This window comes from Myxocyprinus asiaticus, chromosome 12 (assembly GCF_019703515.2).
Source record: "Myxocyprinus asiaticus isolate MX2 ecotype Aquarium Trade chromosome 12, UBuf_Myxa_2, whole genome shotgun sequence".
Classification (NCBI taxonomy): Eukaryota; Metazoa; Chordata; class Actinopteri; order Cypriniformes; family Catostomidae; genus Myxocyprinus; species Myxocyprinus asiaticus.
In genome coordinates this window covers 18,820,331-18,964,509 of record NC_059355.1, presented here as the reverse complement: position 1 = coordinate 18,964,509, position 144,179 = coordinate 18,820,331, and the positions used below count along the sequence as shown (strand labels likewise).

Below are 144,179 nucleotides of genomic sequence, written 5' to 3'. Positions count from 1 at the left end.
GAATGCAGGGGCAAGGCAGAATGCAGGGCAAAGTAACAAATCCAAGTAACCAAGTAACAAATCACAAATCTGCACCAGAACATCCTAGAGACTTCTGGTTTCGTTCATTTGACTCAGGCTAGAAAGGAGCCTTTTGAGTATCACCTTGGTAACTGCCTATCAACCAGATGGGGTTACACTAGCAACAAAGTAACAAATCACAAATCTGCACCAGAACATCGTAGAGATTTCCGGTTTCATTCATTTGACTCAGGCTAGCAAGGAGCTTTTTGAGTATCATCTTGGTAACTGCCTAGCAACCAGATGGGGTTACCCTAGCAACCAAGTAACAAATTACATATATCTGAACCAGAACATCGTAGAGACTTTGGGTTTCTTTCATTTGACTCAGGGTAGCAAGGAGACTTTTGAGTATCACCTTACTAACTGCCTAGCAACCAGATGAGCTTACCCTAGCAACCAAGTAACAAAGCACATATCTCTGCACCAGAACATCGTAGAGACTTCTGGTTTCATTCATTTGACTCAGGGTAGCAAGGAGCCTTTTCAGTATCACCTTGGTAACTGCCTAGCAACCAAATGGGTTTACCCTAGCAACCAATTTGCCATTCAGAAAAACAAACAAGGGGTAGGGTTGCATAGGACTTCTTGCAGCTGGCTGTCTATCTGTATGATGTCCCTTCTGTCTGTCTGCCTGTAAGACCTTCACATTTCCAACTCTTCCAACTATTTTAAACTTTCAGACAGACAGAAGGAACATCATAAAGATAGACAGCCAGCTGCAAGAAGTCCTATGCAACCCTACCCCTTATTATTATTATTATTATTAGTGGTGCTTAAAAAGCATCACTATTGTAATCTCACATACTTATTATGTTGGCTTGAGAGAGCCAACATACTGATCTACTACATAAGCTTATTAGGTTGGCTTGAGAAAGCCAACATACTGAAATCCTATTTAAACTTATTAGGTTGGCTTGAGAAAGCCAACATACTGAAATCCTATTTAAACTTGTTAGGTTGGCTTGAGAAAGCCAACATACTGAAATCCTATTTAAACTTATTAGGTTGGCTTGAGAAAGCCAACATACTGAAATCCTATTTAAACTTGTTAGGTTGGCTTGAGAAAGCCAACATACTGAAATCCTATTTAAACTTATTATTAGGTTGGCTTGAGTAAGCCAACCTACTGAAATCCTATTTAAACGTATTATTATTATTATTATTATTATTATTCTGAGACTAAAATTTCTGACTCTAACTCCACCTAGAGCTTTTAAGCTACATGCACCAAACTCGGCATAGACCTTCAGACTAATCCCGAATAGTGTGCTATATCTTTTCTAACTGATTGGACTTATGGTTTTCCCACAAGCGGACGATCAAACATCGGATAAATTCCCATTCACTTACACTGATGGAATGTTCAGACTATTCAAACTCCAACTGTCAAAAATTCAAAAGTATACAGACACACAGAAGGCCTTCAATATGCCTGTAGCTGCTCTATCTAATTTACCACACATACTTTCTATCTATCTATATATTACTCCATTACTTTCTTTTCTATCTTTACATCACACCACTCTTTTTAGTCTGTCTTTCACTCTATCACTTTAACACCCTAGCAACTGCATACAACCTAGCAACCATTTAGTGCACATTATCTACCAAAACCCATTGACTGCCATTCAAAATGGCTTAGATGGATATCTCTGGATCAGAATGTCATAGTCTTCAGGTTTGTCTCATTACACTCAGTCCAGCAAGCAGCCTTTTTAGGATCACAATGGCAACTTCCTAGCAACCAGATGGACTTACCCTAACAACCGTTTAGCAAAACACATATCGCTACACCACAACTCAGACTTTAACTTTGGCTTATTTGACTCAGACCAGCAAGGAGCCTTTAAATATCATGCTGGACAATACTTAGCCACACACTAGTAACAATTTAGTGCACCCTAGCAACCAAAACCCATTGACTTCCATTAAAATGAGCTTAGATGGATAGCTCCGGATCAGAATATCATAGAGACTTTGGGTTTCTTTCATTTAACTCAGGGTAGCAAGGAGCCTTTTGAGTATCACCTTGGTAACTGCCTAGCAACCATATGGGGTTATCCTAACAACCAAGTAACAAATCACATATTTCTGCACCAGAACATCATAGAGACTTCGGGTTGATTTCATTTGACTCAGGGTAGCAAAGAGTCTTTTGAGTATCACCTTGGTAACTGCCTAGCAACCATATGGGGTTACCCTAACAACCAAGTAACAAATCACATATTTCTGCACCAGAACATCATAGAGACTTCGGGTTGATTTCATTTGACTCAGGTTAGCAAGGAGTCTTTTGAGTATCACCTTGGTAACTGCCTAGCAACCATAAGGGGTTACCCTAACAACCAAGTAACAAATCACATATTTCTGCACCAGAACATCATAGAGACTTCGGGTTGCTTTCATTTGACTCAGGGTAGCAAAGAGTCTTTTGAGTATCACCTTGGTAACTGCCTAGCAACCATATGGGGTTACCCTAACAACCAAGTAACAAATCACATATTTCTGCACCAGAACATCGTAGAGACTTCCGGGTTGAATTATTTCACTCAGGATGGCAAGGAGCAATGTTAAGTATCACCATGGTAACTGCCTAGCAACCAGATGGGGTTACCCTAGCAATCAAGTAACAAATCACATATCTCTGCACCACAAAATCGAAAAGACTTCCGGGTTGACTTATTTCACTCAGGATAGCAAGTAGCCTCATTATGTATCACTCTGGTAACTGTGAAGAAACCACATGGTATTACCCAAGCAACCAAGTAACAAATAACATATCTCTGCAACAGAATATCATAGATACTTCTGGTTTCGTTCACTGGACTCAGGGTAGCAAGAAATCTTTTGAGTATCACCTTGGTAACTGCCTAGCAACCAGATGGGGTTACCCTAGCAACCAAGTAACATATCACATATCTCTGCAACAGAATATCATAGATACTTCTGGTTTCGTTCACTGGACTCAGGGTAGCAAGAAATCTTTTGAGTATCACCTTGGTAACTGCCTAGCAACCAAGTAACAATTCAAATATCTCTGCACCAGAAAATCATAGAAACTTCCGGTTTGACTTATTTCACTCAGGATAACAAGGAGCCTCATTAAGTATCACTCTGGTAACTGCCTAATAACCACATGGGGTTACCCTAGCAACCAAGTAACAAATCACATATCTCTGCACCAGAAAATAGTAGAGATTTCCGAGTTGAATTATTTCACACAAGATGGCAAGTAGCCTTGATAAGTATCACCCTGGTAACTGCCTAGCAACCAGATGGGGTTACCCTAGCAACCAATTAACAAATCACATATCTCTGCAGCAGAACATCATAGAGACTTCCGGGTTGACTTATATAACTTAGGATGGCAAGTAGCCATGTTAAGTATCACCTTGGTAACTGCCTAGCAACCAGATGGGGTTACCCTAGCAACCAAGTAACATATCACATATCTCTGCAACAGAATATCATAGATACTTCTGGTTTCGTTCACTGGACTCAGGGTAGCAAGAAATCTTTTGAGTATCACCTTGGTAACTGCCTAGCAACCAAGTAACAATTCAAATATCTCTGCACCAGAAAATCATAGAAACTTCCGGTTTGACTTATTTCACTCAGGATAACAAGGAGCCTCATTAAGTATCACTCTGGTAACTGCCTAATAACCACATGGGGTTACCCTAGCAACCAAGTAACAAATCACATATCTCTGCACCAGAAAATAGTAGAGATTTCCGAGTTGAATTATTTCACACAAGATGGCAAGTAGCCTTGATAAGTATCACCCTGGTAACTGCCTAGCAACCAGATGGGGTTACCCTAGCAACCAATTAACAAATCACATATCTCTGCAGCAGAACATCATAGAGACTTCCGGGTTGACTTATATAACTTAGGATGGCAAGTAGCCATGTTAACTATCACCTTGGTAACTGCCTAGCAACCAGATGGTGTTACCCTAGCAACCAAGTAACAAATCACATATCTCTGCACCAGAAATTCATAGAGATTTCAGAGTTGACTTATTTCACTCAGGATGGCAAGTAGCCTTGATAAGTATCACCTTGGTAACTGCCTAACTACCAGATGGGGTTACCCATGCAACCAAGTAACAAATCACATATCTCTTCACTGGAAAATCATAGAGACTTCTGTGTTGACATATTTCACTAAGGATGGCAAGTAGCCATATTAAGTATTACCTTGGTAACTGCCTAGCAACCAGATGGGGTTACCCTAGCAACCAAGTAACATATCACATATCTCTGCACCAGAACATCATAGAGACTTCTGGTTTCATTAATTGGACTCAGGGTAGCAAGAAGCCTTTTGAGTATCACCTTGGTAACTGCCTAGCAACCAGATGGGGTTACCCTAGCAACCAAGTAACAAATAACATATCTATGCACCAGAACATCGTAGAGACTTCCGGGTTGACTTATTTCACTCAGGATGGCAAGAAGCCATGTTAAGTATCACCATGGTAACTGCCTAACAACCAGATGGGGTTACCCTAGCAACCAAGTAACAAATTAAATATTTCTGCACCATAACATCATAGAGACTTCGGGATGCTTTCATTGGACTCAGGGTAGCAAGGAGCCTTTTGAGTATCACCTTGGTAACTGTCTAGCAACCAAATGATCTATTTATCTATCTATCTATCTGATTGACTGAATGGTCTTATAATTTTTAAACTTTGAAAACTACTACTTAAACTTATAACTACTTCAAGCCTTAGCCACCGGGTTGGCGTGTATGGTCGTGTAAGGTATTATGCCATACTGAACCAGGGGACAGCCTTGCGGTTGTCGTGTATGGTTGTGTGAGGTAATATGCCATACGGAACCAGGGGGCTAGCACAGCCTTGCGGTTGGCGTGTATGGTCATGTTGAGGCATTATGCCATATGAGACTGGGGGCACTGAGCATGTATTAACTATACCAGTGGCTCTAGTATAGCCTTAACGATTAACCAGTCTGCCGGTGATGCTGCTGCTCTCACAGTCCACTTGCCCAGTAGCTGCCAATCGGACACAATGAGGAACACACTGAAGATGACATGAAGATGAGGTAAAGCTAGAAAGACACTTTTATAATATATTTGGCTTTGAGCTCTTCTCTGTTTAGCTTTTAAACAATTATACCAATTTTGGTCCTTAAATCTTGCTCAGTATATTATATAGTGCCCTATTTTTAATTACCAGTATATGTGCCCTTCTGTATAGTTGTAGGAATAGTTTGCAGACAACAGCATTGTTGAAACAACACAATGAAATGGACTGTCCTTTCCAAGATGGGATATGATTCTGCAGTTTACAGTCTGAAGCTAAGTGTTTTGCCTTCTAATTTTAATCATTGTAATACACTGATGTCAGAACTATGTGTCGGGAAATGTTAAACAGTCACAATGAATTCAAAAGTGTAATTTAGGTGTTGTTTGATGTCTTTCAGAAACTGGACAGTTGAAGTGAGAAGAACAATCAAGGCCTCTTTACAACAAGAGTGCTACAGCACTTATGAGAGAGACAATCTGGATAGCAGCATATGCGGTAAGCATGGGGTTAGAATTGTTTAAATTTATAAATGAACAATGAATACACAATACATTTATTTTTGTGTTAGGTTAGACCCATTTTAATAAAACAAGTCTCCTAAACCTATGTTTTGATAATATTATGTACTGTATATTAAATATTGTATTATGTATTATTTACATGAATAATATAATGAATAGTGACAAATTAGAGGAGTTGGATACACTGAGGTAAAGGCTATGAATAGCACTACTAAAAATGTAGTGTTACCATGTTTTTGTTCATATGAAAGGTCAGATTTTAAAGTATGTGAGCGCACAAACTGATGAAGTATATTACATTCATAACAGTATAGTCAAAATGTAGTACATACAGTATATTCAATTCAAGATTGATGTATTACTGTATTTATTCACGGCTAATATACAGTGTTTTTTTTTTATTTATTTTGCAAATGTGGATGCACTTGGTCTGCTTCACTTCAGTCTACTATGATGGACTTCACCTAGGATGAACTTAGTCCAATTTCTATCCAGACAGTAAGGGATACTTCACTGGCCACTGCCTGTACTTTTGATTTTCAGATGGACTTCACCAAAAATGAACTGTTGCAAGAGCACCTCATCAACCGCCGCCTGCATCTTCTGTCTTAGGATGGACTCCATAGAGAATAAACTGCTGTTTTAAGTATTTCAATATAAAATCATAACCACTGTTTATTCAAATATGTCCCAGATCTGGTTAATGTGTTTTGTGGTGTTTTTCTTGTTTGTTTATTGATATTATGTAATATTGTTTTAACTTAAGATATTGATTAATGATATTATCTGTGGTGTTAGGGCATCAAATTGTGTAGTTTAAATAAATGATTTAATTAAAAATAGTTTTTGATATTGTATTGCCTTTTTGGATATTGTGTACTGATATTCATTGGAAACCTGTTGGTTATTAGTTTTACATTTTATTGTTGTCCTCCCAAAAGTGGGGGTTGGGTGGTAGCTGAGTTTAAAATAATAAAGAATAGTGTGTAACACTTCACTGATCACTACTTGCATCACTTAATTCTCTTAAATTAAAATACATAATAATAAATTACTGCCAACTAAAGCTTTGGACCTGAACAGCAGGGCTCCTGCATAAAGTATATGTACCCCGGCAAACAATTCATGGTGGACTTTGAAGACACATTACATTAAACCATTCAATTATGTCCTACCATTAAAAAAAAATAAAAATCTACTCCATTTACTCAGTTAATGCATAACCCATAGCTAAATAGGAACTCAAGATGGCGCCGAGTATGGCTGCTGCGTTGCTAGCTCCGACACAACATAGTAATGTTTTGTTTGTTTTGTTCACAATTCTTATGTTTTTTGTCTTGGATGTTGTCTACGACAGACAAACACTTTTGGACATTGGTTCAGCAATCTCACACCATAAACTGGACTTCACATTCCTCAATGCCGACCGCTGTTTACAAACACGCAAGCGGAGCCCTTTGTCTGGGCAGCACGGCCGCGGAAACGCAGGAGGAAAAGGGGAAACAGAGCCGGCGTTCTCATCAGAGTAAGACGCCGCGCAAATCGACCCCCGCTACCCACAATTCTACTGGCAAATGTTCAGTCTCTGGATAACAAGCTCTGCGAGCTGAAAGCGCGGATCTCTTTCCAACGAGATACAAGGGACTGCTGCATTATCTGCCTTACGGAAATTTGGATGTCTGCGGAGATTCCAGACTCAGCCATTGAACCCGCGGGGTTCTCTGTGCACCGAGCGGACAGAGCGAAAGACCTCTCAGGTAAAAGCAGAGGTGGTGGTGTATGTTTTATGATCAACAAATCCTGGTGTGATCAGAGGAACGTACATTCTATCAAGTCTTTCTGCTCTCCTGATCTGGAATTTCTTATGCTTCTGTGTCGACCATTCTGGCTACCGAGGGAATTCACAGCGGTCATTATCACTGCTGTGTACATCCCCCCACAAGCCGACACAGACCGGGCACTCAAGGAACTGTATGGGATTATAAGTGAGCAGGAAACCGCGCACCCTGAGGCCGCGTTCATTGTGACCGGGGACTTTAATAAAGCCAGTTTAAAATCAGTCGCACCAAAATATCACCAGCACATTAGTTTCAACACACGAGGGGACCGGGTTTTGGACCATTGCTACTCTCCATTCCAGGATGGCTACAAATCCCGCCCACCATTTGGCAAATCGGACCACTCTTCCATTCTGCTTCTGCCCACTTACAGGCAGAAACTGAAACAGGAAGCACCCACCCTCAGAACGATCCAGTGCTGGTCGGACCAATCAGATTCTACGCTACAAGACTGTTTTGATCACACGGACTGGGAGATGTTCCGGTCCGCCTCTGATGACGACATCGAGCTTTACGCTGATAGCGTAATGTGTTTCATCAGAACGTGCGTAGAGGACGTCGTTCCGACCAGAACTGTACGAATCTATCCGAATCAGAAACCTTGGATCAATAGCGATGTTCGCGCAGCACTTAATGAGCGGACCTCCACTTTTAATTCCGGGAACGTGGAGGAGCATAAACAAGCCAGTTATGCCCTCCAAAAAACCGCAAAACGCCAGTACAGGACTAAGATTAAAGGACAGTTTAACACCACCAACTCTAGAAGCATGTGGCAGGGAATTAACATCATCACGGACTTTAAAGGGAATAAAAACTCCGCCATGAACACCGCTGCCTCTCTACCGGATGAGCTAAATACTTTTTATGCTCGTTTCGAGGGAAATAACACCGCCCTCACGGAGAGAGCTCTCGCGGCTGAAGCTACAGAGGTTAGTTCACTCTCCGTCTCTGTAGCGGATGTAACCCGATCCTTCCGACGGGTGAATATCCGCAAAGCCGCTGGCCCAGACGGCATTCCGGGCCGCGTCATCAGAGCGTGCGCGAACCAGCTGGCTGGTGTTTTTATGGACATTTTCAACCTTTCCCTCTCTTTGTCTGTAGTCCCCACATGCTTTAAAACATCCACCATTGTGCCTGTTCCAAAACAATCAAAAATAACTTGTTTAAATGACTGGCGTCCTGTTGCTCTGACCCCCATCATCAGCAAATGTTTTGAGAGACTAATCAGAGATTACATCTGCTCTGTATTGCCACTCTCTCTTGACCCGCTGCAGTTTGCTTACCACAACAACCGCTCCACTGATGATGCAATTGCATCTACAATACACACTGCTCTCTCTCACCTGGAAAAAAGGAACACTTATGTGAGAATGCTGTTTGTAGACTACAGCTCAGCATTCAACACCATAGTGCCCTCCAAGCTAGATGAGAAACTCCGGGCTCTGGGCTTAAACAGCTCGCTATGCAGCTGGATCCTGGACTTCCTGTCAAGCAGACCCCAGGTGGTTAGAATAGGCAGCAACATCTCCTCATCACTGACCCTCAACACTGGAGCCCCACAGGGCTGTGTTCTCAGCCCACTACTGTATTCCTTGTACACACATGACTGTGTGGCAACACATAGCTCCAATGCCATCATTAAGTTTGCTGATGACACGACGGTGGTAGGTCTGATCACTGACAATGATGAAACAGCCTGCAGAGAGGAGGTACACACTCTGACACACTGGTGTCAGGAGCACAACCTCTCCCTCAACGTCAGTAAGACAAAGGAGCTTGTGGTGGACTTCAGAAGAAAAGACAGAGAACACAGTCCCATCACCATCAATGGAGCACCAGTGGAGAGAGTCAGCAGCTTCAAGTTCCTGGGTGTCCACATCACTGAGGAACTCACATGGTCCATCCACACTGAAGTCGTTGTGGAGAAGGCTCATCAGCGCCTCTTTTTCCTGAGATGGCTGAGGAAGTTTGGAATGAACCGCCACATCCTCACACGGTTCTACACCTGCACTGTAGAGAGCATCCTGACTGGCTGCATCTCCGCCTGGTACGGCAATAGCACCACCCACAACCGCAAAGCACTGCAAAGGGTGGTGCGAACTGCCAGACACATCATCGGAGGTGAGCTTCCCTCCCTCCAGGAAATATATACAAGGCGGTGTGTGAAAAAAGCTCGGAGGATCATCAGAGACTCCAGCCACCCGAGCCATGGCCTGTTCTCACTGCTACCATCAGGTAGGCGGTATCACAGCATCAGGACCCGCACCAGCCGACTTCATGACAGCTTCTTCCCCCAAGCAATCACACTTTTGAACTCTTGATCTCCCACGATCAAAATACATCAGCACTGCACTTTATTACCCTTACTCTTATATCTCACACCGGACTGTCATAAATTATATTATTATTATTATTATATTATGTTCTCTTAACAACTGACCATCAACCGACAGCCTAAATGTCAATACAGTACAATACTGTACATTCTATATACACTATATTGCCAAAAGTATTCGCTCATCTGCCTTTAGAAGCATATGAACTTAAGTGACATCCCATTCTTAATCCATAGGGTTTAATATGACGTCAGCCCACCCTTTGCAGCTATAACAGCTTCAACTCTTCTGGGAAGGCTTTCCACAAGGTTTAGTAGTGTGTTTATGGGAATTTTTGACCATTCTTCCAGAAGCGCATTTGTGAGGTCAGACATTGATGTTGGACGAGAAGGCCTGGCTCGCAGTCTTCTCTCTAATTCATCCCAAAGGTGCTCTGTCGGGTTGAGGTCAGGACTCTGTGCAGGCCAGTCAAGTTCTTCCACACCAAACTCGCTCATCCATGTCTTTATGGACCTTGCTTTGTGCACTGGTGCGCAGTCATGTTGGAACAGGAAGGGGCCATCCCCAAACTGTTCCCACAAAGTTGGGAGCATGGAATTGTCCAAAATCTCTTGGTATGCTGAAGCATTCAGAGTTCCTTTCACTGGAACTAAGGGGCCAAGCCCAGCTCCTGAAAAACAACCCCACACCATAATCCCTCCTCTACCAAACTTCACAGTTGGCACAATGCAGTCAGACAAGTACCGTTCTCCTGGCAACTGCCAAACCCAGACTCGTCCATCAGATTGCCAGATGGAGAAGCGTGATTCGTCACTCCAGAGAACGCGTCTCCACTGCTCTAGAGTCCAGTGGCGGCGTGCTTTACACCACTACATCCGACGCTTTGCATTGCACTTGGTGATGTATGGCTTGGATGCAGCTGCTCGGCCACGGAAACCCATTCCATGAAGCTCTCTACGCACTGTTCTTGAGCTAATCTGAAGGCCACATGAACTTTGGAGGTCTGTAGCGATTGACTCTGCAGAAAGTTGGCGACCTCTGCGCACTATGCGCCTCAGCATCCACTGACCCCGCTCTGTCATTTTACGTGGCCTACCACTTCGTGGCTGAGTTGCTGTCATTCCCAATCGCTTCCACTTTGTTATAATACCACTGACAGTTGACTGTGGAATATTTAGTAGCGAGGAAATTTCACGACTGGACTTGTTGCACAGGTGGCATCCTAACATAGTACCACGCTGGAATTCACTGAGCTCCTGAGAGCGGCCCATTCTTTCACAAATGTTTGTAGAAGCAGTCTGCATGCCTAGGTGCTTCATTTTAAACACCTGTGACCATGGAAGTGATTGGAACACTTGAATTCAATTATTTGGATGGGTGAGCGAATACTTTTGGCAATATAGTGTATATATACTATTTTATATATTTTTATTTTTATTGAATAATGTGTATCTATATAGTGTGTATTGTATACTGTACAGTGTATGTTATTATTTGTATACTGTTGAGTGTAATTATGTGTATAACAGATGTTTAAATTGTGTTGTGTTAATTTGATGTTATTGTAAATTGGTATATGTCTCATCACTGTCACGACTGCTATGTTGATCGGAACTGCACCCAAGAATTTCACACACCATTGCACTTGTGTATATGGCTGTGTGACAAAGTGATTTGATTTGATTTGATTTTGATTTAAATGATATTGGCATTATGTTCATGCTGCACGGCCAGTGTAGATGTTTTATTTACACATATTCAAATGTAATCAAATGGACTATTCCAAACTATGGTATTCTTGCATTTGTTTTATGTACTGTTTTATATCATGTTTACACCATTTGCATATTTGAGGTGCACTGTTTGTAGATATTTACCACACTGTTTTGAGTGAACATGTAGATAAAAGACTGACATCACTCCTGTAAAAAAAGCCAAAATTGTATCCATACTTTTAAAGTCTATAGTCAGCAGTCAGTACACTAAAATGTCAAACTCCTTTCACCTGTTGTCTGCCCAGAACACCTGATAGCTTGTTCCTCTTTTATTTACAGAGGTAGGTGGAAAACCACACATTAGCGTTATGTAGATAAAATAATGGTTTGAAATGTGAGGATAAAGCAAACCATTTGAAAAGTGAGGCAAATACAACTGCTGTTACGGTACTTATCTCAGAAAGACTGAGTTGTTGCTTCTTAAAGGGAAATACTAAAAGAGGTATGTACACATTAAAGGGGAAATTGTATGGTTATGCCATTGTGGTGAGAAATTTTGCCACGGCAAGCACCACTCACATTTTCTTCAGGAAATGTACCTATCTAGTTAGTGGTGCTTGCGAAGCAAATCATCACTATTGTAATCTCACATACTTATTATTCTTCTTTTTATTAGTGGTGCTTGTGAAGCAAAGCATCACTATTGTAATCTCACATACTTATTATTATATTTCTTCTTTTTAGTGGTGCTTGCGGAGCAAAAAATGTTCAACAGAACATCGTAGAGACTTCCGGGTTGACTTATTTCACTCAGGATAGCAAGGAGCCTTGTTCAGTATCATGCTGGTAACTGCCTAGCAACCAGATGGGGTTACCCTAGCAACCAAGTAACAAATCACATATCTCTGCACCAGAATATCGTAGAGACTTCCTGTTTGGATTGTTTCACTCAGTCTAGCAAGGAGCATTGAGTATCACCCTGGTAACTGCCAAGCAACCAGATGGAACACCCTAGCAACCAAAGCACAACATCAATATCTCTGCACCAGAACATCCTACTGTCATGGGGGTTGCCTCTTTCAACTTGGGGCAGTTGGTGGGACATTGTGTTGAGAAAGAAATTTCTTCAGGAAATGTACCTATCTAGTTATTATTATTATTATTCTGTACAAACTTCGGCACCTAACTCATCCTGCACCGTTTGTCGCAGACCCACGAATGAGGTGTCAAATCGATCGGCCTATTGACAACACCTGTGCTATGACTGTTCTAAGGGGTTGGGGGTACGCTGCACCCCTGTGGGGCAAAAAAACATCCCGAAAATGTCCCATTGACATACTATGGCTAGGGTCTCACCCATCAAAAAAAAATGTTTTCCCTACTATAACAAGATACTGAATTTTGTGGGATCATATCTCCCAATCAGAATGTCGTAGAGACATGGAGGCGGGCTCATTTCACTCTGGCTACCAATCAGTCTTTAAGTATCATCTTGGAAATGGCATAGCCACACCCTAGCAACCACCCCCATTAACTTCCATTCAAAATGTCTCAGAAGGATATCTTCAGAACAGAATGTTTTAGAGACTTGCGGATTGGCTCCATTGAGTCAGGTTAGTAAGCAGCCAATAAGAATCACTCCGTTTAATGGTTAACCACACCCTAACAACCATTTAGAGCACCCTAGCAACCATCCCCACTGACTTCCATTCAAAATGGCTGAGTGTGATATCTTCTGATCAGAATGTCCTAGACACATGTGGGTGCTCTCATTTGATTCGGGCTGGCAAGCCATCTTCGAACATACCCTGTGTTTGGGGGTAAAATGTACCTCAGGGGGTAAAAAGGGGGGCAAAAAAACATCCCAAAAAGTCCCATAGGGTACTATGGGAAGATATTTTTTTCCTATTATAGCAGTCAATGCAAGAAAGTTGTCAGATCATATCTCCCAATCAGAATGATATAGAGACATGGGGGCAGGCTCATTTCAATCGGGATACCAATCACTCTTTAAGTATCACCTTAGAAATGGCATAGCCACACCCTAATAACCATTTATGGGACCCTAGCAACCACCCCCCATTAACTTCCATTCAAAATGTCTCAAAGGATATCTTCAGAACAGAATGTCATAGGCACTTGGGGATTGGCTCTTTTGAGTCAGGTCAGTAAGCAACCAATAAGAATCACTCTGTTCACTGGCTAGCAACGCCCTGGCAACCATTTAGAGCACCCTAGATACCAGCTCTATTGATTTCATTTAGAGTGTGATATCTTCGGATCAGAATGTCCTAGAGACATGAGAGTTGGCTTGTTGTAATTGGGTGAGCAATCAGTCTTCAAGTATCATCATGGGAACTACTTAGCCATGCCCTAGCAACCATTTAGAGCACCTTAGCAACCAAACACCATTGACTTCCATTCAAAATCACTAAGATGGTATCTCAGGATCAGAATGTCGTAGAGACCTCATTGTTAGCTTGTATGACTCAAGACAAAAAGCAGCCTTCTTAGTAGCACACCGGCAACCAGATGTGCTTACGCTAGCAACCAAGGAGCAAAAATCTCTGCACCAGAACATTGTAGAAACTTCCTGTTTGGCTCGTTTGACTCAGGCCCATGCTAACAACACCTAGCGTAGTGTTAAAACATGCTAACATCATGCTAACACATGCTATCAATGCATGGCAATGTACTAAAACATGCTCAAAACATGCTAGCATCATGCTAACAACACCTAAAGAAGTGCAAAAACATGCTAACTACATGCTAGAACATGCTATGTGATGAGTTTAGCCATGGCAAACACCACTCACATTGTATTCAAGAAATGTACCTTTCTAGTTTTTATTATTATAATTCTTCGTTCCTTTTGAATATCGATATTCTCCAGATGTCAAATTTCCTAAGAGAACAATCCTATATTGAGACTGCTATATTGTCTGGTTATTAGTCCCTGATTCAAGGGTGATGCCCCAGCGATATTAATCCTTATTGATATTCTATTGATTTTGATAATTGATAATTATCTTTGATGATTATTGATTTAAAGGATTACAAGGTAATGTTGATTCTAATCAATGTCTTATTGATTTTAATAATTATTAATTATTGCTAATAACCAAACCCGCTCCTGAACAAAGTGCCCAACACAATCAACAACAGACTGTGCTTGTTTCATGGCCCGCGTTATTGCACAGGCTGCAGATACTTCTGGGAAACACACAGATTCCCTCTCAACCTCTGTTTCGAGAGTTAGCAGAGCTGGTGTCACCACCAAAGAAGGCAGACCTTCCCACCACACTCACTCACCAGCTAAGATTACATGTACTCTGTCTACAGGAAGGCAAGAGCATACACCAACCTCCACTTCTCCCTGGACTAAATCAGACTTCAAAACAAGTTTATGAAGAGGAACAGACAGAACATTCAACCTGCTGCCTCTAATTAATACATTATTTCCAGTGTAAGAACCAGAGGAGAAGGGCAATACTGACTCTTAAACGAAGGACTCAGATGATCCAGTATCTCAAAGGATTTTAACGGGCACTTCATCTGTTGAGTCAATCAACCTGACATACCCCTCAGTAATAAACAGATTATACGTGGGATCGCATGGTGTACAAGTATTTTCCTCAATGGCCAGTGTAGACAGGGCAGACCTAGCTAAGGCTACAGGTTTCACCGGGGAAGGAGAACTTTTAGATTTAATCTTAGAATTAGAAGTTTCTCCTTTTTCTTTTAGCAATGGACACTCATTCTTCCAGTGACCAATGACATGTCAGTAACCATTACGATCCAGTTCGTAAGCCTGCAATACCATGGCCTTAACAGTCTCATAACTAGCAGCATCCTCCACACTAAGAAAGGAGTATGCTTCCTGCGCTCTGCCAGTAAAAATACACTGTAGCATCAAAGTGCACTCCTCATCAGGCCATTCCCTTGCGTCAGGTACACGTTCAAATAATGAAAAAAACATTCAACATCTTTCTCGTCAAATTTGGGAATTAATTTTATATCCCCCAAAATTTCAAAATTTTGTGAATCAGCGTCATAATCGAGAGATGAAGATGCTGTCCTACTAGTGCCCAAGAGCTTTCTAGATTTTATCAAGTCAAAGCGGTAGCATTCAAGTTCAAGCTGCTGTTGCTGCAATTGGACTTTTGATAATTCGAGCCAATTTTGTGCTTCTAACAGTTTTTCTTTTGCCTTGGTTTCAATGAGCAACAATTCTATTTTGCTGCTCAAATGTCAAATGGGAAACTTTAGATGTCACACTAGAGGAAGCAGGTGATTTCAAAACACCCTGCTCAATCAATTCAGATTTTAATATGGTTTTCATCCTGAATGGATAACCCGATGTTATAATGACTCACAATTTCTAAGAGCTGATCTCTAGAATAGTCATTTAATAGCTCTTCAGACGGAGCGTGAATTCCAAAATGCTAGAGGCCATGATCAAGGAACAGTTTCAAATTAATGTAGGTCTACTAAACAATTTACCAAACAATATTTGGGGGGTAAAAAAATGGATTAGCAATTCCCTCTAACTAAATTTGAAAATGAACTAAACTCAACCCTTGTCTTTGTAGTTACTTGAGGCAGGCATTATGCACCATAAACTAGTGATTGCAAATAGTAACCATTTGACGAGTCACTACTACAAATCACGGATGTGCTCCCGAGACGACTGCTCTAGCCGCTTTCACAATTCAAACAAAACAAACTAAAATAAAAAAGATCAGAGCATTCAAGGACACCCTGCTAAACCTTTACAGGGAAAAGCATAATCCAACAAGATCACCCCCATATACACAAAAAAGTAGTCTACTTACCAAATCCAAATTCAAGCGATGATAATCCAAAACAAACTAACAACAAATACATCAATTTTGCGATAAAAACAATCAAAATTTTTTTTTTTGCAGATAAAAAAACTTTGCGCACCACAATGATTCACTTTAATCTTCTACAAACACCCATATATAGATATATGAATTCCAACAAAAAAAAAAAAAAAATGTTATCAAGCAAAAATATGTAATTAGGTCAGTATAATTTAATTTAGCAAATTGATCAACAAATTAAAGAATTTACTAAATTAACCAAGTAAATTATCAAAATGAATTTTAATGACGAGTTCCCACATTTGTCATGACAGGCTCAGAGCCAAGGCAAAATTAAAGGAAGACACAGTGAATCGAAGGTTTAAGTAAATTGAAATATATATATTAAATTAAATAAAGAATAATTTGTGAATGGTAAGCAATGAATTTATCTGTGGTGTCGGCAAATGCATGGATGTAAGTTAGAGTGTACAACATTTAACCAAAAAAGAAAACAGAAAATCACAGAAACATAAGTCAAACTGAAGCAACCATGAACTCAACCAAACAAGGGGGACGTTCTTCTCTTGCAGTTAAATGAAGTAGAGGAAGGCTCTACATGAACCCACATGTGAACCATCAGCAAGGAAAACATAACATTGTGGCAAAATATCCAAGAAAACAGAGGCTCCTGATATGAAGAGGGGCAGCTCGGAAGGTGATACATCTGGGCTTCTTAGAAGATCTGGTCATGATGGCTGTCACCTGCAGGGGTGGAAAGAGTACTGAAAAATAATACTCAAGTAAAAGTACTGTTACTTCTTAAAAAATTTAGTTTAAGTAGAGTAAAATGTACCTGTCCTAAAACTACTCAAGTAAGAGTAAAAGAGTAGCTCATTTTAAAGTACTTGTGAGTAGTGAGTATTGAGTACTGCGTTGCGAAAGCTATGCCCCTTTATAATAAAACTATGCTGCAATTTAAAAATGAGACACACATACCATAATTTACATTCCCTTTTATGGCTGTTTGCCAGAAAGAATAAAAAATATAGGTATTTGTGATTGACAACTTTTAAAATACATCACTTATCTATGATACTGTAAACACTATAGGAAAAAAATAAATAAAAGGGTGACATGATTACAGAAATGAAAAGATGAAAAAGTTATTTTCAATATCATAATGTATGAAACAATTACATTAAAATCAGTTTATGTGTAGGGTCTAAATTTCCCTTTATGCTGATTGAGAGAGTTATTGTGAATGCAACAAAAAACACTAAAAAAGCAGGGTCACTTGCCGCGTCATGTCCCGCACAATAGAGGCAGTAGAGCAATTGTTTGGTACAAGGGCCACATCGGGCTTTAAAGGAATAATAATAATAATAATAATTCACACAAAAATGAAAATTCTCATTTAGTCACCCTTATACCATCTCAGATGTGTATGACTTATTTTCTTCAGCAGAAAACAAATTAAGATTTTTAGAAGAATATCTCAGCTCTTTTGGTCCATACAATGCAAGTGAATGGGTGCCAAAATTTTGAAGCTCCAAAAATCACATAAGTCAACACGTTTCAGCTTGTGGAAGTTTCTTGGATGTACTCCACGAGTAAGTTCCTTGCTCTTCTATTTAGTGTAGTGTGATTCAAAACACTGATATGTTAAAATGTTTATTCGCTTGTTTCTGAATCATCGTCATGACTTGCACAATGGATCTTGCCTTGTCATTAGTGAAGTCCGCGATGCACTGTTTTAGTCTGTGGGCAGGTATAATGTATAGTAACAGGGTCACTTTGATAATTATTCGGATCTCAAGTCAGTGGAAAGCGGCTAAGTTGAGAGCTTGCGAATTTCATACAAATGAATGGGGAGAGGCGTGAATCGTCCGTGAGTTCTCTTATTAAACATTGTAGTAAACTCCACACAAAGTTCTTTCCGAAGCATGTTTTTGTGTAAAACATGCTGAAGATTAGCTGAAAGATGGTCAATTAATTGAGTGATGAAACGCGGTGTTGTTTTAAAAATAGGTCGTTGAGGGAAACGTCACGGAAGGCTGTCATTTCTGGCAGGTATTATTTGATCTGATTTCATAAAATGCATTTGCTGTGGCCACGCTGTCTTGAGTTTGTGCTGCGAATCATATAAAAAGTATATTTCTGCACAATCTCTGAGAAATGGGCTTCAAAGTTATCCATTTTAGTAATCTAGGTAACAACTCCTCAGCTGGCACGCACAATAGTAAATAAAACGTTACGTCCAAACCACACCCAAGAATAGTTTTAACCAATCATCAATGCTCTTCGACCATCCGAGTTCTCTTGGGTCAAGAATTTCAGAGATGAGCGCGAACAGGAGAAATCTTATCAAACGGACACCTTGGCAGAACAAAAATGTCACTGCACTTCATTATCATTTGTATAAATTTGCCTTAACCAGTGCTTGAAGTGGGGCGGTACGCAGTACCTGCACTTTTAAAATTTACAGCGTACCGGCAGTTTTTTTTTTTTTTTTTTGCGTACCACCACTTCACAGAGTCTTCGGGGATGGTGTAATTTCTTTGTGTAAAGTCAGTGAGCGATTTGGTGCTTGTTGTGTTGATATCGCGAAGTCCAAGGAAATTTCTCATGCATGAGCTGTATACTGTGACTGTACTTTAAGAAAAATGCGCAGAACCTGCCCGTCCATTACGAATTGCACTCTGGGTAATGTAGTCTCACCAAGGATGTAGGAGGTGGTGGCTTTGTTGAATGGCTTTAAGCTCCATTACCCATTGTGCACTAAATCAGAAAGTTTCTTTACTCACGCTCTTCTCACCGTTGCAGCGACTGAGACTGAAATTAATTTGCTTTCATCCCCGCCACACATGTTGGACTGGCTGTCGCAAGGTAAAAGAGCTTGCTCTGAATCTTTTGAATCACGAGAAACAGAGTGAGCTCCCACTGAACCACTCAATCCTATTCAACATCAAGGTAATGGCAGTTCCCCAGCAAATCAGTTAATAGCTGAACAGCCTCTGGCCGTTACTGATTCTTCAACCTCAGATAATATGCCTAATGACGAAAATAACAACGTTTGTCAAGATGAATGCCCTGATTGCTGGTCCAAAGACCAGATGCAGAACTTCTTCAAAGAAAATCACAGGCTTATAGTCAGAAACAAAAAGCTTGGCTACAGAGTGTGCAGTAAAGTGAAATCCCTTTCTGTTTTTAAAGAGCAGGGAGTTAGACTGTCAACTGAGAGGAGTGAATGTGTAATTACCCCTTTTGGCACTGATAAAGCAAAACAGCAAACCTTGTTGTGTAAAAAAATCAAGGTACACAAGGATTCTGCAGCACACACAAAGGAAGCTGAAATTGAGAAGTTAGCAACTCACGAAAAAATTCAGAGGAATACTGAAGAGATTCAGAGGGCTAAACACAATACAAACTGCAAAGTGTTCTGAACAGCCTATAAAATTGGTAAACATGGGAGACCATTTACAGATATGCCAGTTGATGCGAGTTTGCAAGAGCTAAATGGAATTAACTTGGGCCATGTTTTGCACTCCAACAAGACATGTGCTGATATTATCGACCATATCACGACTGAGATGAAGAAAGAAATGTTTGAAGACATCACTACAAATCGTAGGAAATAATGTGTGTTGATTGATGAGTCTACCACTATCAGTCACAAAAATCCCCACTTGACAGCAAACACACTGACCGAGACAAGCAGTTGGGAGATGAGTGTAACTCAAGCGCACACAACGAACTGCCGACAAACAACAGAAACGAGAGATATATAGGAAGAGAAAATGAAGGACAGGTGTGCTGATAATCAACAAGCTGCGCTTTCAGCGTCTCCATAGAAACGCTGATCACGTTCACCAATTAATCATTACATTATTGTGTTACTGCAGGATTAATGTGTTGCTTAAAATAGTGCAAGCAAAAACAAGACATTTCTTGTCGTGTGGTTCTCTGGTGGACAAACAGCAAAACCGCCTGTCTTTCTGTTTCTAACTGCTAAAAAATTTCTTCTGTAATAGCTCTGATTAATTTTGCAAGTGAACTAAGAAAGTTCTATTTCCATGTTTTTTTTTTTAAAGTTTTGCGAAGTTTGAAAATTGCACTCACGTGATACAAGACCAATTAAGCCAATTAGCCACAGCCCAAAACATATTTGATTACATCTTCAGAACAATTTGAAATATAAAAATTATTTTGATAACTTTTTGTCTGGAGGGTCTTTAGATGATGTATACCAATTTTTGTTCGAATTGAAAAAACGGCCTAGGACGAGTTCAAAAATGTAGGTTTTCAAAAAAATATTTGTGATAAAGTTTTCTTGCGGGAATGGAAATCCTTGTAGCCATATCATTGGTGGCACTGGTGGATTCAGAGAAGCTACACATTTGTATTGTAGCCTATACGGTTCCGGAGTTATGAGCAAAAATGCGAAGTGGCTAATTATACCGCCACCGTGTGGCCGATTGTCACAAAATTTTATATGCGGCTTCAAGTTGACACCCTGCTTGTGTATAGTAATTTTCAAAACCCTCGGCCATTCTCAATACGATTTATATGGTGCTGAAATCTGATTGGCCATTGGCAGCCATTTTTGTTAATTTGTCGAATCGATTTTAAGAATATGTTAGCATTTGAACCAAAGAAGATGCATATTAAATTTGAACTTTGCCGCTCAAATGGCTGCAAAGTTATGACAGCTTTTTAGTTGTAGCGCCCCCTACAGGTGGAATTGTATGAAACTTTGCTGACATCTAAATGTTCTGTTGACTATGTGCACCGAGTTTGGTTTCATCTGGAGTTTGCAATGAGTAGATATTGATCAATTACTCAAATCGCGTTAAACCGAAGGAATTGTATCATTAATATCTTCTGAACGATTTGACACTTAAATTCTTTTGATAATTTTTTGTCAGGAGGGTATGTATATGATGCATACCAAACTGCTTGCCGATCGGACTAACGGTCTAGGGGGAGTTCGAAAAAGTAGGTTTTTCAAAAAATTCAAAATGGCAAAAAAAAAAAAAAAAAAAAGAAATTATTATAGACGGAAATGAAATCGGAGATATACATTTTGTAGGGCTTGACTCAAGAAATTAGAGGAAAAAAGCGATTTTGCTCAAAGAAGTGTAATCGCCAGTTCCCATTCAAACCAATGTCCCAGGTTAACATGGGAAACCAGATGTTACCCTATAAAACCGTTAAAATCGCTCTTAAACGATGTCAAATTCATTAGAACAGACAAAGATTGAACAACTCGGTTTAATAATGAAACCAACATTTTAATAATGTGCAAATGTCTTTTCTTTGTTCCGTGGCAATTCACATTGAACGAATCTGCTGTAAAGGCATGTAAAAATCATTCACTTGCACGCGCACATCCCCAACTCGGTCCCCATTTGATCATCAGGACTGTCGTGCTTACTTAACTAATTGATACTGTCACATATCATCTATCAGTTACAATCACGACAGAAATACAATAACATTTTCATTCCATTTCCAGATATTCCAACCTTTCCCACTGTAAAACCAACTCCTCTCGAGGAACTATCATTCAGCACGTCTGCTTGTGTATATTCCACACTTTCTGGTTCATCATAGGTGGAGAAAGAGGTGCTGGACCCTTGTGATAGGCGAGCTCATGGATGAGCTACGGTGATTTCAGTGAGGGTCCAGCGACATCTAGCGGATATAAGTGAGAAGAATTCACAGTGCATTTCACAGGTTTAGAAATTGCATACTACCATATTATTATTTTCGCCAGGACGTAACGATAAGCCTATGTGACACTGGAATAATACTGTTTTTTTTTTTTTTTTTTTTTTTTGTTTGTTTTTGTTTTTTTTATTTGTTTTTAAGCTTTTTGTGTAATTCTTCTAAGGGTATAGTGTTTTCTCACAGTGTTCCTTGTTTTGCTAGGGTTTTCATGCAGGTGGTGAAACCTGCTATCCAATGTGGTGCCCATCCTGTAATGAGGTCCTGGTAGCTCTGGGAAAGATAGTGCCTGTTTGTTGTTTCTATTTAGTTATTATGGAGACAGGATTGTCAGACAGTTTGGGGGCAGAGGCCATCACACTCACATTTATAAACCCAGCCACTCAACATCTCCTGTCTCTCAGTCTTGATAATACTTTAGACTACAATTCCAATAATTCATATATTAAATAATTCAGTCAATCATTCATATGTAACCACTGTTCGGAAAGTTTCCAGAACTTTTCTAATTAGATTGCTATAGTATAATTAGAGGTGATGTTAAATTAATTTGAATTTGTGTATACTCACTAATGTTTCATCAGATTAACTTCATTCCTTGAACTTATAAAAAATTATGATTTCTGTTGACTGTCTTAAGAAAACACAGAATGTAATGCTTTATGTATATCTGTTACTGACAAGAGTTTCGGCTGTCGTGGAAATTCTCCACCTGGAATTCACACGAGTGAGAGTGTTCCAAACCAGTGGCGAATTCTCAGGGCCAGCAAAGCCTTCTCTGCTGGCCTAACATGCCAAAAAATAAATATTTTTCAATCACCTTTTTGCCTATATATTTTTAATTGCTTTCCACTCTTAATTAATCTACAAACAAATAGATAAAAATGAAAAGTTTATCCAGTGAGAATTTATTCCTTGATGCTTACAAGCAAAGTGTGACAACTGTTTCACTAATCACATGCCCGAAGCAGCGTGTAAGTCTGAGCTCCACCCCATCAGGCCTTCAGAATTTCCACAGAATCCCTAAACGGTGCAAATGAATGGGCAACTAAAGTCAGATTGTCAGATTCATCAGCCAGTCAGATTGATTTATTTGTTCTTGATGGGTGTGATCTTTAGGATATGCCTTCTAGCTGGCCTTGAGTGATGCACGTAATTCAAGAGCGAAAAGCGTATGATCAAGCTGTCTGACGAGTCGGCTGTCATGCTGGTATTGCCGTTGAGAAAGAGATCCTTTTATAGATTTAAAAACATGAGATGTTCTGCATGACCGTGTGATTGCTTAATTAATTAAACAGGAAAGGAGGACTGATTTTCACTTCAAGTATATTGGTAAGTGCTTTTTGCATTATCATAGCAACATCAGGAGTTTTCTAAGTATAAATTAGACTGCTTGAGCATTCAGTGTCGGATCAAGTTTTGAAAAGTAGTGCTGCATTGCATATAACTCGGAAAGTCGGATTTTACAACTTCCTATTAGGAAAAGTGCAATGGAATGCATCTTTAAGTCAGAATTACAACTTGTAGGCTCGTGCAGAAATTCTCAACTCCGATTTCACCGAGATGCAGGGGGATGATGTCACACAAATTTGTCGACACTCAGGGAGATATACAAAGTAAGTGCTAAACATTCACTTAAGTAATATCGATAAATTAAAGCTTGTTTAAAAAATGCCTGCAGAAACAGGTGTCTAAAACATGGTAAATTATAATCTCTTTTGATAATTGTACACCTGAAGCACAAATGCTAGCGCTGCAGCATTGTTTATCAGTTGGGTTGCTAGGACACATCTCTAATGAGAGTCAAACCCCTGCTAAGCTAATGTTGCAGTTTTGTTTCCTTAAACGTCATCTTCCGAATATCGAGGAATGGAATGCATTTATGGTTGGAGATATCAAGTAGGAATATCCCACATCCAACTTGAATGGAATGCAGCATAACCGTGTACCCTGACGAAACAAAATTTATTGCAAGCAACATTTAAATCGCAAATATTATTAGATAGATTTTTCCAGGTATTATAGACCTCCTTAGTAGATTAATATGAAAAATTATGATTTTTGAATGTCTGTTCGGTAGACGTTCATTTCACAAATCAGTCATGCTACAGTTAAATTTAGGCTTGCTTGAGCATTAAGTGTTGTTTCAAGTTCTGGCTTTCGTGCGTGGACATGTTTTTAAAATTGGTATTACTAGTTAACTGCGACATAATGTATGATGCCCAAAGGCATAGGGTGTCTTATTCATTGTGAAACTGTGTTTTCTTAATGGCATGAATCACACTGAAGGCCTAGACTGTAAATGCACGGCCCACCACTGTTCCAAACACATTACAGGACACAGTGCAGTCTTTTCCTCAGGGCTTTATTCATACCACCCGGCCGGGGGGAGAAGCTGCTGTGGCTTCTCTCGAACACACATACATGACAAGCTTATATAGGTTGTTAACAAGTTATATGTGATTTGACCTCAGCAGATTTCTCTTGTGATATAAACTCAGCAAAATGTTTGTTAGGGATGTATTGTATATCTTTGAGCAAACAAGTTGTCACAAGATCAGACCCTTAGCAGTATGAACAAAGAGATATTGTCTTCTGCCTGAAAAACAGACTGGTCATCCATTTCAACCCATAAGCACAACACAAGGCTGCTCCAACACTGCATTTTCTAGCTTAAAGTATTTTATACATAAATAGTAATGTTCTAATATACCTAACTATTATAATTTCTTTCACAAGGCAGTGCTCTCTGTAAGGTCAGGGTCAAAAGGGTCAGATAGGGTTCTGCTCTGTTTCGGAAGCTTCCAAAATACAACCTGCAGCAGGGTGCTTTGCGTCTCACCTTGTTTATACATTTGCTAAGAAGAGAGTTGCAAAGGAATGCATAAACCTGTGTATATAAAGCACCTATTCTCACTTAAGCATTAGACGGACGGAAACAACGGACAAAAGATGGACAGAAACAACGGACAACAGATGGGCTGAAACAACGGACAACAGACGACGTCAACAACAACTACGATGTCGAAGACACAGATAAACATCTCTGTGTATCACCAAGAAGAACTATATGCAATCTGATGAACTAATAAAAGCTGTTGAAGTCCAACTTCCGTCTCCCTCTCTTCTTCTCGAACACCTCAACCCTGGCTACTAAAAACTGAATCTGACATTTCTGGCGACGAGAATGGAATGGAATGACGGCTGAAAGTAACCAGACTCTGGGCGTTTGACATAGGAACGAATCAAATCCTGCAGGTCTTCCTCCTATCGAGCCTGCTGTGCAGAACAGTGTGAGTTGGTTATTTGTCATCTCCATTAAAAAACCTATGGGTGCAAATTTTGCGCTAATTAAACAAATTTTGTGTTTTGAGTCACGGTGATGACCGGAGACATTTTGGGAACTACACTGGTTGGGTTACAATGTAGGAATTTTTGTTAGAGCCATAATGGTAAAGGGAAAAGTTTTAGTAGCCGAGGATTCAGTTCCAACTACAGAGAAAGGCGGTAGAGGTGTTCCTGATATCACTCTGAGGCGACAGATATTTTATCAAAACATTTAAGAGAACTCATGAAACTGGACAAAATTGAGGCAGAATTTATTGCAAAATATCAAAGTAAAGTCCAAAAGGGCGATATGTGGTGTCCAGATAATATCAACAAAAAAAAAATTTGAAGAGAGAAAAACCTATTTTTTTTTGAAGAGAAAAATTAAAAAAAACATTTGAAGAGAAAAAAATTTTGAAGAGAGAGAGAAAAAAATAATGTAGGAAGAGAAAAAAAAATTTAAGACTTAAGATTTAAAATTTAAGGAACTGAGACACTATTTTTTTCACCGTTATTTTTTTATATCCACCTTGCAGTTCAGGGCTTCTATAAAAAAAGGTCACTGGGCTAACAAATGCCCACTGCAACAATTCTCAGTGGAAGGAAGAGGCGAGAAGCAGAGCTCCTGGTTCAGGTAAGCCTTTTATTCTCCTTACTGCAGCAAATGCACTCGTTCAGGGCTCTTACACTGTTCAATGACTCACTCTAAAATACACAAACTATTTCACAAAAATAAACTCTCAACTCAATAATAAACTCTTGGCTTCACAATCGGCTCTCTCTCTCTCTCTCTCTCCTCCTGGCAGTGTGGCTCCTTTTATCCCACTCTCCCCGTGCTCACTGAAATTAGAGACAGGTGTTAGACATAATTTAGCTCAGGTGTAAGCGCCCTTACTGCTTTCTCTCTCTCCGGAGAGATGCTTGACCACGCCCCTGCTGCCACACCCACATACCTGTTTCATCTCCTTTCTAGCACTAATTAGCGCACAAATATCATCTGCCTTTTTTGGACACCAGGCAGTTCCTGTCTCTGACCTTAAGTCATCCTTTTAATATCCACTCGCACACCTCCCTTAAAGTCATATAAAGTTTAACAAATAAAGGCTGTCCACATACATGTTTTTCATGTCATTTCTAGCACTAATTAATGCACATATATCATCTGCCTTTTTTGGACACCAGCTCTGCGCTTATTAAAACATTAAATGATCCTTTTAGTATCCCCACACGTCTCCCTTTGGGTCATACAAAGTTTGATGAAAAGAGGCTGTAATTCTCCCTAGAGAAGCCAAGCTGCATTTTTCCATTGATTTGCACCTTGATTATTAAACTGAGTAAATGATTATTAAATCAATAAATGAATGATTAAATATCTAACATACTGAATAACATTCATATGCATTTATTCATAGTACACTGATTACACATTGTCATTTTTAGATCATTGCATACATATTAATTCAATTATCAAAAATGGATTAACTGAATGATTAAATACAAATATTTCATACCAGCAGCAACTGCTGAGGGCGGTCCTAACAGCCAAGGGGTCAACACAATTGGAAAACTAGATCATCCCTCTCTCAGGGCCCTTGAGGGAATGGTAATGTGCAAGCTGGAGCTACAGGAATAAAAACTGTGCAAAAGGCAAACTCAACCAATTACTTTGAACATTGAGACAGTTGAAATTTCAATGCCTATTTGGATATGAGACATTACTCAAGCTTTACTAGTCACTAAATTCCACCCTAGAATTCAGAGATGGGAAAGCGACATGGAATTTGAGAACATTAACTAAACAGTGTTCAAAATCACCCCATCTGTACTGATGACAAGACTGACTGTGGTCTTCTTGATATGGAGCCTGTAATTTTTAATGGCAAATCCCTGTCTTGTACGAAAAAATATCCTTTAAACCCAGCTGCAGTGACTGGTGTTCTGCCAGTGATTGAGCAACTAGAACGAAAAGGAACTGTCATAAAAATTAACAGCACCAGTAACGGTCCAGTATGGCCTGTGAGAACGCCTAATGGGTCATGGAGACTTACGATAGACTATCGTATAGCTAATCAATACATAGACAAAATAACTAATTTAGTGGCAGATCCTTCAACTATTTTTAGCACTGTTGATCCAAAACACAAATGGTTTTCAGTAAAAGATATGGCCAATGTGTTTTGGTCAGTTCCAATTTCTGTAGAAGTTCAAACTTGGTTTGCTTTTACAGTTCAAGGTCAACAGTTCACTTTTACTCGATTACCACAAGGGCTTCACAATTCCCCTACTATACATCACCAGTCGTTAAAAAGACATTTGGATGAATTCAAATCAACATCTACTATTAATCAGTATATGGATGATATTCTGATCTGTTCAGAAGATTCAGAACTACATGAAGCTGATGTGAAACGTTTGCTTGATTTTCTATATATTAAAGGACATAGAGCAAGTTTGGAAAAGGCACAGCTCTGTCAATTGGAGGTTGTGTATTTGGGACAATGCTTAACTCAAGGCGAGCGTAAAATCACCCAGAGTTGCACTGAGGCTATTAAAGCTCATCCTCAACAAAAACAGTCTGAAATTTGAGATCCTTTCTAGGCCTGTGCAAATACTGCCGTAACTGGATAGAAGGGTATGCAGAGAGGACACAACCTTTAACCAGAATGCTTAAGAGTAATCCCAGAGCACAAGATAATGTCAAATGGGATCTTGAGAGCTAATCAGCATTTCAAGATCTAAAACAAGTTCTATGCTCAGCACCAGCTTTAGGCATTACTGATAGCAGAACACCTTTCAAAACACACTGCTTTCATACTGCTTGTTACTTACAAAAGCAGTGACAACAGCACAGCATCAAGTTTTAAATGCGTGAGGACCTCCTCCAGATGGGGGACACATCATTGTGCCAGGACAATTAGTATATGTTAAGAAAGTACAACATGCAGGTTTAGAACCTCAATGGAAAGGTCCATTCACAGTCCTTTTAGTCACTCCATTGACAGTTAAATTAATGGGTAATCCTAGATGGATACACGTTAGTCATTGTAAAATTGCAACAAGGACTGAGAATGAACAGGGTGAATCACTGTATACTGGAGTCATGAGAAGAACTATACCTTTTAGTGGTATGGGGGGGGTCACCCTCATGATGAAGATAGGGAGTGGGCTATGGGATAGCTTACACCATGCCTACAGCTTATTCACCCTAGCTCTTCTCAGAACTTTTTAAATCTTAGTATAACATCTGAAATTCATCTCAACTATGAGATAGCATATGACTTAATATGTAACCATTTCCTATTTACTTGTGTGTATCTTCTACTTATAGGTGACATCCTAAATCCTGGTGACACCTGAAGTTTGCCTCTGTGAAGGAATTCACAAAAATTTCCTCTAACAACGAAAACTGATTAATGGACAAATCACCATTTTCCAAGTTTTCCAGATAATCAACATTGTGTTATCCTAACCGAGGCCATATTCTTTATTGTCTTTATGATAGGTGTTACATTTCTTTCTGAAAATATTGCAGCAAATATTACCATCCCAACTCCTCAAAAATTTGAGATTGGTGACCTTGCCAATAGCTTACATCCACCTAATGCTACGATGTATGCTCATCAAAGCAATTACTGGTGGAAATTGTTAAATCATTCATCAAATGTTAATGGGGTTTCTAACTGCTATGTGTGTGCTGATGTTCCACATTCATCGGCTAATTCATTTAGAATGAAAACTGTACCTGTAGGAATCAGTTACACTTATTGTACAAGTATAGTACTACATGCTGCCGATCACATCGACTGTTCTCAGTTTTTAAGAATCCTGAGAAATACAAATTCTAGCAGAAATCATTATCAAGAATGTTCATCCTTTTGTGATAAGTGCAAACTACCAGATAAATCTTCGAAACATGATGGAGCGTATCCGCAGCCTATATCCATGGTATGGTACCATATACAATGCTCATGCAATCGACAATATTAGTATGGAATTATAACAGTTTGCTAATTTAACAATTAATGGTTTTTCGCTTGACAAAAAATGCAAAACATCAGACTAGTAGCTCTTCAAAATAGGGCAGCTTTAGACTACCTTTTAGCTAAAGGTGGCAGCGTTTGGGCATTGATAGGTGATCAATGTTGTACATATATTCCAGATGTTCAACAAAACCTGACAGATGTATTAACCCATATGACAGCACTGAGAAATGAAATACGAGCTCTGAATTCCAATGTGAAACCTGAAGGGTTCAATCTCATCAAATGGTTAGAAAACAATCTGAGTCCACAACTTCAGGAAATTGGAAAAACGGTTATATTTTTACTAATCTGTATTATTTGTTTTACAATTCTTTTTAAATGCATTGTATTACTCTTCATTAATATGTATTAATCAACCGACAACAGACGAAGTCAACAACTACGACGACAAAGACACAGATAAACATCTCTGTGTATCACTAAGATGCAATTTGATGAACTCTAATAAAAGCTGTTGAAGTCCAACTTCCGTCTCCCGCTCTTCTTCTTGAAACTCTGGCTACTAAAATCTTAAGAAACTGATGCTTCTGAATTGTGACAAATACTTTTATCAGTAAACTCTTTGGATTATTTGTATATTTGGATTATATTGGTCTCTCATGAGCTTCCTGTCATTTTCAATCGCTCATAATCCTTATGAATAGTTCTGAGAGTATCATCTACAGTGCAGTACTAGTGTCCTATTGTTTACATTACTCAGGTTGGCTTTAAGAGAGACTTAATCAATAGATAGTTTGCAGTACTAGTACATGTGAAACAATGCTATTTCTCAAAGTTATAATTTTTTTAGTCGTTCTTATTTGTATTCTTCAAACACTTACAGAAGGAACACAGGACAATTGTCTCCTTTACATTTATTTGAAGTTATTAAAGTCGTATCTTTATATTCAACATTTTCTTTTCACATGCAGAATTTGTCAGAGGAAAAACAGATATGTAACATCTCAGAAAAGAGAATACAAGCAGAGGGGGGAAAAACAACAGACAAATAGTTAGTAGCCCTCATACACAGATGAACCCACACAAACAACTGGAGATATTCACACATTGGTTGGTTTTTATGCTAAGCAACATTATTACATAGAAAGCTGAGTTTCTGTGAAGATAGTCAATTTAAAAAGAACCAAATACAAAATTCTGCATTTTAGGACAGTTTGTTTGGCCAGTTGATTATTTTTCTTAACATTCTAAACTTAAATGACAAAATGTGAATGCTGGCATTTGTTCCAGTTGGGTGGGTGTAAAAGCCCCTACATTTACTTTACAAACACACTGGTCTATTCAATTGAGGGTTGCAGGTGTATAAGGAAGACTACAGGTGTGTGTGTATAAGAAAGAGCTTCTGGACACACCAGTGGGCCTTGCTTGGGGCCTATGATATATTAACTGCAGAGATGCTTGCATATCACAATATCAGGGGTATCATCTAGCCCACAAGTCACAAACACAAATAAAAATTAATGTTAGCAGTGACGCTGCATTAGATGGCTGAAACAGATAAGTGAAAAAAAATAAACATGTAAAACAAGGTTTAGGACAATTGCCACACATTCAGACATACAAAATCACTCCGCTCTCATCTCTTTATAGCATCACATGGTTACATCTGACACACCTTCTCGAGGATAAATTTTTGCAATATTAAAACATAACTTTTGTTAAAGATTTTAAAAAGTATTGTAAATAGAATGCTCACTTTGTTCTAATAACTAAACTTAAAAACAGCGTACTAACCCGTGCATGGTTAAACACTGTTCAATTCTAAATTCCATAAACCCTGAAAATCCTACCTGACTGCAGCTTGTAGAAAAATGAAGATGACTTTATATCAAAAGATACATGGTTCAGAATATGTGCTTTGCGGATGTTAAGCAGTTCTCATTCTTGTTGTGATTTGATAGCATGACACTGGGCTAACCTAGTCATTCAAATAGCATTTAAAGTTATAGATACACCACAATGAAAAAATTCAATGAACAATAATCCTATAATGTTTTAATGACAATAATTTTATTTTTCAACCCCAAACAAAGTTTCAGGATAATTTGTTCCTCCTCTTTTTTTCTTTACATCAGGCATGGATGCAGGTAAAAAAAACTGCTTACCACCTGTCTCATTAGATTTTTGGATGTCCTTATTTTGTTTTTGGAGTACCTAGACTTTCAGAACACTGGTACTTTATCACTATATCATAGTAAGTTTAACATTCCAAAAAATGCATATAAAAACTAATTGTTGTTCAATGTAACAATCTGGTTATTACAATAGCAATAGGGTGGGGTTTAACATGCTTCTCCAAGTTTGCTTTTATGCTTTTCTTGGTAGTGTAAATTTGCAGTTTAATAAGGGCATCCAAGACAAACCAGTACTGCCTGCTCTCCTTTTCCCTAAAGTGTCCTGCCCTTGAGATCAGGACTGATAAGGCTGAGATTTATAGAAGCATCATCTTTAGACTAAAATGGCATTATTCTGCTTCCAAACAGCTGGTGTGAATAAACTGTATTTGTGAGTGCATCCACCGCCCTCAAGTAAACTTTACATGGATGCACACATGCATTCTCTCAGGACTGTAAGCACGTGACACCATCGTGCACGTTAATAAACATGTTTAAATTCTTTAAGAAAAGTCTTAATGGCCTTGCTCTTACCTAAAAGTCTTGAATGCACAGACAATTATTTAGTTAATTATTTTGTTTACCATTCTGATTGATATTCTCAAATTAACACAGATAGGCAAATTATTTAAGCCTTGACAGAGTTCTGAGAGCACACTTCAAAGCATTGTATAACTTTACTCCATTTCAAGTCTTTGCTTATAGAAACTACCAAAGCAAAAGAGACAAGATAAAAAAATAATAATAATAAAAAAAAAAAAAAAAAGACCCATTTTCTCTCTCTTGTAATACAGAACCATGAAAATAGAATAATAATAGAAAAAAGCCCTATTCTGTGGGACCATAGGATCAATGATAAGATTCACTACCAAATTCACACTGCCTCTCTTCCAGAAAGCATCATTCAAAAATGTTTGACCTATTAATATGAATGACAACTCCAAGACCACTGATTGGCTGACTGCATAGGAACTGATCAGCAGCAAGTCTGAGGTTCAATATCAAGGCGTTTCCATAAAGTAAAATCTAAATTCAAGCTAACACAAGTAGTAATCACTATATATCAATATACACTTTGCTGAACTCAAGTGTTCAAACTGCAAGTCTAGCCACTTACTAACAATGAGGAAACGAGCATGTAGCACCTAAGAAGACTAACCTAGTCTCCTTAAACTTTTTTCATGATAAATACGAATTCAAATAGTAAAAATTTTATTGCAGAAGCCCAACCACTGACCTAAAAAACAATTCACCAAGACGACAAACTCCTGGTGATATGGCAGAACTAAGTGCATATATGTATCTATGTATGTATGTGCAATTTTTGAGATGTGTATGTGTGTACTGGGGCATGTGTGTGCGCATTCAGTTTCTTCATTTTAGGCTAATCCCCAACCTGAAGAACATGTATTGCTTAGTTCAGCCTGCTGTCCATGGGAAACATACAAATGCATGGTGAAGTGCATGGTTCTTTGGAAACTCACACATTAAAAATAACAATCTGCCTGTGAACTGACTTGAAGCCCTGCTGAGCGCTATGGCAAAGCAGATCCAAGCCCTTTGAAAAACAACTACCACCACCAAAATCCTTAGAAATAAGGATGTTTGCTTACACTCTCTTTAGTTGTGCAAGCATGCTTTAGGTCCTTGAAATGGAGTGATACAGTGTTTGGGGTAGATGAGAGAGTTTGGAAAGTTATTGGGTTGATTAAGAGTTGAGTCCTGCGATTCAAGAGGGTTGTAGAACATTGCAGAGGCTGAATCTCCTGCTGTTCTACCTGGAGATCATGGAGCTGGACTGCGATTGGCTGGAGGATGTGGTGGCAGCACTAAGCTGGGAGAAACCACTGTGGCTGGACTCCAGGCTGGTCATCGAGCCCCTGAAACAGCAGAATAGAACAAAACAGAGTAGAAGAGTGTGATAAATTAACAAGCTTGATTTCTATAGATTAAAATCTTTAAGAAAAGAGGAGCCAAGAAAAAAAAAATTAAGATTCAATTAGTTAATTAAAAACTGTAAGCTCAGTCTCCTCATGCCTATCAGTTTCATTTGTGTTCATGTCCAGACCAACACCCAGAGCTTAAGCAGGACATGCAGTTAGCAAAAAAGGCCAAACAGAAGCAAATAAGAGAAGCAAAGTCTCTGATTTAACTTCAATACGTTGTACTAAAATTCTTCTGGGTGGACCAGTAAAAAGTGAAGTTAAATGTGAAAATAAAATAATATTTCCCTAAGACTGCTGTTTGCATAGGGCTGGTATTAATTACTGTAGATATTAAAGTGGTTATAAAAGCCTACAGGTATTTAAAATACAAGATTAACAACAATCTTTTATAGTGATAAAAACCTCAAAACCTCACAGGATCAATTTAGGTAGTCTGGCATGTAAAGTTGAGTTTAAGGTATTCATAGTACCTACATAGAGCTAACATAATCGCCACGTTCAGGCTTGTTCAAAACAAGTCAAAATTTGCAAACAAGTTTCCGAACAAAGACTATTCACACCAAGTCCATCTTCATTTTCTGAAAACTGAGCATGCCTAAATGAAAACAAAATGCATTCCTGTCATTCACATGCTCGAATGCAAAATACAGCACATCTGACAATACAAATTAACTTTCTTGAATGCAAAATACAACCCACCACTAAAACTGAAATGTTGTCACTCGTCTGGAATGGAACTATGGAAATAAAGTAGTAAAAATAGTAGGGTGACTAAAAGAGAAGTTTTATATAGGAATATTAAGGTATAACGATAATAGTGGCCAGTTTAGTATTAATAATAATAATAATAATAATAATATGTAACAGATATGGTATTAGGTAATTATAGTCCCATTTTGTCATCAATTGCTCACCATATAATTTCTTTACCCTGTAATTGTTTGTTGCCACTGTCTTTTATAATATAGTTATACAGGTGCATCTCAATAAATTAGAATGTCGTGGAAAAGTTCATTTATTTCAGTAATTCAACTCGTGTTTGTGAACTGTGAAACTCATGTATTAAATAAATTCAATGCACACAGACTGAAGTAGTTTAAGTCTTTGGTTCTTTTAATTGTGATGATTTTGGCTCACATTTAACAAAACCCACCAATTCACTATCTCAACAAATTAGAATACATCATAAGACCAATAAAAAAAACATTTTTAGTGAATTGTTGGCCTTCTGGAAAGTATGTTCGTTTACTGTATATGTACTCAATACTTGGTAGGGGCTCCTTTTGCTTTAATTACTGCCTCAATTCGGCGTGGCATGGAGGTGATCAGTTTGTGGCACTGCTGAGGTGGTATGGAAGCCCAGGTTTCTTTGACAGTGGCCTTCAGCTCATCTGCATTTTTTGGTCTCTTGTTTCTCATTTTCCTCTTGACAAGACTCAGGTCTGGTGAGTTTGCTGGCCAGTCAAGCACACCAACACCATGGTCATTTAACCAACTTTTGGTGCTTTTGGCAGTGTGGGCAGGTGCCAAATCCTGCTGGAAAATGAAATCAGCATCTTTAAAAAGCTGGTCAGCAGAAGGAAGCATGAAGTGCTCCAAAATTTCTTGGTAAACGAGTGCAGTGACTTTGGTTTTCAAAGAACACAATGGACCAACACCAGCAGATGACATTGCACCCCAAATCACCACAGACTGTGGAAACTTAACACTGGACTTCAAGCAACTTGGGCTATGAGCTTCTCCACCCTTCCTCCAGACTCTAGGACCTTGGTTTCCAAATGAAAACTTGCTCTCATCTGAAAAGAGGACTTTGGACCACTGGGCAACAGTCCAGTTCTTCTTCTCCTTAGCCCAGGTAAGACGCCTCTGACATTGTCTGTGGTTCAGGAGTGGCTTAACAAGAGGAATACGACAACTGTAGCCAAATTCCTTGACACGTCTGTGTGTGGTGGCTCTTGATGCCTTGACTTCCTTGTGAAGTTCACCCAAATTCTTGAATCGATTTTGCTTGACAATCCTCATAAGGCTGCGGTTCTCTCGGTTAGTTGTGCATCTTTTTCTTCCACACTTTTTCCTTCCACTCAACTTTATGTTAACATGCTTGGATACAGCACTCTGTGAACAGCCAGCTTCTTTGGCAATGAATGTTTGTGGCTTACCCTCCTTGTGAAGGGTGTCAATGACTGTCTTCTGGACAACTGTCAGATCAGCAGTCTTCCCCATGATTGTGTAGCCTAGTGAACCAAACTGAGAGACCATTTTGAAGGCTCAGGAAACCTTTGCAGGTGTTTTGAGTTGATTAGCTTATTGGCATGTCACCATATTCTAATTTGTTGAGATAGTGAATTGGTGGGTTTTTGTTAAATGTGAGCCAAAATCATTACAATTAAAAGAACCAAAGACTTAAACTACTTCAGTCTGTGTGCATTGAATTTATTTAATACACGAGTTTCACAATTTGAGTTGAATTACTGAAATAAATGAACTTTTCCACTACATTCTAATTTATTGAGATGCACCTGTATGTATAATAAACAAACAAAAAAAACAAAAAAAAAAAAAAAAAATTTTTAAAAATTGGAATACAAACAGAAAATGAATAAATCAATAATAAAATAAAATCATCAATATACATAAATAAAAAAAAGGGGTTCACAAGAATGCATGTTTTTATTAAGAAATCTCGAATCTTGATGTGCAAACATTCAGACTTGGTGTGAATAGACCTGATTTTCTATCAAGTATGACAAGCAATTTTACTATGATACGGGACAACACAGATGAGACTAAACCTAAACAGCCAAGAACATGCTGGAGTTTCACAAAAATCTCAACTGTTTACAAATTACTTGTAAATGAAATCGTGAGGGCTTTTTAAAAGCTTATGACATCTTTATATAAGCTTATCATTATCTCACATCAACCGTGTAATGGCAGCCTGCACACACTGAATGAAGAATTAAAGGGTGAAATTCAAGCCAAGCATGTTTGAGCAGACATAAATTTACATATCTTTGTTAGCATGGTAAGAATGCTAACAAGCACAATCTGTTAGCAAAGCTCAGTCGCTAAGCTAACGGCAAACAAGTTCACTTACAAACTCTGCACATCGCAGCAAGCCGTTCTTTACAGGGAGAAACAGAAAGGAAGGTGGTCGTGCGCAGAAGGGAGAGAAAGAGAAAAAAAAAAGCAGCAGGCTTGGACACTGCTCATGACTATTCTGTTCTAATAAATAATATGAACTTAATACCGCAATACTAGTAAAATAAATAAAACCAGAACAGAGTATAAGCCAATTTAAATAAACTAGTTGATATATTTAACCAGATCTCTGAAACACTTTTTTTTTTTTTTTTTTTATAAAGAAATCCAACGATACAGCAACAGCAAACAATTGATATATTTAAAATGAGAATGACTAGGCAGTAATGAAATGATCACCACAGATCTCACAAAGTTAACTGCTCTCAGATGTGTGTTTACCTAAAGTCCTCTGAGCCCAGCACTTCAGTGTAGTACATGACTTTACACTTGTGAGAGGACACCTGCAGAGTAGCCAGAACATCGTCCACACGGGGCAGGTTGGTGGCGGCACACGCTGGCATAGAATGGAACTTCCACTGCAGAATATAGAAACCTGGCCATCGAGTCACATGGGATCCCTAAAGGGTGCATAGAGGGGTTGGCAAAATAGTAGAGAAAAGAGATATATTAAAACAGACAATTGCCTGTTAATTACAATCAGCTCCAATTGTTCCAAGTTTTTGCAACTACAGAACAAATGTCAAGTTAATAAGGGGCCAAGCCCCCAAGGGACAAAGCCCTATTGTTTTTGTAGGTTTTCTTCTTCTTCTTCTTCTTCTTATTATTATTATTATTATTAGGGGCCAAGCAATGAAGGTTTCTGTTGTTTCTGTTACATTTCTTCTTATTATTATTGTTCCGCAATGGAAGTGTATGGCAGCACTATAACCCTTCATAGAAAAATTATGAAATTTGGCACACTTATAAGGGTGGAAATGAATAGCCTCCAAACTAAATTTGGGGTCTCTAGGACAAACACTATAGCACCACCACCAGTTCAAATATTAACTTCTTTTGCACGTAACTTTTGAACTGTTTGGCCTAGAAACAATTTTTTTTTTTTCCTCCATACGATTACTCTCATGTTGATTGTAATGGACCCCATTATGTTTTTTTTTTTTTTTTTTGGCTACTACTCCTAGAAACTTTGCCCGATTTGCAAAAAAAATAAATAAATAAAATAAAATAAAATGCCCAGTTGATCTTCAGACTGAGCAGCACAGACGATACCTTAAAGAATTTTGACTTTCGCTGTTGTTAAAAAGTTATGCTAGCGCAAATTTATTGATGTTGGCATAAAACAGGAAGTCAAGCTGTATCGAAATTGAACTTGGTATGCTTCATTAGAATCATGATCTGAAGGTACATGCAACGTTTGGTGACGACGCCAACTATGGGTTAAAAAATATCCAAAATCAGCCATTTTGTCTCGCGTCATTTTGGATTTTAACATAAACTGATGTATCTTTTGAATGCATTATCGGATTTAAATACAAATTTGTTTGTCATCAACATCATGCCTTGAAGGAACCTGAGGAGTCTACAGACAGCACCACCTATAGTTAAAAGCTTGCTAGAATGCTACATGCTATGATTGCTTAGCATGCTAATTGGTTAGCATGCTAAGCAACGCTTTTGTGTGCTGACTCTAAACTTGTCATGTCTCTTTGCCATTATTAAGGCGTGCCAACTGTGTGGTCTAGTGGTTAAAGCACTTGACTACAGATCAAAAGACTGGGAGTTCAAGTTCAGCAAAGGATGATTTTAAAAACTGTACATTTGTTTAACTCTGAGTCTTCATATTTTGCCTACTGCAATGCTGGCAGTAGTTCACTGCATAATTCCTGCTTCAATTAAAAACGACTTGGCTGTAACAACAACCTTTTATCAGCAATCATTTTGTACTCAACTTGGAATTTCTCTTTGGCATCATTTAGATGTGCTGATTGTATGGCTCATTGGTTAAAGCATTGCACTATGGCTAAAAAGACTCAGCGTGTGAGTCCAGGAAATGGTTTTAAAAACTGTACTTCTGATGATCTCTGAGTCTTCATGTTGTGCTTACTACAATGTAGGCCATACTTCACTGCATAATTCCTGCTTCAATTCAAAATTACTTATCTGTAGTAACAACATTTTCTCAATAATCTTTTGTACATTCAACTTGGAATATCTCTATGACATCATTCAGACTTGTCAATTGTGTGGTGCAGTTTTAAGGCTCTGGACTTAATTTCAAAAGATGAAACCCAGCTCGAACCATGTTAAAATAGTCTTCACGTTGTGTCTCTGGCGTTCTTAAGTTCTTTGCATTGTGCTTAATGAATTTCAGCAGGGCCCAATCATTGCTGCTTGCAGCTATATTTATGACTGTTTTTGGCACACATTTAAACCCTTTAAACTTCCTTTAATAACTCAAAATCGGCATCAAAACTGAATGATGGTTGTAACCGACAAACCTGTACACTTTCTCCCTCTTTGCAGGTTAGGGGTGACTCCACCATGCTGTAGTCCTGTCCCAGAAGCCAGGATTTATCTATTAGTTGCACATTGTTGCCTGCAGGTGATGTGATGCCATGGGCAGCCAGGGGATCTTTCTTTGGTGGCTGTGGAGCTCGTTTAGAATGGTAGATATTGAACACCACATCACCCTTACATACATCAAAGTCCCAAGTGATGACTGAGGATGCATCAATGATCTCAATCAGTAGCTGAAGGGGGAGACACAGGAAATGTATAAATGTGCTATTTGAACACTTAAAAACTGTAGTTTCATTACTGGCCAGTGGTGTTCAAGAAATAAAGTAATGTTGTATTTCCTTAGACTGGATGAATTTATTGTAGAACATATTATTTAAATGTATAAATGCATTAAGTTTATTGTTTCTAAAGCAGAAGTCTGACCTCATGTGGTGCTCCTTTGAAGATGCTTGCACTCTGATAAATCGTCTCAGTCCACAGTCTAATCTCATCATTCTCTAGTTCCTCTGCGGTTCTGTATAGAGACTTGGGCACCAGGCCGCCCTCTGGCACTTCACACTGCACAAATTTCACAACAACAATAATTCAGTTAAATAAAATAGCTAACATCAGACTACAGCTCTTCCCAAGTTTAGACACATGCATACATGTGTAACCCTTTCGACTGTGCTACTACTATGGCAAGAGCAAGTTACATACCATACATTCTCCTCCAAGGAAGTCAGGAATGATCTCTTTATCAATGTAGTCCACAAGACCTCCAGGACCCTGGTAGTCATTTCCTGCATAGATGAGAAACTTCTTTCGTGTATTCTCATCAATGAAGGGGCTCACCTGTAAACAGATGGGAGGAGGGATGCTCCGTTAACCCTCTGGGGTCTGAGGGTGTTATGGGCCCTGGAGAAGTTTTGACATGCCTTGACATTTGTGCTTTTTTCAGTTGCTTAAAAACATATTAATGGCTAAATTCTGATAACACTGTATTCAGCACACTGGGCTACAATAATATGTGTACAACATGTTTGTATTTTTGAGAAAATAACGTTTATGCGTGGTTTTTGAAAAAACAAAAAATTTTAGTCACTGACATAAGGCCATATAACACATATTAAACATTTGTTCACAAGACTTTTGAGAACTGGATCTTGTAGCCTAGAGTTTGTGCTACAAAATGATGTGAAATCCATCCTCATCACTCATTCATACAAAACAATATAGTCATTTAACTTCTGTAAGACACTTTTAGTGTTAGAAAGGCCATATGCGAGGAGGCGTGGATGATCATGAATACTGATGTGATTCACACCTGAGGAGTCAAAAACCCCTCCCCTGAGAGAGAATGAATGTGAGAAGACTTAATGATTGAATGTATTGTTTGTAGCTTATTCACAAAATCAAGTTATCTGATTATACATTTTCTTTACTTAAAAACTTTAAACCTACACTACCGTTTAAAAGTTTTAGATCTGTAAGATTTTTTAATGTTTTTAAAAGAAGTCTCTTCTGCTCACCAAGGCTGCATTGATTTGATCCAAAATACAACAAAACTGATATTGTGAAATATTTTTACAATTTAAAATAACTGTTTTCTATTTGAATATATTGTCAAATGCAATTTATTCCTGTGATCAAAGCTGAATTTTCAGCATCATTACAGCAGTCTTCAGTGTCACATGATCCTTCAGAAATCATTCTAATATGCTGATTTTCTAATATGGGAATATTTACAGCACATTTTACACATTTACACCCGAACAGATATTAGCAAGCACAAGCTTCGTTGATGATAATGAGGCAGCATAAACACTAGTTAAAATATAATCTAAATATTAATATTATTTTTATATCATATTACATATCATATTTATATCATACAGCATACAATTCAAATACCTGCTTTAGCCGAAACAACATTTAAATGTAACTAAAACTTGCCTATTAGTACATATTTCAAATTTCAATACTCTGAATCCTGGCTGGCAAGTCTGGAAATAGTCCAACTAGTAAAATATGTACGTTTATATAAAATAGCATGTCAACTAATGTACGTAAAACTAAATTACTTACTCATCCCAAAATTGTATCCTCGGCTGGATCAAGTCGTTCTTCAAAATGCAAATGTTCATCGGAGTCCCGCTCTTCTTCTGAGGAAAATGTGAACTCTTCATCACTATCCAGGAGCTTCCTCACCTGTGTAGCGTGCCATCTTCCAAATGCGCAGAAAAGTGAACGAACTTGATGCTTTTTAAGGCACTGTTGGGGGCGTTTACCATTTGCACTGATCGCCTCAGCACATTACCGTATGAATAGCACGCTCTGCTGGTGGGTGTGATCACATTAGGGATAATTACCAGGAGAAACTGTACATCGCTATATTTGTTTTAAATTTGAATTGTTTTATTTAAAAGTAGATATTTTAAGCTTTCTTTAGATATATGTTTCATGTTTGTCTGATAAGTATTTGCAGAGTTTCAGTTAATTTTTTTGACGTGTTTCAGAAAGACGCTCGCGGAGATGGCTGAAAGCGCACCCTGTTTATTTTCTTTATTTTACAAAAGCACAAGGTTGTTATTGTGAGTGTAAACAAATAAAAGTAGACACTTTATAGTCTCTAATGATGTCTTACACTTATCTGTATGCCCAAAAATGAAGGAGCATTTTAAGTTGTTTCCGCTGTTGAGGAAAAAATCCAGCAGGACGCGCCGGCGCATCCGTCGACCCCAGAGGGTTAAAAGTGACACAAGATACGTTAAAGATGAGAATTTCTAGCCTCCTTTGGGGTTGTTAGCTACTAAATATTTAAACTGGGACACAACAAGTGGTTGTGATGTGAAAGAACACTAACAGCTAAGAAGTTATTTGTTAATGTTAACTTGAAGTGGCCAATACTTTTTAAAGTGGCAAGATTTTCACTCTCACAGATCAGAGCAGAAGGTGAACATTCAAAATAGTGGGCAGCATTACTCTGTGCTCATATAAATTTATTCATATCCTCCAGCCAAGGAGAATATGAAACCTTAAGCATGTGTGCCACCATTGACCCAGAGAAAGGAATATATGTGTATTTTATTTATGTTGTTTATTTCGATTACAAAAAAATTATGTCCCTGCATGCCAAATTACCTCACAGCAATCCTTCCTCAGTTACACAGCCTACTATCCAGCACAGAGTGGACCTGTTGTGCAACCTACCAATAGCACGACACAGAAGTTTGCTCTGGGCAATCCAGTTGGTAACACTTTGCAGTTCAGTTAGGTAGGGCAACACTACCAAGAACAATTAAATGTAGCATTACATGTGAAAAAGGCTGCCAACCCCTTCTCTAGTTCTGAGAAGAACAATTTAAAAGAACAAGTATGAATCCTAAGCAACAGCAGTGGTTCCTTACCAGAGTCCATAGAACAGGAAAAACCCTGGGAGCTCGGAGGATGAGCAGACGGCCCAGAGTCTCTGGGTAATTGGCCTCCACCACCTCAATAATTCTCAGCAGAGCTTTGACTCCAGGACGCCATAAATGTCTCATATTGAGCCCCTCAAGATCCACCAGACATGTCCAGCAACTACAGGAAGAGAAAACGTCATTTCAAACTGAGTTTCTGGGCCCTTTCATTGGGCTTGACGTACACAAAACAGTACAAATAAGGCGAGAGTGTTTTAAAAGTAACTAATGCTGCATTCCAGAAAACTTGGCACCTTGAATTCTCCAACCTCCTACTTGAAAATAGCCACTTGAACAGCACTATAAGCATATCAATCAACCCCAACTTCAGTGAGAATAATCATTTGATGCCACTTCAAAGATGGCATTTCAATATTTATAAACATATAAATATTTCTGAGAAGACATTTAATTTAATATAATTTAGGGTTGGGAAATTTTACTTAAAATAAAAAATAAAAAAGCACGTTAAACAATCAACTATTAGTCACAGAAATTAACACTGATTTTTTTTTCTTCTTTTATGCAATTAATGCAGTATGTGTTTTTTTTTTTTTTTTAATTCCTGTGGCTAAAATTGGAATATGTCAATTTCCATGAGGTACATGACACGACTGCACATCCTAGCACAGAAACTGATTGTATGGAACAGTGCACGCTTATTAATTATGAGCAACACATGTCCCCATGCATAATAATCATGGGAACGTATTTACTGTATGGAAAATGAAGACTTCACCCGCAAGCGGTGAGCCAGGTGTGGGAGAGACATGGGAAAGCTGCCATATCTCTTTGCATCACATGAAAAAGCTCACTCATTGTCATCTGAACCAGTTTCAAAAACGAAACCGCACGTAATAGACCCAGCGTATGCACAATAGGGACTGAACAGCAGCCAGAAAAAAATAACAGTTTTGAGAAACTTCAGCAAATTAAACTTCAGCATTCAAGTTGTTTTATATGTAGTGTTTTATAATACATTGGCAATGTACACTACGTTTATTGCCAGTAAAGTTTCATATAAATTAAATGTGCCCATTTGCTCCTATTATTAAAAAAAGTCCACTGGAAAACACCAGAAGATTTTGCCCAACTTTTAATTATAGCATATACTCGTGTCAATGAATTATACCTGTAAAAATGTGTCTTATTAACTGAATAAATAAATAAAATAAAATACTGAAAATGTAAAAATGTATATAACATTTTTTTTTTTTTTTTATAAATGATGAGAAAACTATTTCTTGCAAGTTCTTTGAGACAAATATAAAGGAAATATTGGCTCATGATTCTATTTTTTGTTTGCTTGTCCTGTTTTAATGTACAATGTACCATAATTAATCTCAATTAATCACAGAAAACTGTGTGATTAATTAGTTAAAACATTTTAATTGATTTACAGCCCTAATGTAATTATAATAAATAATGTTTTTTTTTGTTTTTTTTTCGCATTTCACCATCAGTTTAGATCAAACACAAGCATTTTGTGTTGACGTTTTCATGTTTGTGCCATAACTGGCATAATACAGTGTATATGATTGTATATAATATGCACTGCTCCCTCTAAGCTGTGCAAGAGTGCGACCGCGCACTTCTAATATTTCTCCCGTGCAGACAGAAAAAACATATACACACTGCTCACAGGCTCAAAGGAGTGTGGGAAAACCCACTTGATTTCTTGTATTAGAGCTAAATGCATGCTTAGTGTTTTTTTTTTCCCAGTATGGAGCTGAAGCTTTGAGTGAAATCTTGTGTGAAAACAAGGTAGAAATAAACATTATTAAAGTCATGAAACGGGGGCCTGGGTAGCTCAGCGAGTATTGATGCTGACTACCACCACTGGAGTCATGAGTTCGAAACCAGGGTGTGCTGAGTGACTCCAGCCAGGTCTCCTAAGCAACCAAATTGGCCCGGTTGCTAGGGAGGGTAGAGTCACATGGGGTAACCTCCTAGCGGTCACTATAATGTGGTTCTCGCTCTTGGTGGGGCGCGTTGTGAGTTGTGCGTGGATGCCGCAGAATAGCGTGAAGCCTCCACGTGTCGCGGTAACGCGCTCAAGCCACGTGATAAGATGCGCGGATTGCCGGTCTCAGACGCTGAGGCAACTGAAATCCATCCTCCGCCACCCAGATTGAGGCGAATCATAACACCACCACAAGGACTTAGAGCTCATTGGGAATTGGGCATTCCAAATAGGAGAGAAAAGGGGAGGAGAAAAAAGTAATAAAACAACACGTAATTATAACCACATTTACCATGAGGCATGAGCAATATTGGTTAATGTGGAAATGCAGCTGCGTGCCCAAACATTAAATGCTCTTCATGGTCAATGCCCATCCCGTGACTGATTAAAATAAACAGCTGCATATGTCTTAAGTGAATGCAAACAGGTGCAACAAATCAGTTATGTCAAAATCTCGGATCTTTGCATAAGACGTTGCAGTGTAAATGCACTAATGCAGGTTAACAGATCTCTATTATGTTGTTAATATTAATCAAACAAAATTGAAAAGTAAGCCACTGACTGCTCAATTTATGTTTTTTAAAATTTTATTATTAGCTTACTTTTTTCTTAGTTTACATTATACTCAGGCTACTACTTTACTATTATGACTATGTACCTGAATTCAAAACATTTAACAATGTATACTTCACTGAAAAACACAAAGGCAGCATGCCATTGTTTTAATTTAATAGGTTAATATGTACATTAATATTTAACCCCTTACACCCTAAACGTATTTTGATGGATTTCTGCAAAAATTGCATACCCAAAAGAGCTTACAACTCTAAAAAAAAATAAAAAAAAATAAAAAATAAAAAAATAGCAAAGAATGTCAATTGCATGGTATACATTTTTAGAAAACCTTTCAAAATTTGAAAAAATATATTTGGATCCTGCTCAGAGACTGTTATGCTACAACACTGCTTACAAAACACCCAAAGCTGAAGCGCCAAAAATAAACGCTTCAGTTATTATTCAGCTTGACATTATACCTTTTAGACAGGAAGTATGGATGGTCAAAAAATTTGCTTTGGTGTTGTTCTCCAACATGTCGACTAGACCAGGAAAAAAAAAAAATTGCAAAGCAGTCTAAACTTATAGCATATGGAACCATGGTTCCCAAGGTGGACTTTTATTTATTAAAGTGTCCAAAAAACCTCTCCAAATCATAATTGATGTGTTTTATTGATCATTAAGACAGAATAACTGAAAACTATAAATGCAAAAATCTCAAAAAAAATATATAAAAACACATAAAATAGTGTCAATTATGTCCCGTATGATACATTTCGCCTCACTTTGCCACCTTATTCCATCACTCCAAAAATGTGCGTTGAGAAATTTCTCTAGATTTACAAATCATACAACGTCGAGTGAGGGCTTGTTTGATTCAGGATCGCCTACTGTAAGTTGTCATATTTCATTTTCTTTACTATGTGTATTTTTCATGAACTAATAAACCAAAATGTGACGGAAATGGTGTTAATCCTTTTTTTAAAGATACATGTGGATTTCACAAGCTAATACTCACTGTAGTTTGGTCTCTGAATGAAACAATTTTGCTTGTTATATTCTACTAATCAAGACCTTTCCAAAGATTTATAACACATGGCTTTGTGATCTTTATCTTTTTTTACTGTTTATATATATATATATATATATATATATATACATACACACACACATACACATACAGTGCTGTGCAAATGTATTTGCCCCCTTCCTGATTTCTTCTATTTTTGTGTATTTTTCCATAATAAAATTCTTTTAGATCTTCAAACGAGATATAACATAAAACAAAGGCAACCTGAGTAAACACAAAATACAGTTTTCAAATATATATATATATATATATATATATATATATATATATTGAAGCAAAAAAGTAATCCAACACCTATATCACCCATGTGAAAAACTAACTGCCCCCTTAAACTTAATAGCTGGTTGTGCCACCTTTAGCAGCAACAACTGCAACCAAACGCTTCCGATAACTGGAGATCAGTCTTTCACAACGCTGTGGTGGAATTTTGGCCCACTCTTCTTTGCAGAACTGCTTTAGTTCAGCCACACTGGAGGGTTTTTGAGCATGAACTGCCCTTTTAAGGTCCTGCCACAGCATCTGAATCAGGTTCAAGTTAGGACTTTGACTAGGCCACTCCAAAACTTTAATTTTGCTTCTTTTTAGCCATTCAGAGGTGGACTTACTCCTGTGCTTTGGATCACTGTCTTGCTGCATAATCCAGATGCGCTTGAGCTTCAACTCACAGACTGATGACCGGACGTTCTCCTTTAGGATTTTCTGGTAGAGAGCAGAATTCATGTTTCCCTTAATTACTGCAAGTCACCCTGAAGCAGCAAATCTTCCCCACCCCATCACACTACCACCTCCATGCTTGACCGTAGGTATAATGTTCTTTTTGTGGAATTCTGTGTTTGATTTACACCAGATGTAACGGGACCCCTGTCTTCCAAACAGTTCCACTTTCGACTCATCAGTCCACAGAACATTCTCCCAAAAGGTTTGAAGATCATCAAGGTGTGTTTTGGCAAAATTCAGACGAGCCTTAATGTTCTTCTGGGTTAGCAGTGGTTTTCGCCTCACCACTCTTCCATGAATGGCATTTTTGCCCAGTGTCTTTCTGATAGTGGAGTCATGAGCAGTGACCTTTATTGATGTGAGAGAGGCCTGCAGCTCCTTGGATGCTGTCCTTGGCGTTTTTGTGATTTCCCGAATGAGTCGTCACTGTGCTCTTGGAGGAATTTTGGAAGGTCGGCCACTTCTGGGAATATTCACTACTGTGCCAAATTTGCCCCATTTGGAGATAATGGCTCTTGCTGTGGTTCTTTGGAGTCCCAGAGCCTTTGAAATAGCTCTGTAACCCTTCCCAGACTGATGTATTTCAATCACCTTTTTCCTCATCATTTCTGGAATTTCTTTAGACCTTGGCAGTGTGCTACTGGGTGAGACCTTTTAACCAAATTCATGCTGCTGAGAAAGTTCAATTTAGGTATTGATTTGATTGAACAGGGCTGGCATTAATCAGGCCTGTGTGTGGCTAGTTCAGCTGAACCCCATTATGAATGCAGTTTCATAGATTTGGGGATTTAGTAACTAAGGGGGTAAATACTTTTTCATACAGCCCCAGTTGGTATTGGATAACCTTTTTGCATCAATAAATAAAATTATCATTTAAAAACTGTATTTTGTGTTTACTCAGATTGCCTTTGTTTTATGTTAGATTTTGTTTGAATTTTTGAAACAATTTAGTATGAGATATACACAAAAACATTAGAAATCAGGATGGGGGCAAATACTTTTTCACAACACTGTATATATATGATTGTTGTGATTACAAATGTATTTATTTATTTATTTTTTAAATGGAACAGTTCTAATTTATCAGCAAATTTATGAGCAGTATTTTAGAATTGGTCAGATCAGCTATATTCATTGTAAATATAAGAGTGTAAGCTTTAAATTGACACATATTTTGTGCAGATCAAGCAAGTGGTTGAGTAATACCATTTTTTTCCCCCAGTGATTAGCGCCCCCAAGAAGGCATGGTACCGGGGTCGCTGCAGATGAGCTCAAGAGGTTAACTTCTTAAAAAGATGTGTTCTATAGCATATTAACCATTCAACCAAAGGTTCCACCCAATAGATATAGGATTTGCTCAGCAAGAACAAAAATGAGATGGAACATTGCTAATATGTATGACATATGATTGACTGGAACACTTTGTCGGAAGTGGGGAAATATCAAAAAGAATTCCTGACTTCATCTGGAATGCAGCATCATATTACCTTTTGAGGTTACAGAAGGGAAATCTTTCTAACCTAATTGGCCGACCAAAAACTTTAGTGTTCTCCTCACAGCGTCTCAGACCCTCCTCATTGATGGACAGCACCTAAACATTTACATATGCTGTTAGACTCTGTGCTATTCATTTACATGCTAATGGCTGGAAAGCACTATGCTTTACCCTCTGGTGTAATAATGATATATGTATTACATGTCTGAGCAGAGATTCTTCTCCCAGTGCCCGAACCAGTCCTTTAGTGTCCATATGTCCAAGACGTAGGATATACAGAGGACGTCCATCTGTAGAAAGTAGCACACAAACACAAAAGTTATAGAATGTATAAGCACAACAAACCCTGCATCACCAACATATACAGACAAAGCTGAAAAACCACAAAACACCATGACTTGTGTTCTGAACTTAAAGACCTCAAAGAGGAAGGAGAGGTACAAACAAGTTTTATCTTGGGTAAGACACCTCTCCTATGTGGATACATACTTGTAAACAGACCATTGGAGGAAGAAGTTCTTTCTGTTAATTGATTCATTTACAATGCTAGTTTTTTTTTGCAGTCACGCAAGAGTGTGTGTATGTACCATGAAGTGATAGTTTAGGCTCTTTATTCAGTGTCATATGACTGTGTGGACTTGTGCACAGTTACCTGTGTGTGTGTGTTACTGAATGTTATTGTGAATATGCTTGTAAATGCACTATAAATCCATTTATGTCTTGAGCATTAACAAACACACACACACACACACACAGACGGCAGAAGGCCCTGCACTGCGACTGACGCACATGGTCACAGTGTGGTGTCTTGTCACCACAGGGGACTGCAGAAATGAGCAATTCTGACACACTGTAAGGCCTGTATGCAACAACTGACACTGGAAACAACCCCATGCACAACATCATTATCACTCAAGACTGAAAATGATGAAAAAAATTTATTAATACCAACAACAACAAAGAAAAAGATCCAAGCAAGGGACAGAAAACTATGAGGAAGAGACACAGAGGAGACTAAAACTGAATGATTTAAAAAACGTAATAGTTTGAGAGGTAATAGTAAAACAAGAAAAAGAGAAGCCTCAGAATTTACATCATGTCTGCAAGAGGGCTTGTTATACCAAATACCCCACCTGTCCCAGTGGCAAATCAACCGCCTTTTCATGTCAAATCACTGACCCTGATTCAGAGGTTAAATGGAAAAGATGAGACTAATACATGGGCAAGTGCTCACATTATAGTAAAGGGCAAGTATTGGCTATGCAAGAATGACAGAAATATCTAACTGACAGGGAATCATAATGTTATATTTTAACTTACCCTTGTCATGGTGGTGCCAGCCGCCAGTGTAGTAATCGTGCAACACTTGTGGAGAGCTCCAGGTGTCCAGCAGGTAGTCCACTTGATGCTGCTTCCTCCACGTCAGACTCTGACACATGATTTCCCGTGCCTTATCTATGTTGAAGTCCCGTGCACGTAGGAACCGCAGGATATGCTCATCTTTTGGGATCTGAGGTGACAGCAGGAGAGAGAGAAAGCCTAACAAATGAGTCTACAGGTAGGCTTTTAGAATGTTACTAACTAAATGTGGTCAGTTGTTAAACCAGGTTTTTTCCTACACTGAAAATTTTACGGGGGACGCCGAAGCGAAATTTCGAGTTGACAAAGCAAACTATATGGTATTAATCTTGCTTTCACTGCTTTAAAAGCGCTAAATATGCTTCTCATGTGGAACAGGGTTTGCGGGGTGATTGAAGACTGGTTTCACGTGCATGTTGTGCAATCCACCGAGAATCACTAGCGCAAGGGATGAGCTCTGCTCTATCCTCATTTATCTCTGGAGCACGCAGGTGCACGTGTGTCAGCAGGGCTTCCCTCAATATGCAAGCTCTAGTGACAGGATAACACAGAGGGGATCACATGCATGATTAAACTGGGCTTCCCTCGATATTGTGGTGCAGACAACAAAACTTATGTGACCCATCTGAATTTTACGAGAGTATTTACTATTTTAAAGTGCTGTGGAGCAATTCAACCATTTCAAATGCCTAGACAGCTCCAACATTCTGAACAGCACTGACAAGGCAAAGAGAAAACACCTGCACCAGCATCAATGACAAGACTTTTCACATCTTCACATCAACACTCTCACTAAAATGTATCACAGTAAACTGTAATAGAACTGTGGCAGTTGTATTAAAAAAATACTTTTTAAAATGGTGTTTAGGCTATTATAATTCTTTCTTAACAAATAAACTGTTTAAGAAAGACTAACTACCTAACCACTCTAATGAAGAACCAGACATGGTCTTTCTTGTGATTGTGGCATTACAAATGCAACTGTTAAACAAATGAAAGAACTTTGGTAAACATAAGGACAAGAACAATGTAGAATAAAAGTCTGGATCTTTATTCATTTTGAACAAAGTAATGTGTAATATATTTCCTGATTTTCCCAATGATGTTTGAGATTAGGAAACAAACTGGCCTGATTTGGATTAAGATATTCCTAGATTCAAAATTATTCCCAAATCATTAAGAATCAACAAAATAGAGGACAACAATATATGTTATGGACTAGGGAACAATCATTTCCACTACAGAAGCACAGTCCCAAATCAGTAAAGTGGTTTACTCATGAATATTATAACTAGGCCTATAGAAATAAGGTAAGTTCCCACAGCACCTTGAAGAACAAAAAACATTGAATTCAGAAGTTTCTAGATGCTAAGATTATCAAAACTTAATCATATTCATTGCAAACATGAAATGCAATTACATATCTTAAACGTTAATTGCAATAATGTAAAAAACAAACAAACAAAAAAACAAAAACAAACTGCATCACATATATGAAAAAAACCCTGAAAACCTTATCCAAACTATCACCAATGCATTTAACTGTTTGAATATATACAAATGTAACTCTGCATACCCTGGTAAAAATTTTGGCATTGATTTTGAAAATATGACTGATCATGCAAAAAAAAATATTTTAAGGATATATTTAAGGATAGTGATCATATGAAGCCATTTATTATTACATAGTTGTTTGGCTCCTTTTAAAATCATAATGATAACAGAAATCACCCATATGGCCCTGATCAAAAGTTTACATACCCTTGAATGTTTGGCCTTATTACAGACACAGAAGGTGACACACACAGGTTTAAATTGCAAAAGTTAATTTACCACACCTGTGGCTTTTTAAATTGCAATTAGTGTCCGTGTATAAATAGTCAATGAGTTTGTTAGCTCTTACGTGGATGCACTGAGCAGACTAGATACTGAGCCATGGGGAGCAGAAAAGAACTGTCAAAAGACCTGCGTAACAACGTAATGGAACTTTATAAAGATGGAAAAGGATATAAAAAGATACCCAAAGCCTTGAAAATGCCAGTCAGTACTGTTCAATCACTTATTAAGAAGTGGAAAATTCGGGGATCTCTTGATACCAAGCCAAGGTCAGGTCAAGGCCAAGAAAGATTTCAGCCACAACTGCCAGAAGAATTGTTCGGGATACAAAGAAAAACCCACAGGTAACCTCAGGAGAAATACAGGCTGCTCTGGAAAAAGATGGTGTGGTTGTTTCAAGGAGCACAATACGACGATACTTGAACAAAAATGAGCTGCATGGTCGAGTTGCCAGAAAGAAGCCTTTACTGCGCCAATGCCACAAAAAAGCCCTTGACACGCCTCACAGTGCACACTGTAATTTGGAGTGACGAGACCAAAATAAAGCTATACGGTCACAACCATAAGCGCTATGTTTGGAGAGGGGTCAACAAGGCCTATAGTGAAAAGAATACCACCCCACTGTGAAGCATGGTGGTGGCTCACTGATGTTTTGGGGGTGTGTGAGCTCTAAAGGCACGGGGAATCTTGTGAAAATTGATGGCAAGATGAATGCAGCATGTTATCAGAAAAAACTGGCAGATAATTTGCATTCTTCTGCATGAAAGCTGCACATGGGACGCTCTTGGACTTTCCAGCACGACAATGACCCTAGGCAAAAGTTGACCCTCCAGTGGTTACAGCAGAAAAAGGTGAAGGTTCTGGAGTTAAATAGAGATCTGTGTGCCATTTTGCTGAGACATAGATGATATATATATATATATATATATATTTAGATATATTAACTTTTACACTGTTCTAACATTGTTTATTATATACATACAGTGTAATAAACAATGTTATAACAATATAATACGATATTAAAATGTGTACTTAAAATGTATTCCAAAATTATATTGTAATTTTGTAAAATTAAATTAAAATGTAAAACAAAAAATTATACTTGATGCATTATCCATTGAAAACAGGGGTGTCCAAAGTCTGGCCCGCAGGCAATCTGCGGCCTCCCAACTGCTCTGATGCGGCCCATGAGAGATTTTAGAAATAGAACAGAATTACGCCCGCTATAGAGAAATTACAGTGCATCCGGAAAGTATTCAAAGCACTTCACTTTTTCCACATGGTGTTATGTTACAGCCTTATTCCAAAATGGATTAAATTAATTATTTTCCTCAAAATTCTACAAACAATACCCCATAATGACAACGTGAAAGAAGTTTGTTTGAAATCTTTGCAAATTTATAAAAAAAAAAAAACGAAAAGAAAAAAAAAAACACGTACATAAGTATTCACAGTCTTTGCTCAATACTTTGTTGAAGCACCTTTGGCACCAATTACAGCCTCAAGTCTTTTTGAGTATGATGCTACAAGCTTGGCACACCTATTTTTGGGCAGTTTCTCCCATTCTTCTTTGCAGGACCTCTCAAGCACCATCAGGTTGGATGGGGAGCGTCGGTGCACAGCCATTTTCAGATCTCTCCAGAGATGTTCAATCGGGTTCAAGTCTCTGAGCGCTCTGGAGCAGGTTTTCATCAAGGATGTCTCTGTACATTGCTGTATTCATCTTTCCCTCGATTCTGACTAGTCTCCCAGTTCCTGCCGCTGAAAAACATCCCCACAGCATGATGCTGCCACCACCATGCTTCACTGTAGGGATGGTATTGGCCAGGTGATGAGCGGTGCCTGGTTTCCTCCAGATATGATGCTTGCCATTCAGGCCAAAGAGTTCAATCTTTGTTTCTCATGGTCTGAGAGTCCTTCAGGTGCCTTTTGGCAAACCCCAGGCAGGCTGTCATGTGTCTTTTACTGAGGAGTGGCTTCCGTCTGGCCACTCTACCATACAGGCCTGATTGGTGGAGTGCTGCAGAGATGGTTGTTCTTCTGGAAGGTTCTCCTCTCTCCACAGAGAAATGCTGGAGCTCTGTCAGAGTGACCATTGGGTTCTTGGTCACCTCCCTGACTAAGGCCCTTCTCCCCCGATCACTCAGTTTGGCCAGGTGGCCAGCTCTAGGAAGAGTCCTGGTGGTTCCAAACTTCTTCCATTTATGGATGATGGAGGCCACTGTGCTCATTGGGACCTTCAATGCTGCAGAAATTTTTCTGTACACTTCCCTAGATCTGTGCCTCGATACAATCCTGTCTCAGAGGTCTACAGACAATTCCTTGGACTTCATGGCTTGGTTTGTGCTCTGACATGCACTGTTAACTGTGGGACCTTATATAGACAGGTGTGTGCCTTTCCAAATCATGTCCAATCAACTGAATTTACCACAGGTGGACTCCAATCAAGTTGTAGAAACACCTCAAGGATGATCAGTGGAAACAGGATGCACCTGAGCTCAATTTTGAGTGTCATGGCAAAGGCTGTGAATACTTATGTACATGTGATTTATTTCGTTTTTTATTTTTAATAAATTTGCAAAGATTTCAAACAAACTTCTTTCACGTTGTTATTATGGGGTATTGTTTGTAGAATTTTGAGGAGAATAATGATTTTAATCCATTTTGGAATAAGGCTATAACATAACAAAATGTGGAAAAAGTGAAGCGCTGTGAATACTTTCCAGATGCACTGTATATGAAATTCATATTCTGGACATTGGATGTCAATATCACGTACAGCCACTATTCACAGCGCATCATCTCCACTAGTGGGTTTTGTGCTGTCGCCATAAGCTTCACCCACTGGCAGAGTTCAACAGAAGTTTGGAATACTCCTTATTTCCAATGATGAGGAGCCACACAGAAAGAATGATGCATATACTGAAGGACTGGTATCAGGTTAGATACTTTGCATATGTACTTGTTCTCGTCAAAATGTCCCGATACCTTGCATCATACAACTGAGTAGAGCTGCTGTTGTGCGGGCGGCTGTAGAGCTTATTGAGCACGCACAGAGACACATGAACTGCGCATACTCTTCCAGAACGTCCTCTGTAGCACTGGGAAGTATAATCAATTGGTTCATTCTGATATTTAGTTGAAACAAGAAAAATTATTCTCGGGCTTTCTAGCATTATTTGAGTGAGGACACACTGTAAGAGAGAGTGCTTAAAACACTTGCACATCTGTGCCTGATGCACATGCTCATAAAATGGAGCACAATCATTTTGATCAAATTAAAATCGTATTTGTAAAAAGTAAAAACAGAACAGAAGCTTTAATTGAATAGCTATAAAGAGTAATTCCTTGAAAAATAGAGTCATTCCTTGCATCTCTTGATAACAGGAATTCTCTCTATATGTGCTTTGCAGTGCCACTGAATGGACGTCAAAAAAGATAAAAATTTGAATAATAGAGTGTATAATATTTTGTATAAGATGCATCACTGTTCAATTACAAGTGCTCTTTGTGAGTGAAATACCCTATCCTTAATTTACATGTAGGGCCTACACAAGCATAACAGAGCACAAATTATGATTGAAACTTGCATAACATTTAACGAACAATATAAAGATTATGCATATTGGCAGTCTAGCAGTTTCTAGCCCTTTTTTTATAATCATTACAGGGATGCGGCCCACGGCACCTTATTTTTTTCTGCATTTGGCCCCGATTTAAAAGGTCAATAGATTTAGGAACTTACAAGGGGGAACTACCACATCTGTTAATTGGCCAAGCAGACATGGTTGTGCTGATAAAAGCTTGCATGTATTCATTAACAAAATGTGTACACATCTCACCTTGCCCTTGTGTGTCTCCTGTAGCCAGAGACGCAGGCGTATGAGACAGCTCTCCTGTAGGGGTGTGAGGTCACCCAGGTAACGTTTGATGTAGTCTGCATCCAGTTTATCTAAATATAAAAACAAACAATTTACATCCAATGCATTTTAATATACAGTCACAAGCTAAGTCTTTATAACTTATGTGCCCATCTGAAACAATCCATAATTTATTTTCTATAGAACAATTTAAAAGAGAAAAGGTCCCCAGAGAGGCAACATTGTAGGTACTAACCATCCGTAGTGGCTGCGAGGGCGTCATTCAGGCTGCCTGGAGGACTAATGCCCTCTTTACACACCTGGTTCTCATTCACACTCTCAGCAGGGGCTTCAACTGTGATTAGGGGAGTGATGGGCAGCGTGGGGCGAACAACTGACACCATGGGCTTTGTGGGTGATGCTGGGCAGGGGCTCCAACGGGGTACATGGGTAATACCCTCCTCCTCCAGCTCCCTCAGGTAGTATTCAATAATCTCCTTACCCTGCAGATAATTTTTGAATCGAATTAATTACATGGTATGCCGATAATTTATTGAATTTATAGCAATTAATCTCATGTATAAATATTTGCTGAAAAAGCCCCTCAAATAAGCATAATTCAATATATATTAGTTATGTTTAAATAATATATATATATATATTATAAAAAGCATTGATAAGACGATACAAAAATTGGCTTTATATTCCAATATATTGTTTTCCATATTATTTAACATGAGCCAATCATTGGCCTACAGTTCACAGCAATCCGTTTTGCAATTAAATTTGTCTATCAGTCCGAGATTTATTTTAAGGACTTGTCTAAGGACACGTCAGTGTACACCTACGTAAGACGGACGCTTTTGGAGCATCTCAATTTGGTTGCATCGCATCATAAACATACTGTTTTCAGGTCACTTTCTCAAGATAAACATAGTGTAGTTTGTAACACAAGAACGTGTTCTCATCTTGTGCTGTCTGCTGTTGGTAAGTGTAGCTTGTTCTCTGTATAAGCTGTGTGTTGCCTATACAGCTGGAGTTTCGCTTACTGTCCCCTGGAGAAAAATGCTTGAATTGCTTCAATGATAGGAATATGGCCTGGGGACATGATAAATTGTGTTAATTTTTTTAATGCATTATTTTTTATATAATTAACTGCACGGAATTAACGTGTGAAATCAACAGCCCTACCAAGAACACATCATTCACATCTGATAAAGGCATCTTTCTTTACATAGGGCTACATTTTCTTCTTGGGAAGTGTATGTGTTTATAAGTTGATAACTTTATAAATTTATATTAAACTTATAAAGTTTAAATAATGCAGTGGAACATAGTTTCACACCTTTTTGATGCTGCTGGCATATTGTTTCATGGCGATCTTCTCCACTGTGCTCTCAAAACCAAAGAAAGATTTGATGTCCAGACTGGCAGACTGTTCAAAACATGTCCATTCCTCATTTTCTGGGTGAACCTGGCATGGGACAACAGAAGACATGTCAACTTTGTTACACTGCCAAAAACAATAACACAATGTTAAAGACCAAATTGCTAATGTACTAATGCTAACACAAAAGCCCTGTACACAAAGTCAGCCACTCACAGCCACAAAGCGACAGGAGACCATTCATTTTCAATGGGAGCTGGTGACTTCCGGCAATAGCGACCTCTCTCACTGACAATAGCCGCTTTTCTACCATAGGGCTGGACAGTTCTCATTGCAAAACCGTACTGTTCCGTGCCGATCACGCTTTCTTTCCACTGTGGAGCTGTGAAATCAGTAGAATGTACGTAACCGATCCATGTGAAAGGTAAACATTGGAGTGAGTCCGGGGTGCTATGGAGGATGATTGCATATTCCAGTGCTTTTTCCCCTGGTTTTACTCCGCTAACAAACAGCAAAGACATGGACCAAAGGAAACTAAACGAGTCGCCACATACCAGAGTATGTGAGCGAAGCGGAGCGGTGTGACACTCCGCTCAATAACCCACTCCATGCGTGTGCACTCCGCTCAACCGCTCATGGCCCAAGCGGACGCTCCGCTTAGGTACCACTCTTACTCATGGGTAAAAAAATTCTGCTTAAATCCCACTCCGACATGAAATTTCTCTGTAGTATACTTGTTTCCAAGCACGTACACAGGGGGTTAGCTACAATGGCCCAAATAACTGCCCTTTGCCCACATGGGCTGAGGTGCCCCTCTGGGTGAAATATAGACTATAGGCCAACATTTATTAAATTATGAAATGCTTAGTAACGTACACATCTGAAATGATGTGATTGTATTGTTGTGTGTATATAACATCTCGCTGTTTATTTTGAAATGGTTTATAACTGGTGTTAGATAATCGGGTCTTCCAGACCATTATCATTTGTAATCAGTCAAATATTTCTCTGTTAGTACATATGCCAATTAACATCTTCAAATAATGCCTTAACATTCTTTTCAGTTCTAAATTACCTTTATTTACTTTAAACAAGTCATCAAACATGCCTCTACAAGTGATAAAACTTATGTGCACGGAAACTCACATACATGCACATTCGCGCTTTTCAGTTTAAACTGGATCTGAGTGACACAACCATTCCAGAAAAACACAATCTTTTCAACTTTAAAAGTTGGTACCAGGAAAAATATTACAGGTAAAAGTGAAATTCATAATTGTTCTTCAGTTATCTCCAGTGAATGTTTTTCTCTTTTTCAGTATTGTTGCTTGATTAATATTCCCTACAATTTTATATGGATGAATTGTATGCAATCTAAAGGACTGTGGTTAATTATATAATAATCATTATATTAGTAGATACCATGTGCCCCCTTCGTTTTTCCTTGATATTTTTAAAGCAGCATAAAGTGAATCATAAACTTTATATGCATCAAACGATTATGTGTTGTGCATGCACTCTTTATATGTACAGCAGGGTTTAACCATGGATTTAACAAATAAAAAAATATTCGTCCTGCTTAGATTTTGCCCAATACATATATTAGATGAAATCATGTTTAATGATCCTAAAACAAATAAAAATGATTCAATTTTCAAATTACACTGCCTTCGTTTAAGAAAAGTTTTTTTTTTCAAATGTACAAACATTTATGGGTTTTTTCTCTGTGCATGAATGCTGCAAGCGATGTCAGTCATCGGATGTCGGTGATTATGTTATCTGCAACCACTAACCTAGAGTCAGTTTTTTACGTTTCACTTATCGTTAAGGTCTGGATTTGGCTTTAGGAAACTGACCAGCAGTTATGTGCCACTTTATCCCAAAGCAGAAATCGAAAGCAACAGGCAGTCGATTAAGTGAGATAATTCCGCTATGAAATTCCCAATGCAAGGGTGGAAATCTTTAACAATCAAATGCTCAATTGTACAATGGAGGCATGAAAGCAGAATGCTGTGCGTGCAAATTAGGACTCACTGATCTGCAAGATCATACATGTTTATTAGTTTTGATGCAGGGATTTTTGTGTGTGTGTTCGCCAGGATTCAAGGAAATATGCTTTGCCAATATACAGTAGGTTATTATGAAGCTTACATATTCAACTGAGGGTGCTAAACGTTCGCAACACCACAGAACCAGGCCTGCATCTAGCTGGCAGCTGCACTGACATGATTGCAAAACAACAAGATACCTTACTATCTACTTTTCCATTAATTTATTATCGAATGTTAGTATAGCCTAGTTCACCTTTTGCTGCACTACCATGTTCGTGTAGCACATCCTCGTGCTCTCTGGCAATGTGACACGTATGATTCCAAAAGGAATATTTGCTAACTCTCGGGGTCTCTCCACACTCCCTTTCAATTTCCTCGTTCTTAACTTTGATTTATACTTTGTATTTATGTAGGCTATAAGATTTGCAACTTCACAAAAACAATGTTTGAACTCCATAACCTCAGGCCTATTGCTTATTTTGCAGGTTCCCAAACCAGCATATCACGAAGCGCATTCTGGGTTGAGCGAGCAGCGCTAAGCGGCCTTAGTTTATAATCAAGAACATTTCTAATCATGTCGTGCCAAACCATGCTCCACTGGAAATGCTACTGTAACCGTTCCTTACCATGCTCAGAACCGTTCGGCCCGATGGTGGAAAAGCGGCTAATGTAAACAGTGCTTTTGGCTTTATTCAGAAAGGCAGAAAAAACAATAATAAATGCACCGTATCTGATCCGTTTTGTTTTTTGTAATCTGTACAGCAAAAAAATAATAATAAAAAAACACTTTTTTAAAAACCTGATCCAATTCCTTTTTGTATGTGTTTTGTAGATTATTTTTAAATGCATTAGTCTGAATAGTCACATTGAAATTCAAGTTGTTTCCCATCATTCAGAACGCAACACATAATTACACACATCATACACAATGCACCATAATGTGAACAGCGGTGTCCGAATTGACTTCGTTCACTCTATGGAGAGAAAATGAGTGAAAATGTTTTGGCATTTGCTGTTTTGAAATGTGAATTAGTAAACAAATCAGGATTTTAGGCAACACCATGTGAACAAATTTGTAAAATTCGGTAATGCCTATGTTGCTTATGTTGTCTCATTGGTTCAGCATCACAGTGAGATCCTGATCAACAAGGAATAAAGTTTTCTGAATTCTTCCTCCATTTCTAGATAAAAACTCTTATATATATATATATATATATATATATATATATATATATATATATATATATATATATATATATATATATATATATATATATATATACATATATATATATATATATATATATATATATATATATATATATATATACACACACACACACACACACACACACACACACACACACACACACACACACACACTGAACAAAATTATAAACGCAACACTTTTGTTTTTGCCCCCATTTTTCATGAGCTGAACTCAAAGATCTAAGACTTTTTCTATCTACACAAAAGGCCTATTTCTCTCAAATATTGTTCACAAATCTGTGTTAGTGAGCACTTCTCCTTTGCCGAGATACTCCATCCACCTCACAGGTGTGGCATATCAAGATGCTGATTAGACAGCATGATTATTGCACAGGTGTGCCTTAGGCTGGCCACAATAAAAGGCCACTCTAAAATGTGCAGTTTTACTGTATTGGGGGGGTCCGAAAACCAGTCAGTATCTGGTGTGACCACCAATTGCCTCACGCAGTGCAACACATCTCCTTCGCGTAGAGTTGATCAGGTTGTTGATTGTGGCCTGTGGAATGTTGGTCCACTCCTCTTCAATGGCTGTGCGAAGTAGCTGGATATTGGCAGGAACTGGAACATGCTGTCGTATACGCCGATCCAGAGCATCCCAAACATGCTCAATGGGTGACATGTCCGGTGAGTATGCTGGCCATGCAAGAACTGGGATGTTTTCAGCTTCCAGGAATTGTGTAAAGATCCTTGCAACATGGGGCCGTGCATTATCATGCTGCAACATGAGGTGATGGTCGTGGATGAATGGCACAACAATGGGCCTCAGGATCTCGTCACTGTATCTCTGTGCATTCAAAATGCCATCAATAAAATGCACCCGTGTTCGTTGTCCATAACATACGCCTGCCCATACCATAACCCCACCGCCACCATGGGCCACTCGATCCACAACGTTGACATCAGCAAACCGCTCACCCACACGACGCCATACACGCTGTCTGCCATCTGCCCTGTACAGTGAAAACCAGGATTCATCCGTGAAGAGAACACCTCTCCAAAGTGCCAGACGCCATCGAATGTGAGCATTTGCCCACTCAAGTCAGTTACGACGACGAACTGCAGTCAGGTCGAGGCCCCGATGAGGACGACGAGCATGCAGATGAGCTTCCCTGAGATAGTTTCTGACAGTTTGTGCAGAAATTCTTTGGTAATGCAAACCGATTGTTGCAGCAGCTGTCCGGGTGGCTGGTCTCAGACGATCTTGTAGGTGAAGATGCTGGATGTGGAGGTCCTGGGCTGGTGTGGTTACACGTGGTCTGCGGTTGTGAGGCCGGTTGGATGTACTGCCAAATTCTCTGAAACGCCTTTGGAGACGGCTTATGGTAGAGAAATGAACATTCAATTCACGGGCAACAGCTCTGGTGGACATTCCTGCAGTCAGCATGCCAATTGCACGCTCCCTCAAAACTTGCGACATCTGTGGCATTGTGCTGTGTGATAAAACTGCACATTTTAGAGTGGCCTTTTATTGTGGCCAGCCTAAGGCACACCTGTGCAACAATCATGCTGTCTAATCAGCATCTTGATATGCCACACCTGTGAGGTGGAAGGAGTATCTCGGCAAAGGAGAAGTGCTCACTAACACAGATTTAAACAGATTTGTGAACAATATTTGAGAGAAATAGGCCTTTTGTGTAGATAGAAAAAGTCTTAGATCTTTGAGTTCAGCTCATGAAAAATGGGGGAAAAAACAAAAGTGTTGCATTTATAATTTTGTTCAGTGTATATATATATATATTTTTTTAATTAAGATTTTCCATTATACAACAAACACAAATCAATGAAAAACTAAATAGAAATCAAAAATAAAAACAGAGAACAACCCGGGCATATTTAAGAAAGTACTGAGTTACGCTACTGAATCAGTAGCACAGCATATCTTAGCACAAGCACTCAATAAGAGGTGAGCAGCACCCTATGTGCTTCGTTGCCGGTCAGGGTCAGCATCGTACTGGGCAAGGTGATCCAAAAATGGCTGCCATATACCAGAAAATTTATCACGGTTCCCATTATGCCATATAAGACTCTCTCCATGTGTTATATATCAATGAGCTCAGTCAACCAGGTCTTACACTGAGGGACAGTATCTGACTTCCAAAGCCTTAGAATTACCTTCTTAGCAATAACCATTCCATACATAATAGTACTTTGCACCGAGACACTGTGGTTTAATAGGGAAAAAGAATACCCAAATAATACAATCTCTGGGTCAGGTTCAAACATACAGCCATACATGTCAGAAAACCACTTGAATGTCACACCAGAAATAGTAGAGTTTTGGGCATGTCCAGAAAAGGTGGGTCAGAGAGCCTTCCGCAGATTTATATCGGTCACACAAAGAAGAGATGGTGGGAAAAATTCTATGCAATTTAGTTTTTGAATAATGAAGTCTATGCATCACCTTGAATTGGATTAACTGATGCCTGGTATTAACAGAGCAAGATCGGATTCTGCCAAGGCTCTCCTCCCAAACATCATCCCCAATCTGTATACCCAGTTCCTCCTCCCAAGCATTTTTCAGAGAATGCGTGGCATAATTCACTTTTTCGGAAAATACATTTAGAAAGTCTGAAACCAAGTTTTTGGAGTCAGGTGGGCCCAACAATAGCTTATAAATCCTTTTATCTTCAGGGAGAGACTCAAAGTTAGGCACCAAATGACATACATAATTTCTAATCTGTAAGTATCGAAAAAAAATCTTCGGGAAGAGAAAACTTGTTTTTTTAACTGAGTAAATGGAGCAAAATATTTATTGATATACAAATCTTTCAAAGTGACTATACCTTTTAGCCTCCAACTGTCAAAAATTGCATCCGAGATGGATGAGGGGGGGTATGCGTGATTGTGATATGCTGGGGTGTGAATAGAAGTGCCAGGCAGTCTGCAGCCCTTCTTAATCTGCTGCCATATTTTCAAGAAATTAAAAATGATTAAGTTATCCACCTTAATGGTTGCAGGCAATCCGGATGTTGAAAAAAGGAGTGCTGGAAGTGAACTGTTTTTGACATAATTATTTTCAATGGCAACCCAGGGGGGAGTATCGGTAGAGATTTCCATTCTGTAATCTTCCTGTCAGTAGACAAGGGCCCTTGCATTCGCTGCCCAGTAATAATGCAAGATGCATGGGAGCCCTAGTCCACCTTTCTGTCTTGGCTTCTGTAAATGCATTTTTTATATTCTGTGAGCTTTAAAGCCCCATATAAAAGGCATGATTATGGAGTCTAATGACTTTAAAAATGTAGGTAGGTTTTAAAAGAGGTATAAGAATCTGGGCAGAGAGACCATTTTGATGGCGTTAATATGGCCCACAATTTGTCAATATCCCCCTTCAGTTCTTCCACTTTCTGAAGAAAATTCATCTTTATATATATATATATATATATATATATATATATATATATATATATATATAGTTTTTTGGCAGAACAACTCCGGGATACTTCAGTCTATCTGTAATTTTGAAGGGGAGATTGTGCAGAAATTCAGTGTTAAGATCGGCACTCAAGGGCATAAATTCACTCTTCTCCCAATTAATTGTATAACCAGTGACTTCACCAAAAGACTTTAAAAGATCTAGCAAAATGGGGATAGACTGCTCAGGACGTGATAAGAAGAGAACAACGTCATCCACATATAGGGAGATGTGATGGTCTATATTCCCTAATCATAGAGATTCAATAGATGTATGATTCCTAATACTAACTGTGAGGGGCTCGATAGCGACTGCAAAAAGTTACGATTTTGATCTTTCCTGGTTTGTGAGGATGGAGGAAATTGGGTGAGCATACAATGCTGTAATCCACGACACAAAACGACTACCAAACCCAAATTCCTCTAACACCCTCACCATATAAGCCCATTCCAGTTGGTCAAATGCCTTCTCCACGTCCAAGCAAAGAGCAGCCACCTTAGAACCTTTCTTTCTTTTTTTTTTATTTCCTCCCTTTTTCTCCCCAATTTGGAATGCCCAATTCCCAATGCACTCTAAGTCCACGTGGTGGCGTAGTGACACGCTTCAATCCGGGTGGCGGAGGACGAATCTCAGTTGCCTCCGCGTCTGAGACCGTCAACCCGTGCATCTTATCACGTGGCTTGTTGAGCGCATTACCGCGGAGACATAGCGCGTGTGGCGCTTCACGCCATCCACCGCGGCATCCACGCACAACGTGCCCCTCTGAGAGCGAAACACATTATAGTGACCACGAGGAGGTTACCCCATGTGACTCTACCCTCCCTAGCAACTGGGCCAATTTGGTTGCTTAGGAGACCTGGCTGGAGTCACTCAACATGCCCTGGGATTCAAACTCGCGAACTCCAGGGGTGGTAGTCAGCTTCTTCACTCGCTGAGCTACCCAGCCCCCCCCCTTAGAACCTCTCTTATTAGCTTGTAAGCCTCTTAGCTGTTGTGCCAGTAATTTATGGGGCTTTTCCCCCAGCTCAAAATATTTTTGTCTTATCTTAAACAATTGATCCCATACCTGACCAGATAAAATGGTGTTATATTCATACTTCAGTTTAAGAATATTCTGTAAGATGGAAGGGCTGGAGGAAGCTCTATAGGTGGGTTCCAATTGAGATAATTCACCTTCAATTTCTAAGAGGCGCTTAGCCTCTCTTTTTTTTTTTATATCAAAGATTCAAAAGAAATTATATATCCCCTAATCACGGCCTAATCACAGTTTCCCACAAAGTGGAGTCTGTGACATCCGAGTTGTCATTGGTCTCCTGGAATTCCAAAATCTTGATGGAAATAAATTGGCAGAATAATGCGTCAGAGAGCAGGGAAGGACGAAAGTGCCAGTTATACGGCTGCTTCTTATGGTTAAGGTCAAGAACCAGTGAGGTCAGAGAAAGATCTGGCCGAACCAGCTGCAACTAAGCAACTTCTCTTTTGTGGGTCCGATATGTGTCTCTTGCAATTACATGACCCAAGCCACGCACATTCCAGCTGGTAAAAGTTATGCCACCACCCTTTGGAGGTAAACTAGGATGCATACAGAGTTTGAAAAGTGCCAATGAACACACATGACACCCTTGTAGAACACTGATAAGAGTAAAAGTAAACCAAAGTAGAACAATAAAACAAAGAGAGAGCACACATCCCACAGATTCACTTAGGGGTTGTCAGACCATCGGAACAGCTAAACTGCAGCTAAATTAACAAAAGAGCCTTGCTGCTCCCTCTCCAATAGTATGAACAGATGTATATAAACAAGAAAAATGGTCAAGCAAATGTTCCAATTGGAGTGATTGCAGAATAAAAAGTCACATACCAGAATATGCCATGCCTGCATATGGATAATTAGTGTTCAAGCCAGAGTCTCGGCAAAAGCCACAGCCTCACCTGGAGAAGAAAACACCTTATCAGATGTACCGTGGGTGATGCACAGTCATGCCGGGTAAATCAAGCTGCTCCTCACGCCGGCATCCCAGAGTCGCTTTTGGACATCGTCTAAAGCCTGGCGCTGCTTCACTATCTCTGCCGGGAGGTCAGGAAAGAAGTGAATCGGTCTGCCTTTGTAGCGCATAGGAAACTGCTGGTGAGCCAATAGTAGTATTTTCTCCTTTGTTTGGTAATTATGAATCTGAGCTATCATTACAAGCAGTCTCGCATCTTCTCCGGAGAGCTGCCTCCCCATTTAGTGTGCTCAATCCACTTCCAGCGGCCTGGAGATGTTGCAAGCACTCAGCAGGTCAGGGATAAACTTAGTCAGGAACTCCATCAGGCGCCCGTTCTCGATCTTCTCAGGTAGGCCAACAATTTTGATATTCTGCCACCTGGAGCGAGCCTCCAGGTTGATCACTTTCAGGCGGAGAGCTTCATTCTCTGACCGTATTTTCATGTTCGTTTGTTCAATGAGTGAGAGGCGGTGGTCATAGTCGGAGCTAGCACTTTCCACCTCCTTTATTCAGTCCCTGAGGCGAACCAAAGATGCTTGGGTAGATGCCAAAGGTACCTCTAAATAGTCGAATTGATCAGACATTGTCTTGCTCATACTCCGTATTGCCAGGGGGATATATGTAGATTTCGTGTCAGCCTTGTAACCAGACCTCAAAGCTACAGTGGCCTGCTCTGTTAGCTCTGAGGGCAGTTGACCATCAATATCATTTGATGCTTTATCCAACCTCTTTTCCCTTTCAGCCTTTGGCTTTGTAATTCTGCATCTCTTAGGAGTAGAGAATTATGAGGTAATGCAGGCAAAATAGTTAAAACATTAAGTAAATGGCCGATTTGGAATATGGAGAGAAGCACAGAAAAACCTTTCTACTCCATACGGTGCTCACTAGCACCCCCATAAAAACTCTCTTGACACCATGCTGATGCCTGCATCGATTCTATAGTAACTGATGTAAATATATTGATACCGACTACACAGTCTGAACTAAAGATTTGATGTACAGTGCATTCCGAAATTATTCAGACCCCTTCATTTTATTCGCATTTTATGTTGCAGCTTTATGCTAAAATGCTTTAAACTATTTTATTTTTTCCCTCATCAATCTACACTCCATACCCCATAATGACAAACCAAAAACCAGATTTTTGATAACTTTGCAAATTTACTAAAAAATAAAAAAAAATTTAGATTAAAATTTAAAAAAGTATTTAGACCCTTAACTCAGAACTTAGTTGAAGCACTTTTGGCAGCGATTACAGCCTCAAGTCTTTTTGGGTATGATGTGACAAGCTTTACACACCTGGATTTGGGGAATTTCTGCAAATCCTCTCAAGCTCTGTCAGGTTGGATGGGGACCATTGGTGGACAGCCATTTTCAAGTCTCTCCAGAGACGTTCGATTGGGTTCAAGTCCGGGCTCTGGCTGGGCCACTCATGGACATTCACAAAGTTGTCCCTAAGCCACTCTTAGGGTCACTGTCCTGTTGGAAGGTGAACTCTGTATTTTGCTGCGTTCAGCTTTCCTTCCATCCTGACCAGTACCCCAGAGTCCCTACCACTGAAAAACGCCCCTGTCACCACCATGCTTCACCATTGGGATGGTACTGCGCAGGTGATGAGCGGTGCCTGGTTTTCTCCAGACATGACACATGGAATTGAGGCCAAACAGTTCAATCTTCGTTTCATCAGATCAGAGAATCTTGTTTCTGACAGTCTGAGAGTCCTTTAGGTACTCTTTTGTGTCTTGCACTGAGGAGAGGCTTCTGTCTGGCAATAAAGTCCTGGTTGTTCCAAACTTCTTCCATTTAAGAATTATGGAGGCCACTGTGCTCTTGGAAACCATCAATGCAGCCAACATTTTTTGCAGCCTTCCCCAGATCTGTGCCTCAACACAATCCTGTCTCTGAGCTCTGCAGGCAGTTCCCTTGACCTCATTGCTTGGTTTTTGCTCTGATATGCATTTTCAGTTGTAAGACCTTATATAGACAGGTGTGTGCCTTTCCAAATCATGTCCAGTCAATTGAATTTGCCACAGGTGGATTCCAATCAAAGTGTAGAAACATCTCAAAGATGATCCAGAGAAATGGGATGCACCTGAGCTAAATTTGTGTCATAGCAAAGGGTCTAAATAATTATGTCAATGTGATATTTCAGTTTTTTTTATTGCAAAGTTATTAAAAATCTGTTTTTCTGCTTTGTCATGTAGGGCTTTACTGGTTGTTTAGATCAGTGCTACTATCAGAAATAATTAGTAAATATTTCTTTAGTTATTAATTAAAATTCAAATTAAATAATAGAATCTAACTCATTAAAACCTCATACGGGGCTCCAGTAAACGTAGTGCGCTACGCTCAGGAGCGGTTGCGCACTACATCCCTAAATCCCGTCAGCATTTGACACAGGTGTATGCAAAACAAACCAAAACACATCTCTTTGAAATATAAAAGTTTATTTATGCAGTAATATCAATTAATAATCAATACAATGCAGTCAATAAACTTCCGACTTACAACTACAAACTAAACAATGACATGATTAGATGTGGTAACCAAAATAATCCTATAGCCATGAGAGGAAGGTGTGTGTGTAAGGAGTGACGCACACAAAATAGCGGACGTGACTCTCGTGGAGAGTATGTCACGCGAGATTTCCGGCCAGAGAATATGGCCGCGAATGTGGGCGGAGAGAAACCTGTAAATGGCGTCTGCCCGTTTACCGCGTCTCCACTTGTAAGATAACTTAGGGACTAAGCTGAGCTTTATCACAAAGTTATCTACTAGCCAAAAGTGTGTGCGAGAATGTTTGTGAGGGGTCGTGCGTGCATGCGTGTGTGCAGTTAGTACGAGAGAGAGAATAAAGTGACGGCACTAAAGCTGGTTTCACGATCGTGGGAGAGAAAGCAGCTGTTAGTTTATCACTCAGAGACACGGTGGACGGCTCGTAAACCGTCCCGCAGTCTTTGGTTCTTTAATGGATAAACTCAGTTTGCCGGTCTCACGCGCGATAGCGGAAATACACAACAGTCCAATGTGATTGGACTACAACACAGCAGACCTCATTCATGATAAAAGTACATTACCTGAAGTATTATTAGCAGCAATGAGCGGACTCGGCGGTCTGTAAACTGTACAAGCAATAACCTTGATACACAAGAATAACACACTATAATATTCTATCTCTACCCAGACGTAAACCTCTTACTTGAATCGCATGAGGATGCAGCTAGAATGTGTGTTCATCCGTTGTTTAACTCCAACTCGGTTCCTCGAGGCTCGGTGATGACGGGAGGTCGTTTCCTCGCTCTGTCGGCGAGCGGTACGGCTGCTGATTCTCAGCGGACTGGCGGAGAAATCAGCGACATCGACTCGATTGAAGAGGGAAGAGAAATCTTCTCTCTTAATTTCTGCAGGCAAACGGATGAAGATGCGGATTGCTCGGCGGTCTCCTTCGGATCCATTAGAGTGTTCGGTGGAACACAGAGCAATCTCAACTCGTCCAGCGAGATGGAGATTGTATGGCCACAGTTTCAAGTCGGATGTTACTTCCTTGTGCCACGAGGCTACACCTGAGAGCAGTGATGAGCTGCGTCTACGCACGGCGAGCAAAGTTGCTGGAAGCAAATCCCGGAAGCATCTCAGAGATATTTCTACTCCCGATGACGTCATGGTTGAGGGCCATTCTGTTGTTTTCCTCATCCAATAGGAGTTGAGAGTTCGATCCTTTAGTGAGCAAGGCTTCATGGGATTTGTAATCTGTTTTGGACTCCCTTTGTTTGATTTTGGTGCGGGTTTTATCAGTAAGATATGACTTTGTATGTGGGCCTCAGTTAAGTTTTACGATAGTGTTAGGCCTGCCTTTGTCTTCTTTCTGAATACATGAGGCCCAACAGTCATTATGGGGTATGGAGTGTAGATTTATGTGAAAGAAAAAAAAATGTAACCCTTACCAGCTGGAGCGTCAGATTTGGGAACAATTATTCCCATGGTTCCTGTCTCAATATCTTCGCCGTCCAATCACCGATTTTATTTCTGAAAACTGCCAGATACTCATGACAATATAAGCTAAAAGCATATATGATTGGTTCTGGGTGTGAATAATAAATGTAGCATCATCCTCCATTTGCCTGAGCGGAGTCCAGAGAGGATACCCCGGAAATTACCTCAAGTATTGGACTTACTGCTTCAAATTGAAAACTGAGGCGATCTTTCGAGGTAAGACAAGTTATTGAACACGTGTTGTCAATATTATCAATTGAAAGTCAAAACATTTTAGTTACGAAGCATTGATTTGTAGGAGTAACGATAGTTATTTCTGGGAAAAATGACATGACCGTCGGCGTTCATCGGACAGGCAGCTAGCCTCTTTTTTAAGCAAATTTCTGTGAAACTTGCTAAATAAACATTAGCTAACAATACTATGTAAATTTTTAGCTAAATATCAAGAACTTTTTTGGCCAATTTTGTCACTTGTGGAAGATAGTCAAACCTTTTTAGTTACCAAGCATTTATTTGTAGCGCTAGCTTGTTTTTTTCTGGAAAAATTGACGTGACCATCATCGGCAAGCCTCTTCTTTTTATATCAACCTTTTTTTGGGCAGTTTCTGTGAAACCAATTTTGTCGCTTGTGAAAAATCTGCCTGAAGCAATGTGCGGCAGAGAGCAGACACTGTTCAGACCTGCCTGAAAACTGGCCTGCTAGTTAGATAAGTTATCTAGCTTGTTGATTTTCCCTTGAAAATGGTAGATCTTTCTATAATTTAGCAGATAGCCTTACCCATCCATCACACAGACATGATTTTAGATTGTGTGTAGCTTCCTGTTCATAAGGAAAGTGTGTGAGGGCTGTCTGCAGTTGGACATTCTGGTTAGTCTGCAAGCCTTTGGTGACTATTCAGTGTACGGATTTGTGAAGAACACACTGCTGGCTTCCAATTGTTGTACTTTTGTTCTGTTGTAGAGATGGATTGAGACTATGGCTCCCAGCTCAGCACCCTCAAGAAGAGGCGGCAGCTGACTGCTGATGAGCTTAGGTTCATAGCAGAGGAGGACATGGCTCATGAGAGCATGAGCACACAGGAGGAAGATCTGCTGGACCAGGAACTACTGCAGTAAGACCTGGACCACAAGGAGATGGAGGATGGGATGGAACCTGATCCCCAGCCAAGACCATCAACTGGGTATGTATGAATATGTATGTATTGTTTGTTTCTATTTCTCATATGACTGATACTCACAGTAACACTAACACTGTTACTCTTATTATTTTGGGTATGGCTAGCCATTCTTGCACAGGTCCCAAGTCAGCTAGAAAGTGTAAACGCTTCCCTGAATCTGTTTCTTATCCCTCATACTCTGACATCAATTCACAGGGACCAAAACCTCTCCCATTTAAGCCTAGCCATCCATTCGGTATTGACTTAGGTAGCGTGCGTCAGGCTGTGCGGTCAACCTCCAATATGATGTTGCGAGAAATTGACTTTTTCATGCTGTTTTTTACTCAGGCTGTAGTTGCTGAGATATGCAGCTTTACAAACCGTTAGGGGTGGGAGCTCGTCCTAAACTGTCCGTCATATTCCAGCTACCAAGGAGCTTGGATGGAGGTGACCCCCGATGAATTTTACAAATTTCTTGGGTTGCTCATTTACATGGGGTTTTCAATTCTCCCTGATTCCCATCGTCATTGGGGAACCAAGTCACTTCAGGGCTCGTGGGCGAGGGGATTTACGTTGCGTGACCGCTACAAGGCTCTTTTAGCAGCTCAACATGTTGTAGACCCTAACACAGAGGATAATCAGGATCGCCTTAAGAAGTTGCATTATCTTATGGACCACCTCAAACAAAAATGCCAGCAGCTCTTTCATCCTAACCAAAATCTCGCAATAGATGAATGTATGGTCAAGTCTAAATCTCGGTCAGGATTTAAACAATACATGAAGGGCAAGGCTACTCGGTGGGGTTTTAAATGATGGGTAATTGCAACATCAGACTCGGGATATACTCTCGACTTTAATGATTACACAGGTAGTCATGATGGGCGTGTCACTGACTTGGCCACCAAAGTAGTTGAATCGTTATTGCAGCCATTCAAAGACCAGGGCCACAATGTTTGGTTTGACAACTTTTACACATCCCCAGCTCTTATGGTTAAGTTGTTAGGAATGGGAACTAATGCCTGTGGGAAATGCAGGGTGAATCATAAACTGTTTCCTGCAGAATGTAAAGACATCAAAAGATGGGAACGCAAGACAGCTCGTGGGGATATGAGGTGGTGAAGGATTGAGGGGAATATACTTGTAATTCAGTGGAAGGACACGCGTGCAGTTACATGCCTCTCCAATTTCCACAATGCGAATGGCTCAACCAAAATTACTAGGTTTGTAAAAAATTATGGTGACTGGACAAAAGAAGTAGTCCTCCAGCCCACTGTCATCAGCGATTATAACAAAAACATGGGCGGTGTTGATAGGTCAGACCAAACGATAAAATCTTACGACGTCCTACAAAAAACTCAGAAGTGGTGGAAGACTCTTTTTTTCCATTTCATAGACATTGCCGTCGTCAATAGTTTCATATTAAGGAATGGCAACACATTCATGCGGCACCAGGGGATGAACGTAGACCGGTGAACTTAACCCAGATAGATTTCAGAAAAAACCTGGCTCGTCAGCTGGGAGGTATCGATATTCATGCAAGTTTCCCTTTGCATACACTAAAGCCTGTAGTCCCTCCTTTGTCATGACTCCACACAGCCCATATCCCTAAATTTGAAGAGTCCTCTAAGAGATGTTGGCTATGCTATCGGAAAAGTAGGACTAAAAATAAAACTAAATTAGCTTGTTGCGCGCCGGTATGTAATGGCAAAAGACTTTGCTTGGTTCGCGATAGGAACTGTTTTCAGTCTTGGCACTCAACTGTGTGTGACCAGTTTCGCGAAGAGGCCTAGGTTGGGCTGTGTTTACTGGTGTTGTTGTCCTCCCCCTCCCCTTTTTCTCCCTCTTGTCTTTCCACAGGTTTTGCAGTTGTTGAGTATTTATGAATCTATATATATTATGTTCCTGCACTCTTTATTAAAAATGTATTTACTGTAGATAGTTTGAAAGTTTGATTTTGTATGTTTTGCTGTGCAATTTGTGTGTAATTCTAATGTTCAAATTAAATAAAGTGTGTGTTTTACTGAACACATAAAATGTATATTTCAGTGTTTGTGTCCTTCAATTTCAGATGCAATCTCAATTGTTTATTACAGGTGCTCAAAAGGAGTTGAGGAGTGGTCATGTGAAATGTTTCGTAACATTCTAAAAATTTGTTTGTTTTATTCCATTTTCCACTAATCACTAGAATGGTCATAACTTTTAAACAATAGATTATATTTCTAATCTGTCTGCTATTCTACATTGCCCACAAAATTATGTATATTTCATACAATCTAAGTTTCCCTCTAGCTTGTAATTAAAATGATTGAAAATGCAGTTGTCTGATGAAGTATGGTGGCCAGAGAAGATTTTTGTAAAAACTGCTGTGTGAAATCTTATTGATAAAGGATGATTAGCCTTAAGTAATCATACATATATTTATATCATTTGAATTGTTCTTCTTTTCAATATGGTATATACAGTTCAGGTGTGTGATGTTATATGAATATGAATGTAATATGAATGGAATTTTCTGAATTTTGGGCTCAGGCTTTAAAGGGTTAAAGCACTTTAGCATAAGGCTGCAACATAACAAAATGAGTAAAAAAAAAAAAATTAAGCGGTCTGAATACTTTCTGAATGAACTGTAAATAACAGTGTGGACAATCACACAATCCTAAAGATTGGATTTAAAAAACAAACCAGAATTACAGCAAAGTGAACAAAGCCTTAGTATTATGAAAACATTTAGACCATCATAACCAGGTTATTGATCCTGTTTACAGTAGATGTAAAGTGTGTGAAAATGAACCATTTCTCAATTTTTAACAAATCAATTCTTTCATTACTTTCCAGATAATTTAAACTGTACCATGAGATAATCTCTTCTCTAAACATTTACACAAGTGCTGAGCAACTGTCAGCAATTTGTGTGGTTTTTAAATGAAACATGCAAGCAAATGGCATAATTGGTTTATAGGTTCCTGTATGGTATATGTGAGACGAGAATTTCAACAGCCCCATTTAGGTCACTGGCTAACCTTGGAGGGAACTGAAGGTGGTGATACCTCATGGCTGCTCTGTTTTAACAATCCTACAAATAGAAACTTCTGGAGAGGCCTTGGGGGCCCTGACTCTATTAACTCTCCAATCATTTACTCGAGTGTGATGCATGAGGATCCTTTATTTTGGCACTGCACAGGGTTACCAAAAGAATCCTTCTGAACTAAAAACATCCAGCCATGCTAGGACACAAATTGTTTTAGACATTCAGCACCTCTTTCCAGATACAGAAAAAGGCAGAGAGCCAAACCATGACTCTGATGATTAGGAATTCTGAGTTGTAAAATCAAAACTTGTTGCTACGCGGAACAGCCAAAAGCTTTTCATTATTTATAACATTTACATTTATTCATTTGGCAGACGCTATTATCCAAAGCGACTTACAAAAGAGGAAAACATAAGCGAATCATCTTAAGGAGACAGTGGTATGAAAAGTGCTGTTTCACAAAATTTCACTAGCATCATAATAGTATTCAAAACAGAATAAAGTGCAACAGGAATTTAAATTTATTTTTTTTTTTTTAATGACTGGTTAAGTGCTCATGGAAAAGATGTGTTTTTAGTCGTTTTTTGAAGACAGAGAGTGAGTCAGCTTCACGGATGGAGTTGGGAAGGTCGTTCCACCAATGTGGTACGATGAAGCTGAAAGTCCGGGAAATAAGTGGCAGAGGGGAGTGATTTTACCAAATGACATGAGGTGTTTGGCTATGGCTTCTCTGCAGTTCTACTTAAAAGTGTGTGAGTGTTTGTGTTGGCGTGAGAAGAGTCTGTGACAGGGACTCACATTTTTAGGATTTATGGCTGAGCATGTGAGGGTCATTCTGATGTGCCTGACAGAAAATGAACTTATGCTGTGAGTGCGTGCAGAGCACAGAGCTCACGTTCTGCCTTTTACTGAGAACTTCACTGGAAACACTGCAAACTGTTCTTTACTAATATAAACATCCTGACCAGTGATAGTAAAAAAAAAAAAAAAATATATATTTTTTTTTTTTTTTTTCTGTGCCTCTAGAACCACCAAATGAAATTGCAATAATATTGCCTGTTTTTGAAAAGATTTCCTGAACACTCTCCTCTTCTGTCATTTATTGGAAAAACAGACAGTTCCACCCCAAACTTACGCCTTTGACTGAGCAAAATGTTGCTGTTTTGTGCTGGTCGGGATGCAAAAATAAGGAAAGCAATGTTTTAATATCACCACAGTGTTAACACTTATTAGGGAAATCAACCTACAAATGGCTCACTTATAGCTGTCTCTGCATATTAAGCTGAGATAGGAAAAAGCATTTTTACATAAAAAAATTACACTTGTCATTTACTCATTTAAAGGAATAGTTCACCCAAAAAATGGTAATGGTAATCATTAGGGATGCCACGATTATACAGTTTCACTATTAACGCACGATTAAAAATATCACGGTTAATTTAACCGCAAGAATTTAGAATCCACGGTTAAAACTGTGAAATGCTTTATTTAATTGTGGCAAAAATAATATAGATGATATATAAATATACAATATAAAAGAGTTATTTATAAGATTTTTTACACCTAAATGTGAAAACTCTTATGCCTGTGTGGGTTCTGGAGCTGTTGTTATGGTTATGGATGGTGGGCGTTTGGTGCTTAGCAAGGTGTCGCAGACTGAACGTGAACTTTCAATTAATGTGAAACTGGGGCTACTATACACAAACTCCAAAATATGGAATTCGATCTACCAGATTCATATCCACCAAAAAAAAGTGACTTTAATTGTCTTTTAGGATTTAAATGACTGACTGAAGACGACGGATGTAAATTATGCCATAGAAAGAAACAACTGTTGGAAAAAATTGTTGGATGCCTTAAACTAGGCTACATGCTGCGCACCCACAATAATCTTGCATTTACGCACTTTTGAGGCACCCTGGTTACACTGAAGCACATCACTGTGCTCGGGATGCACATAAGCAGTGTCGTGCCCTAGATTAGAGAGTGTCTTATTATATACCTCATTTAATTTTTGTGTATTTATCAGTTTTCTTATTGTAGGGCTGCCCTTAGCATCCACATATCCCACAATATGGCCACTATGACTTTCAGTTTTGATATGCGTTTTTTGCATCAGTGCTGTGCCCTTCGGCAAAAAATCGTAAAACCGGTTAACCGCGATTTCTTTCTGAGATGGTAATTTCACTATCAAAAACTCACAACACGGCATCCCTACTCATCATTTCCTCACCCTTATGATGTCTCAAACTCAAATTACTTCCCTTCTTGTAAAGAAAGTGTAATCGAGCTTCAAATCATGTCAAGATTTACAGTGAAAAGGAGTTACATTTCGGTCCGTTTTTCACCCACAACCGATCATGTCGCTTCAGAAAACATGGATTAAACCACCAGAGTCATATGGATTAACTTTAAGCTTCCTTTAAGTCCTTTTGGAGCTTGGAAGTTTTGGACCCCATTGACTTGCATGGATAAACACATCATAGGTTACATCTATGTTCCAAAGAACGAAAAGTCTTACGAGTATGAGGTGGCATAAGGGTGAGTAAATTATGAGAGCATTATAATTTTTGGGTGAACTATTCCTTTAATATATTATATTTTGTGAGTGATGGGGCTTTTACTCTTTTCTCACCGAGTAACAACAGAGTTCATGGATGATGACTCTGTTGGAGAAGGTTTCATTGTGGGACTCGATGTGAAGAGTTCTTTCTTTGCGGTTCAGAGAGTTCTTCTGAATGAAGTAGATGTAGTCCACACCAGCAATCTACACACAAACACACAGGATTTACCAGTTTATTTCAGATCTGAGAAAAGTGAAAATTTAATCATGCTTATTGACATCTTGCATTACAATGTTTACCCTGAAACCTCTATTGACAGCATTGTGATATTTGTAGGTAGTATTATTGTATAGTACCTAAAAAGCAAAGCAATTTTAGACAATCTATTTTTACTTTCAGCATCACCTGAAGGAATTTCAAGACAGTATGTAAATAACCACAAATAGATTAGAAGGAGAAATGAAAAAGAGGCGAAGGGAGCTAGGGCCTATCACAGAATTTGACAAATTTGGGATAAAATAAATTACTAATTTGTCAATTAATTGAATTCAAATCACTATATAATTAAGTGTAATTATATATATACATACACACACATATATATATATATATATATATATATATATATATATATATATATATATATAAAAATAAAAAATAAACCTTATGCAAAATACAAATAAATACAAAAAGGAGTGATTTGTAAATGTACTTTAACTTGTATTAAAATAAAAACAGCATAAAGACAAGGTATGTCATGTTTTACCTAAACAGCTGCATTGTTCTTTTTTTTTTTTTTTTGAAGATTTATGGGGGTTTTATTTCTGAAATTGATGCATGCAACTAATCCAAAAAAGTTGAGACGGGGCAATTTAGGACTAATAACAATCTGATGAGTTGGAATTGTGTTGTAGTATTTAAGGAGCCTCCAAAAAAAAAAAAAAAAAAGCCTAGTTCTTCAAGAGCAAGGATGGGTTGAGGACTGCCAATTTGCTTAACAGATGTGTCAGCAAATAATCCAGCACTTCAAAAACAATGTTCCCTAAAGACAAACTGGAAAGATTTGGGGCATTTAACCCTTTTACAGATCACAATTTAGTTAAAAGATTCAAGGAATCCTGACAAATCTCTGTGCATAAAGGGCAAGGCCAAAAACCACTTCTGAATGTGCGTGATCTTCGATCATGGGCTCAGGAATACTTCGGTTAACCTTTTTCAGTCAACACTATTCGCCGCTGCATCTACAGATACACGTTAAGGCTTTTCTATGCAAAGAAGCCATGCATCAACACTGACTAGAAGCGCCACTGACTTCTCTGGGCTTGTTCACATCTGATATGGAAAGCAGATCAGAAGAATCGTGTTTTGTTGTCCAATGAGTCCAAATTTCAAATATTTTTGGGAAAAAAACATCTGTCATGTTCTCTGGGCCAAAGAGGTAAAGGACCTTCCAAGCTGATATCAGCAACAGGTCCAAAAGCCGGTGTCCGTCATGGTGTGAGTGTGTGTCAGTGCCCATGGCATGGGTAACACACATCTGAGAGGGCATTGTTAATGCAGAAAGGTATGTTCAAAATTTGGAGCAACGTATGCTGCCATCCAGATACTGTCTTTTCCAGGGACGTCCCTGCATTCTCCAGCAGGACAACACCAAACCACACACTGCCAAGATTACAAGTGCATGGCTGTGTAAGCAGAGAGTGCCAGTGCTAGACTGGCCTGCAGTCCTGACCTGTCTCTTACTGAGAATATGTGGCACATTATGAAGCGCACAATACAGCAATGAAGGCCCAGTACAATAGTACAGCTGAAGAGATGCATAATGGATGAATGAGGGCCTGTTTACCAATTGGCAATTTAATAATTACATGGTAATTGACTGCTTGTCAATTGGGCCTATTTGGGTTTGGGGAGTCCTGCATGGATTTGTTGATTGGGGGAAAAAAAATATTTTGTTAACTTTGAAAATATTTTTCCTTTTGTTGGATATTTCTCCAGGTGCTTGTGACAGGAATGCCAAGATCGTCCTGTGGTCAAAGTTCTGGTACTTTGATGAGGTCGAGCTTTTGCTACACATGATTAATTAAGATAAGTGAGAGATTGTGCTGCGTTTGCTGAAGAAAAGGTTAAGTGCGGGTTAGCCTGCCAGAGCTCCGCAAAACCCTGTGCTAGGCAGTAGAGCGGTTAACGCTGTTTGTTATTTTAGTTTATTGTTTTTGGTGTGTCGGATGCGGGTAGACTGATTAGCAGTTGAGATGTATTAAGGTTAAGATTAGTTAATTGGTCTATTAGTTTAGATACGGAGCAGCTCCTAAACGTATGTTTTCTTCATTGTGGTGCTGTCTGCACTGCTCCATTGGTCGTGCGCAGTCAAAGTGGGGATCAATAATTTGTTTGAATGACCTCTTTTTCAATTGATTCTAATTGGTAGGAAATTTGGTTAGCTCAGCAGAAATTTGGCATTGTGATTTTTCAAAATTGCAAAAATGGATAGGTTGAAAGAATTTTTTGTTGTGCCTTCGTAGGAAAGACTTGATTGTCTTAGAAAGGATTAGCTGTGGAGTGTTATTGAACATTACAATTTTGAGGTATCTTTAACTAAAAGTACTCAATTAAAACAACTTAGGAAAGTGGTTAAAGAAAAGCTGGTTGAAAGATTAGAATTGACTCTAGATACGCTGTCTGATATTGAAGGGCTGTCGCTGAAGGGCACCTCAACTCTGCATACGTTGCGGGCATTGAAACTGGTGGGTCAACTTTTGAGCAGCAAAAGGAACTCATGAAAATTCAAAGTCAGGAACATGAATTAGATCACCAATTAGAATTAGAAAGGTAAGAATTCGAGAACGAGAGCATGAGCTAGAGTTCGAAAAGTTTCAATCTCAGCAAAGAACTGCAGAAACAAAATTAGCTCATGTTTGAGATTGATTGCTGAGAGAAAAATGCCAAGCGGGGGCGCTGATTCCTCAGGTGACCAGTCAAGTTCAAATGTTGGCCGATTAACGAATATTACGAGTATGATTAAATTGTTGCCCAAATTGAACGAAAAATATCCAGACATGTTTTTTTCTTTTTTTTAATGTGGCTGATGATAGATCATGGGATGATGCCGAGCGCACTCTATTGCAAAGTGTTTTTTGAGTGTAAAGCACAAGAGGCTTTTATTACACTGTCAGTAGCAGATAAAAAGGTATACAAGACCGTAAAAGATGCTGTTTTAAAAGTATATGAGCTCGTCCCTGAAGCTTACTGAAGGCGTCTTAGGGGTTGGAAAAAGGGGGAAAAACAAACTCATGTCGAGGTGCTATACATTTGTAGAGGGGATCAAATAGGAAGGACAAGGGAGCTGGTTTCACAGTCCATGTGAGTCAACTTTTAATGCAGTTGTCTTCAGCTTCACAACAAAGTATTGGCTTTTCAGCTTCACAACAAAGTATTTATAGAACACACATAGCGTCTCTGGTCTCTCTCTCTCTGTCTGTCGCTCACTCCGGTGGCCTTTTAAAGCCCGTCTCCGTCGTCACTGAAACGAGACACAGGTGTTTAGTGTTAACAATAACCAGATGATGGCCCTTAAAGCTTCCTCTCTCCCCAGTGACACAACCACGTCCCGCTCCACATACCCCCACTGCCCGACTCAGGCCCGGGCCCCATCCGGCCTGCTAACCCGCCCATTCCTGCAGAGGAAATCAGCCACAACCATCTGTGGGCACAGGCCTGTGGACCACCTTAAATTTGAAGGGCTGAAGTGCCAGGTACCAACAAGTGATCTGCGTGTTGGTAACCTTCATGAGGTGGAGCCACTGAAGCGGGGCATGATCGAGCAGAGGATGAAGGCCCGCCCCAGCAGTTAATAACGGAGGGTTAGGACCGACCACTTGATTGCAAGGCACTCTTTCTCGATCGTGCTGTACTTAGTCTCCCTCAAAAAGAGCTTGCGACTAATGTACAGCACGGTCTGCTCCACCCCCTCCATCTCCTGCGAGAGCATGGCCCCCAACCCCCTCTCTGATGCATCCAGCTGCAAAATGAAGGGGAGAGAGAAGTTAGGAGCATGTAGAAGTGGTCCGCCACAGAGTGCAGATTTCACTCTCGTGAAAGCCTGTTGGCACACCTCCGTCCACTGAACCAGATCTGGCACCCCTTTTTAGTGAGATCAGTCAAGGGGCTGGTGAAATCAGAGAAACTAGGCACAAATCTTCGGTAGTAGCCAGCCAGCCCCATAAACTGTCTCACCTCCTTTTTTGGTCTTGGGACGTGGGCAGGCCACTATCACCGCAGTCTTATCAATTTGAGGCCGTACCTGCCCATGACCCAAGTGGAAGCCCAGATACCGTACTTCCACCCGGCCACTGTGCACTTTTTTGAGTTTGCCGTGAGCCACGCCTGCCTCAGCACCCTCATGACGACTCTAAGATGCTGCATATGCCTATGTCAGTCGTTACTGTATATGAGGTCATCTAAATAGGCTGCGGCGTATGCAGCGTGTGGTCGGAGAATCTTATCCATGAGGCGCAGGAACGTGCGGGAGCCCCGAACAAACCGAATTGACGAATTGGTGTAATCCTAACAGAGTGGAAAATGGCATTTTCTCTTGGGATAATGGAGTTAAGGGTATCTGCCAATATCCCTTTTTTAAATCCAGCGTCTAAAAAAAATTGAGCCGCACCCAACTGATCGAGCAGTTCATCAATTCAGGGCATTGGGTATGCGTCAAATTGTCTACACAGAACCGGACTGACTCGTCACTCTTAGGTTCAAGAACAACCGGGCTGGCCCAACTGCTGTGCGATTCTTCTATTCTATTCAAATTCATCCCGAATCATTTTTATTATGTTCGGGCAAGCGGTACGGCTGACTACGCACTACCACTCCCGGTGGGGTCTCGATATGGTGGTGTGAGGTTAGTATGACCGGGAAGAGGAGAGAACATGTCTGCAAATTCTTTTTGCAATTTGGCCACCCCCGTGAGCTGGGATGGTGAGAGGTGGTCTCCACAAGGGACCAGGGTGAATGGATAAGCTTTGAACTTCACCTCCAGCCCAAGCTCCGCCCTGTCCGGAACTACCGTCGCCATGGACACGGGGACAACTTCTCTGGTGGTTGAGGTGGTAAATTTGACATGCTCCGCCTCTATCCGTTCATTTAACCTCATAATTGAGATTCCCGACTCGCTGTCTAACCTCAAAGGGCCCTTGTCACTTGGCGAGTAATTTTGAGCTTGATGTGGGGAGTAATGCAAATACTTTGTCTCCCGGTGCAAATTCCCGTAGCTGGGTACCCCTATTATAGATCCGGCTTTGTGTCTCTTGAGCTTGGAGCAAATTTTCATGTGAAAACCGACCCAGTGTGTGTAGCTTTGCTTGAAGATCAAGGACATACTGAATTTCATTTTTGCTTTGGGAAGTTCCTTCCTCCCACGCCTCCCATATGGCGTCAAGCACCCTGCGGGGCCGACATCCATACAGGAGCTTGAAGAGGGAAAACCCGCTGAAGGCTTGCGGGACCTCCCTGACTGCAAATAATTGGGGTTCCTGCCATTTGTCTCACTTTCTAGCGTCCTCGTGTACGAATTTGCAAATCATATTTTTCAAGGATCAATTAAATCGTTCCACCAACCCGTCAGTTTGCGGATGATAAACGCTGGTGCGAATCGATTTAATCCTCAGCAATTCATAAAGTTCGCGCAGTGTACATGACATAAACGTTGTGCCTTGGTCGATAAGGATTTCTTTCGGAATCCCCACCCGGGAGATAATTTTGAAGAGTGCCTCCGCAACACAGCATGCTGAGATGTTGCGTAAAGGCACCGCTTCCAGATATCATGTTGCATAATCCACCAGGAATAATACAAACCGATATCTGCATGCTGACTGCTCTAATGGCCCGATGTAATAATGGGTGCAATGGCACTCTTGGGGTGGCCGGTGGATTCACCAACTAACATTCGTGGCATGCCGCACACCATCTGCGTACATCCCTGCGAATGCCCGGCCAATAAAAGTGGGCCAATAAAAGTAGGCCATTAAACGGTGCAATGTTCTCTCTTGTCCTAAGTGACCCGCCATTGGATTATGGTGAGCCGCCTGGAAGTGTTTCCCGATGGCTCCTCGGGACTAATAACTGGGTTGTATTTTCATGCAATTGAGTGTCCTGCGTCACTCGATACAACCGGTCCCTAATAATTGAAAAATATGGATATGTGAGGGTGACATCAGGTTGGAGCTGCTGGCCATCGATTACTCTCACTTGGTCAAATGCATGCCTAAGGGTTTCATCACGGAACTGCTCTAGAGGGAAATCACCCTCCGGGAACTCCCTCTTGGCAGGAGTACCGGAGGATTCCCTTCCTGCATCATCCTGATGCTGAGCAGATGTGGATGGCCCCGGCTCCACCACCACAGCCATTGTGTCACACATCACACACTGAGACTTCGATTTGCAGGACCCATCCACACACAACACTTTTAATAATCTTTTAAACCCCGGCCAACTGGTCCCCAAATTTAGTGGATGAGTGAGGTGGGAATTAACCGCAGCCTCCACTCTATGCTTTATCCCCCCCCCCCAAATTGAATGATGTTTCGTTTTCGGGGAGCAGGTATAGGGCGAGAGGGAGGAGAGGGAGGGACAAGAGGAGGAGGAGAAGCAAGAGGGAGAGAGAGACAGAGAGAGAGAAATGGACTGCTCGCCAGCTTCTGGGTAGGCCGCCATGTGGGCTTCAGCAAGCTGGAAGGCGTCATCCAGCGACGTGGGGCGATGGCACTGGACCCATTCTGCAGTTCTTCAGGGCAGGCAAATGGTTAGCTGCTCCAGCACCATAAGCTCGATGACCTCTTCCACGCCGCTGCCTTCCTTTGCTAGCATCCATTTCCAGCAGGCATCACGGAGCTGCTGGGCAAACGGGTGGCCGGCCTCACTCAGGGTGAGGGAGCGGAACCGCTGGCAGTGTTGTTCTGGGGTGTGGCCAACCCATTGCAGGACAGCAGTCTACAGCTTCACGTAGTCCAGGCAGTCCTCAGCTGGTAGTTGCTGCACCGCGGTGGAGGTGGAGGGCCCACTGGGCTCGCAGCCAGCTGGAGGCGGTGGCTGACTGCTCGAAGAGGCTCACGAATGCCTCCGGATCATCCTCCAAGGGCCCATCTTCGTGAGCAGGAGGTGCGGCTTCATCGCTGCCTCCGGGGTCACGGTGGAGGATCCGCCTGGAGCTAGCCAGTTCTGTAAGGCCTGCCGATCCTGGGCGAGGAGGGCTTGATGGTGGGTCTCCTGGATGCTAGCCAGGGCACAGATGACTTCGCCCAGCGGTGAGGTGTCCATTGCGGCCAGTCTTCTTCGTAATTCTCAGGTTTCGGCACCAGTGTAGAGGGGTTCGAATAGGAAGGACACGGGAGCCGGTTTCACAGTCCACGTGAGTCAACTTTTAATGCAGTTGTCTTCAGCTTCACAACAAAGTATTGGCTTTTCAGCTTAACAACAACGTGTCTGGTCTCTCTGTCTGTTGCTCCGGCGGCCTTATAAAGCCTGTCTCCTTCCAAGAAGTGGTTAACCTTCCAAAATTCCTCCAAGAGCACAGCGATGACTCATCCAGGAAGTCACAAAAAAGCCAAGCACAACATCAAAGGAATTGCAGGCCTCTCTCTTGCATCAATAAAGGACACTGTTCATGACTCAACTATCAGAAAGACACTTGCCAAAAATGCCATCCATGGAAGAGTGGCGAGGCGAAAACCACTGCTAACCCAGAAGAACGTTAAGGCTTGTCTGAATTTTGCCAAAACACACCTTGATGATCCTCAAACCTTTTGGGAGAATGTTCTGTGGACTGATGAGTCGAAAGTGGAACTGTTTGGAAGACAGAGGTCCCCTTACATCTGACACAGAATTCCACATAAAAGAACATCATACCTACGTTCAAGCATGGTTGTGGTAGTGTGGGGATGTCTTGCTGCTTCAGGGCCATGGCGACTTGCAATAATTGAGGAAAACATGAATTCTGCTCTCTACCAGAAAATCCTAAAGGTGAACATCCAGTCATCTGTCCTTGAGTTGAAGCTCAAGTGCAACTTGATTATGCAGCAACAATGATCCAAAGCATAGGAGTAAGTACACCTCTGAATGGCTCAAAAGAAGCAAAATTATAGTTTTGGAGTGATGAAGCCTTGTTTAATGTGATGCTGTAGATATACTGTATGTATAGATTAAGTTTTTTCCATGTATATGTATGTGTGTGTATATGTATGTATTTATGCATTTCATAGACTGCTACAGCTTGTGTCCAACGCACCTATCAATTACTTCTCAGGTGTGCGAGGTTAGTTGTTCATTGAAACATACACAGATTAAAAGAAGATTCAAATGTGAAAACATCCATAGTGACTTGCAAGCCAACGTTTTAGGAAATCCGCTTCCCGTACCACCACTTAAGTGATTTCGTAGCTACTTTGCTGAGTTTGCTTGTCTTGTGAGAGGACATTTTATCAATCCAGAATAATCAAAAAAATAATTTATTTACAAAATACAATTCAGAAATGCACAGCACAGTTCACATTCACAAAATCCGATTCATAAATCCATAAATACACAAGTTAGAGAAAAAATATTTCCCCAATTGCCCACAAAAATACTTCACTTAAATTCAAAATGTTTTTACAAATACAGATCAAGTTTTTTAATTAATTTGCAAACAAAATATTTGTGAATGTTATTACATTTATTTATATATCATTGAATCTGCATTTGCAAATCGTTACATTTGTGTGGATTGCTTTGGATTTGTATGTGGCTATTTTGAGACTTTCCTGCCAGGTTTCGAATCACAAATTGCCTTTTTATTTTTATTTTTATTTTTTTTTTTGAGGAAGTCCTCTTTAGCCAATCACATTGAGCTTTTAATCCACCAATCATAACACGCCTTGCACCTCTGGCGCATTCCGATTCTGTTGTGGTTTAGCGTGGGTGTAATCGATTCTCCGTTACTCATGGTTACTCATTCATTCCTATGAGAAAAACGGGTAGAAATATCCGATAGATTTAGCTATTTTAACAACGAAAAACATGAGGAAAAGCTGATGTGTATTTTTTTGCACTTTAGACAAAGCCAAAAAAACAGAAACTGATTTTGTATTGCCTTTGAAATGACAAATATAGAAGCCTAAAGAAGACCACTGTGGCTGCAGTCGACCATATGCTGGATACGTACGTGGTTTAGTGTGTTTGAGAAACATCCGAGAAGATTCAAGACTAAATCGATCATCACATCAGTGGTTCCAGCAGAAACATTATGATAAGTTAACACTATAGAACAAGACAAGATACCAGAAAAAACATGATCGGAGTAGAGTGCTGCTTATATTGATTTTCATGCTTTAATGAATCAAACATCTCAGTGGACATTGTTCTTACCACTGGGTTTGGCAAAGAGTTTAATTAATAAGGCAAAGTTGCTGTAAAATGTTTAGGTACACAGTACTTGGTATGAATGTATACTCATCTCCATTAGCACTGTCTTTACTACCACACAAAGTACTTAAGAAGAAACAATAATGAAAACTACTTATGACTGTATGCTTAATTGTTGTTTGCATATTACTGCATATTTTTTTTAAATAAATTTTTTCATCCCCATCATTCTTGAATCCCCCTTCTTTGTTTTTTTGTTTTGTTTATAGTTTTATTCTGTGCACTATTTTAACCTTACCAAGTATAAGCCTTCTTGCATTGTATACAAATAATTAAAGGTCTTCCACTGAAATTGCATAAGCCATATCACGTTTCACCTATTGAATGTTTTTTGTGTAGAATAATTTCAAACTATCATTAATGTGTGGATAAAACAATTTAATAATTATATTAAAAGATAGAAATAAACTTTATGATGTAAACAAAGCAGTTAAATGCTGTAGATACCAATCAAATAACAAAACATTAATGTGAAAATGGTAAACGTAAACTTCTGACCTGAGACTGCTGAACTCTATAGCTCTGCAGCTCAAAAGCTGGCATCCGCAGTGGTCTTCTTTAGGCTTTTATATTTGTCAGTTGAAAGGCAATTAAAAAAAAATCAGTTCCAGGTTTTTTGGATTTGTCAGTAGTGCAAAAAACTACACAACAGCTTTTCATAATGTTTTTCATTGTTGAATAAATAGCAAGATCTATCAGATATTTTCCCCATTTGAATGAGTAACTATGGCAACGGGGAATCGATTACCCCCAAGCTAAACAATGACAGAACCATTTGTGCAGAAGTATTTGTTTCTACAGTTGGGGAAATATTTGTGCTCTCACTTGTGTATTTATGAATTGTATTTTGGATTTAGGAATCGGATTATGTGAATTGTGCTGTGCATTTCTGAATTTAATTTAGTAAATATATTCTTTTTGAGATCATTCCAGCTCCATAATATTTTCCTGTGTGCGCTGCAATTGAGAAAGGGAAGTATGCGCAGCCTGAGGTGAAATAAAACTCTGTATAGATCTGCTCCAGATATCCTTTTTTTAATAATTGTGTTATTAATTTTATTTAACATTAACATGACAAAAAATTAAGTACAGCCTTTGTAAACATATAAAGCCAAACATAAATGTGTGTTTTGACTGACTAGTAATTCCAGTGTCAACTAGCAGCATCATTACCATGTAGTCAACTAGTCTCGCACACCCTTATTATCAACACACTGTGATTTAGCCATAACAGCCTTGTGCGACAGTTAATGTCAATATTTCCATTTATACTGTGAAACTCTGTTTGACCAAAAATAACTGCAACATGTTTTATTTTTTTCACTTGATTGAAGTTTTATAAATTAATTTGCTCAGACACTTTTTGATGATACAATTTAATTAAAACATAAAAACATGGAATCCAGAAAGTTAAGAGATTTGGGAATTTTGGAACACAGAACACAGAATTTTGAAAAAATATTCAACTGAATTTAGGAAAATAAATTCAACATATTCCGTAAGGCAAGGGTCACTTTGATATTTCCATCTTACCCTTTTGAGGAGCCGCGGTGCATCAACATCGAGTTTACACCTCCTCTCGATCTTATGAGTGGATCCATCCTCATTGTTCTCCTCACTAATCACATCACTGTCCACAAACATGGGGATCAGATGACAGGTGGGAAATCTCCTCTCATATGCCTGAGAAAGAAAGAAAAAAAAAAAGAGTTAGATATCTGATTAAAAACCCATCATCATTCCTGTACAGAAGACAAGAGGTATGTGTGTTACTTGCAAGAGCATAGAGCCGCTGAGGGCCACAGGCTTTGGAGAAAGGGAATAGTGGGGAAGACCAATTAAACAGATTGTTACACAGTTCGATGCAAAGGAGGCGGCGAGAACCGGCTTGACAATATAAATGATAATTTATTGATAAACTTAATCAAAAAGACCAACACACACACACAGGTGTCGGACAGCTGTCCGTAACTCTCTCCCTCTCTGTCGCACTGCCGTCTCCGGTCGGCCTTATCACTCTCGGGCTTACTCAGCCTTATTAGGGGCCGGGTGTGTGGAATTACGACCCGGCCCGCCCTCCGCCCTGCCACATTCCTCCCTCGTTCTCTCAGACCGGGGAGCCCCCGGCATGATGTACATGACGGACGGAACGCCCCGCCGCGTTTTCGGTGGATGGAAGGGACCTCCCCCGCCTCTGGCAGCGGTCCTCCCGCTCCAGTCGGTTGGCCAGGAGCCCCTCCCCACTCGCGGTCGGCGGTCTCAGACCCCGCCGTGTTTCAGCGGCTGGTAGGGGTCTCCTCTGCCCCTGGCAGCGGCCCTGACCGCTCCAGGCGGTCGGGTAGGAGACCCTCCTACCCTCGCGGTTGGCGGCCGTTCCTCCGCTCTCAGGCGGCCGGGATCCTCCGTCCCCCGGCAGATGGCCGCAGCTGCTCCGTTGGGGTGGATGGTAGTGGCGAGGACTCTACTTCTGCGCATCCCTCCTCCTTCCTGGATTTCGGCACCAGTAAATGGAAAGGAGGCGGCGAGAACCGTCTTGACACACACACACACACACACACACACGAGTCGGACAGCTGTCCGTAACTCACTCTCTCTGTTGCACTGCCGTCTCCGGTCGGCCTTATCCCTCTCGGGCTTAATCAGCCTTATTAGGGGCCGGGTGTGTGGAATCACAACCCGCCCTGCTACACAGATATAATATAAATAATCGCTTTGGTATACTGGCATGATATTCAGAATAAATAGAGCCGAAACTAATCGTTCCTCCCTAAATACAACTCTAGAAGGATGGGTTTCTTAACCAGCTTGTACAAATTCTTCTGTGCTGGACTAAACTGTTCTAATCACCATGGAAACAGGACACTTGAGAAGAACTATGGGAAACAATTCCAGGAATAACAGCTTCATTTGTTTAGAGACCCGAGAATGCACAAAGTGAGAACAAAGCACTCATGTGTTTAGTGCTCCTCACATGGAAATAGTTCTGGAGAGGGATAATCTGAGCTACTGAACAGAGACTTCAAAGAGAACTGATCAGATAAGGAATTGACTGAAAGGATTAGTGACTTTTCAGAAAACATGTCAACAACAAATTGTTACAGCAGCAATATAAACAATCTCCCCAAAATAAAGAATGAAGCAGAATGATCAAATCACTATTTACAGAGAATGTCAGAGCAGGTCCGACTATTTCCATATAAAGGGTTGTTTAAAAGAAGTGTTTTCTTAAAGCAGGAGAATGCCATTGGCTGTATTAATTCACTTGTTCGTTCTCATTCAGCTGAAACTGCATGTGTGAAAAGGAAAGTAAGCGACTGTGTTAAGCTTTCAGGGCACTGCAGATGCAATTCATTACTCTGCCATGCCAGCAGTGACCAGTGAGTAGTGAGTCATACTGACTCATGTCTCTCTCCCAGTCTATTTCTCTACACATCTTTTTTCTCTGCTTATCTTCTTTTCAGTTTAATTGATTGTGGGGAGGGGGGTGTGGTCGTGTATCTGTCTATGGGAGAGGGAGAGCGGTAAGGCTTGTCACCTGGGCTGTCATGATCTCTAACACTAGTATCTTGTTATAGTGATGGTGGAGGGAGACCTGAAAAGGCAGGTGGACGCATCAGTATGGGGAGAGAGACAACAGAGAGAGTTGGCTATGTGTCCCCGCTAGTATTAAAGTGAACTCTCATCGATTCGTTGGTGTATATATTATGTTTTATGTGACGCTGAAAGAGTAATAAAAATACTTACATTGACTGTTCCGTTACCACCTGACTCCTCCATTTACCCCAAAAACACGAACAACGTTACACTGATTTTCTCTTTTTCTGGTCAAGAAAAAATGAATAGATTCAGCATCATGCAGCAGTCATGATGATGCGAGGGGTGGGGTATTCTGTCATACACACTGTCTATAGCTAATCATATGCTCTGATTATTCATAACAGAGATGTGTCTGAAATCGGGTTTAGTCTAACATATCTGCTTGGTTACAACTCTATCCAAGCCCCATTCAAATTGACACAATTTTATCGCTGGAGGTCACAAGGTCGCTGTACAGTTCATTGTAAGTCTTCCTGTCGTTGGATGCCCTAACCTTATTTGTGGGCTGTGCAACTGGCCATAGCTTTTGAAAATTTGTTTACGAATGTGAACTACTGCAGGTAAATTCATTCTATTTTGATACAGTACCAGTTGTCTTGTTGCTGACAATGAACATTTTTCTGGGGAAAGCGTTTGTATAACAATTTCTAACATAGGTTTCCATTCGTGACTCTCTCTGTAATATATACAGGTGCATCTCAATAAATTAGAATGTCGTGGAAAAGTTCATTTATTTCAGTAATTCAACTCAAATTGTGAAACTCGTGTATTAAATAAATTCAATGCACACAGACTGAAGTAGTTTAAGTCTTTGGTTCTTTTAATTGTGATGATTTTGGCTCACATTTAACAAAAACCCACCAATTCACTATCTCAAAAAATTAGAATACATCATAAGACCAATAAAAAAAACATTTTTAGTGAATTGTTGGCCTTCTGGAAAGTATGTTCATTTACTGTATATGTACTCAATACTTGGTAGGGGCTCCTTTTGCTTTAATTACTGCCTCAGTTCGGCGTGGCATGGAGGTGATCAGTTTGTGGCAAGTTGATCAGTTGAGGTGGTATGGAAGCCCAGGTTTCTTTGACAGTGGCCTTCAGCTCATCTGCATTTTTTGGTCTCTTGTTTCTCATTTTCTCTTGACAATACCCCATAGATTCTCTATGGGGTTCAGGTCTGGTGAGTTTGCTGGCCAGTCAAGCACACCAACACCATGGTCATTTAACCAACTTTTGGTGTTTTTGGCAGTGTGGGCAGGTGCCAAATCCTGCTGGAAAATGAAATCAGCATCTTTAAAAAGCTTGTCAGCAGAAGGAAGCATGAAGTGCTCCAAAATTTCTTGGTAAACGGGTGCAGTGACTTTGGTTTTCAAAAAACACAATGGACCAACACCAGCAGATGACATTGCACCCCAAATCATCACAGACTGTGGAAACTTAACACTGGACTTCAAGCAACTTGGGCTATGAGCTTCTCCACCCTTCCTCCAGACTCTAGGACCTTGGTTTCCAAATGAAATACAAAACTTGCTCTCATCTGAAAAGAGGACTTTGGACCACTGGGCAACAGTCCAGTTCTTCTTCTCCTTAGCCCAGGTAAGACACCTCTGACGTTGTCTGTGGTTCAGGAGTGGCTTAACAAGAGGAATATGACAACTGTAGCCAAATTCCTTGACACGTCTGTGTGTGGTGGCTCTTGATGCCTTGACCCCAGCCTCAGTCCATTCCTTGTGAAGTTCACCCAAATTCTTGAATCGATTTTGCTTGACAATCCTCATAAGGCTGCGGTTCTCTCGGTTGGTGTGCATCTTTTTCTTCCACACTTTTCCCTTCCACTCAACTTTCTGCTAACATGCTTGGATACAGCACTCTGTGAACAGCCAGCTTCTTTGGCAATGAATGTTTGTGGCTTACCCTCCTTGTGAAGGGTGTCAATGATTGTCTTCTGGACAACTGTCAGATCAGCAGATTGTGTAGCCTAGTGAACCAAACTGAGAGACCATTTTGAAGGCTCAGGAAACCTTTGCAGGTGTTTTGAGTTGATTAGCTGATTGGCATGTCACCATATTCTAATTTTTTGTTAAATGTGAGCCAAAATCTCGAGTAATTTTTCCAACAATTGTTTACAGACAGATTGTTTCACTTTTAATATACTATAATCACAATTCCAGTGGGTCATAAGTTTACATACACTAAGTTAACTGTGCCTTTAAGCAGCTTGGAAAATTCCAGAAAATGATGTTAAGCCTTTAGACAATTAGCTTCTGATAGGAGGTGTACTGAATTGGAGGTGTACCTGTGGATGTATTTTAAGGCCTACCTTCAAACTCAGAGCCTCTTTGATTTACATCATGGGAAAATCAAAAGAAATCAGCCAAGACCTCAGAAAAAAAATTGTGGAGCTCCACAATTCTTATTCATCCTTGGGAGAAATTTCCAAATGCCTGAAGGTACCACGTTCATCTGCACAAACAATAGTATGCAATTATAAACACCATGGGACCACACAGCTATCATACCACTCAGGAAGAAGACGCATTTTGTCTCCTAGAGATGAACATATTTTGTTGCGAAAAGTGCAAATCAATCCCAGAACAGCAGCAAAGGACCTTGTGAAGATGCTGGAGGAAACAGGTAGTCAATTATCTATATCCACAGTAAAACTAGTCCTATATCGACATAAACTAAAAGGCTGCTCAGCAAGGAAGAAGCCACTGCTCCAAAACTGCCATAAAAAAGCCAGTCTACAGTTTGCAAGTGCACATGGGGACAAAGATCTTAGTTTTTGGAGAAATGTCCTCTGGTCTAATGAAACTGTTTGGCCATAATGACCATAATTATTTTTTGAGGAAAAAGGGTGAGGCTTGCAAGCCAAAGATCACCATCCCAATCTTGAAGCATGGGGGTGGCATCATCATGTTGTGGGGGTGCTTTGCTGCAGGAGGCACTGGTGCACTTCAAAAAATAGAGGGCATCATGAGGAATGAAAACCTGACTCAGTTACACCAGTTCTGTCTGGAGGAATGGACCAAAATTCCAGCAACTTATTGTAAGAAGCTTGTGGAAGGCTACCCAAAACGTTTGAAAAGTTAAACAATTTAAAAGCAATGCTACCAAATACTAACAAAGTGTATGCGAACTTCTGATCCACTCGGAATGTGATGAAAGAAATAAAAGCCGAAATAAACATTCTCTCTACTATTATTCTTAATATATACATTCTTAAAATAAAGTAGTGATCCTAACTGACTTTGTCGCTAGGTGTCGCTAGGCTCTGTACTGTGAAGTCACTAGTGGGTGTTCTTACTGCTGACACTTTAACGTTATTAGCGGACTGCACGTCTGGCCATGTCTTTAGAAAATCTTATCACAGATGAGATGTACTGTTGGTAAAACTAAGAGGTGTGTGAACTTGCAAAAATGTCAGACACTGTAATACGCTCTGACCACCTCCCTGCTCGTTGTGGTTACAAGGTTTCTAGTAGATTAGTGTCACTGAATGGCTGGATGTCTGAGTGGATTCTGGAGAATAACATAGGATTTATAAACAATTGGAAGAGTTTTTGGGATAGACCTGACCTGCTAAATAGAGAGAGACTCCATCCGTCCAGAGAAGGTGCCGCTCTCCTCTCAAGTAATATGGCTCATAGACTTAATAGTGATAGTATTTGACTAACTAGGGCCCAGGTCAGGAAGCAGAAAGACTGGCTTAACCATCCATCTGCAAGCTGCCTTGAGACATCACACAGGTCACATAAACTAAAACATATAGTCTCTACATCATATCTAGGTGATACAGTCTCTGTGTCTGTTCCCCAAACTACCAAACAAAAAACTCTCATTAAGTCAGAAAAAATGTGATTGTGGTCAAACTTGAAAAAAAAAATAATAATACTGAAGATAAACATCATATAAAGTTTGGTCTACTAAACATTAGATCCCTTTCGACCAAAGCACTAAATGTAAATGAAATTATTACAGATCACAGTTTGACTGAAACCTGGCTTAAACCAGATGAATATATTAGTTTAAATGAGTCTAGTTCCCCAGGTTATTGTTATAAACATGAGCCTCTTCTTAAGGGTCAAGGAGGAGGTGTTGCAACAATTCACAGTGATGTGAACTCAGTGTTACTCAGAGGACACGATACAAGTTTAATTCTTTTGAACTAATAATGCTTAATGTGACATTGTCAGATATAAATAAAAAATCTTTGTCATCTTTTGCCCTTGCTACAGTATATAGACCACCTGGGCCATATTCTGATTTTGCAGATTTTCTATCAGATCTAGTAGTTACTAGGGATGTGTGAGACTAGTCGACTATAAAAATAATACAAAGCCAAATGTAAATGTGTAAAAATGTTGAACAGTTTATTGGAGAAAAAAATTAACTGACTAGTAATTCCAGTGTCGACTAGCAGCATCAGAACCGTTTAGTCGACTAGACTATTCAACTAAATGGTTCTGATGCTGCGAGTAGACACTGGAATTACAAGTCGGTTAATATTTTTCTCCATTAAACTGTTCAACATTTTTACACATTTACATTTGGCTTTATATTTTTACAGAGGCTGCACTTAACTTGCTGTCATATTAATGTTACAAATCGGATGCTTTCACATTTAGATCTGTCTTCTTTAAATCTGTGCATGCTTGTAAGTAATTTTTCCACAGAGCGGGCTTTTTCAAGCGCTGGATAGCCACCTCAGGTGAGTCAAGTCCCGTTTTTCACCGGACCATGTCAACGTGTTTATTTTGATAATCAAAAAAAAAATTATGCTTTTGAGTAAGTAGCCTAAAAAATTACTGTTTTAAGCAAGGAATGCCATTTTTTAATCTGCTGATTAAGAAGGTTATTTACAACAAGATGCAGACTGTTTAACGGGTTAAACTATCTTTTATTCTGTGTGCACGTCAAGTTTAGAATACATTAGATTTATTGCTGGCTACACCACAGGACTATTTTTCAATCCTATAGCTATTTTTTTTTACATCGTAACTGTTATAACGTTCTTTACAAAACAGCTGTCATATTAGATCAGTGGCTAATGCACGACTGCACGTTGTGAAATACATGCAACTTTTCAGTACATTTTTTTCTCTCGTTGATTTGGCTTCGCCTACCTGTGAATTATTTTCAACAATATCCTGACTGTTTTAATATTTAATAATAAGTAACTTTTACTTGGTGAATTCCATTTAGAACAGGCTATTGGGCTTGCGCTATTGGTCCTGCACAATTCATTCAATTGTTTTCAGTAAATAAACCTGTATTCGCTGAAGGTGAATACGTGTCATGTATATATTTAATGTACAATGATGATAATGCAAGGAGAGCATGTCACAGATAAATGCCCTTTTAGAAATAGATCATTTTTTTACTGTTTTCTGAAGGTTGGTTTCTTTTTAGACTAGACGACTTTTTGTTTAAACGTCAGCGAAATTAGTCGTTCCACACATCCCTAGTAGTTACTGTGGATAGAGCTTTAATTTAATAACATTCACATAGATCATAAAAATTACACATTGGGATTAGCATTTATTGATATTCTCAACTCTCTTGGGGTCAGACAAAATGTGACAGGACTCATTGCCATAATCAATTTTGTCATAGGAGTTGATGATAATATAGCAATTTTGCCGCAGAGTGATGACATCTCCGATCATTACCTCGTCTCTTGTATGTTGCGCTTAGCTAAGGTCACTCAATCTACACCACGTTATCATTCAGGTAGAACTATCCTTTTGACCACTAAAGATAGCCTCACTAATAATCTTCCACTTTTGTCTCAAATAATCAGTAAGCCAAAAAAATTTGAAGTCATAGAAAATATAAATACAGTCTTCTCTAGCAGTCTTGATATATCGGTCTCCGTGTTGTTAACCTATATTACGTTGGAACGAGCAACCGTGCATATTTCCACACATGCTCAGCTCATCAGATTGAGGGCAGCATCAAGCCAAGTGCTGTGAACATTTGTTTTTCTCTTTTATATTCAGCCATTGGTGGATTGACAGTGTATCCAACTACAGCATCTGCTAATATTTTATGCAAAACCTCAATTTCATGATTTAAAAAAAAAAAAAAAAAAAAAAAGAAAATCGCCCAGCTCAACTGTGGACCAACGATCACACTCATGCTCTCAAGAGAGCAGCTCAGACAATGGAGTGCAAGTGAAAGAATACAAAATTAGAGGTGTATCATGGTGCATGAAAGGATAGTGTCTCTAGCTACAGAAAGGCTCTAAAGGCTGCCAGGTCTGTGCCATGAGCAATCTCATAGAAAATAACCACAACAATCCTTGGTGTTTATTCAGCTCTGTAGTTAGACTGGTTAGGAATAAAGCCTCGACTGAACCTGAAACTGAAGATATTCCATCGCAGCACAACAGTAATGACTTCATGAATTTCTTTACTGATCAAATTGAAATCATAAAAAATAAAATTGGAATTATGTAATCATCTGCCACAGCATCTCAGAAAACAGTGTCTCTTAATTTTCCCCATGAGCAACTTCAATCCTTAGGCCATAGGTCAGGAAGAGCTAACAAAACTTATCCAAACATCAAAAGCAACAACATGTATATTAGATCCAATAGCAAATAAGCTCTTAAAAGAGGTGTTTTTGTAATCTCAGAACCTCCTCTTAATATTATTAACTCCTTGCAATCTTTAGGGCATGTCCCAAGAAACTTTAAGCTGGCAGTTATCAAACCACTTATTAAGAAACCACAGCTTGATCCTGGAGAGTTGTCTAATTATAGACCCATTTCAAATCTCCCATTTATGCAAAAAATACTAGAAAAGGTAGTGTCCTCCCAACTATGTTCATTTTTACAGAGAAATGTTATATATGAAGAATTTCAGTCAGGATTTAGGCCCCATCATATTACAGAGACTGCACTTAGAGTTAAAAATGACTTGCTCCTATCATCTGATCGTGGTTGCATTTCTCTTCTAGTGTGCTTAGATCTTAGTGCTGCCTTCGACACCATAGATCATGACATTCTTTTGGACAGGCTTGAAAACTATGTTGGCATTTTTGGACATGTATTGGCATGGTTTAGGTCCTATTTATCAGACCCCTACCACTTTGTCGGTGTAAACGAGGAATTGTCAGATCACACTAAAGTTAAGTATGGAGTGCCACAGGGATCTGTTTTAGGGCCTCTGCTTTTCACCTTATATATGCTTCCCCTGGGAGACATAATAAGGAATCGTGGAATTATTTTTCACTGTTATGCCAATGATACCCAACATTATATTTCTTCTAAACCAGACGAAATTTCACAGTTCTCCAAATTAGCAGTGTATCGAAGACTGGATGGCTACAAATTTCCTTCTACTCAATTCCGACAAAACAGAGGTACTAATTATTGGACCAAAAACTTCTACAAATAAACTGCAAAAACATAATTTGACTCTCGATGGATGTATTATGTCATCTTCTACAGCGAAGACCTTTGGTGTTATATTTGATACCAATTTGTCCTTTGAAAATCATATTTCCAGTGTTTGTGGAACAGCATTCTTCCACCTCAAATATATTGCTAAGTTATGACACATGCTCTCTGTTTCTGATGCCGAAAAAGTAATTCAAGCATTCATAACCTCAAGACTAGATTATTGTAATGCATTACTGGGATGACGTCCTGCAGGTTCAATAAATAAGCTTCAATTGGTCCAAAATGCAGCAGCTAAAAGTGCTGACTAGAACCAAGAAATATGATCATATATTTTATCATAGCTACATTGGCTAATGTAAAATTTTGTATTAATATTAAAATTCTGTTAACTATATACAAAGTTTTAAATGATTTAGCTCCACAGTACTTAAACGAGCTTTTATTCCGTTATATTCCATCACGTTCACCATGATCGCAAAATTCTGGCCTGTTAATAGTACCTAGATTATCCAAATCCACAAAAGGAGGTAGATCCTTTTCCTGTTTGGCTCCGAAACTATGGAATAGTCTTCCTAACACATTTCAGAACTCAGACACACACTCTGTTTAAGTCTAGACTAAAGACTCATCTATTCAGCCAGACAAACACCTAATTTATCCCTCAAACACATAGTTATGCTGTTTTAGTTAGGTCTGCCAGAACCAGAAACACTTCTCATATTCTATAATTCTGCTTTAAGATGAATGGCATCTATGCTAATATCATTCTATTTGTTTCCCCATCTCAACCAAGGGATACATATCTCGAGGTTAACAGAACCTACCAGATCCAGCTCCAGTCCTGCTTGACATCTGACTCTCACTGCTGTGTGTCGCCGAGTGATGATGACTAACTGCAGCCTGTGCCAGCCAGACATCACTTCAGTCTACTATGATGGACTTCAGAGGATGTACTGATTGCCAACTCCAACCGTAAGACATGGCATACTTCATGTGCCACTGCCTGAACCTTGGACTTAGGATGGACCTCACTGAAATGTTCTGCCTGCCTGCATCACCTTGATCTAATGATGGACTACACTCTTAAAATGGAATACACAGACTATCAATTAACTGCCAACAAAAGCCTTCATCAGCAAATTAACAAAAGACACTGTATCTATGTGAACTTCTGGAGTTATTCCTGGATGGACTTTAAAGACATACGTCATTAATCTTAGAGTAGCGGCAGCAGCGGGGTGAGAAGGTCTTATCTGTCTTGCTCTTCACAAGAGTTTAATGACCAAAGGGTGTTTACCCACATACAACCCGCCTAAGGGAGAGTGTCCCGCCGCTATAGCACCGAAACACACTTTGAGTGTGAATGGAGTGAGCCTTGCATCCAACGCACTTGCAGAAATTAAAGCATCCTATGCACAAAGCAATGCGCTAAATCCTGACCTCGAGATAAACACCACTCGCCATTTCAAGGAATATAGCTGCCTCGTTGAGGGGGCTCTGGCCTGTGATACATGTCGAGCACAGGTTACAGGAGGGAACGTGATGGAACGCATACTTATGTTTTGCTTCCCATTTGTGAACTAGAACGTACCAGCCCCTTCTGATAGAACACTGATGTTCTCCACTCAGCTAGCATGACTAACAATGGCCCGCAACAGGGAGATGTAAGAGACAATGTTGCCACATGTGATGAGGGACTCTCGAGTGGACCCAACATTGCAGAGGTCTCATATTCAATAAGCCCTGAGGGGTTATGGCAGCTGCGACAGCCATCAAACTAGAAACCCTCTGGAACTGTTGCAGTGGTGGAGCCATCCCCGGTTTGAACTTGCCAAGCACCGCAGTATAGATTGAGTGCGTTTGTCGGTCAGACACGCTAACATGGCCACTGAGTCGAGTTTCATTCCAAGAAGGACATTTGCAGACTGGGCACCAAGACGCTTTCGCCTAATTGATTTTGAGGCCCAAATGCTCCAGATGAGCAAACAGCAGGTCCCCGTGCTTGCACGCTTGATTGTGCTAAAAGACTTCGAGGTTGCAAAACGCATCTTGAAAAAGACGTCATTAAGCAAATGGCTCTTTTATGTGCTTTAAACTCAATAAAAAACACAAAAACAATAACAATGCAATAGCTTTTCAAACGCAGAAGTAATAATAGATATGCTGTTCATCGGAGCGAAAGCAGAAAGATAGAAATAATCTGAATAATCTAAGTGAAGATTCAGGCGTCTAGAGCACAAGAGATGTTATCGCAACCCTGAAGAGAAAAATTCTGATGAAATAGTGCTGTGCTCAAGTTTATATGCCCATGATAATGCAAGCATCAGTGGCGGAGCGTCAAGTGCCATTTGCCAATAGATTGGAGTGATTTTGAAGGGCAAAATCGCAGCACCGAAGTGACCGACTTAAGGGAAAAATAACTTGTCTGTCTTGCCTTCATCCTAAAACAATATAATCACAGTAGATGGATCATGTGAGCTCCACTGTCTTCACTCCAATTTGTAGTTGTCAAATTGTGCCACTGTTCATTTTCATAAAGGTAAACTCTCTAAACATTCCCAAACAGTGTTGCCAATAGTCACCAACTCTCATTGACCATGAATAACTTTCAGTTGTTTTGTTTCTTGAAGTCGCTGTATGTGTGAACGTGGCTTTAGTGTTCAGCCTGAAGACATCTTATTTTCCAGTAGGTTTAAAATCAAATCACACAAAAAAAGATCATTTTTAGACCGTAACAAATTAAAATTAATACCACATTAACATACCAGAACAAACTCAAAAAATGTCAAAATAATTTGGCAGCAAGTCCAAATTCCAAGCTTTTAAATGACACCTATTTTTCAAATGAGAAACATTTAATGGATTAGCTAGCAGTTCCAGGTTAAAGGATTAAAAATTATAACTTTTATATATCGGTTATTGTTATTGACCGCAATGAGCTGTGAATTATAGGTTAGCAGTATCAGCCCAGAAATTACATATTGGTGCATCCCTAGATACAACACAAGGACAAACTTTCATACCTACTTTTAAAAACCTCTGCAAGCTCAAACCAGGCTGCAAGGTATGTCAAGTCCTGCCATGACAAAAGGACAACCAGTGGAACACGACCAGACAATAACTGAAAAACTGTGCACATGCATAAAATGGCAACATGACACAACAAAACTGCTTTTATTACTAATTTTTATTATCCCTCTATTTTATTGTATTTTTACATCTTTAATTTAATGTATGTGTAAATGTGTATGTACTGTAGGTATGTATAATGTTACTATGCTTTTGCAATGTAAGCTTCTTTTTTTAACATGAAAATAAAGCTATATGAATCTTGAATCTATATGTCAATAAAAATAATACTTTTGTAATCCAAGTCCTGTTTACTGACATAAACACTTTTTTTCTGCCTATGTCAGGGTAATAAGAAAGTATGTACACTACTAAAAACTATGGTATGAAATATATATAACCAAGTAATCATGCAAATATCAATTTAAATGGACAGGTTTGCATTTGCTTTTTTATTAAATGTAACAAGAGAAACACTTTATAATTTTACGTACTACTAAACTAATACATAAACTACTACATAATGATGTATTAAGCCTTGTATATATAAGCAATATTCATGTTATTATAAGTTAACTATATCTTATTTACAATTTGTATGAGTAGTAAATGTTGTTTTATTTGTGTATCATAATGTTTTGTTCTCTGTGGTTCTTTGTGAAATGTTTCCCTACCAAGAATATACAGTATATACACACTGAAATTATTCAATATATCACAAGAGAAAAAGCACCACTGTCAAAAAAATTTTCAATTGTTTACAATGATATCAAATGTCAATTGTTTATTAAATTAAAGGACAACTAGGTTAACTTGGCCAGCATCTGTAAAGAGCATCGAAACCTAGCATGGGTGCAGTCCATTTTTCATCAACACTCAAAAGGAACGCAAAACTATTAGTAGTGATTTATGAACAAAAATGAACAAGAAAAAATATTACATTAACATTCATTTATCTCTGCATTCATACAGTTGACATACTGTATAGTCATTGTTTTATTGTAGTCTAATTGCCATTTTCGTATTCTTAGCAGCCATGAGTGAACACGATCTAAACATGGCTGATCTCCAGAAGAGAGTTTGAGCTCTTTTATGCCCATTCAGATTTCCATCTATTCCTATAATAAGGTCAAGTCCATTCATATACACAAAGATTACTCATCCATATGCACCAGTGCACATTACACAATGTGATTAGAACAGCAGACGGCAGACAGTCAATCTGAGGAGGTGGTCACATCGATATTCTGGAGGGAGTGGAGATGCATAACATGGAGAAACTCTTTAATTCAAGCCTATTTTTACAGAAATGTAATAAAACAAAGTTCTCAACAATTTTCCGTCTCACTATCAAACCATTCACAGTAAAGTGAGTCAATTTAAATTTGTCAACAATGGGTTTGTTTTCAAAGAGATTACAATTCAGGCTTAGGAAGATTTCTACATTTCTGAGTATGAAAGCTCTAGACAGGTCTGACAAGTAAGGCAAGCCATTTAAGAGTAATAATGTATGTCAATATTAGTAGATCAGTAAGAGAAACAGCATTTAGTAACCTGCTCCCCTGCTACAGATCCACCTTTCACTACATTCACTTACTGAATTATTGGTCTTTTGTACACTGTATCAAGGTAATGTCATGTTTTTCTTGATATAATAGATGGCAATAACCAGTGTTAGGGAATCTACTTTGAAACTGTAGCTTCCCAATCTGCAAGCTACACATGACAAAGTTAAAATACACTCAAACCATTTTTTTTAAAAGCAGTTAGCTACTTGCTAACTTGTAGTGTAGCAAACTACATTTAAGCTATTTAAAGGAGAAAATAATTTTAAAGGGTCTTTAAACACAAAACAAAATTTTCTGAGATTTTAACAGATACTGTATGTGTTGCACATGACAGAAGATAGGGATGGGCATGAAAGGCTGGCACCAGGATGTCTACACCCAAAAGGCGCAATCTCCGGTAAAAGTCAAAGATTAAAACTCACACAGAAGAGCATCTCCACTTGAGACAACACGCCCTACAAAGTAAGGATCATAAAATGCAAACCTCACTCACATCTGCCCCCTCTCTTCCATACCTCACCTCAGGTCACTTTAGTCACCAAAAACAAAGTTATGACTTATCCTGTTATGTAATGTAAAAGGTTTTCTGATCATACATGTTTGGTATCATTCAAGAGGTCTCAGTGCAACTGGTAAAATGGTCTCATTCCTTTACAGCATAGTCAGATCACAAGTAAGATTTAAGAACTTTGTAAAATACTGTATTCTATCAGGGGCATGCCCCTCCCAGGTCTCTCACAGGAACCATATGCTGTATGCAGATTAGGTGTATTCTTTGTAAACATCAAACGACCTACTCAATTACAAGTTTCAAAGGTCTACTTACAACCCCCTAAATTGTAAACCAAATCATCTGAAATAACAGAATCGTTTGGTACTTAAGGAGAGATGGCAAAGGAGCTCGGGGAATCTGTAGTCAGATCTCCCTCACAATTGCTGTGTGTAGTTTTCTCTACCAGGTATGCAATTCTTATTTCTTATGTTTTGATAACTTGATAATATGTTTGAATTTGACTTATTATTGTCTAATTGGAACTGATGAATGTCTATTATTTTACCTGGTAAATCAATTGTTACATCTGAGTTTATTCTGATTTACTCTGAAATTACCATCTTTAGTAGATTACGTTAAATCCATGTTTACGCAAATCTACGACCAGGTTAGTAGCAGTCTAAAGCTCAGTTTTGAGTGGAGCATGGGGCAAACCGTCTGAGACTTTAGAGCTCCAACTAACAAATTGGCATTAGTTCAAGTGTACTTAGAGTGTACAGGCTCGAAATTTAGGACAACATGAAGTTGATCAACCAACTTAAATAGGGTGAAGTCTAAACCTCTGGTTACTGTAATATTTTTCTAGCTAAGTGTACATAGGAAACTATGGCATGATTATATAAAGCTATTTTTAACTTAGGTAATGTTGGTCTATCTTTGTAAATTTTGGCAGTCATGACCTCTGGGTAGAAATAATGTTACTCTAATTAAGTGTCTACTATCTAAGGGGACTAAACAAAATACTTTTAGATAAAAGAACAAGCATGAGCAGCCATCAAAATAGTATTTAGTCAATTACTTCTGTCTATTGACCAACACTGGCATGTTTGTGATCGTGAGATCCGCGTACACGGCCGGCGCAAGACTCTCTAAGCAACATAGGAATCCGAATGAATGAGTACATTATAAAATAAAAAGTTAAATATGATGATCAAATGTTAAATCAAATTTAATAATAATAATAAAGATTGGAACATTAATATATCCTTGGAAACTTTTATAATTGGAGTCAGATAAAAAAACGGGGATCATAAAACGAATAATATAGTTATTTAATCGGAACGAAATAAACTTAATACGCACAATAAGACAGAACACGTCATTGGACACTGTCCTTGGGCCTTTGGGTGGCCTCCCCCTTACAGGCACGAGTAGGGGTAGGTAAAAATATATTTTTTCCGATGCAATGCAATCTTCTTTTGAACGATCTCATATCGATTCTTAAATCCCAAGATCGATTTTTCACTTAATGCGCAACCCTCCACTACGAGGAAATCACTTGCATTTGCAACCAACTTTCATGCTATGCGACTAAAATGAATATATTTGGCAACTGGCTGGTAAATGTTTACATTTCACTCACCGGTAATTGTGTAGTTTTGCCGTGAAGTGTTCAGCAGCGAGATCCTTTCACAGCGTGTTGAGAGTTAAAGTTCTTCCGTGTAATGTGTGTTCAAGGACGAGATCCACGCAACCCATTTGTCATTGAATACTGTCTCTTTTAATACCCTTTCTGTTCTATACAGTCAGTTGTTGATCAAAAACAACTACAAAAAACATTTAATTCTAATCATGCATCGCACAGATGAGATAAAGCCATTCAAGTCCTCTCTAGTTAACATGCGCTCATTTAAAGGCATTGTTTGCAGAAATGTAGTTTTTTTGTTAAAGAGACCGTAACGGTTTTAGCACATTCAACAAATCAATGTAAATACTCGTAAACAGTACAAATTATGCAATTTAACAATGTAACAATAATATGAAATATAATCTTATTTATTGATTGTATACATTTATTTGTTAATTTCTAAAAAGCCAAAATGTGACCAAAATGATTAAACATTTATAAAATATAATTAGTAAGATTTATATTTTCCTAATGAACCTTGTTAAAAGGTCCCCTGTATAATTAACAGCATTAGCTGGGAGATAATTCCTTTTATATGTAAGCAAAAGGGACATTATAACTGAAATAAACCCATATGAATCGATATTGAATCGAAATCAGAATTGAATCGAAAGCTTGTGAATCGGAATCAAATTTAATCGGGAAATCTATATCAATACCCGGCAAGAGTAATCGCAAACTCGAGTACTCGGAAGAGACAGCAATGATTGATCATGAAAACGATGATCGATAATGAAAATGCGTGATGGGACTTTTCACTCAATTCAAAATTCAGTGACAACTAAACACAAACGTGTCAAAGAAGGTCCTTATTTTTAATTTTGAGATCAATTATGCGGTGATTTTCAGCAGTACCATTATTGTCAGAGACGTCTCATAGCAACCAAACTGATATGCTGCAATGCTAGTGTTTGTTCTATAGGTTTACGATAATCAAAAGAGTATTATTAACCACGTTTCAGACACCTGTCAAAAACTTTTGTTAAACAAGTTGTATTATCACCTAATGTAATAACTTGGACTCATTAACACTTATTATTTAATAAAAGTGAATGTTTATCATTGACTGTAAATCTCCCTGGTGGATGTCGACAAGGTTGCTTGACGTCATACACCTGCAACTTGGCAAAATCAGAACTGAAGATTCCTGAATTTCCAAGTTGTAAGTCCAACATTAAGTGCCATTCATTTGCACTTTTCCCAGAAGGAAGATGGAAATTCTGAATTGAATGGATGGCAGTATAAATCACAGCAACATGCTTCCAACACAGCACAGCGTAACTTTCTGTCCGGGGCAGAGACAGCGCTCAACACTCTGTATTATGAGCTTACAAAACAGTGTGAGAACTGTTGATGCTGTTAACTGCATTGGTGAAATAAAGCTGAGTGACTGGATCAGAGAATTTTCTCCAGCTTATCCCCTCCAATTCACTGCTGACCATGCCAGCTCTCCTTGGCATTATTTTAAATTGTGGTGAGAATTTAAAGCTGAAGTATGTAATTTCTGCGACACTAGCACCACAGAATGGAATTGCAAAAATAAACCATGTTTTCAACACAGATTTCTGAACACCTAGACGGTGTTTACAGTTTAAGAAAATGAATCTATGAATGGCTTACTTATAGTTGTCTCTGCATATAAAAGGGACAGTTCAACCAAAAATTAAAATTCTCTCATTTACTCACCCTCATACCATCTCAGATGTGTGACTTTCTTCTGCAGAACATAAATTAATATTTTTAGAAGAATATCTCAGCTCTGTAGGTCAACACAATGCACGAGAATGGTGGACAGAATTTTGAATCTCCAAAAATGCAAGTCAGCATAAAGTAATGCATAAGACTCCAGTGGTTAAATCCATATCTTCTGAAGCGATATAATAAGTGTTTGTGAGGAAAAGATCAATATTTAAAGGAATAGTTCACCCAAAAGGCGATTCCTGCCTCCTCCATGCGTGACCTTACCAATGAGCTTACTTCATCCCTCTCATGAGCGCGCGTCACGGAGATGTACGAAAGCGAACATTTGGAGTTAAAAAGTATATAAGTATTGTTTTGTTTCTAAAAATAATCAATCGTTTGGGTTCAGAAGAACTTTATATGTCGACTGGAGTCGTGTGGATTATTTTGATGCACCCTAAATATGCATTTTGGAGTACATTCTCTTGCATTGTTTAAAGGAGTAGGCCTGAAATGAAAACCTAAAACTCTTAAATTCTGTTTTGATGAAGAAAAACTACATCTTGATACATCTTGGATGGCCTGAGGGTGAGTAAATTATCAGCAAATTTTCATTTTTTGGTGAACTATTCCTTTAAGTCCTTTTTTCTTATAAGTCTCCACTTTCACATTTTTCTGTTTTGTTTTTTTGGCAATTCACATTGTTTGTGCATATCACCACCTACTCGTCAGGCTTGGTCAAAATGTGGAGATTTATAGTAAAAACTACTTAAATATTGATCCATTTCTCACCCACACCTATCATATAGCTTCTGTAGACTGGATTTAACCACTGGAGTCTTATGGTTTACTTTTATGCTGACTTTGTGATTTTTGGAGATTCAAAGTTCTGGCCACCATTCACTTGCATTGTGAGGACCAACAGAGATGAGATATTCTTCTTAAAATCTTTGTGTTCTGCTGAAGAAAGTCATACACATGTCCTATTTGCAGAGTTCTGGTAATTCCTGGAGCAGCGAGTTCTGCTCTCCGGTTAAATGACACTGACGTGGTCTGAACAGGAAGGATCAGATTTCTAATTCACAAACTATTGGCAGCCAGTCAACTGTGACCTGCTGCTTAGAAGAACATTAACCAGATCCACACTCCTGCCAGCACAGATGAAATACAAACATGATAACTACGGATATCTCTTATGTCATGTTTGTGAATGAGCGTGCAGCCTTATGAATGAATCTGAGGCCTGATTGTATAATTGCAATCACACATACAAGTCATATCCTATCATTTCCTTTACAAACACACTGCTGCATTGTTGTTTCTCATTAACGGGAACCTGCCTGAAAAAGGATACCATGGTTACAGAGGGATGAGAATGTTTTCTATCGCAGTAGATTAAAGTTGAATCTCATGTGATTGTGCCTGCGGGATTAAACAAGACAACACAGAACAAAGAACAGAGGACAGGTCAGAAGACAAAGCCCCTGAAACATCTGCTCAGTCCAAAGCCACAATACATTCAAATCACAGAGTTAGCGGGTAAAACAGAGGGTTCAACATAGGGCTGAACGATTGACAAAAAAATCGAATTGCTATTATTTAAGTGTGATTACGACTTGAATTGCAATAAGCATAAAAAAAAAAAAAAAAAAAATCACAAATTACGTAATTTCAATGTAAATCAATATTTTATGTCCATGTATTTATTTATTTGGTTAGTGGCCATGTAATAAGTAAAAATTATTACTCCGCTTCGCGTCGGGGTCCTGAACACACTGTCAGGGTTTATTGTGCGATAACAACTGGCTGATTGTACATCATCCCTTACTTATTCTTATTATTCAGTTGTGATGTAATTCTGTAATAATTACTTAACTTGCATTACTAAGTTAAGGAATCTTTACAGAAATATATTAGTATACATCACCACCTTTAAAAAAAAGATTACCATGAATTTACTATTGTAACTAACTGTATTAAGTAGTATTTAAGGAAGAAATATTATCACAAAAAATATTATATGCTATATAATATAATATTATACTATAGCTCTATTAAATTTATAACATGCTACATTAGTGGAATGAGGGAATGTCATTCATTTTTGTTACAACTATTGCAATTTATAAATGTTTCTATTTTGTATTTATATATACTTTTTAAGTGTTTAGGGTGCTGTTTTTCACTTCAAAAATGCAATAGTTTGTTTTATAGAAATTGTGTTACATCTAACAATGGTAGTGGCGATTCATGCTTGGTTTACCATGGTCTTGTTACAAATACCACCGTTTAAACTTTTAAAAACTATGGTAAATTTTCATAAAGGCATATGCAAAATACAATAAAGAGCCTTAAAGCCTGGACCTTTGTGAATTATGGACAAAGCTAGCTTTCCTTCAGTGTAAAATCTGTTCTTTTCTAATGCTCTCTGATTGTAGAAATATATAACTGGTTTTGTTGCCTTGAAATTTCCAAGACATGAATAAACTTGAATCAACAAGAGCCTGATGTAAAAGGAGTTCCAATTTAGTCCAATGCCAGAATAATAATTTCAGAATAAATTAGGTGTTAATTTTTTACTTTTTATACATGTTATAGATAACCTTGCTGTTGTTGATACAAGTACATTTAAATGTGCATACCAACTCAAAATTAATGACTTACTGTCGATTGAGCATTTTAGTGTGGCAAAATATGCAATATTATTGTTAATATAATAATATCAATGTATAATATAATTGTAATTAATTCTGTATTATAATAAAAATATTACTTTCATTATTAGTTTCTTTAAATTATTCTTTACATTTTTTATTTTATAGGCCACACACCCCCACCCCCCACTGGTACTACCAAATGAGGTGCTGGTGCCACCGCTCTGAAATGTTAGTCTGGAGCCCTGACTTAAGAAAACACTACACACTCTGACTAGGGCTGCAATTATAGATTATTTTGATAATAGATTAATCTTCGATTACTTATTTGATTAAACGATTAATTGGATAAATCATTTTATTTCCTGTATTTTATTAAAATGTGATTTAAAAAACAAAAACAAAAACAGAAATTATAATATATACACTGGCATCCAAAAGTTTGGAATAATGTACAGATTTTGCTCTTATGGAAAGAAATTGGTACTTTTATTAACCAAAGTGGCATTCAGCTGATCACAATGTATAGTCAGGACATTAATAACGTGAAAAATTACTATTACAATTTGAATTTTTTTTCCCGAATTTCTTAAACTACTTCAAAGAGTTCTCATCTAAAAAAAAAATCCTCCACGTGCAGCAATGACAGCTTTGCAGATCCTTGGCATTCTAGCTGTCAGATTGTCCAGATACTAAGGTGACATTTCACCCCACGCTTCCTGTAGCACTTGCCATAGATGTGGCTGTCTTGTCGGGCATTTCTCACGCACCTTACAGTCTAGCTGATCCCACAAAAGCTCAATGGGGTTAAGATCCATAACACTCTTTTCCAGTTATCTGTTGTCCAATGTCTGTTTCTCTTTGCCCACTCTAACATTTTCTTTTTGTTTTTCTGTTTCAAAAGTGGCTTTTTCTTTGCAATTCTTCCCATAAGGCTTGTACCCCTGAGTCTTCTCATTACTGTTGTACATGAAACTGGTGTTGAATGGGTAGAATTCAATGAAGCTGTCAGCTGAGGACATGCGAGTCATCTATTTCTCAAACTAGAGATCTTGTTTATCCTTGTACTTGTACTTATCCTCTTGTTTAGTTGTACACCTGGCCTTCCACATCTCTTTCTGTCCTTGATAGAGCCAGCTGTCCTTTGTCTTTGAAGACTGTAGTGTACATCTTTGTATGAAATCTTCAGTTTTTTGGCAATTTCAAGCATTGTATAGCTTTCATTCCTCAAAACAATGACTGACTGACAAATTACTAGAGAAAGCGGTTTCTTTTTTGCCATTTTTGACCTAATATTGACCTTAAGACATGCCAGTCTATTGCATACTGTGGCAACTCAAAAACAAACACAAAGACAATGTTAAGCTTCATTTTACAAACCAAATAGCTAATAACTGTGTTTGATATAATGGCAAGTGATTTTCTAGTACCAAATTAGCAATTTATCATGATTACTCAAGGATAAGGTGTTGGAGTGATGGCTGCTGGAAATAGAGCCTGTCTGGATTTGATCAAAAATTACTTTTTTCAAATAGTGATGGTGATGTTTTTTACATCAGTAATGTTCTGACTATACTTTGTGATCAGCTGAATGCCACTTCAGTGAATTAAAGTACCAATTTCCTTCCGAAATAGCAAAATTTGTACATTATTCCAAACTTTTGGCTGCCACACACACACACACACACACACACACACACACACACACGTGTTTATTGATGAAATAAATGAAATTTGTATATTTTTAGAAACTAAAATGTGACCAAAGTGATTAAAAACTACTGATGAAAAACATTAACTGAGAGAATTTCTTTCATTTGTAAGCAAAATATACCAATATTTATTGGAATAAAATTGAGAGCATGTGAATCATAAGGAAACCGAACCATGATATTGTGATGTATTGCAATATATTGTATCATGACATGTATTGTGATACGCATCATATCATGAGGTGGCTGGCAATACCAGCCCTACTGTTAAAGTGATAGAAAGCATTTGAATTATCCATCCGTGTTTTTTAAATTCGCTAAAAGACGGAGAATTTTCAGTTACCACAGGCTCTAATGTAGGCTTATATGCAAGTAGTTTTTTCCATTTTGTGCAGGTAACTTTGATCGGATCACTAGATACATTTGACTGAAAAGGTATAAATGCAATCCAGCTAAAGAAAACCCAGATACTATCCGGATATGAAACGCATGTTAATGCAAGGTGTAAATTGGGCCATTTTGACCTCTGAGACATCAGTGTGACATCCATGAAAGCTGCATGATTGATTACATTGAAACTGAAATCAAAGTATGATTTTGCAAGGTTACTAAACCGCAAAGAACAGTGTAACTTCAGTTTAACAATTTAAAAAGGATTGCGCTCCCTTTCTCCACTGTGATCGGTTTGATTGACGCAGATGCGCGTGCAGTGAAGTTTAACGGAGACTCGCATGTGGTAAAGACAGACAGTTTTGCGAAATATATGCCTGATTTTCAATTCATAACATGTATATAGTATAAAACATAAAAATAGCAGTAAAATGTTTCCATCCACTTTTCTAGTTGTTTTGTTATCAACAAAGTGAAAATGCGTAAAAAAATATTTGTGAAATTTGCCGTCTTCTGCTTGTTTCCATTAAAATGGCCTTTTATCAATAAAAATGGTGTGCGTGATGATGTCATGCTTAAAAAACCCTGTCGCACAAGTTTTGGTTTAATCACAAAAGAAATCTGCCCTTAAGCCGTTTCCAAACAGAAATGTGTGTATATCGCTACTTGTATACCTTTCGCCTCCCAGATGTCCCTAATTTCTTTCACCCGAAGTCTTTGTAAAATGGGGAGACTTCCTGTTTCCTGTTCCAGTTGCTGCCGGCATGCTACAGGAGTCTATTTGTTTGTAACTTGTTAGCCTGCTTAGCATTGCTTATTCCTCTACACTCGTTTTATTTTATCGCATCCTTTGTTTTTTCCCCCGCTTTTCTACTGTTTCAACTGCGTGTAAATAACCACGTGCACGTGTTTCCTTTTTTCCGCTTGACTAAATCTCGCATTTTAACTGCATGCATTCGTTTTCTCCTCTGTGTTTTATACGGATTATTGCATCAATCTCAAACATATGCTTATCAGGAACTAACACAACAACAGTAAACAATTGCGTGAGGGATTCACGTTGATCTCAAACCCTCGCCGCTCAAGAACAACCATAACAACAACAACAACAACAACAAATTGCGGTAAGTTATGGCATCCACTCATATTATTGCTTCCTGCATTGCATGCCACATGTTTACTATAGATTCTTCCGTCAGCAGTGAGGGGTTTACATGTGATAAATGTAAGGAATTAGTCAGGCTGATGGAGAAGGTTAATGAGTTAGAAACACGCATCTGAACGCTAGTGGAGGTCAGTGAGAAAGAGAAGCCGGTAGATACACTTTTGGATGCGGGCAGTACAGACAGCAACACACACACTTTGGTTCCGGCTGTAGAGCCCCGCAGCAGGGTGTTTGGGTGGCGTCTCAGCAGCATACTCGCTCAGCAAAATGACACCACTCTCCTGTTCGGGTTTCCAATCGATTCTCCCCACTCAGTGATGCACCCACTGAGAATAATTTTGAAAGAGCCTTGGTTTTAGTAGATTCTATTGTAAGGAACGCTGTTACTCAGAGGACAGGATATAAGTTTAAGTCTTTTGAACTAATAATGCTTAAGGTGACACCATCAGATACAATTAAAAAATCTGTCGTCTTTTGCGCTTGCCACAGTATATAGATCACCTGGGCCGTATTCTGATTTACTTGGTGACTTTGCTAATTTTCTATCAGATCTAGTAGTTACTGTGGATAGAGCTTTAATAGTTGGTGACTTCAACATTCACACAGATAATGAAAATGACACATTGGGATTCGCATTTATTGTTATTTTAAACTCTCTTGGAGTCAGACAAAATGTGACAGGAACAACTCATCACCATAAGCATACGCTAGATTTAATTCTGTCATATGGAGCTGATATTGATACTATAGAAATTCTGCCACAGAGCGATGATAATTACCGCGTCTCTTGTATGCTGCGATCAGGTACTGTTAATCAATCTACACCACGCTATCATTCAGGTAGAACTATTCTTTCGACCAGTAAAGATAGCTTCACTAATAATCTTCCAGATTTCTCTCATATACTCAGTAAGCCAAAAAGTCTAGAAGAACTTAAATTAATATCAGAAAATATAAAGTCTTCTCTAGCACTCTTGATAGTGTCGCCCCCTTCGATTAAAGAAAAAAGCCCCGCACCATGGTACAGTGATCACACTCGTGCTCTCAAGACAGCAGCTCGGAAAATGGAGCGCAAGTGGAATAATACAAAATTAGAGGTATTTCACGGTGCATGGAAGGATAGTGTCTGTAGCTACAGACAGGCACTAAAAGCTGCCAGGTCAGCATATTTTAGCAAACTCATAGAAAATAACCACAACAATCCTAAGTGTTTATTCAGTACTGTGTCTAAATTGGTTAGGAATAAAGCCTCGACTGAACCAGATATTCCGTTGCAGCACAATAGTAATGACTTCATGAATTTCTTTACTGATAAAATTGAAATAATCAGAAATAAAATTGGAATTATGCAATCGTCTGTCACAGCACCACAGAAAACAGTATCTCATAATTTTCTTCATGAGCAGCTTCAATCCTTCACTGTCATAGGTCCTCAGGACATGTCCCAAGAAACTTTAAAATGGCAGTTATCAAACCACTTATTAAGAAGCCACAGCTTGATCCTGGAAAACTGGCTAATTATAGACCGATTTCTCCTGTTTATGTTGAAAATACTAGAAAATGTAGTGTCCTCCCAACTATGTTCATTTCTACAGAGAAATAGTATATAGAGCTGTGGCCAAAAATGTTGGCACCCTTGGTAAATATGGGCAAAGAAGGCTGTGAAAAAAAATATTTTACTTTCATTCCAAAAAATTAACAAAATTCTAGCCTTTAATTGAAGTAAAACAATTGAAAGCGGGAAAATCTCATTATTAAATAGATATTTTTCTCCAAAACACGTTGCCCACAATTATTGGCACCCCTAGAAATACTTATTAGTAAAATGTATAAATTTTTAGTGCACCTGGTTGACTAGGAACATGAAATTATTCAGCCATGACTTCCTGTTTCACAGGGGTATAAATATGAGGTAACACACAGGCCAAATTCCCTTAATCATCAATCACAGTGGGTTAGACTAAAGAATATAGTTCTGATGTGAGGCAAAAGGTTGTTGAACTTCACAAAATGGTAAGTGGCTATAAGAAAATAGCCAAAGTATTGAAATGCCCATTTCCACCATCACGGCAATAATTAACAAGTTCCAATCAACTGGAGATCTCAAGAACCAGCCTGGAAAAGGACGTGTGTCTGTACTGTCTCCACGCACAGTGAGGTTGATGGTTCAAGTGGCCAAAGAATCTCCAAGGATCACAGCAGGAGAATTGCAGAAATTAGTTGGGTCTTGGGTTCAGAAAGTCTCAAAAAAATATATCAGACATCACCTACAAGTTGTTTGGGAGGGTTTCAAGAAAAAAAAGCCTCTGCACTCATCCAACAACAACCTCAAGCATCTTCAGTTTGCCAGACACTACTGGAACTTCAAATGTGACCGGGTTCTATGGTCAGATGAAAAAAAAACAAAAAAAACTTTTTGGCAGCAAACACCAGAGATGGGTTTGGTGCACACAGAGATGTAGTAGTACACAATGCCCATGGTTAAATGTGGTGCTGGATATTTAATGTTGTGGGGCTGTTTTTCTGCCAGAGGTCCTGGACAACTTGTTTGGATACATGGCATCACAGACTTTATCAAATACCACGGATAAAAAAAATCAAAACCTGGCTGCCTCTGCCAGAAAGATTACAATGGGCCCTGGTTGGCTCTTCCAGCAGGACAATGATCCAAAACAAACATCAAAATCAACACAAAAATGGTTCACTGACCACAAAATCAAGTTTCTGCCATGGCCATCCCAGTCCCCTGGCCTGAACCCCTAATTTGTGGGGTGAACTGAAGAGGAGAGTCCACCAACATGGACCTCTGAATTTGGAGGATCTGTAGAGATTCTGTATAGAGGAATGGTCTCAGATCACTTGCCAGATGTTCTCCAACCTCATTAGGCATTATAAGAGAAGACTCAGAGCTGTTTTCATGGCAAAGGGTGGTTGCAAAAAGTATGGAATAAAAGGGTGCCAATATTTATGGCCAATGCGTTTTGGAGAAAAATATTTATTTATTAGATATTTCCCCTGTTTCAATTGTTTTACTGCAATTAAAGGTTATTTTATTGTGAATTTTCTGAATGAAGGATCAAAAGGATAAACAATGCAGATTTTTTTTTCACAGCCTTCTTTGCTCATATTTACTTACTACTGTATGAACAATTTCAGTCAGAATTTAGGCCCCATGACAGTATAGAGGCTGCACTTTTCAGAGTTACAAATGACTTGCTCTTATCATCTGATCGTGGCTGCATTTCTCTTCTAGTGCTTTTAGTTCTTAGTGCTGCCTTTGACACGACAGATCACGACATTCTCTTGAATAGGCTTGAGAATTATATTGGCATTTTAGGACTTGCATTAGCATGGTTTAGGTCCTATTTAGCAGACCGCAACTACTTTGCTGTGTAAATGAGGAATTGTCAAATCAAACAAAAGTTAAGTATGGAGTGCCACAGGGATCAGTTTTAGGGCCTCTGCTTTTCTCCTTATATATGCTTCCACAGGGAGATATTATCAGGAATCGTGGAATAAGTTTCCATTGTTATGCCAACGATACCCAACTTTAATTCTCCAATTTAGCAGTGTATCAATGAAAACAAAGTTTGGATGGCCAGAAATTTCCTTCTACTCAATTCCAACATACCAGAGGTATTAATTATTGGACCAAAAACCTCTAAAAAAATAAGCCGATACCAATATGTCCTTTGAAAATCAAATTTCCAATGTTTGTAGAACAGCATTCTTCCACCTCAGAAATATTGCTAAGTTATGACACATGCTCCCTGTTGCTGATGCCGAAAAACGAATTCATGCATTCATGACCTCAAGACTAGATTATTGTAATGTATTACTGGGACGATGTCCTGCAAGTTCAATAAATAAACTTCAATTGGTTCAAAATGCAGCAGCCAGAGTGCTGACTAGAACCAAGAAATATGATGATATTAGCCCCATTTTACCATCGTTACATTGGCTACCAGTTGAAAATTTGCTGACAATTTACTCACCCTCAGGCCATCATCAAAACAGAATTTAAGAGTTTTAGGATTTCATTTCAGGCCTCCTCCTCTAAACAATGCAAGTGAATGTACTCCATTTTTTGATGGTCCAAAATGCATATTTAGGGTGCATCAAAATAATCCACACGACTCCAGTCAACAAATAAAGTTCTTCTGAATGCAAACGATTATTTTGAGAAATAAAACAATACTTATATACTTTTTAACTACAAATGTTCGCTTCCGTACATCTCTGTGACACGCGCTCATGAGAGGGATGACGTGAGCTCATTGGTAAGGTCACGCGTCACGTGGAGGAGGAGGCACGAAGTGCGTCATTGTTTACAAGAGAAACTTGCACAGAGCACAGACCAAGCGCCGTTCACAAACCAAAACAGTCCAAAACAATTTCAAAACAAAATAAAATAAAAAATCATTTCCAAATAATAATAATAAAATGTAAACAATGACGCGCTTCCTGACTCCTCCTCCACGTGACGCGTGACCTTACCAACGAGCTTACATCATCCCTCTCATGAGCGTACGTCACAGAGATGTACGGAAGTGAACATTTGTATTTAAAAAGTATAAGTATTGTTTTGTTTCTCAAAATAATCAATCATTTGGGTTCAGAAGAACTTTGTCGACTGGAGTCGTGTGGATTATTTTGATGCACCCTAAATATGCATTTTGGACTGTCAAAAAATTTAGTTCATTCACTTGCATTGTTTAGAGGAGGAGGCCTGAAATGAAGTCCTAAAATTCTTAAATTCTGTTTTGATGAAGAAAGAAACTCGGATACATCTAGGATGGCCTGAGGGTGAGTAAATTATCAGCAAATATTCATTTTTGGGTGAACTATTCCTTTAAATTTCATATTATAATTTTTGTTAACTACGTACAAAACTTTGAATGGTCTAGCTCCGCAGTAATTAAGTGACTTCTACCATGCCATATTCCATCACGTTAATTACCATTGCAAAACTCTGGCCTGTTAATAGTTCCTAGAATATCAAAATCCACAAAAGGAGGTACAGTTGAAGTCAGAAGTTTACATACACCTTATCCAAATACATTTAAACTCAGTTTTTCACAATTACTGACATTTAATCATAGAAAACATTCCCTGTATTAGGTCAGTTAGGATCACTATATTTTAAGAATGTGAAATGTCAGAATAATAGTAGAGAGAATGATTTATTTCAGCTTTAATTTCTTTCATCACATTCCCAATGGGTCAGAAGTTTACATACACTTTGTTAGTATTTGGTAGCATTGCCTTTACATTGTTTAACTTGGGTCAAACGTTTTTGGAAGCCTTCCACAAGCTTCTCACAATAAGTTGCTGGAATTTTGGCCCATTTCTCCAGACAGAACTGGAGTAACTGAGTCAGGTTTGTAGGCATCCTTTTCTCGCACATACTTTTTGAGTTCTGCACACAATATTTCTATTGGATTGAGGTCAAGGTTTTGTGATGGCCACTCCAGTATCTTGACTTTGTTGTCCTTAAGCCATTTTGCCACAACTTTGGAGGTATGTTTGGGGTTATTGTCCATTTGGAAGTCCCATTTGCAACCAAGATTTAACTTCCTGGCTGATGTCTTGAGATGCTGCTTAAATATATCAACGTAATTTTCATTTCTCATGATGCTATCTATTTTGTGAAGTGCACCAGTCCCTCCTGCAGCAAAGCAATCCCAAAACATGATGCTGCCGCCCCCATGCTTCACGGTTGGGATGCCGTTCTTTGGCTTACAAGCCTCACCCTTTTCCCTCCAAACATAATGATGGTCATTATGACACACACATTTGAGATTCAAACTTTGTTTCATCAGACCAGGGGACATTTCTCCAAGAAGTAAAATCTTTGTCCCCATGTGCACTTGCAAACTCTAGTCTGGCATTTTTATAGCGGTTTTGGAGCAGTGGTTTCTTCCTGGCTGAGCAGCCTTTAAGGTTATGTCGATATAGGACTCGTTTTACTGTAGATATAGATTCTTGTCTACCTGTTTCCTCCAGCACCTTCACAAGGTCCTTTGCTGTTGTTCTGGGATTGATTTGTACTTTTCGCACCAAATTAAGTTAATCTCTAGGAGACAGAATGCGTCTCCTTCCAGAGTGGTATGATGGCTGCGTGGTTCCATGGTGTTTATACTTGTGTACTATTGTTTGTACAGATGAACGTGGTACCTTCAGGCATTTGGAAATTGCTCCCAAAGATGAACCAGACTTGTGGAGGTCCACAATTTTTTTCTGAGGTCTTGGCTGATTTCTTTTGATTTTCCCATGATGTCAAGCAAAGAGGCACTGAGTTTGAAGGTAGGCCTTAAATTACATCCACAGGTACACCTCCAATTGACTCCAATTATCCTATCAGAAGCTAATTAGCTAACTGCTTAAAGGCTTGACATCATTTTCTGGAATTTTCCAAGCTGCTTAAAGGCACAGTTAACTTAATGTATGTAAACTTCTGACCCACTGAAATTGAACTATAATTAAAAGTGAAACAATCTGTCTGTAAATAATTGTTGGAAAAATTACTCACGTCATGCACAAAGTAGATGTCCTAAACAACTTGCATAAACTATAGTTTGCTAATATGAAATCTGTGGAGTGGTTAAAAAATGAGTTTTAATGACTTCAACCTAAGTGTATGTAAACTTCTGACTTCAACTGTAGATCCTTTTCTTATTTGGCTCCTAAACTATAGAATTGTCTCCTAATACTGTTCGGGACGTAGACACACTCACTCAGTTTAAGTCTAGACTAGCCAGGCATACACCTAATTTATCCACCAACTCACAATTAGGCTGCTTTAGTTAGGTCTGCCGGAACCAGAAACATTTATCATGCTCTATAACTCTGCAAAAAATGTTATGGCACCTATGCTAATATTATTCTATTTGTTTCCCTGTCTCAACCTCGAGATCCACCTCTGTTCCTGCTTGGTGTCAGACTCCACTGCTATGCGTCTCTGAGTGATAACGACTAAACACAGCTGGTGCCTGCCAGTAGGGCTGCAACTAACGATTATTTTGATAATCGACTAATCTAACGATTATTAGAATTATTATTAGACTATTCCGGCGATTATTGCAACAATTAATCATTAGCTCTAAACCGACTATTCAGCTTGTGCCCCGAGTTAAAAGGTTGTATTAAACGTGCTTGCTAACAATAAAGAGGACAAAATCATCTTTAAAAATACCTCAAAAATGACATTCACTGAATTAAAGGGAAAAAATACTTTTTATTATGTTTAATTCACAAAAAATCCTATTGTTATCAATTGTATTGGTCTTTTTTCCATTTAAAATTGTCTAAAAATCCTTAAAACAAGATACATTTACTTGAGAAGTAACATAAGATATGCATTTTGTATATAAGTGTATTTTTTCACTTGGTTATACTTCTACGAGTGCAGTAAAGACAAAATACACTTATTCAAGATCTATTCTCTAAAAGCAAGTCTAAACATCTTATATGCTGCTTAAGGTGAATGCATCTTTTTTTAAAGGATTTTTAGATATTTTAAAATATTTGTATTTTTAACATTATTCAACATTCTCAGGTTTAAAAAAAAAAAGATTCTGCAGTATAGCTGCTAAAGTAAATGTATGTTATTTTAAAGGAGTTTTAGATATTTATATTAGAAAACAAGCCAAAACAAAAACAAATAAATGCATTTTTTTGCAGTGTATAATGGGGCGAAGACTACCCTCTCACACCTTTTTGTTCACTTCAATCCATCTTTAACTCACAAAAAAACAAACTCTCTCTTATTAATAAAGCTGCGTTTTGACAATTTTCTTCACGATAAGAAATGCACAGTGACATATATTATGATTCAATAAGTTGCTATCGTGTTATAATCTAGCTGCATTAAGCATGCACGCTCGAGGGATGAACGTCCCCGCAAAAGAGTGTACCTCAGCAGGGTGCAGTTTCAATCTCTCCCCTTAGATCGGGACACTTCACGCAACTCATAGAAGAGGCGCTGACCGCACAGAGAAATGCAAGTTTCCTTATTATTTTAACTTTAATAAAGCTATAATGCATTAAATAGAACTGCATTAAAGATGTAACGTCGGGGTGTTTCCTTTAAAGACGCTCGACATGCAAGTTTTGCTTAAGCTGAGTGTCAGCTCCGGCTCTGCTTATTCCACAACAAGTGTGCTTCTGTATTTACTTATTTTGTATTTCTGCATTATAATTCCCTCATACTTTGCGATCGACATCACCTGAAGCTGTTTGGAAAGTTTAGAGTGCGTCTGGACTGTGAGATGTGTTTTCTTCCTCTCCTCATTCAGGCGCGAGCTGCGAGTTTCATATGATCTTATGTTACGTTAAGATCAAACGACTATTCAACAACTAAAATGTTTGTCGACAATTTTTTAATGTCGACGTTGTCGATAACTTCGACTAATCGTTTCAGCCCTACCTGCCAGACATCACTTCAGTCTATTACGATGGACTTCAGGAGATGAACTGATGCCGACTTCAGGAGATGAACTGATGCCGACTCCAACCATAAGATATGGGATACTTCATATGCCACTGCCCGAACTTTGGATTTGGGATAGACCTTACCGAAATGAACTGCTGGTTGAACTGCGATGCACCTCACTGATCTCTGCCTGCATCACCGTGGTCTAATGATGGACTACACTCAAAATGGAATACATAGACTTTAAATAATTTGCCAACAAAAGCCGTCATCGGCCAATTAACAAAGGACAATGCATCAATGTGAACTTCTGCAGTTCATCCAGGCTGAACTTCAAAGATATTTATCATTAATCTTCCAAAACAATACCATCTTCTTCTACAAAATCTTTGTATAAACACTGGCCCTTAACACTTACTTAGTTTATTCATTTTAAACCATGACCTGCACTGCACATAAATAACTAATATTGGCATTATATTCATGCTGGTTAGCCAGAGGGGAACTGACCCCCACAGTGAGCCTGGTTTCTCCCAAGATTATATTACTCCATTAACCAACATCTTATGGAGTTTTGTGTTCCTTGCCAGAGTCGCCTTCAGCTTGCTCATTGGGGTTCTAAATATAATTATGATTTAATTATTTATTTTTATTCACAATTTACAATCATATTTAATCAAACTACACAATGATGATTCTAAGACTTTCTAGATATTACAGTTTTCATTTTCTGTTGTTGGGCCTCATGTATTCAGATATAAGACAAAGGCAGGCCTACACAGTCGTAAAGCCTAACTGAGGCCTACACACACAGTCATAAAATCTTACTGATAACAACCGCGCCAAAATCAAACAAAGGGAGTCCAAAACAGACTACAAATCCCAAGATGCCTTGCTCACTTTACACCTATGTATGAAATTCCAAAGGATCGAACTCTCAACTCATATTTTATGAGGCACAAGGCAGAACGCCCCTCAACCATGACATCGTCGGGAGTAGAAATACTTCTGAGATCCTTCTGGGCATCGCTTCCAGCAACTTTGCGTGCCGTGCGTAGATGCAGCTCATCGCTGCTCTCAGTTGTAGCCTCGTTGCAAAAGGAAGTAACGTACGACTTGAAACTGTGGCCAAAAAAATCTCCATCTCGCTGGACGAGTTGAGATTACTCTGTGTTCCACCGAATACTCAAACAGATCCGAAGGAGACCACTGAACAATCCGCATCTTCATCCGTTTGCCTACAGAAGTGAAGAAGATTTCTCTTCAACCAAGTCGATGTCGCTGATTTCTCTGCCAGCCCGCCGAGAATCAGCAGCCGTACCACCCGCCGACAGAGCAAGGAAACGGCCTCCCGTCATCACCCGAGCCTCAAGGAACTGAGTAGGAGACAAATGATGGATGAACACACATTCTACCTATGTCCTCACGCGATTCAAGTAAGAGGTTTACGGCTGGGCAGAGATAGAATATTATAGTGTGTTATTCTTGTGTATCAAGGTCATTGCTTGTACAGTTTATGGACCGCCGAGTCCGCTCATTACTGCTAATAATACTTAAGGTATTACTGTAATGTACTGTTATCACAAATTAGATTTTGCGGTGTTGTAGTCCAACTACGTTGGACTGTTGTTTCTGCCATCGCGGGTGAGACCGGCACACTGAGTTTATCCATTAAAGAACCAAAGACCACGGGACGGTTTACAAGCCGTTCACCACGTCTCTGAGCGATAAACTAACAGCTGCTTTCTCTCCCACGATCGCGAAACCAGCTTCAGTGCCGCCACTTTATTCTCTCTCTCTCGTACTAACCACATACACACACGCGACGCCTCACAAACATACTCACACACACATTTGGCTAGTAGATAACTTGGTGATAAAGCTCAGCTTTGTCCCTTAGTTATCGTACAAGCGGAAACACGCAGTAAACAGGCAGAAGCCATTAACCGGTTTCTCTCCGCCCACATTCACGGCTGGAAATCTCGCATGACGTACTCTCCACGAGAGTCACGTCTGCCATTTTGTGCGTGTCACTCCTTTCACACACACACACACACACACACATACCTTCCTCTCATGTGTTATAGGCTTATTTTGGTTACCATATCTAATCATGTCACTGTTTAGTTTGTAGATGTAAGTCGGAAGTTTATTGACAGCATTGTATTGATTATTAATTTATATTACTGCATCAATACACTTTGTTATATTTCAAAGAGAAGTGATTTGGTTTGTTTTGCATATACCTGTGTCAAAGGGGATGCCAGTGCTCGGATTCAAGCCTTCATTGTTTTCTTTTGAATGTCGATGTTCTCCGGACGTTGATTTTCCTAAGAGAACAATCCTATACTGAGACTGTTATACTGTCTGGTTATTAGTCCCTGATTCAAGGGTGGTGCCCCAACGATATTAATCCTTATTAATATTCTATTACTTTTGATAATTATCTGATGATTGTTGAATTTGAAGGATCAATAAGCTAGTGTTAATTCTAATCAATGTTCCATTGATTTTAATAATTAATGATTATCTTTGATAACAGTTAATAATCTATTGAATTTGATAATTGATGGTTATCTTAGATGATTGTTGATTTAAAGGATTAAAATGCTAACATTGATTCTAATCAAAGTTCTATTGATTTTAATAAAGAATAATTATCTTTGATAATTATTGATTATTGCTAATAACCAAACCTGCTCCTGAATGTAGCGCACAACACTGTTAATGCAAAATGTTCTGTAAGGCTGCTTTGAAACAACATGTGTTGTGAAAAGCGCTATACAAATAAAAATGACTTCAGACAATTCATTGAAATTAGCAAGCTTACTGTCATTTTAATATCACAAATAAATGCAATCAGAAGAAGAGGACCTGCAATCAAAAAGGAACAGTTGCCCTTCTGATAGGACTGTAATAATAATAGTCTATGTAAAATGGGGGCGATCTGAGATGATTTCTTGGAATAAGTGAGAACCCGAGCTGCAGAATTCTGAATTTGTTGTAGTTTATTGATTGTTTCGATGGGGAGACCAGAAAAGAGGGCGTTACAGTAGTTGAGACATGAAGTGATGAAAGTGTGAACAAGAGTCTCTGCATCTTTTGTATTGAGAATGGGTTGTAGTCTGGCAATATCACGGAGGTGAAAGAAACCAGCTTTTGTGAGAGAAGAGATGTGAGGGAGGAAGGAGAGTGAAGAATAAAAAAAAAATAATACAGAGGTTTCTGACTGTAGAGGAGGGTCTGACAGAGTGGCGACATGTAAGATTTGTGGAACCAACTAAGTACAGTTTTGTCAGTGTTAAGTTTGAGAAAAATATTGGTCATCCAGGTATTGATGTAATTGATACATGCAGATAAGGAGCTTGTGGGAAAGGGGGCAGTGGGTTTTGAACTGATATAAAGCTGTGTGTCATCAGCATAACAGTAAAAGTTGAGTCAGTGCCGGTGGTGTTGGTGATGATGTGACCCAGGGGATGCATATAAGTGATGGAGTAGTGAACCAAGAACAGAACCCTGAGAGACACCTCGAGGAACAGGAGCTGTAGTAGATTTTGACTGACGAATATTGATGTAGCACTGACAGTCAGAGAGATAAGAATTGAACAAGGATAGTACAGTACCAGAAATGCCAATAGCAGAGAGGCGAGAAATGAGTATGCTGTGTGAGATTGTGTCAAATGCAGAATGGAGATCTAAGAGAACAAGAATAATGAGGGCACCAGATTCTGCGACCATTAGAAGATTATTAACGACTCTAATGAGTGCAGTCTGTGCTATGGAGTGGACGGAAACCAGACTGAAAATACTCAGACTGTGTGAGGCCAGATAGGATTGTAGCTGAGAGGCAACCACTTTTTCCATCAGTTTGGACAGGAAAGGGAGATTTGAAATAGGATGGTAATTTTTAAGGTCAGAGGGGTCTAGGCCAGGTTTTTTTAAAACTGGGGTGACAGCTGCAGTTTTTAGTTCTAGAGGGACAATACCAGTACTAAGAAGTCTGTGGATGAGGAGGGAAATAGGCACACAGACAATGTTTAAGCAGTGCAGTGGGAGCCGGGTCTAACTGACAGGAAGTAGAATTTGATTTCTTAACTCAGTAATTGAAGGTGGGCTAGAAGGGGCAAAGTCAGAAAATGTGCCAATCATGAGGTCAGTGAGGAAATCCTGTGGTGCATCTGAAGATACGATAGGAGGGAAAGTTTGTATACTGAACTAATTTCATTTTGAAAGAACTGAAGAAATGACTGACAGAGCTCATCAGAATCGGAAATAACAGACACAGGTGGGGACACAGTTTGTTAACAGTGGAAAAGTGTGTTTTGGATCTGGAAGAGGCATTATTGATAAGGGAAGAATAACATGCAGAGCGTGCAGCATTTGATGCAGATTTGTATATCTGCATATGGTCATTGTAATATTGGTCCTGATGTTGCGCCTATCACAGGTTGCAACCGGTTCCGACATGAAAGCGAATCGTCATGGCCCTGTTCAAGCTGGCAACCTGCACCAAGTAGTGGGGGAAACTTTCAGTCTTAGTATAATGACCATCCATCTATGTGTATATGCTGTGTGCACAGCTATTAAAGAAAAATTGATGCAGTGTAATATCAGGGTTTACATATATGATACATTCCTGATATTCAATAGGCTATTTTGAACATTCATCTAAAGCATTGCCATCACAACTGCATTATGTCCTGCATATTTGTCCAGCAACTTTTAACGACCAACTGAACTTGATTGTCATCTAAAATTAATTTTAGCTTCATAATGCAATTTACATTTTCTGAAGAAGCTCAGCAAATGCAATCTGAGGTACAGAGGGTTAGATTTAAAATATTTAAAAGTTTTAAAATGTTCAAAAGCTAGTTTTCTGAAAGTGAACTCAGCACTGGACAAATAGTTCTGATTGTATATAGTCTTTGTATAAAAAAAAGTGTAGAACATTGAGAATGTCATTCAGCCCACTTTTTTCAAACAGGGTAAGGCTAATTTAAGTTGGTGTTTATATAGGCCTAACAATATAATTTTTTCGTTTGGCAATTTATTTTTTTAATTTAATGCTTTTTTCATTTGGTAATTTATTTAATACAGGGAATTTTAATGGCATTTTTTTCAAAAGGAAGCTAAACAGCAATTTTATGGAATTGGGCTATATTAGTGTTCCAAAAAAAGCACAGTGAAGCTTTTCTCCTAGAAATATGTTTTTTGTATTGTGGGCTAATTCCATGACTGCTGTCTATTATTTTGAATGGTGTGGAAAAGCAACTTTTATAAATAAACGGATGGCTACAGCAATTAAACTAATCACAAAGCGTGGCCATTCATTTGTTCTAGTATGATACGAGATATTTGTGTTGGCACTCCTGGAAGTGTCATGACGCAGATGTGTTTGCAGCATCGGATCTGTGCAGGTATGCCATTAAGACCAACCCATAACAGTGCGAGCAATGCTTCTCGTACAATAAATTGGATTTCAAGGATGTATACCTTGTCATCATGATTAACACAGGCTAATGATTGGGGTAAATTCTGTCATGTGACACTATATTTTTGCATTAATTCCAATTTTCTAGACAAGAAGTGTTTCCAAACCAGTTTTTCGTGACATTTGAAGTATTAACATAGAGTTTATGCGCTAGAGTTAAACGGAAAAATATTATGTCAACACTTGTGAAATTTTAGCGATAATTTGCGTTTCCATCAGCTATATCAGTAAACTTTTTGATGTGCTACACCTTTTGTTGCAAAAAAAAAAACCCTTGGATGGAAATATAGTTAGTGATGTGCTGGAGAGAAACAACTCAAGTGAGTCAAACAACAGAATCACTTTGTCATCAATTTAATTAAATAGCAGCCCTCGCAGTTTGATAATTGCTAGAGATTTACCGACATTGATTTTTAACAACCGATCCCGATAATTTTGATGCTTACATGTCCGATAACCTAATCATTAGACTACAACAATAAAAGCATAATAGCATTTCACCTCTGAATATAAATAAAAATAATATTATACAGGTGCATCTCAATAAATTAGAATGTCGTGGAAAAGTTCATTTATTTCAGTAATTCAACTCAAATTGCGAAACTCGTGTATTAAATAAATTCAATGCACACAGACTGAAGTAGTTTAAGTCTTTGGTTCTTTTAATTGTGATGATTTTGGCTCACATTTAACAAAAACCCACCAATTCACTATCTCAAAAAATTAGAATACATCATAAGACCAATAAAAAAAAACATTTTTAGTGAACTGTTGGCCTTCTGGAAAGTATGTTCATTTACTGTATGTGTACTCAATACTTGGTAGGGGCTCCTTTTGCTTTAATTACTGCCTCAATTCGGCGTAGCATGGAGGTGATCAGTTTGTGGCACTGCTGAGGTGGTATGGAAGCCCAGGTTTCTTTGACAGTGGCCTTCAGCTCATCTGCATTTTTTGGTCTCTTGTTTCTCATTTTCCTCTTGACAATACCCCATAGATTCTCTATGGGGTTCAGGTCTGGTGAGTTTGCTGGCCAGTCAAGCACACCAACACCATGGTCATTTAACCAACTTTTGGTGCTTTTGGCAGTGTGGGCAGGTGCCAAATCCTGCTGGAAAATGAAATCAGCATCTTTAAAAAGCTTGTCAGCAGAAGGAAGCATGAAGTGCTCCAAAATTTCTTGGTAAATGGGTGCAGTGACTTTGGTTTTCAAAAAACACAATGGACCAACACCAGCAGATGACATTGCACCTCAAATCATCACAGACTGTGGAAACTTAACACTGGACTTCAAGCAACTTGGGCTATGAGCTTCTCCACCCTTCCTCCAGACTCTAGGACCTTGGTTTCCAAATGAAATACAAAACTTGCTCTCATCTGAAAAGAGGACTTTGGAACACTGGGCAACAGTCCAGTTCTTCTTCTCCTCAGCCCAGGTAAGACGCCTCTGACGTTGTCTGTGGTTCAGGAGTGGCTTAACAAGAGGAATACGACAACTGTAGCCAAATTCCTTGACACGTCTGTGGGTGGTGGCTCTTGATGCCTTGACCCCAGCCTCAGTCCATTCCTTGTGAAGTTCACCCAAATTCTTGAATCGATTTTGCTTGACAAACCTCATAAGGCTGCGGTTCTCTCGGTTGGTTGTGCATCTTTTTTCTTCCACACTTTTTCCTTCCACTCAACTTTCTGTTAACATGCTTGGATACAGCACTCTGTGAACAGCCAGCTTCTTTGGCAATGAATGTTTGTGGCTTACCCTCCTTGTGAAGGGTGTCAATGATTGTCTTCTGGACAACTGTCAGATCAGCAGTCTTCCCCATGATTGTGTAGCCTAGTGAACCAAACTGAGAGACCATTTTGAAGGCTCAGGAAACCTTTGCAGGTGTTTTGAGTTGATTAGCTGATTGGCATGTCACCATATTCTAATTTTTTGAGATAGTGAATTGGTGGGTTTTTGTTAAATGTGAGCCAAAATCATCACAATTAAAAGAACCAAAGACTTAAACTACTTCAGTCTGTGTGCATTGAATTTATTTAATACACGAGTTTCACAATTTGAGTTGAATTACTGAAATAAATGAACTTTTCCACGACATTCTAATTTATTGAGATGCACCTGTATACATATTCTATACACACACACACATTTTTAAAACAATTTGATATTTTTACTTTACTCATTTACTACATAAATATAATGGTCCATTTAAACTAACTCACTTTTTGGAACCCAGTTGAATTTTATTAAAACAATATAATCCTGAATAATAATTATTATTATTATTATTATTATATTTGTTTTGTGCAATAGTAATATATTTCTGTCCCATTTACTTCACCTTTACCTGGAGCTTTTATTTTGCCGGAAAGCTGAACGTGCTGTGTTTACTTCACACACCTGGAGCTTTTAGTTTGGTGAAACATTGAAAGGGCTGTGTGTATCTGACAGTTTGCAAAGTTGCTCACTACAAATCCGGTGAAATGCTGTCACCTCCCTGTCTCTGATACCTTGTCCATTTTACGGACATTTTATTTAGCTATTTTCAGTGTTTTTACCATGAGCAGTGCATCTGCAGCCAACCCAGCAGCAAAATGCATTCACGGACATCACACACCAGCACTTAACTTCTCACAAAAAAGCAATTTTTGACACAAATTTGTTGTGCTAATGGCCATTTCCTCCCACAAATTTCCCTGTCTGGTTGGCTTTGTCAACCCCCATGCCCCCACTGGAGAGCCCATAATATAAATGTATTACTACATGATTCAAGTAATAGGCCTAATTAATACAAATAAATAGGATTAAAAAAATGTCTCTTGCAGCCTGAAAGTTCTTGCATCTTATCACAGAGATTTTACACTGTCTTTTAGAGTTGTGGTTATATGGATGATGATTTATGAGTCAGCAGCCATATCACCCTGTAGCTCAAGACCGGTTGCCCACTGAAACTCAGCAGGGTTGAGCCTGGCCAGTACCTTGATGGGAGACCTCCTGGGGAAACTAAGGTTGCTGCTGGAAGAGGTATTAGAGAGGCCAGCAGGGGGTGCTCACCCTGCTATCTGTGTGGGTGCTAATGCCCCAGTATAGTGACAAGGACACTATACTGTAAAAAGGTACCATCCTTCGGATGAGACGTTAAACCGAGGTCCTGACTCTCTGGGGTCATTAAAAATCCCAGGGCACATCTCGTTAAGAGTAGGGGTGTAACCCCAGTGTCCTGGCCAAATTCCCCCCACTGGCCCTTCTCAATCAAGGCCTCCTAATAATCCCCATCCATTAACTGGCTCTATAATTCTACTCCCTCCTCTCCACCAATAGCTGGTGTGTGGTGAGCGTACTGGTGCACTATGGCTGCCATCACATAATCCAGGTGAATGCTGCACACTGGTGGTGGTTGAGGAGAGTCCCCTGTTCACTGTGTAAAGCACTTTGAGTGTAGTGTCAGAAAAGCGCTATATAAATGTAAGGTTCATTCATTAATTTATGCAGAATCTAAATAATTCTTACAGTATACATTAATATAATGTTAATATAATGTCAGGGGTTTTACACAAGTGTATTTTGTTAAAAGCTCTGACTGCATATGGTGACCAAAATAACAAGTTAGTTTACCAGTGAACGCTGTTTCCTGTTGCACGCACAGTAGAGCCTCTGGGCACATACCCACCAGATGGTGCCATTTATCAGTAAATCAGATGTTAAAAAATGATGACGATTAATTACAAATATCTGAAAAGCCATCAGTAAATCCGATTAACGGTCTCTCTCTAATAATCGCACTAGTTCATTTCAGATTTAGATTTTTTTTTTTATCATCGCTTAGCCCTAGTTCAACACCTGAACCCTTAGCAATTTGTGTTTTTTTTTTTTTTTTGCATCAATAACTGTTCAAAAAATTTAAAATAAATGAACAATAAAACAACCTAGAGCAATACCTGCTCAAAACCCATAATTCAGCTCACTTGTGTTCATCTGAGCATTTTCTAGAACTTCAGACAGCATTCTCACTAACATCAGCATTCTGGAACAGCCATGACAAACTGCAAATAAGGGGACTCTTTTATATCAGGGTAACAATCACGATCATTGTCTCAGGCTTAAACTGGGCTTCATAACATGCCAACGTCTCCCACGCAAACACAGGACACAACCTTCCTCATGCAATTCATTCCGGAAAAAAAAAAAAAAACATGTCCAACATAAATACAAAATAAAAAAACAGCACAAAATTCATTGTCATTCGTCAATTTTCTTCCCTCTGAAAAACAAACAGCATCACAAAACAACACCCATTTCAAATACTGATATGGACATTTAAACCAACATTAACATTATAGGACAAGAGTGTAATTTCTGCACAACTAATGGCACCAAACTTAAATGACCAAATTTATGATAATTTCCAATCATACAGTAGCCCACAAAGGCCCATTTATGCCTCTGAGTGGTTCAGTAAGAAAGAAAAAAAAGTGGTGCACTGATCAGGAATTTTTAGGCCGATACCAATCTTCAATAATTTAACACCGTCATCGGCCATTACCGATCTGATCACCGATATATATTTTTAAAGTGCCCCTTGCCACACTTTTACAAGTTAAATGCTGCAGTTACGTGTTTATTCCCCACGCTGTAAAATTACATTCAATATACTGTACAATATTTGTGAAATGCTAACATGTATTTGATTTGAAAACAGTTATGAATAGTTATGATGTCACTATCAAATATCAGTGTGACATACTGGCAACCAGTAAACACCAGCAGAGCATCATGCAAAACAGAGATATGTTCTAAAATAATATCCATTACAAGCTCCAAAACTGAGAAATCGTTAGCATTAATGATTTGTTTACCATCTTTTTCATTTTGCTGTAACGCAAATCACTAATTAAGCAACTGCGGGGTGCTGTAATTGAAGGTTAAACTGTTATTGCTGTTATTATTAGTGGTACTGCAACAAACATACAGCTCTGATTTAAATGTGCTGTAATGGATTTTTTTATGAAATGACATGCCAAAACCTTCCCCATTATCTGTCAGATATCACTGAAATAGGTACCATGAAATATCACACCTGTCTCTAAAACAGCCAAAGTCTCAGTAAAGAGCAGGATAAAAGATGTCTGCAGATTTTTAGCCAATCATAAGTCAATCTGTCAATCATTGTGCTCGTCCACAGGGCAGCCCATATGTGCTCCTATAAGTGCTGGTACGATGTCCTGCTCCCGCAAAACACTCAGGGTTAAGGGGGCCTGGGTAGCTCAGTGGTAAAAGATGCTGGCTACCACCCCTGGAGTTCGCTAGTTCGAATCCCAGGGTGTGCTGAGTGACTCCAGCCAGGTCTCCTAAGCAACCAAATTGGCCCGGTTGTTAGGGAGGGTAGAGTCACATGGGGTAACATCCTCGTGGTCGCTAATAATGTGGTTCGTTCTCGGTGGGGCGCGTGGTGAGTTGAGTGTGGATGCCGCGGTGGATGGCGTGAAGCCTCCACACACACTATGTCTCCGTGGCAATGTGCTCAACAAGCCACATGATAAGATTGATCAATCAAAAGACCAATCACCTGGATTGAGGCGAATTACTACACGACCACGTGGACTTAAAAGCACATTGCGAATTGGGCATTCCAAATTGGGTGAAAAAGGGGAAAAATCTGACAAACAAAAAAACATTCAGGGTTGGACGGTAAAATGCTAAGAGGGACCCATCTGCTCCAACACACAGGTCTCTAGTGTGTCTGTGTGTGTTTTTGGAGTGCAGGGTTTTGAAAAGAGGGGCGTGCCTAATTCAACAGCTGGTCTGGTGGAAGTTTCAGAACTGCTAAAATTGCTTGAAGCACCTTTAAATCGGGGTTCTCACAACAGTGGCGGGAGGAGTGACTGATGAGAGATTGAGAGTGCGCATGTTGGGGTGAGTGAAACTGTCTCAATCGCTCCACACAATGCCTGACTGTTGCAAATCACATTACATAAAGTATATTCAGATTTGTACTTGTATCTTTATGTTTAATTCATTTTAACATCCGTTTGCAGCATCTTTGTTCTCGGTCTCTAACTGTACAGTGAGTCAGAATTACTATCATAATGACTCTTGAAAATGGGCACCTTACAGTTCATACACATATAATATAAAAATTTTAAACCAAACCAGAATAGTCATCTGAATCGCAGCATGTCTGAAAGTGTAAATTTCCAAATGCTTAGAACTGGCAAAAATCAATCCTCCAGTGGCCGTAATGTTTTGCTTCAAAGGCTAAACAAGTATTCATTCATTAGAGTATCAGTGTTTGTGTGATTTCGTGTGTGCTAAAAAAAATAAAAAGGGATCGGCCCTGTATCTAAGCACGATCAGCCGATCGCTGTTGTTAGTGGAGCAGAAATTACATACTTTATCTAAGCATTAAACAATGACCTGTTTTCTAGTCTCTGATGGCATCGGGAAACTATACAGGATTTGATCCAAAAAAAAAAAAAAAAAAAAAAAAAAAAAGCACAGATCAGGTTTCTCCTGGTGCACATGTTGTACTCAGGGCATTAATTTTAGAGCCAATGGTGTTTTGTCTCTGCGGATTAGCACAGTCTCATATGGGTGGGTGAGGATGGCTTAGGGAACTAATTCTTGGGATTCAGGGATAATGAGAAACACAGGACCGGGCATTCTGTCAGGACATTTGTGATCCACAAGATGCTGGGATTCTAATTCCTATGATTCTCTGGGGGTTTTCACATTGGCAGTTTAGTACGAAACATCGCATGAAAAATTGGTAATGTGAAAGCTGTTCTGCAGACTGGGGAGTGGACTGTGGTAATGAACCAAAACTAACTGTAGGATGTGGTTTGAGTTCAGTTGCAACTGGAACTGAAAAATTGAAACTGGTGCGCAGTTCGAATGAGTGAATAAGAAACCTGTACTCGGGTCCGCACTTCTTCAGGAAGTAAAATAATTTGCACATGCATTTTTGCCAATTTAAGCATGACATCATCAGTTGCACAAAAACAATCACACACACATGCATGAGTGGCAGGGGAACGTTATGGGACACGGAAGAGGTGATGTGCCTTTTATAAACGTGCCTGAGTGAGAGTGCAACCAGCTGTGTCCTCAAAAAAAAGAATTTTTGAACATTAGATATAGTCGCCTTCTCCTGGACATGTACAACTGCTGATTACAGCATGCTATACACAGACGCACAAGTGTTGTTCACTCTGGTGAACACACATTTAGCGACCCTCGTTGTGTTTCCCATCATGTCAAGTTGATGATGGAAATCACAAGGGTTTGACAAAATCATATGCGAGTCTGAAACCAGATCAACACTGAAGGGGGGTGCCGGGAACAATCACACTCTGATTCGGACAGTTATGCACTGACACATCCCCATTCCGTTACAGACACCGGTTTTTGGACCTGACACTTATGTCAGCTTGGATAATCCTTTTCGTCTTTGGCCCAGAGAAAATGAAGGCTGTTTTTTTTCCAAAAACTATTTTAAATGTGGACTCATCGGACCACAAAACACGATTCCACAGAGCAACCAGTGTAGCCCGACAAACAAATGACTCTTATGAACCGATTATTTTTAGTGAATCAAAACAGACAGTGCATCCAATGTACAGTAGTCAAAAATGATTGTTATGAAACGGTTCTTTTAATAATTTGTTCAAAAAACTCAAACTGACTGACTAATTGTCCTTATGCCAAGCTGTATTTAAAGATACATATTTGCAACCAGATGTTCTTTGTAATAATGTTATTTTATAAAAAAGCTTTAAAACATCACATTTCTCAGTGAATAATCAGAGTATTAGCAAGCTGCATGTAAATGGGATTGAAGAGGTTTGCCCAAATCATGTAAACATCTTAATCTAATTATTCCTTATACTCTGATTAATGCAATAAGAGTATTGGTGTACATGTAAACTTAGCCATTTTCATTGCAATGAAGCTATATATTTAGCTGGAAACAATGGCTGGAAAAATAATCATAAGGATGATCTTAATGCCACTTATTCTTTCTTAACAGCTGGACAGTGATTGTTTGTGGGACAATATGAATTACAGAAAACATCAGATCACCATTACATAATTTTCTCTTGAAATGTCATGGCTCAGCCCGAACGAACAAATTAAGGGAATGTGTCTCTGTTCACCAGTTTCTTTTTTGGAGCTCTTCTCCATGTTAAGTGGCCTATTTATCAGAACCCACTGCAGTCCTTCCATGGGTGAGACCATCTCTATCACAAACCCCTCAAGCATGGAGCTATTTTGAACAGAAGCCGTGCGCACATGAGCAGGAAACACATAGCTGCCTTTAGGTGTCATCTCAAGGTCTTCAGATGGGACTAGTCAGTGTAATGAGTTCACATCTTCACGTTTTAAGTAGGGTTGCAAATTTTAAGAAATGTTCTTAATCAACAATTGTTAACGTTAAAGGAATAGTTCACCCAAAAATTAAGATTTGCTGATAGTTTACTCACCCTCAGGCCATCCAAGATGTATCTGAGTTTTTCTTCATCAAAACAGAATTTAAGATTTTTAGGATTTCATTTCAGGCCTCCTCCTTTAAACAATACAAGTGAATGTCCTCCATTTTTTGATTGTCCAAAATGCATATTTAGGGTGCATCAAAATAATCCACACTCCAGTCGACAAATAAAGTTCTTCTGAACCCAAACGATTGATTATTTTTAGAAACAAAACAATACTTATATACTTAACTACAGATGTTCAATTCCGTACATCTCTGTGATGCACGCTCATGAGGGATGACATAACCTCATTGATAAGGTCATGCGTCATGTGGAGGAGGCAGGAAGCGCGTCATTGTTTACAAGAGAAACTTGCACAAACCACAGACCAAGTGCCGTTCACAAACCAAAGTCCAAAACAATTTCTAAACAATATAAAATAAAAATAATTTCCAAATAATAATAATAAAAAATTACTGCAGTAAATAACCATCCTTTATTTTGGAGCAATGCCGTTGCATTATCTACTTGTGCTATATGTCAGGAATTCAAGCCACACAAGTTGTAGTTAGTGAAACCAAGTGCAAGAGCATTTACTGAGATTCACAGGATTTACACAGTGAGATCAATGGTACAGGTGATATCACACAGAAGAAAAGCTTCACAAACTTATTTATGCAGCCAGTGATGAGCAAGTGAATTGAGTGTAGGTGTGGTGAATTAGAAATCGGGTGATGAGCGGAGCACTGAGGGAGGCGTAAGAATGACAATGTTTTCACACATACCTGAGTTCGCTGGAAAAACAGCACGGGCACAGCCGATGAATTCAGATATCAACCCTTTGTTTCTTTCGATGGTCTGAAATCCTCAGGGGTAAAATGTTCACTGCACACCCTCCAAAATTTGAGAGAATGTAGGTGTGTACTGATATCCAGGTTCAGCGCGATAAGCCAGAGCTTCAATCGCTCATCATCATGTATAAGCAATCGATGAAAAGTTTATTTTTTTCCCGGCATGCATTTTCTTTGGGGTTTCTGAAGGTTGAAGCATCCAAGATACACATGCCAAACAACCATTTTGAACAATACAAATCTACAGCAAAGACAATTAAACTTTGTACAGCGCTGCTCCTCTTGTAAACAATGACGCGCTTCCTGCCTCCTCCTCCACGTGACCTTACCAACGAGCTTACCTCATCCCTCTCATGAGCACGTGTCATGACCCCCGTTTCATCTTTACAAACAGCGTTTTTATATTTTGTTGCTGACAGGACGTAACATGCAGCACGCTCATGGCAGATAAGACGGTCTTTTCTCTATCTGCTGGAATGATAACTGAACGCATTTGTGCTGAAATTGATTTATCGACGATCGATAAGCTTATCAATCAAATTATTAACAACAAATAATCCATCAGCGATTATTCATTAACATCCCTAGTTTTTGGGCATGTTTGTTTCTGTGCGGCTCTTGGGCTTTAAACAAAATGGCTTTAAATTTCAGTCTTTAAACAGAATAAGTGAAGTCAAAATGCACAATGAAGACTTTAAGACACTACAGCTTCATTTTCTGTTACAGCATTATTTTCTGTAAAGCTGCTCTGAAACGATGTGTGTTGTGAAAAGCGTTAAACAAATAAATATGACTTGACTTGAAGTCTGAATGAAACCCAAAGCTCAGGATGCAAAACTAAACAATGTTTAGGTGTGTAACTAGGGGTGTAAATATGCATAGATGCCGCAATACATCGATATCACAAAGAACCAATTATCATTACAATATTTCTACCTAAAGTGATATAGATACAGTCTCAGATTTCACAAGCCTTCTCGCAACAGGCATAGAGCATGCAAGATTAAAGAAAAAAAAAAAAAAAAGAGCACTTTAAGAAAGATCATGCTGCCGAGTTCACTCCCTACCCAACACAGGACAAGCGGGTAAATGGATGGATGGATGAATGCTGCCGAGTTTGGCTTTCTGTGTCATTATTCATAACTGTTTGCATCCATTTGACCATTTTAAATAAATTGCCATGGCTTTCATCTCCATATATTATGTTTATTTTGCTTTATACATATCTCCTTAAAATGTGTTATTTCTTCATAAAATAGTTAATCCACAATTAGAATAAAGCCTAAATAAATGTGAATGAAGGAAATCATTCACTCATTCACTACCTCTCTTTAAGGTGAATGCCACATAGTGCACAACAGGGAGTGATTTCAGACTGTTCTGAAGGGAACTAACCAGTAAAAAGCTAAATGCTTGTTGATTAAATTTACAGTATCTTTGACTGGCCAATGACACGTGGCACGTGCTTAACAAGCGGAACTGCCACCATTCTGCCATTTCTCTCTTTGAAAATGAATAGGGAACTTGCAGGTAAAACCACCTTGCTTGATTTAAACATGGGCCTTATCTGTCTGCTCTGCACATGACATATAGCATTTGCAATTATTGGTGCAATAACTGTTAACATTACATGACAACAAAACTACATATTACAAGGGTTTACAAACTGTCTGTTTGTGTGTGTGTTTGCATCAAGTCATTATGTTGAATTATGTTATCCTTTATCCATATCAGATTTCTAATACATGCAAAATTAGTATTATTTTTCTGCTTATTTATGCAGCCACACATAGCCAAAGCCCAACCTCCTTGGTCCTAAATCAGGGATAGATATTAACGCTTGTCAGGGACAAGTGGATTTTTGAAGGGGCAAGTGAAAGAGAATTTTACTTGCCTGACCGGACAAGCAGACTAATTAAAACTTCAATAACAAAAAAATAACCAGCTATATTTGTGATAGCCTAGGCCTGTGTCACTTTTTAGAAAGTTCATATACTTATTCTGCTATTGAAAGTAATCCAGAGCACACAATTTTATAATTCACTAGTGATCTAGTAACAGCTGCACCCTGTTTGATTGACAGGCGGTGTATGGTGTGTATGCTGAACAACATGCGCGTGTTCTGAAAATGCTCGCACTAATGCGCGCCTGAACAGTCAAACAAATTTCAAAATTCCGCCAAATGCCTGTCCTGGTGAGGTATTCATGTAAACACAGAGAGTGATGTCTAAAGTGAACGTAAACAGTGGAGAAAAAAGCTGATTTGTATTAAAATGTCAGACTTGTAAGTATAAATGTAAGCTAATAGACCTGCTGTCCACTAGTGTAGTGTGTCATTATAATAATCAAACATCCATAACAAAAAAACACTCACTGCTCTTGACTGGGTAACTTTAGTAGCTTTAAAAAGTATTAATGTATTATAATCATACAGTGAAGACCAGTAGTAGTTTTATGATGCATTTCATTCTGAATGTTTACTTGAATATTTGATACTGCTGTTACATTTTTTTTTTTTTTTTTTTAAAAAAGCACTGAATTTTCTTAATTTGTATTTGTTGTTCTATTAGCTTTTATCTATTTCTATTCATTGATGTTTATGACTGTTTCCTAATGTTGAATAATTACTTAAGAACTTGAAACCATTCTTCCATAATTAACATATTAGTGTTATTATTTGTGGTGGTTTTGAAGCTGGTATTGAGAATCGTCACATTTCACTACCGACTACTGAAATTTTGGTATTGTGATAATGTATAGCCTTTATTGTACATGGTAGATCTTGCTGCATTAACATGATGAAAAAGTAGATCTCATTCCATAGATGTGTGAGCACCCCTGCTGTTAATGGTGGCGATGGAAGCTTTTCTTTATTTGACTACCATATGTAACATAAAATAATTATCATATGACAACAGCCTCCTCTCCAACCTAGTGCAGTTTATATTTGTCGCAGAGAATTGAGTTGATTGCATAGGTACACTCTTAGGTTGGGCATCGGTCATAAATTTAGAAAAATATACAACATAAACTTTGACACGTTACTTGAGCATGTAACTTAAATGTCCTTTTTTCTCTCCGGACAAGTAACTTTTTTTACTCGGACAAGTGAATGACCTATTTACTTGTCCGGAGGATAAGCACATGACAATGCTTAATGTTGAGCCCTGCCTAAATGCATATGTAACTCTAGTGCTCAAGTCTAATACATATTTTTTTTTTAAATATAAATATGAATCGTTCTAAAATAATCTAATTGAATTACGAACAAATTTCAGATTTCAAGTTACATCATAATCGTTAGGCAAAGAATCGTAATCTAATCAAATTATTGCCAGTGCAAACATTTACACCCCTATGTGTAACACAAAATGCTTTTGACATTCGTTCATTAAATATTATTTGGACAAATTCACATGGAACTTCAGAAAGTTAGCCAAAGCAAGTTCAAAATCTAAGTTAACTTCCACTTTCTCTTTGCAGCTGTTTTTCTACTACCGGTGAATCATCACCAACAACAGCACTGATCTCACAACATTTCAGCAGGTTAGGGAATACTGTGCTATGGCTGCTCTGACATCAGTACAACTGATCTAGGGACAACAATGTTCAATGCTGGTGACTACTTACTAAAAGTGCAAAACTATGTGAGTGCGGTTATCAGGCAGTGGTATAAAATGTTGCTATTGGAGAGCTTGCTGATCATGAAGGAACATCCTGTTCTAGTGAGGCCCTGTTATTGCATACTGCAATGATGACTACCCACAGCTCTCAACATCCCTACAGGATGACAAACTGTGCTTGTTCCCACTGCAATTACAGTGCTGATCTGACAACATACTAAAGAAACTGCTGTTCTGTGCTGTAAGCCACCGGTTTGAGAGCTAAAATAGCTTTCCTTTTTCTCCACACTACATACGCTGAGAACTCTGCACTTACTAGAAACATGTGTGCATAGTCAATCTTTAAACCTGCAAATGGACTACTACAAGCATAGTGATCTCTGTTAAAAATAATAATAATTAAAAAAAAATACCAACACCATTTCACATTCATGTGTGTGAGACTGCCACAAAAGACAATGATCTGCCTTTAGGGACACCTTAAATTGAAAGAAAACAGGATGATGGCTCACTATTTAATCTATCCGTAGCTTGATGGTTATAGAAAATTTAAGTGACTACAATAACGTGTTATGGAGTGTTAAGATTGTGGTTGACACTTACCGCCATGACCAGCTCAAAAGGATGTTTGTACACCCTCACAGGGGACTGATACTTCTGCACCATGGCAAGGCCTACAACGGTGCCAACAACCTATTAAAAAATAAAAGACAAAGTGAGGAAAGCAGTCAAATATTGCTTCTTAAATAATAAAACTGCCAAATTTGGACATGTTTCTCAAAATTAATATTACACCATACATACAAGCAAATCAGCTCAACCTGTAGACAAACACATCATCATTAAAAACACGTACAAATCACCATAAATTTCGATTTTGTAAATGCTTAAGACTGTATGGCTGTAGTATCTAATATAGAAATTGTGTAGATCATAGACTGTTGGAAGGAAAGGAATTTCAGAAATGTCCATTACAGGCTGTCAGTGTTGTGTCGATCCCGCTGCCTGATTACACAAACAGATGTAGGAACGAGGGAAAGTTTAGGTTCTTTAGGATTGTGGTTTCCCTATATCTGGAAAGCTTATATATATATATTTGCATTTTATCCAAGCAAAACAAGCTATCCATCAACAACAGATAAAACTGGCCATTTATAACTCTTTTTGCATTTATTTGTTTATAAACATTTGAGAATTGCTGTCTGTTTCACACTCTATCTCTGTCCTGTTGTATGTACCATGTATATGAACCAAGCAATGGCTAAGGCAAATTTCTCAATATTACCTCCCCAGTAAAAACATGTTCAGCCTCTGATTCATGTTACTTCCTTAGCACTTACCTTGTTGATTTCTTTTGGCACGCAGGAAAAGAAGATACATTTTTAAATCAAGTTACATCGTATTTCTATACAGGTCACAAGGGAGGAGCACAACTGGGAACGTATGAAAACACACTACATCAACCAATAAAACAGTACGGTACTTCCAAAAATACATACTATCATAACACCGGGGTCTAGAGCTATGGCTATCTCATTATCTAAGAAATATGCACCATTCCTGTGAGCTACACTGCATTAAGCTAGATGAAACTGTATTTACCAGCATTTTTATGGGTGTGATCTGAGTAAAACACAAAATAAATTAACTGTGACATAATTTCATAAGCATTCTCGAACCAAGGGCTCAGATGCATATCAAATAAACATAATACCAACTCCCGACATATCTGTTACCATAAGATATATCAGAATTGTGTTTCCACTTTACAAATAAGTACAAATTATTTGTAAATGTCCCTTCCTTTTAATGTTTATTATGAATGTCACATCAGCCTGAGCTATGCAGCTAACGCGCATTAGCATCCAACCCGCAATCTCTTGACGTCTCTCACATTAAATTCAAACTATTACTCATTTACATCCAAACAAATTATGTATTTTAGTAGATTTGCTATCCAATATACTATTACTTAACACGAAGCGAACATTTATAAACTGTTATGATAGACCGCAGACATGCTAACTTCGTTAGCAAACCTTTTTAGCGAGTTCAGCGAAGATCCGCCGGTAAATTACAAAATTACATAAATAATTAAAACATAAAGCAATCAGTATCTGATTTCAGTCGCATTCTGAAGACTTTGTCTGTGTGTACTTACCAAATCAAACTGAATGGAACTGAAAATGTATTATTTCTCTTAAGAGATAAAGCAGTCGTCCTTATAAATGTGAATGTTGTTCTTCAGAATCTGGATGATGACGATGGGTTCTGGATCTCCATGACTGATCTGATCTGAATATGAGTTAAAGCCGAGCAATGATTCCGAACAGGCCCGATCCAAACTCACAGCTCCACTGCTGCTGAATCTAATCTATCACACAGTGTAGAAAACGCTCCTCCTCCTCTGCTCAGTTTTTTTCCCGAACAGTTTGGTGCAATTGTCATCGCCATCATGCGACTGACTGTCAAACAAATAGCGCATGAATGTTCAATTCTGAAAACATTTATGTCAGAATTAACAAGAAAATGGGTGCAGTGAAATATAGTGGAACATGGAAAAATATAGCTGCAAGCAGGGATGACGGGCCCAAGCACCATGGGTCTATTTCCAACGTTGGCTTTCGGATAACAAGGCATGAGGACACTTGCATTTGAAAACAAGACACTATGTCTTACCTTCTGCTCAGACATAATGGTTAACAACTTTGATGTGTGTGTAGTTTATTGCCTCGCCATGGCAACATTGTTCAATTCATCAAAAATTCTTTCTCATTTTAACATCTTCAATGTCTTGGCATAATGTTAGCCAAATTTGTTGACAGTCACATGAATCTGCTTGGAGGAGTATTTAAAAGTTCAGGGCCTGCAATTTAAATTTTTTTTTATTTTAATTCAATCCAAAGTGGCCGACTACCTGTTGGGGCGGAGCTAATGACTGTAATTATGAAAGTTGTCCAGCATGATGAGAGCAATATATGTACCAAGTTTGGTGACTGTTGGTGAAACTGACCCCACAACTTTAGTCAAAAGGTGGTGTTACTTTGACTCTAATCATACAAAGTGTAATAGATATATGCCACCATTCCAGTTTGACTACAACAGCATGTAATTTAATCCATTGCCATGACAACACTAAGGATCCCTTCACAACTTTCCATCAGCAGTGTCTTGACATTATTCTAAACAATTTTGTAGTGATTTGGGTAAATGAAAGAGGACTATTTAAAAGTCTGTTTTAAGTGCCACACTTTCTGCTGCCAGCTGGTGGTGCTATGACCGTGACCCACAATAGCCACATCCTTCTGATCATCTCCCATTACCAAACATGCAGCTTAATTAATAGACCTTTTTCACAGACTGTGATGGCGCGTTTCCGCCTTACTTAGCCTAAATCTCGAAATTTTCAAATATTGAGTGTAAATTTATAACATTTTGTTTTGTGTTATATTACCCTGGAATTAGTTTTAAAAAATGAATTACCACAGCTGCGAGGGGGTTTCTATTGCAGCTGCTGAGAGATTGACAGTAAATTTGGCATCTTCTCCCACTTTACTGTCTTAATCTACCACTCTCTATTTTTTCTCTCTCCTGGAAAGTCATTCAAATGTAATAGTGGATTTTTTCTTTTGATCTTGGAGCAAATGGGTTAGTGAAAATAATATGTGTTGTGATCTCCCATTCACCGCTGTCGAAGTTTACCTTGCAAACGTTTATTTCCGAGTGTTAAAAAGGTCTATTTTGATCAAAATCACACAATGCACGCAGAAGATATGCTAATGTTAAATGCCAATGCATGTGTCCACCTTGCATTGTTTTCCGAAAGCTACCGGGTGGAAATGAACCCATGCATTTGGCATTTAACATTATTCTAAACAATTTTGAAGCAATTTGGGTAAATACAAGAGTACTATTTCAAAGTCTCTATGGCCGTGTCCCAAAATAGTCATGTCCATGTGTTTAGCACCTAAGACTAAACATACCTCTCAGTTTTGATGTAAATCACACATGGCACACAGAAGATATGAGACACTTCCTGTTTTCCATTTTTGCCATTAATTTAATGCCTCGCCATGACATCACCTTTCGATATATCAAAAATATGTTCACAATTTAGCATCTTCAATGTCTTTGCATAATGTTGTCTAAATGTGGTGACAGTCTCATGAATCCCCTAGGAGGAGTATTTAAAAGTTCAGAGACTGCAATATTTAAAAAAAAATCCAAAATGGCCAACTTCCTGTTGGGTGGACCTAATGACTATAATTATGAAAGTTCTCCGGCTTGATGAGAACTATTTACGTACCAATTTTGGTGACTGTAGGTGAAAATGGAGGTGCTACAGAGGGCATCTTACATGCCCATTTTAAACCTGTTAACTGTAACTGGCCAACATGTGGGCTGTTTGAGTGTGGCTAAAAATTTCATTAGTGTTCACATACTTTTACAAATACAAATTAAATTTAAAAACTCAACTTTCATCTTCTGCAGTCTATTTTGCAATTAGAACATTCCAGTGAATACTTATTTTAAATTGTTAAAAGAGTGCATTTTTAAAACATGCAACATGTGAGCGACAGTAGGCTACTTATGTTTCACATTCTCTGCTTTTGATCCAATCCAATGATTGAAGAAAAAACAGCATGCATTTCATTAGGCTCGTTTGAGATGGGCAAGTTCTGTGCAGAACCGATCACTTGTGATCACCGGCAGGTGCATGCCGGTTAGAAATCTGTCCAACTTGCTGTGATATCATGACCACATATGTCAAAAATACTCCTGGTAGTGTGAGGTGGCCACAGTTGTAGCAGGCAGGTGGCACAGAAATATGGTACCTATCACATATCCCATACAGAGAATGCACTGTCATAGTGCTGGGAATATTCACATATAATTTATACACATAAAAACATGATATTATAGATAAAAAATCTAACATTTTAGAAGATAACGAAACATTACGGTTGTTTAAGCTAATGAGCATTAAGCTGTGTCATCAGCCAGTCATTTCCCATTGTGCTTGCAGTTTGTGCAACTTGGGAAAAGCAACTGCACCGCCTGCCTGCTACAACTGCGGCCGCCTCGCTCTTGCGGGACATTTTTTGACATACGTCTTCATGATATCACAGCAAGTCGGACAGATTTCTAACCGCCACGTACCTGCCAGTGATCACCGCCCAGATAGCACACGTACATCGCGGAGACATCGCGTCCTACCTCTAAACGACGTCTATTCGATGAAGTTGACATCAGTCTTGAAATCCAGTTTTGTGCCGCTATCGTGGCTGGCTGCCACACAAGCAGCACACAGACCATGCAATCGGTTGTGACCTCCGTACTAAACTTCACCAACTGTATATGAGTTATCAATTTATTTTAAATGAAAATGCATAAAAACATATATCAACTACATACATGATAAAAAAAAAAAGCATGGATCATTTGTTCACAGTTAATTGGCAATGCATATTTTTGGATTATTATTTTTAACCAATTTGGAAATCATTGAATAAAAACCTAATATTCTGATGAATTTGGCTTTTTTTACCCCATGTATTTGTAAAACAAAAACAGTAATTTCTAAATAAACCTTATTTTCCCTGCAAATAACTCCTCTAATGCTGTAACCTTCTGAACTGTTGGGAAAATACAAATGTGGCAGCGGGGGCGTGGTCAAGCATCTCTCCGGAGAGAGAAAGCGGTAAGGGCGCTTACACCTGAGCTAAATTGTCTAACACCTGTCTCTAATTTCAGTGAGCACGGGGAGAGCGGCATAAAGAGAGCGACACAACGCTCAGTGGGGGGAGACTGGATATGACAGAGCCGAGCCAGAGCAACGATTCCCGAGTAGTGAAAGTTTATTTGTAGAGACAGTGTGTGTTAGGGTTTAGAGAGTGTATAAAGGTAACTGTAAAGTGGTGTCGAGGAAGAGGGGAAATAAAGCGTCACCTGAAGAAGGAAAACTGCTTCTTGCGTCCTCTTTTACACTGGTGCCGAAACCCGGGATTGAAGTTTGGGTCGAAGATGGATGGAGGTCGTCCTGTAGAGTCCTCCCAGTTGGCGGAGATCCTCCAAGCCCTCGCCAGCCTACATCGGAACCACCAACAAACGCTGTTTGAGCTCCAACAAGATCAAGACCGCCAGTTTGTCGAGCTCATGCATGCTCAAGCCGAGGACCGGCAGGCGAT

At 38.9% G+C, this 144,179-nt stretch overlaps 1 protein-coding gene across 2 annotated transcripts; it reads right to left on the bottom strand.

Moving 5' to 3' along the window:
- Positions 1-30,292: 30,292 nt before the first annotated feature.
- Positions 30,293-140,395, bottom strand: si:dkey-237i9.1 (SEC14-like protein 1). 2 transcript variants are annotated; one of them, XM_051712053.1, is made up of 17 exons: positions 140,153-140,395; positions 138,595-138,684; positions 87,237-87,386; positions 76,316-76,447; positions 56,741-56,869; positions 55,652-55,898; positions 55,378-55,487; positions 49,661-49,850; positions 48,542-48,630; positions 48,366-48,436; positions 42,470-42,641; positions 39,780-39,914; positions 39,504-39,638; positions 39,059-39,310; positions 36,999-37,177; positions 36,613-36,639; positions 30,293-33,449 (listed from the first exon to the last, which is right to left on the bottom strand). In XM_051712053.1, exons 2-17 carry the CDS (start codon positions 138,655-138,657, stop codon positions 33,344-33,346), a joined length of 2,187 nt encoding a protein of 728 aa, XP_051568013.1. In that variant the 5' UTR covers positions 138,658-138,684; positions 140,153-140,395; the 3' UTR covers positions 30,293-33,343. The 2 variants fall into 2 exon arrangements, with proteins under 2 accessions (XP_051568013.1, XP_051568014.1); XM_051712054.1 differs by lacking the exon at positions 36,613-36,639 and having other exon boundaries at positions 140,153-140,393.
- Between the last annotated feature and the right edge of the window lie 3,784 nt (positions 140,396-144,179).

What these genes read in the sequence shown, in the direction of transcription:
- si:dkey-237i9.1 (XM_051712053.1), bottom strand. Translation starts at nt 138,657, where the DNA reads ATGGTGCAGAAGTATCAGTCCCCTGTGAGGGTGTACAAACATCCTTTT. An exon ending in GTTTTTGGTCGGCCAATTAG is followed by an intron (nt 42,642 to 48,365) that starts GTTAGAAAGATT and finishes CTCTTCCTGTAG; the next exon opens with TTGCTGGACATGTCTGGTGG. An exon ending in TTCCTGTTCTATGGACTCTG is followed by an intron (nt 39,915 to 42,469) that starts GTAAGGAACCAC and finishes ATCTGTTTACAG; the next exon opens with GTGAGCCCCTTCATTGATGA.